The sequence below is a fragment of the Aedes aegypti genome, chromosome 2, assembly GCF_002204515.2.
Source record: "Aedes aegypti strain LVP_AGWG chromosome 2, AaegL5.0 Primary Assembly, whole genome shotgun sequence".
Taxonomy (NCBI): domain Eukaryota; kingdom Metazoa; phylum Arthropoda; class Insecta; order Diptera; family Culicidae; genus Aedes; species Aedes aegypti.
Genome location: NC_035108.1, coordinates 210,229,997 through 210,374,175, shown reverse-complemented (window position 1 = coordinate 210,374,175; position 144,179 = coordinate 210,229,997). Strand labels below are relative to the sequence as shown.

At 39.6% G+C, this 144,179-nt stretch overlaps 3 protein-coding genes and 3 long non-coding RNA genes across 10 annotated transcripts; 5 read left to right on the top strand and 1 right to left on the bottom strand.

Moving 5' to 3' along the window:
• Positions 1-1,729: 1,729 nt before the first annotated feature.
• LOC5566075 lies at positions 1,730-34,355 on the top strand. The gene is made up of 3 exons (XM_001650389.2): positions 1,730-1,945; positions 2,005-2,143; positions 33,797-34,355. Exons 1-3 carry the CDS (start codon positions 1,827-1,829, stop codon positions 34,106-34,108), a joined length of 570 nt encoding a protein of 189 aa, XP_001650439.2. The 5' UTR covers positions 1,730-1,826; the 3' UTR covers positions 34,109-34,355.
• Positions 34,356-34,919: 564 nt separating this feature from the next.
• Positions 34,920-36,250, bottom strand: LOC5566072 (DNA repair protein RAD51 homolog 4). Its single transcript, XM_001650388.2, has 2 exons — positions 36,077-36,250; positions 34,920-36,009 (listed from the first exon to the last, which is right to left on the bottom strand). The coding sequence occupies exons 1-2, from the start codon at positions 36,154-36,156 to the stop codon at positions 35,001-35,003; spliced, it is 1,089 nt and encodes a 362-aa protein (XP_001650438.2). The 5' UTR covers positions 36,157-36,250; the 3' UTR covers positions 34,920-35,000.
• A 787-nt stretch (positions 36,251-37,037) lies between these two features.
• On the top strand, positions 37,038-37,737 carry LOC110676351. The gene is made up of 2 exons (XR_002500299.1): positions 37,038-37,315; positions 37,375-37,737. It is a non-coding gene; the product is annotated as an uncharacterized LOC110676351 (long non-coding RNA).
• Positions 37,738-40,510: 2,773 nt separating this feature from the next.
• LOC110676350 lies at positions 40,511-41,432 on the top strand. 2 transcript variants are annotated; one of them, XR_002500298.1, is made up of 3 exons: positions 40,511-40,639; positions 40,724-40,930; positions 40,990-41,432. It is a non-coding gene; the product is annotated as an uncharacterized LOC110676350 (long non-coding RNA). The 2 variants fall into 2 exon arrangements; XR_002500297.1 differs by lacking the exon at positions 40,511-40,639 and having other exon boundaries at positions 40,685-40,930.
• Positions 41,433-66,857: 25,425 nt separating this feature from the next.
• Positions 66,858-141,587, top strand: LOC5570719 (helicase domino). Of its 4 annotated transcripts, XM_021843865.1 has the most exons (20): positions 66,858-67,051; positions 68,833-68,942; positions 69,006-69,718; positions 84,433-84,604; positions 84,665-84,821; positions 85,328-85,429; positions 86,082-87,085; positions 87,161-87,307; positions 87,367-88,193; positions 88,420-88,606; positions 92,012-92,148; positions 92,212-92,398; positions 92,463-93,725; positions 94,024-94,923; positions 95,201-95,422; positions 98,282-98,317; positions 103,358-104,386; positions 117,256-118,989; positions 140,101-140,580; positions 140,922-141,587. In XM_021843865.1, exons 2-20 carry the CDS (start codon positions 68,844-68,846, stop codon positions 140,928-140,930), a joined length of 9,405 nt encoding a protein of 3,134 aa, XP_021699557.1. In that variant the 5' UTR covers positions 66,858-67,051; positions 68,833-68,843; the 3' UTR covers positions 140,931-141,587. The 4 variants fall into 4 exon arrangements, with proteins under 4 accessions (XP_021699557.1, XP_021699555.1, XP_021699558.1 ...); XM_021843863.1 differs by having other exon boundaries at positions 140,101-141,587; XM_021843864.1 differs by lacking the exon at positions 66,858-67,051 and adding an exon at positions 67,077-67,186 and having other exon boundaries at positions 140,101-141,308.
• On the top strand, positions 79,860-82,094 carry LOC110676349. The gene is made up of 2 exons (XR_002500296.1): positions 79,860-80,390; positions 81,902-82,094. It is a non-coding gene; the product is annotated as an uncharacterized LOC110676349 (long non-coding RNA).
• Positions 141,588-144,179: the final 2,592 nt, after the last annotated feature.

Here is a 144,179-nt window from a genome sequence, read left to right as displayed (position 1 = left end):
GTTTCGTTCCGTTCTGCTGCTGTCCTTCCTCCCCGCTTCCGCCCCCTGGCTTCCTCGTATCAACATATAGTGAAATCCGTAGTCGGTCGGTTGGGAATGAATCTGTCCCCGCCGGAAGCTTGCTTCTGGCTGAGCGTTTTCGATTAACTTCCTACCTATCCACCTCCAGGTTTCTCACTCGGGGTCTTCCCGCAAAGCGTCTCGGCGGAATCGTTTGCTGGCTAGTCGAACGAAACCGACAGCTTCTGTTCATTGTGCTGGCGTTGAAAGTCGATGATGCTGCCGATAGATCCATATTTTTCTGCCACCGAGGAGCAGGTCCTTTCGTCAGTTTGCCGTTCTGTTCTTTTTAATTATATTGTTCAGCTTATTGAGATAACTTATTCAGACATTTTTCACAACGCAAACACAGGAGGCCACCTTCAACAGACGATTTTTTTTTCGCACTGACGTTCGATCGCAACTTGTTTGTACTCTCTTCACTCCGCGTCGACTGCTGCTGCTGAGAGCAGAGCAGCACCACCCGCCTTCTAGTAGGGAACTCTTCATACATACGAATCACAGAGTGAATCACGTCTTCAAACTGGGGGAAAAGCGAGGAGGAATCAGCAAGAGCAAAAAGTCCTATATACAGCTCCACGTTTCCCCTCCTTTTGTTGCTACATAGGATACATAGATAGAGGGGAAATAGCGACGCCGTGGCATTGAATGAATCAAAACAAAGAAAAGCTGATGTATGCGATTATTACACCGCAACAAAATAAGCACTCTGACATGAATGAATGCGCACGTGGTAACGAAATGCAATAAAACAAGCTTTCTGTGTGCACAAATCAAAATGTCCGATGTTACAATAACTGAAACAATATGGCCAAAGTGAATGTCCAATGTACCTATTGTTGAAACAAAACGGCCTATGGGATTCATCCTATGTACATATTGTTGGTCAAAACGTCCTATCTGATGTTTTTATAGATTTCAGCGTAATTTCCAAATAAATTGTCAAAATGTCAATTCTTACGTTGAACTCTATCACACTGCTTCCCTCTAAAGGCAACACAGTGGGGAAAAAATGTTTCAGTTTGATACAGTTTAAAAATATATTTTCACAACCTTCAAGCTCGATTTTCTCGAAATGTGTGAATTGTTAGTTAGGTCGTTTTGAAAAGTTACGCGAGAAATCTAAGCAGATGGAACTGCCAAACTGCTCAAACCAAACAATACACACTGGTTTCAAACTAGTAAGGTATGAGTAAAATACTAAATCTAAAATAAACTAAATCAATTTCGTATGATGCATTTTAGTTTTGTCAAAACTATCGACAATCATGTAAGTCTGATTCTAAAGCAATATATTTGAGTCAAGACAATTTTATTTCGTAAAGGAAAGCTTAGATTTTTGTATTCTCTATATCCCAAATATGATTAAATATATTCCTCGTATTTTTACCCGAACATGTGTAGTTTTTCCTCGGAGTGCTAAAGATTTGTCCGTCAAAGTGTTTCTTTTCAAAAACCACCAGGTGGAGTTAGTGTTCCAACGTATTTTCATTCAAATATTTGGTCATTATTCATGAAGCAAAATGCTCTAGCCACCACGTCAGTTTAGTCAGTGCATCCACCTTGTTCACGCCCTTATCTTGAAAAACGCTCGATTTCCGTGTCACAATTTGTATATGAAAAGTTCAGCGTGTTTACTTGTTTTGCTTGTAAACAAAGCAAACAAAGAATAAATATTTATATTTATTCTTCCTTGAAGTTTGTTTCTTTCTGTTCACTCTTACAGTTACTGTTTGTTCGAGTTTTAGAATAATTCGCATAGAATCATGTTTTCCTTGGTGGCAGACTACGGAACCAGTGACGAGGATAAAGATTCGTCTACCGGATGCACCTCCGATGAGGAATCGGACTGTGGCAAACCTGAAGCGGTCGACGCTGCTCAAAGGTGAGAGTATTTTCAGTCGGAGTTTCTTCCGCCATAATAATGTTGATGATTGTTTGCAGTTCCGCAACGCCAGCTCTTCCGAGTGCGAGGCTGATGCTGGCCAATGAGAAAAAATCGATTCCCGGGGGTGTTTTCAGCAATCCTTTCAAAGAGGCAGAAGATGCCAAAATGGCCAGCTTGGAAAAGCACGTCAAAATGGTAACGTTATTCGCTACGCCCTGATATTCATATTCGACATTGTTTAAGTACCTGGGGCGGTAGATCCTATTCTTGGCATTTTCGATTTACTTCAGCAGAGGGGTTTTTGTTACAAATTGCTTCTTATTGCAAAGTTTCAGAGTATTCTCCATGCCAAAGTAAATCACAGAGGTTGTTTCTCCAGAAATTGCCTTTCTAATTTACCGAAAAAAAAGCTTCAGAAATGAATGCTCGAGAGATTTCTTCTGGAATACCTTCAGGAGCCCTTTGTCCTTTGAGATTTCCACATGCTTTCCTAGGAATTCCTCCGGAGATTTTTAAAGGAATTTATCCAGAATTTGAATCAGGAAATCCAAGCAAGTACCTACCACAGAAATTACTCTGAACATTTTCTTAGACACTATTCCTTGAGAGAAAATCCTTATTTCTCCAGTAGTTCTTTAACAGATCTTTTAAAGAATTCTACTGTTCTTACAAGAAAATCCTCGAAGGTTTATTCTACAGTTTTTGCAGCAACTTGCAGAAATTATGTTTCAATAAATATCTTATCAATGCAGAAATAATCTAGACAATCCGTCCTTCCTCCGGAATTAGCGAGTTCATTAAGGGATCCTTTCTAGCCTATCATCAGAAATTTCTTCATCTTTGATACAGGATACTACAGGATTTGTTTTAGGAAATTTCTTTACAATTTCTAAACATAATCCTTTACCTAATTTTCCTCCTAATTCCCTGGAGACAACCCCGAAAAATTCCTGGATAATTTCCCCAGAAAGTACTCAAAGAAAATCACTTTTTGAAGAGGAGTTTGAGGAATAATTTTTAGATAAATTCCTGGTTGAATTCGGCAATCTTGGAAGAATTTATAAAAAAAAACAGTGAGAGCATTACTGGGTCGCTAGGTACTTGTCGTAATGTCATTAGTAATATAAGAATGACAACGCTAAAAACGATTTCGTTGTCAAAACTTTCATAAATATGTTCATTTAAGCATATTCCACAAATTACTATGTATAAAGAATGCAGAAATTCCTTAGGAAATTGCCTACATTTAAACGTATTTGGCCTTCATATTCGGTTTCAGGGCCCATGATTTTAGTAAGTAATGTTATTTTCAATATAACTGAACGCTGTTTTCATGGGTGATCAATGTTACCCCATATCAGCTAAATAAAAAAAAATCACTTTAAACATTTAATTAAACATGCTTTAAACTTTCAGAAAACAAAATACAGTATAAAGACACGAGTATTGGGTGTCAGTACTTGTTTTAAAAATATAAAACTTACTACATATGCATTTTCATATGGAATTTTTTACAAATATTTTAAACAAAAACATGATCTATGTTACCCTGGATTACGGTAGTAATAAAATATAACTCCGATTTGTTTACTATCAAAGCATATTGCACTTATTTTGTAGCGCAAGCCTAAAAAATAATATTATTGCGTGACAATTTTAATTTTAATTCGAGTCAGAACTAACACAAGTAAAATGTGAGTTTCATTTAAGGTGAAGATGAATCGAAGCCAAACCTCAAATTATCAAGAGCACGAATCTGGAGAACCAAACATCCGTTTAAGCTGGAAATTTAATCGATTGGTCACTAGCAGGTGATGACCAATCGATTAGGTTTTTAGCTCAAACGGGTGTTTGGTTCTCCAGATTCGTGCTCTTGACAATTTGAGGTTTGGCTTCGATTCATCTTCACCTTAAGGCTAAGTAGCCCGTCATTCGTTTTGGCAACAATGATGACTCTTCAGCTGGCATTTTTAAGTGATAAAACTCAGGCTTGATAGTTTATATTGAGTTGAAAAAGTATCACTGTACGCGCTAACATGCTTAAAGTATGCTGATACTTTTGCAGCTTTGTCAGTGCAAAACGAACTGATTTTCTTTGAATCGAAATCGTGAGATGAATTAGCAACAATCATCAACGACACGTACAAATTTCAATGACGGCCTACTTCGCCTTAAAAAGCATAAGAGCTGGTGAGGCTGGTTGCATACTACAGTCAATTCTCCCTAACTCAATTTCGAACGGACCATAGTGTATGAGAGACATCGAGGTAAAGAATATATATTTTGAATAATTTGGAGCTTTTTGTTATTTTGACAAAATACACTCGAAAATGTCATTTTAACTTTTAACATTGAATGTAGTAAAATTTCAACACATTCCCTGTCCTTTGGTTCAGAAAGGGGTACAGGCGCGTTCTGCCAACTCGGTCGAGGCAGATTTCTTGTGTGAACAAGTTACAACATGGAAGTTTTAAAGTGCCATAAGGTGAAGCGGTGTAGTATCATTAGTATCATGTAATAGTCGTAGTGTCGCCTTTCCATGTACATTTTCAAAACGAACAAACAAAAAATATAACGTTTGTGTCAAGCATATTTTTATGTAAACACTTGAGAAATTTAATCGATTGACGAGTATTGCAATTCAAAATCTACTCCTCAATCGTGCATATCAAAAGAAAACATTATGATTTAATGAACGGCAACGAAATATCTCTGTTCTTTATTGGATTTATCGCATATTTTTGTTATGAACCGTGCCGGTTTATGTTTTCAAAAGATGACTGTGTTGCCAGGTGGTTCGTGACAGATTTTTCTACCAATTGTTATACGCTTGTTTTCAGAACATTTGCTGCATATTATAAAAACTTATCATTTTGCAAATAGTTTTTCATCACAATGCATCACTGATTCAATACAATTTTAATGATTTTTGTGATCAATTCACATTAAATGCTATGATTTTACAGATAGCAACTCTGACATCACTGCGCTCAACGATCGCGATGATTGTGTACACACGATAGACGCGTCCCGACGCATCGCACTGTGGAGCTTTTCATGATTTTCGGTGGTCCAAATTGATAAACACTTGGTATGATTTTATGCTTCATAGAGATTGTTTCTGTAATTTTAAACAATCGCAAACAAATAGCGTATGGATTTCAAGTTTCTATGCTTTGGCTAGCCTTTCTGAGCTGAAAATTACTCCAACAGAAAAACATGTGAGAAATTTTAGACTTTTAACACTGGCATGTCTCAGTGTGCGGCGGCGGGGTCGATTTGCAGCAAGTGAAAATCACCGCCATAATAGTTTTGAGTTTTGCGGTTAATAAAACTTTATAAATATTTGATTCCCGTTTGAAATGTGTTCCTTTAAGGAAAGTTAATGAAAGATTTGTTAAGTGGAAGTGTTGTGAACGCAATATGGAATTCAAAACACAAATGCTTGCTGCAGAATTACAATGGAAAAGGTAAGCACCTTCTATTTACAAGTGTAGTTGTGTGAGGCAATGAAATGCGGCATAAGATCGGAGATTTTTTTTGAGAATATAAATCTTATGTAGATTGTCGCTAAATTGATAGTGCTGTAATTGATAGTGTTGATTAAATATTGAAATACCACCTGAAGCATTTTTCTCAGTATAATTTATCCATAAAATCAGGTGATGAGCAGTTATATTTCATTGATGCTGCAAATACCAATACTATCATAACAATAGGGGTCATGCACAAATTACGTCACGCTCCAAGGGGGGGGGATGGGGTCGAGCCAAGCGTGACATGCCTTACAAAATTTTCGAAGGACTCATACAAAAAGTGTGACAAAGGGGGGTGGTCGAAAAAGTTGAAATTTAGCGTGACATAATTTGTGTACCATCCCATATGTTAATGATTTTTGAAGAAGCCATTTTGTGATGACGCACCAAAAGGCCATAATGAAGTGTTGTGCTTGTGGGGATCACTTGAATATGGGATGGAAGATCATTACTTCGCGTATGTGCTTTACTTCTGCTTATCTATAAAGTTATATACAATAACCGACCCTTAGCTTAACTATTTAAATTAACAGTTGCAAATACAATAATCGTTTTGAGCTTACTAACATGTCGTCGCGTTAATTTTATCATGATCTTTTATCTACATCCGTCGAACCATTCTGAATGGCCGTTGTGGGAATATCACCAAGAACTTCTCACATGCAATAAAGCTGGATTGTCATACATTGAGGGTTTATTCACAAATTTCATAACGCTAAAAATGGCCATTTCTAACACCCACCCACCCCCTTGTAACGCATTTTGTATGAATATTATTCAAATTTTGTATGAGCCGTAACATTTTTAGGATACCCACCCACCCCCTTCAGCGTTATGAAATTTGTGAATGGGCCCTGAAAGGTTCTCGCTCTTTCGGATTTATTTTTTGTTGCTTATCATTAGTTTCAGGCCTTCTGGTGTAAAATGTCATCAATAAATAAAAAAAAAAAATAGTTTCAGGGATTGTTCCCCAGCAAGATACATGTTATAATTGTGTATTATCATCTGATATATGACCAAAATTAGTCATATATAAGTTGATAATACACAATTATAGCATGTGTGTTGCTCGGGTTATCAAGGGAATCCAAAGAGCAAATTTTGTATGACTTCAATGTAGGCCAATACTGCAATAAAGCATGTAATACTCACTAACACTCCTTCTCTCTTTATCCTTGTTTTCATATCTAACCCGCTATTGCTATTATTTATTTATTTAGTTGGTGTTACATCAATTAATTTGATAAAACCTCGTTAACGATGTTACGCCAATTTACTCGGTCCATGGCTGTGTCTCTCCAACTTCGATTTTGGCCCATGTTATCCAGATCTTGTTGCACCTGATCAAGCCACCTCGCTCGCTGTGCTTCCCGCCTTCTTGTGCCAACCGGATTCGACGCGAACACCATCTTTGCAGGATTGTTGTCCGGTAGTGTTCGCACCCTTCGGATGCGGGTAAAAACGATCTCACAGTATGTCGGCTCGCAACAAACTCAACTAGAAATATATTTACAACATTTACGTTAAACCTTATTACAAACAATTAAATACAAACGACTTACAATCTAGTTTTTTCCCTTCGGCCACAATTGCTCCTCTTACTCTACCTCCGGGTGTGCAGGGTAATCCTATTTACAATAATCAACATTAGCACATACGACACACATTGCACAAACGTAATCTTACGGTAAACAACGGTATATTCGACGATATTCTAACACCTAACAATCAATCGAACGAACAAATCACAGGAAACTTCACTGGCAAACACTAATTACTGATGGAGGAAACACCATCTTCCACCGCAGTTGCCTTTCTAATTGATCACCGATCAGCTGCGATGGCTGTTTTCTCCCTCCTTTTGCACTCTCCATTAATCAACATTTATGCTGCGATGCAGCACAACAACAACAAAACAGAACACGTTCACGGTTGTGCTCTTTCGCAACAGTGGGCCGCGGCGTTGCAATTGTGAACAGTGGGCCGCAACATCCCCCCACCCGTAAACCCTGTGGCTGCTTCTCGGGTGCGGAACAGGGGTTACTCCTCCGAGTCGATCTCCAGAACGGCAAGCTTTGCTACCGGCCTAGTTTTCACACCTCTGCTCGTCTGCACGTTCGCCGAACGAATCCGCCCGTCCTTTCCGGTGAACACTTCCTTCACAATGCCTCGCTCCCAACTACTTCGCTTGTCACCTTCAGCAACAAACACCAAGTCTCCGACCGCCACTTGTCGTCGGTCGACGAACCATTTCGTCCTCTTGTTCAGCGTCGGCAAGTACTCCTTTTGCCAACGGTCCCAGAAACCATCCGTCAGAAACTGTGCTCGATTGTAACTGCTCCGCAATGTATCGGCCAAATCTACGGGATCTCTTGACGGCAGACACTCCAAAGTCGAACAGCCACGCAGAAAGTGGTTCGGAGTTAGCGCTTCCTGGTCCTCTTTCACGTTGGTGGACACGTACGTCAATGGGCGCGAGTTCACCAGGTATTCTGCTTCTACCAACACCGTCTGCAGGATTTCATCCGTCAGCTTCCGTCCGTCGGTGAACGCCTTCAACGCCTCTTTCACCGAGCGCACCATTCTCTCCCACGCACCACCCATATGTGGTGCTGACGGTGGGTTAAACGTCCAACGGGTCTTCGAACTGGTGAAGGTATCTGCACATCCCGCGTTTATCTCTCGAACTAGGTCTCGGTTTGCACCCACGAAGTTAGTGCCGTTATCCGAAAAAATCTCGGTTGGACTGCCACGTCGCTTCACGAACCTCCTGATCGCCATTTTGCACGACTCCGTCGTCAGGCTATACGCCACCTCCAGATGCACTGCCCGCACTGTCATGCAAGTGAAGAGTGCCACCCATCTTTTCTCCTTCCTTCGTCCAATGGAGACATCTAGTGGGCCGAAGTAGTCGATACCGACGTAGGAGAACGGATCTACCTTCGCCGCTAAACGCTGTCCTGGTAATGGTGCCATTCTCGGCACAGTTGGCTTCGCCTTCTGAATCTTGCACCACATGCATCCACGTATCACCTTGTCGACCTGCACTCTTAACGTCGGGATGTAAAACCGCTGCCGGATTTCATTCACCACGGTTTCTCTGCTGCTATGGCCAAACTGCCGGTGGTAATGCTCCAACAGTCTCTTCGTCACTACGTGGTCCTTCGACAAAACGATCGGGAATCTTGCATCGAACGCTGCATACTCCGCTGCTCCGGTTCGACCTTCCATCCGAACGACTCCGTCTTCATCCAGAAACGGTGCCAGGCGAAACAACGAACTTGACCGTTCGAGAGGTATCGCTTCCGATAACGGCAACTCTTTGTTCTTCAGCATTGTCCTCACTTCATCGGCGAACTCGTCTGCTTGCACCGCCTTCCACAAGAGGACCTCCGCCGCATGGTATTCTTCCTGCCGCAACGGTACTTCATCGCTCGAGATACCTCCACCATCGGCTTTCCGCAATGCTTCAATCGGCTTCTTCTGAATACGACGACGACAGTTGGATACGAAGCGGAACATCGTTGCTATCGTCCGGACCATCACCGACCATCTTGAGATGTGTTGCATCCTCTCCATCAAACCTTCGGGCAACGCAATGTAATGGAACAGCACACTTGCTCGAAGTTCCTCGGCGACCTCTACTCTCGGACGGTTCTGTTTCGGCCAATTTTCCTCTCCTTGATACAGGAATTCCGGTCCTTTGTACCATCGGTTGCTCGACTTTATTTCCGTTTCCTTTCCCCACTTCGTCAGATCGTCCGCTGGATTGCTCTTCGAGTTGACCCAACGCCAATCTTCTGGATTCGTGGTGCTGATGATCTCTCCGATTCGATAAGCGACGAACGGTCTGTATCTTCGTTGATCGGACTTCACCCATGACACCACTGTATCTGAATCACACCACAGGAACCTCTTCAACACGGGAAAGGAATGATTTTCGCAAATCGACTTCATCATCCGAGCACCAAGAATAGCGGCCTCCAACTCCAACCTCGGGATAGACAAGTACTGAAGTGGAGCCACCTTCGCCTTCGCCTCGATGAATGCGCACTGAACGACTCCGCCGTTCTCGAACCTGAAGTAGGCAACGCACCCATAGGCCTTTTCTCCGGCGTCGGTAAACACGTGTAGCTGCACTGTCTGGTACGCCTCCGACTCTAGTCCACCGAGATAACATCGTGGAACTCGAATTTCGTCAATCAGGTGGAACAGGCTTGTCCACTTCTTCCATCTCTCATAATGCTCTTCGGTGAGCTTATCGTCCCAGCCGATGCAGCTACGCCACACGTCCTGCATGATGATCCTTCCCTGTATCAACAGGGGAGCGAGAAATTGTTTCGGGTCAAACATGCTTGCAATACACCTCAATGCAATCCTTTTCGTAGGCCAGGCGTTTTCTCGGATGTAGGCCTGAAGGTCTTGTCGAATCTCCGTTGAAAACACGAAATTATCTCCTTCCGGGTCCCACAATACTCCGAGAACTCTCTCCGTGGGGCAGTTCTTGTCGACTTCTAGCGGCTTCGCCGCACACTTTGGCCCTCCGAGCTGCCGCAGAACTTCCTCCGAATTACTGACCCAGTTGCGAATCTCGAAACCTCCTTTGGCATGTACTCGGCAGACGTCACTGGCCTTTCTAACTGCTTCCTCTTCGGTGTCGGCGCTGTCAAAATAGTCGTCGACGTAGTGCTTCCGAACAATCGCGTCCGCTGCTTCTGGATACTGTTCAGCATGTTCTTGAGCATTCAGATTCTTCACGAATTGCGCAGAGCAAGGCGAACAACTCGATCCGAAAGTCACCACATCCATCACGTAGATTTCCACTTCTCCATCCGCACCAGGGAACAGGAATCGTTGTGCTTGACGATCCTCCGGTCGCACCAGTGCTTGGTGAAACATTTCCTTTATGTCACCGCCGAATGCTATCCTTTTCTCGCGAAAGCCATTAATCACCGCTGGTAACGAAATAATCATGTCCGGTCCTTTCAGTAGCATATCGTTGAACGACACTCCATGCGCTTTAGCGGCTGCATCCCAGACTAATCGTACCTTGCCCGGCTTTTTAGGGTTCGTTACGTAATTCAGCGGCAAGTACCACTCTTTACCTTTCGGCGTCTCGTTCAACTCTTGCTCAGTGATACGATGTGCGTAACCCTTGACCAGATAATCTTCCAACTGCTTCTCAAGAATCTGACGAACTCCAGGATTCCGATTCATTCGCGCTTCCAAACTCCGCATCCTTCTCAAGGCCATGTCGAAGCTTTCCGGAAATGTAACATCATCTTCCTTCCATAACAGTCCGGTCTCGAACCTTTCGCCAACCCTCCGGGTAGTCTTCTCCAGAATCTCGCGTGCTCTGCGATCTTCATCCGACTCCAGGCGAACAGGGGAAACTCCAATTTCTTCCAGCTGGTAGTGTTGTTTCAGCAGCTCATCTAACCCTTTATCTGTCTTGCTACACTCTTCGCACGAGCATCGATGATGGCCCAAGAAATGGACTCTGTCTACGACCTTCGCTTGCTGTCCATACACTGCCCAACCAAGCTTGCAAAGCACGGCAACTGGTTCGCCGCATTCTCCGATCCGCGAATCTAGCGGAGCGATCACATGTAGGTTGTCGATTCCTAACATGATCTTCGGTACACTTCTGCCATAGCTGGGAATATCGATGTGGTCCAGGTGCCTGAACTCATCCACTAGCTGTCTTGCGTCCATCTTCTGTGTAGGAAGGTCTAACCTATGCACCGTGTGGGCTTTCACCAGCTCATACCGCTCCCTCGAATTTATGGCGGATATCTCCAGCACCACCTTCTTGGATTCATATTCTGTACGCTGCACACCGTTCGTCCAAGTCATCTCCAACGGTTCTATCGGCCCGTCAACACCTAGCATTTTCGCCAACTCACTGTCGATCATGGTAACGGACGATCCTTCATCGATCAACGCAAGCGTGTCGACCTTCTTCTTCCCATTGTACAGCATTACCGGAATCATCCTGAACAACACTGCTCGGGTTTCATGGCGATGACTATTGCACTGTGCTTGAACTCTCGCTGCTTGTTTTCGACGTCCATGTAGCAGAGCGTTATGGCATTCTTGACATCCTTCCACTTTGCACTGCATCCTTATACGACACGATCGCTGGCCATGGTCGTACAAACAGAGAGGACACAGCTTCAATTTCTCGACCGTCTTCCACCGCCCTTCCAGGTCCTGTTTCAGCAATTCCTGACAGTTTCTCCCAAAATGCCCGGGTTCTTGGCAAACCGAACATTTCAAGTCCCGGCGAAGAGACTGAGGCGGCAAATTCGACTTTGATTTCTCCGTCACGCTCTTTTGACCGGATTGAGTGCTTCCTCCGTCGGTGGCGTGAACGAAGGCTTTCGTCCTCGACTTATCCCGCGATTTGGAACGCTCGATCTCTTCCGACTTCTCAAAGGTTGCCTCCAATGCCTTTTCCACCAGACACTCCATGAACGCGCCAAATGTTTCGAGGTCAACGGCTTTGGCTCGTCGCTTATACTCCACCCACTCCATGGCGTAATACGATGGCAGTTTCTGGACCAAACTCTGCATCAAAATCGGGTTTTTCAGGTGGTTCACAAGTCCTGCCGCCTTCAGGTGTTGGGTGAATTCTTCTACGGCACTCCCGAACTCTATCACCGACTCGAGACTCTCGACCTTCGGTCCTTCAAGTTGCTGAATCCGATTTGCTAACCTCGTCGACAAGACTTCTGGATTTCCGAACCGCTTCTTCAACTTCTCGATTATCAACGGGACGTTCTCCGGCAGAAGCAGTCGATTTCGGACCGTTTCCAATGCTTTCCCTTTCAATGCTTCCTGTAGACGGACCAAATTCTCAGCATTGGTGAAACCGCAGGACTGATTTGCTTGTTCGTAAGCGCTGATGAATATTGGCCATTCTTCGGCAGCGCCATTGAACTTTGGGAGGTTCCTTGGAAACACCTGCCTCGAAGCAATTTGAAGCCGCGATGGACCTGGCTCTGGCATCTTGATCCGACTCAAACTGCGTCCGATAGCGCCTCGCTCTTCACTACACTCTCCGTCGAAAGCAGTATGACGAACACCTAATTCTTCTTCAAACGACGGCCTTGGAAGTCTGACGTCCAGAAGTTGGGATTTCGGTGGTCTCGTGTTCTTCCGACGCTGTAATGGTCCAACATCCTTCGGAAACATTTCCAGTTCCAGGTCCTCGTCGAACTCAACTGCAGCCTCCATTTCTGGGAATTCATCCTCGTTGAACACGAATTCTTCCACCTTCCTTCCCTGGTCGATGATTTTCCGTAATTCCGACCTTCTTTCCAGCACTTTCTTCTTGCGGGCTATTCTCTTCCGCTCCAGCTCCAGGATTTTACGCTGATTCTCTTCCTCTTGCTCTTCCAATCGGTTCCACTCCTCGAGTTCTTGAAGTTCTCTCCACGCACGGGTACGCGTTGACTCCGGCGACGACACTCTGGCACTCAAACTGGCACTTTTCTTGACACTCTCACGAACACGATCGGGCTTCTTCACAGGAACAGACTCTGAACGCTTGACCTGGTTGCAATAACGACCGAATGCCTCCGTCAAAGCATGCAAAAACGCGTCGCGGTCATCTTTATTTGCTTCTTCTTCTTCTTGCTTTCTTTCTGAATCTATTGTCTCCTGATCTTCTGCTTGAGTTGAGTTGCCTACTTCAACATCTTCGACAATCTCATCCTGCGCTTGGTCCCTAGTGATGCGACCTTTGGTCTTGCTTCTCGTCGACTTACCGATACCTGCCCTATCACCCTCAATCTGCCTGGGATGGTTAAACACCACTGGAGATATGGCGGTGTTGCCTGGGGCACCCAACGAAGTACGGATGTCTCGATCCTCTCCTAGGCAGGTCCCACAATACCAGACAACTTCGGCGACACTATCATCCACGTTCACGCAGCAAAAGTGATACCATTCTTCACACCTTTCACAACGAACGCTGGCATCGAAATCCTCCCCTTCATTGCAGCACGGGTATTTGTAGGCCATGGTGGTAGATAGATTTTGAGGAATGTTCGCACCCTTCGGATGCGGGTAAAAACGATCTCACAGTATGTCGGCTCGCAACAAACTCAACTAGAAATATATTTACAACATTTACGTTAAACCTTATTACAAACAATTAAATACAAACGACTTACAATCTAGTTTTTTCCCTTCGGCCACAATTGCTCCTCTTACTCTACCTCCGGGTGTGCAGGGTAATCCTATTTACAATAATCAACATTAGCACATACGACACACATTGCACAAACGTAATCTTACGGTAAACAACGGTATATTCGACGATATTCTAACACCTAACAATCAATCGAACGAACAAATCACAGGAAACTTCACTGGCAAACACTAATTACTGATGGAGAAAACACCATCTTCCACCGCAGTTGCCTTTCTAATTGATCACCGATCAGCTGCGATGGCTGTTTTCTCCCTCCTTTTGCACTCTCCATTAATCAACATTTATGCTGCGATGCAGCACAACAACAACAAAACAGAACACGTTCACGGTTGTGCTCTTTCGCAACAGTGGGCCGCGGCGTTGCAATTGTGAACAGTGGGCCGCAACATCCCCCCACCCGTAAACCCTGTGGCTGCTTCTCGGGTGCGGAACAGGGGTTACTCCTCCGAGTCGATCTCCAGAACGGCAAGCTTTGCTACCGGCCTAGTTTTCACACCTCTGCTCGTCTGCACGTTCGCCGAACGAATCCGCCCGTCCTTTCCGGTGAACACTTCCTTCACAATGCCTCGCTCCCAACTACTTCGCTTGTCACCTTCAGCAACAAACACCAAGTCTCCGACCGCCACTTGTCGTCGGTCGACGAACCATTTCGTCCTCTTGTTCAGCGTCGGCAAGTACTCCTTTTGCCAACGGTCCCAGAAACCATCCGTCAGAAACTGTGCTCGATTGTAACTGCTCCGCAATGTATCGGCCAAATCTACGGGATCTCTTGACGGCAGACACTCCAAAGTCGAACAGCCACGCAGAAAGTGGTTCGGAGTTAGCGCTTCCTGGTCCTCTTTCACGTTGGTGGACACGTACGTCAATGGGCGCGAGTTCACCAGGTATTCTGCTTCTACCAACAGGTAGTCTTGCAATATGCCCTGCCCAGCGCACCCTTCCGGCTTTCGCAACCTTCTGGATACTGGGTTCGTCGTAGAGCCTAGCGAGCTCGTGGTTCATTCTCCGCCGCCACACACCGTTCTCCTGCACTCCGCCAAAGTTCGTCCTAAGCACCCTTCGTTCGAACACTCCAAGTGCTTGCAGGTCCTTTTCTAGCATGGTCCATGCTTCATATCCATAGATGACCACCGGTCTTATAAGCGTTTTGTACATGGTACATTTGGTGCGGGGGTGAATCTTTCTCGACCGCAGCTTCTTCTGGATCCCATAGTACGACTAACGTTGTTATCAGCCGTTAACAAGGATCCGAGGTAGACGAAATCATCAACCACCTCAAAAGTAGCCCCGTCTATCGTAACAGGCGGGCTCTGTCGCGCTCGGTTCCGCCTATCAGCATGTACTTTGTTTTTGACGCATTCACCACCAGGCCGCTTCACATTTCAGGCGGGTGTACAGGTCTACCACCGTTCCAAATGTTCTGCCGACAATATCCATATCATCCGCGAAGCAAACAAATTGGTTGGATCTTGTGAAAATTGTACCTCGGTTATTGAACCCGGCTCTCCGCCTGACACCAGCGCGATGTTGAACAGCAGGCACGAAAGTCCATCACCCTGTCGAAGTCCCCGGCGGGATTCGAACGATCTGGAATGTTCACCCGAAATCTTCACGCTATTCTGCACACCGTCCATCGTTGCTCTTATTAGTCTTGTGAGCTTCCTGGGAAAGCTGTACTCGTCCATGATTTAAAATCGATGAACAGGTGATGCGTTGGGACTTGGTATTCACGGCATTCTGGAGGATTTGCCGTACAGTGAAGATTTGGTCCGTTGTCGAGCGGCCGTTGATGAAACCAGCTTGATAACTTCCCAAGCAACCAAAAGTACGGATAAAAGGGTATGTTTTGGCTTAATCAGCTCACTTTTTAAGTAGTTAATCGAACTTTACAGTTTACACCCGATTCTGTTTTTGCACGGGGGATGCGTACCGTGCAAAAAAAGTTTTCAGTTCAAAATTTCAAAAACCGTGCAAAAAAAGTAACAACATTTCTCGACGTTTCATGCAAAAATAAGGTTTTGGCGGAAAAAAATGTATGGAAACTTTTTTTGCACGGCCGTGTAAAAAAAATCCGTGCAAAAACAGAATCGGGTGTACATAGAGTTCGTTTAAGTTACTTATTTACCTTCAAGTAGGAAAGAAGTTCAAATAAAACTTGCTCCGAACTTACTAGTTCACGATGGGTTAATTAATTACACTTCTGAGAATGAAGTTCTGTTAATATCCGTAGTATACTCTTAATTAGCGAAAAAGTTTCACTGAAACCAGATTTATACCAAAAGTGAACTGTGGAGTTCACTGCTTAAGTACAATCCGAACTATTGGTTGCTTGGGTTCCCACAAACTCATTTGTTATTGGTGATAGACGACGGATGATAATCTGGGATAGCACTTTGTAGGCGGCATTCAGGATAGTGATCGCACGATAGTTTTCACATTCCAGTTAGTCGCCCTTCTTGTAGATGAGGCATATGACCCCTTGCTTCCACTCCTCCGGCAGCTGTTCCGTTTCCCAGATTCTGACAATCAGCCGGTGCAGACAGGCGGCCAATCTCTTCGGGCCCATTTTGATGAGTTCAGCTCCAATACCATCCTTACCAGCGGCCTTGTTATTCTTGAGCTGGTTGATGGCATCCTTAACTTCCCTCAATGTGTGGGCAGGTTGGTTTCCTTCATCCGCCGTGCTGACGTAGTCACTTCCTCCGCTGTCGTGACCCTCGGCGCCTGTGCTATCCGTGCCATTCAGGTGGTCATCGTAGTGCTGCTCCCACCTTTCAATCACCTCACGTCCGTCCGTCAAGATGCTTCCGTCCTTATCCCTACACATTTCGGCTCGCGGCACGAAGCCTTTTCAGGATGCGTTAAGCTTCTCGTACAACATTTGCGTTTCTTGTGAACGATGCAGCTGTTCCATTTCTTCACATTCCGCTTTTTCCAGGCGGCGCTTTTTGTCCCGGAATAGGCGGGTTTGCTGCTTTCGTTTTCTTTTATATCGCTCCACGTTTTGTCGCGTTCCTTGCTGCAGCATTGCAGCCCGCGCTGCATCCTTCTCCTCCAAAACCTGCCTGCATTCTTCGTCGAACCAATCGTTACATGTCCTCCTTTCCACGTACCCGACGATGCTCTCGGCTGCGTTAATGATGGCTGCTTTTATGTTGCTCCAGCAGTCCTCAAGAGGGGCTTCGTCAAGCTCGCCCTCTTCCGGCAACGCTACCTCGAGATTCTGCGTGTATGCGGCAGCGACGTTCGGTTGGGCCAGTCGTGCTAGGTTATACCGAGGTGGGCGTCGATACGGTACATTGTTGATGAAGGATAGTTTTTGGCGCAGTTTTACCACCACTAGATAGTGATCAGAGTCAATGTTAGCGCCACGATAGGTTCAGACGTCGGTAATATCAGAGAAGTGCCGTCCATCGATCAAAACGTGGCGATTTGTGATTCCGTCTGCAGTGGTGATCTCCAGGTGTATCAATACGGGAGGCTGTGCTGGAAGTAGGTGCTGCGAATGGCCATGTTCTTGGAGGCGGCAAAATCTATCAGTCGTAGGCCGTTCTCGTTCGTCAGCCGGTGGGCGCTGAACTTTCCTATCATCGGTCTGAACTCCTCCTCCTGGCCAACCTGAGCGTTCAAATCTCCTATGATGATCTTGACGTCGTGGCTTGGGCAGCGGTCATACTCGCGTTCGAGCTGCGCGTAAAATTGAACCCTCGATTGTATGGGACGTGAAAAGGAGCATTCGAGCCGGTGACCCTCCGGATAAACTCCGCCCAGTCGTCCAGCAACTTCTGTCGACACGCTTCCGCAACTCGACCGTCGTCTACACTGACGGTTCGAAGTGTGAAGACACGGTAAGAGCCGCTTTTTATAACAACGGCATCTCCGGAACTACCGAAGGAGTGGAGCGTTTTCTCTGCGGAGGCGTATGCGATCAAGAAAGCGGTATCCATTCCAAACATTCGGAACGAGGTGGTGATCCTAACGGATTCGGCGAGTTGCCTGCAGGCCTTAGAGGCCGGATCTTTAAAGCACCCGTGGATTCAGGAGGTTGAGTACATAGTGCGAAACAAAAACGTTCCGTTTTGTTGGATTCCGGGACATGCTGTACGGAAATTGTTGTACTTTTAAACTAGATGTTTATTGTTCGAATGGTAAGTACAGAATGACGGAGTAGCAATATTGTTCGCCTTTTATATTGTCAGGTTGCTAGTGGTTGCTAAGGCAAGTTCGAGTGGTTACCCAAACAACACTGGCTTGGTAGTTGACTACTACGATTCTCCGACTTGGTCGTCGACTACTATGTTAGTCTCCAACATTCCTCCCTTCTTATTTCCAGAATACCAGGAAAGGCTCTAATCTGGATGGCATCTGAATTATACGTTTGGGACGGCTTGTGGAGGGTTCCTCATCAGATTGTTCTTCTGGCTGGGACCGCTGTGTTGATTCCAGAGGGTTAACATCAGGAGCTTCAATCTCGGGTTGAACTTCATTTTCCTCATCATCATCCTTTGTAATTTCTGGATTGCGTTCAGAATCTAGAGAAGCGTTAACATCGACCATATTTTGTTGAGCGTTTTCGAAATTCTCTTGTAATCCAAATTCATCCACAAATATGCTTAATGGAGATGGTACTGTTGAATTCCTAGGTACTGTTTGTTCATCAAAACGGTGCTTGATTTGATTGGCATGTGAACGAATCAATTTCCGTCTGCCATGCCAGTCGTCCAGTAGAACATTGTAATTCACCTGTCCAATAACTTCAATGATGATTCCGGAAGCCCATTTCCATTTTGAATTGGTTTGGTAGACCTTTGCATAAACGGTATCACCTGCCTTTAGTTTTCGAGGTACTACGCCATGCTTCCGATTGAATTGGACATTCTGGTCGTGATTGATTATTGGTGTCACCGGTTGTCGTGGTTGAAGTAAGCTTATTACTGTTCGCATGTTTCTTCCAATCATTAGCTGGGATGGTGTTTTACCATTTAGGACACGACTTGGGGTTGTTCTGTAGGCTTGAAGAAAGATTTGCAATGATTCAGAGATATTCTCCCCCTTGTTGATTTTGAGCAACGCTGACTTCAAAGTTTCTACAAAACGTTCAGCCTGGCCATTAGACTGCGGATGGTACGGAGATATTCGCAAATGTTGAACTCCATTCTTCTTGCAGAATGTTGCGAACTGCACCGATGAAAATTGTGTACCGTTGTCCGAAACGACGGTGGTTGGAATTCCAAAACGAGCGAATGATTCATCCAGGAAATTGATTACTGCTGCAGTAGTTGGCGATCGTACAATGTTGATTTCCGGCCATTTGGAAAAAACGTCGATTACTATCAAAAAGTGCAATCCGTTAACTGGACCAGCAAAATCTATATGAATGCGTTCCAGTGCGCATCGTACCTTCGTGCTGTGCGTACACGAATTCTCTCTGCTCTTGGAAGTTTTCTTAAAAACTACCTAAAGCAATAAAACAGTACTTTTCAGTGCTACAAAAACTGTACTTTTCAGTGCTAAAATTAAAAACGGTACTTTTCAGTGCTACTAAAACAGTACTTTTCAGTACTATTTTTTCTACTATTGATCCCTTTACGATCCTTGTTTGGACCCGTGCCTTCGATTTTTCGTTGGACCTGTGGAAATCCGTTAATCGCCACTTAGAGGATTGCTCAACGGAGCTGATACTCACGCTACTGCGCAGCAGCGCACGTCTTGTCAGGGCGGCAGTCCGCAGGAGAAAGAGGCCGACTGCATACACCGCGTGTATACGTCGGTGGCGTTCTTTATGGCAATAGGTATAAGCCATTTTACGAAGCCTGGTCAAATGACAGGAGACCTGGGATTTTTCAATCATCGGCGTCAGTTTTCGCGATGATGATGGTTGATGACTGTGCGCATTTCTAGCGTAGATTTTCATCCAGGCGAAAACTTAAATGGAGAAAAATTATTAAAATATTTCTGATCACAAAAGTGCTTTTTTATGTGCAATATGGGTAACAAAGAGGTAGCTGATACAATAACTAGGTGTAATGTTGCAGTAACGAACATTTTTGGATCTAATTTTTGTCATTTTCTCCATGTCCTCGTTTGGTAAGATGAGGCGTTATTGAAAATCACGCTGGATTTAATCCCAGGTCTCCTGTCAATTGACGCGGTTGCGGCGATCAGCTGTTCCGAAACGTCTCGTAAAATGGCTCATTGACGTACCGAATGAACGTCAATTGACAGTAAACCGAGGGGTGTATATTATAGCATACTCTTTCAGGAAATAGGGCGTCCCACATCCCACTCCTTCTCTAAAAAAAAACCTTAGGGTCCCGATAATAATACGATTTATTATATGTATAGCATTGTCGATCTGCTGTTTTCAAATTTACGAATCACAAGCGATTTGAACACATTTCGCAATTTAATTTTAATAATGGTCAAGAACAGCTTGAAATATTCAATTACTACTTTTTCCCTTCTGAAACTTTTAATACTTCTTTCAGGTTCCATGATAGCGTTAAGTTGTGTAGAATAAACTTTCACTCAAGATATTTGCTAGTAATTTTGATTGAGATTAAAAAACTAATGACTAGGGCCGCCAACTACGGCTTTAATAATGTTAGAAAAATAAACATGACTAGGTCTTGATTCAAATCATATTTGAAACAATGCACATCCTTTGAATTGTTATCTACTGTTTAGTACTATTTTGTGATACACGGGATAGCGGATGATACGTTAAAATCCGGATAATATGCATTAGTTTTCTTCCTAGCGGCGTTAGCAAACTTTACATAGAGTATACGTACGAATCATAGCTATAGTATTCAATATGGCAAGGCTTTGGAAGTATGCGTTTTGATCCGAATTGCATCAATCAGTACTGAAAAGAAGAAAGCTTTCAGAATCACCAAGCTATCTCTTATGATATGTTTATCAATTTCAGTGTAATCGCAAACAAAAGATCAAGTAGGAACATTTGAATTTCTTCTTGGAAGTAATTTGTTACAGTACAGCAACAGTTTGTGTGATTACATAGCTCCGGCTGCAGGCTTATTGCACAGTTTATTATCCACTGCACAATATAATCTAAACAGTCAGTATACAACCGCTGGTCTGCCTTTTTACGTGCGTTTCACTTTCGAGGTGCTATATCATCTCAAACATAAACGATATTTTCTAACTGAACTACATCACTCTTCGATAGTTATGTTATATACACCAAGCATTATAGCTCAATGTCTTCTTATCGGCTTACAATCAATCATTCTCGTTGCATTTATCAATTTATTTATTCAACTACCATTTCACTCCCTCACCTCTTTATTCATTCATAACAACAGGCTCTTTCATTTTCGTTCATCTTCAATATGTTGTAAAATGTGTTGTAAAATTTCCGTCCACACGGAACTACAAATCGGCTCAAATTTGACGTATTTGCTTTTACTTAAATCGGCTCTTTCGTGATATAATCTAACTTCGGCTTACCTGCTCAAGTAGGTATTTCTCCGCTGATGGCGCCAAAAAATAACGCGGTCCAGAATTCTACTCAAGGCTAGCTTTCAATGTTTTGAATGAACCACAACCAATCCAGATTTGGCTTCGAGCACGGACTTCGTTGACTAGGTCAACACATCTCTCTTTTTCTCTATCTGTTTTTATGCTCACAACGCACATAGCAAAATCTTTAAAAAAAATCCAATTTCTAAACTTTGTTGAAAAACAAAATCAAACATTCATCACAATCAGGTTAGAACACATATGCAAATTTCAAAAAAAAAAAACGTTTTTCTCCGTGTCTCTACCCTATATACCCTAAACTATTTCGTCTTTAAAAAGGTCTTGTAAGTCTAGATTTCCAGCATAAGTTTTGATAATCGGTAACTTATTTTTACCAAGATTCAACTTTCCCGGGTGCTATTTTTTTTTCATCTGGCATTAATCCTGTTTAAATAACAACTATTATTTTGAGTATGCTAAATAATAAAATAGGTAATGCACAGATAACGAGTTGAGATCTTCAAAATGTATAAACAAAAATTATGTTGAAATGCTGATCTATAAAAACCATAACAGGGTATGCAACCCTAAAACATGTTCCACAATGCTTGTGATTATCAATATTTGTACAATACTGGGAATGCGTAATTCTTGCCATGATTTTTCGAAACTGGGCCACTGTGTGTGCCACCACCAACGTTGCCAAATGTCCCGTAGATTAATGCTAAGTAGCCCGTCATTCGTTTTGTCAGCCATGTTGATTTTGCATCTCGCAATTTCAAAGTGATGAAACTTTGTTAACATAAAAAATATTGATTAAAAAAAAGTATCACTGCTTGCGCTCACATGCAGAAAGGAAGCTGATAATTCTTCAGCTATGTCAGTGCAAAACCAAGCGATTTTCTTTAATTCGCAATCGTGAGAAAATTCAGTCTCAATCATCGATGCCCAGTATACATTTCAATTACGGCCTACTTCGCCTTAAAGGATTGGAAAAGATTAGCGTTTGCTATCTGGTCTGGCCTGAGCTTTCGATCTGTGCTGACCGTGCTGACTCATTATAGTGAGGTGGATTTTTTTTCGGTGTTTGACAGCCGTATACCCACTCTGCTTGCATCCAAGCCTGTCATGGTAACGCCATGCATTCATCTCACTGCAGATCGATTCTTGTTTCATCTCCCAGATGAAATTGAAAATCTCCACCAAGCGTCCTGACTCGCGGCAGATTTATTTGATGTTATCTCATCGAGTGCCTTGTCACTGATGCCGTTAAATCTCCATAGAGCATCCCACTCCATGGCAGATCATTTTCTACATTCAATCGAGTGTCCTATTAGCTTGACAATCTTCACCTAGCCTCCCGACTAGTGGTAGATGCATTATGTTTTCTAGGTATTTATCCAAGCGTCCCGACTTGTTCTTTGATCCCCACAGAGTGTCCCATCTCGTGGTTGTAGCGCGAAATCTGTCTCGACAGTCCCTACTCGTGACAGGTTCCCATATTGTCCGTTAATTCACCGAGCATCCTGTCTCGTGAAACAAGCACATCGTCTTGACAACAACGTCATCGTTCGGCATCGGAACTCCAGTTCTCGCGCTTCCATCGCAAAAGCACTTTGACAGCAATCTATCGCAAGCCGAAAACAATGAATGCTATTCACTCTGACCGAAACCGTTTTACTCGTAACAAATTACACACTTGTTATAATATCACATAGAGGAAACATCTTGCATAATGTTCCATCCGATCAATATTCCGTATGAAGATCCGGCACTTATTTTACCACGGAAACGGGAGCGGACAGCAGCGTCTAGTTTTTCTCACACCGAGCAAGTTTGTTCGCAAAACACACACTTTTCACTTTTATTTCCACTTGTTTTCGAAATGTTGAGCAACCCTCATGTTGATTACTACACGCGTTCGCTTTATTTGTTAGCTACCTTTCGGTAGCTAACCTGGTAGGATCGCCATTGTGGAAAATCCGTTAATCGCCACTTAGAGGATTGCTCAACGGAGCTGATACTCACGCTACTGCGCAGCAGCGCACGTCTTGTCAGGGCGGCAGTCCGCAGGAGAAAGAGGCCGACTGCATACACCGCGTGTATACGTCGGTGGCGTTCTTTATGGCAATAGGTATTGACGTACCGAATGAACGTCAATTGACAGTAAACCGAGGGGTGTATATTATAGCATACTCTTTCAGGAAATAGGGCGTCCCACAGGACCCGTTGGCGAAAGCTAGCGGTGGTAATCCTTCTTGGACACCGTCTTGGGAAAAAACCTTTCGAAGGTCACGTCTTCTTTCGTTTATTAATTAAACATGGTATCAACAACTAACAAAAGGAAGGGTGAATCTCTGAATTCCCTACTTCCTTCCAAAAAAGTGGGTTTTAAAACTGTCACTACACGTGGCAAGAATGGAAGAAAGGACGTTTCCCCGGAATGCGAACTTTCTTCCAAGGGTGAAATGAATAATTGTATCGAAATGAGCAATCAGTTCGATGCTCTAGACAAATTTTCCGAACACCAAATCGAAGCAGCCTCTAGCCCAGGCTCTTTGATTCAAGTGAGGAAGCAAAGAGTGCCGCCTATCGTGGTCAGTTGTTCCGAATTTGGGGGATTTAGGCAGGAGATCTTGAACTCCATTAGGGGAATCAAGGTTTCCTTCCAAATCGCAAAGAAAGGAGACTGTCGCGTTTTGCCGGAAACTCTTAAAGATCGTGAGCTTCTTCTCAAACATCTTGAAGAGAAGAAGCACAAATTTTTTACTTATGACGACAAAACTGAACGTTTGTTCAAAGTTGTCTTGAAAGGTCTCTCAAGTGACTATAAATCACCTGAAGAGATCAAAAATGGAATAAATGATTTACTTGGATTTTCCCCAGTCCAAGTAATCATTATGAAAAAGAGAACCCAATCTGGCATTGTTCGGAAAGGGCTTTCTCAAGAATTTTATTTAGTTCACTTTAACAAAAAAGAACTAAATAATATTAAAGCTTTAGAAAAAGCAAAACTTTTGTTTGATGTCCGTGTGACATGGGAACATTTCCAGAAACCTGGAGGAAATTACCAGAACCCCACTCAGTGCCGTCGGTGCCAAAAGTGGGGTCATGGTACAAAAAATTGTCGCATGGATGCTAAATGCATGATTTGCGGAGGTTCTTCTCACGCCAAAGACGTCTGTCCAGTGAAGGAAGATACCACCAAATTCATATGTTGTAATTGCGGGGCTAACCATAAGTCCAATTTTTGGAATTGTCCTTCACGCAAAAAGGTCATTGAGGCTCGTGCCAGGCAGATGAAAGATAATATCCGTTACGATAACGGTCGTTTCCGGAATTTGCCTGGTAGAGTATCGAACAATGCTCATTTTTCAGTTAACAATCGCTTGATCATGAATCATACCCATCAGGAAGATCATAATCATGCTCATTCACAAACTAATTTTATTCCGTCGGGTAGCCGTTCGAATCTTTCTATTTCGAATGTATCTACCCACGGTAAATCCTTTGCCGATATCGTAGCAGGAAATTCGAACTCCTCCCCTGTTCGAACCATGGGTACCCATTCTACTTGTTTCAAATCAAATGGAAAAAACCCTACCGCCACAGGTAACTCCGCTTCTTCGTCTACCGGAAATTCCAATGGGAAATCACATGACATGTCTGCCTCTGATTTTAATTTTCTAACTGAACAATTGAATCTAATGATTGATGCAATGTTCAAAGCCACCACTATGACTGAAGCAGTCCAAGTTGGTGTAAAATTTACAAATCAAATTGTTATTGGATTACGTTTTTCTAATGGATCCAAATAATAATTTAAATATTTTAAATTGGAATGCTCGTTCTCTGAATGGTAAAGAGGACGAGCTGTTTAATTTTCTTACGGTTAATAACGTGCATATAGCAGTTATTACCGAAACGTATTTAAAACCTGGATCTAAGCTCAAAAGAGATCCTAACTTTTTTGTTTATCGTAATGATCGACTTGATGGGGCATGTGGGGGAGTTGCAATCATCATTCATAGGCGTATAAAACATCAACTGTTTTCATCATTTGAAACTAAAGTTTTTGAAACTTTAGGTGTTTCTGTTGAAACACAGTTTGGTAAATATACTTTCATAGCTGCCTATTTGCCTTTTCAATGCTCTGGGCAGCAAGTTAATTTGCTCCAAACTGACTTGCGTAAATTGACTCGCAATAAGTCAAAATTTTTTGTCATTGGTGACTTTAATGCCAAACATCGGTCATGGAATAATTCTCAAAGTAATTCCAACGGCAGAATTTTATTTGATGAGTGCTCTTCAGGATATTTCTCAATTCAATACCCTGATAGCCCCACATGTTTTTCCTCTTCTAGAAATCCATCTACGATTGATTTGGTCTTAACCGACTCTAGTCATCTTTGTAGCCAAATGATTACTCATGCTGATTTTGATTCTGATCATGTCCCTGTTACATTTCAAATATCCCAAGAAGCGATTCTCAATCCTATCAGCTCCACTTTCAATTATTTACGAGCCGACTGGAATATATATAAAACGTATGTTGACTCCAATCTTGATGTTAACATTTCTTTAGAAACTAAACTTGATATTGACAATGCTCTTGAAACTTTAACAAATTCCATTGTTGAAGCTCGGAGCATTGCAATTCCAAAATGTGAAGTAAAATTTGAATCCGTGATTATAGACGATGATCTTAAACTCTTGATCCGTCTTAAAAACGTGAGGAGAAGGCAATTTCAACGCACTCGCGATCCTGTTATGAAAATTATATGGCAGGATTTGCAGAAAGAAATCAAGAAACGTTTTGCTCAATTAAGAAACAAAAATTTTGAAAATAAAATTTCTCGATTGGACCCTGGCTCTAAGCCCTTTTGGAAATTATCTAAAATCTTGAAAAAACCTCAGAAGCCAATACCGGCATTGAAAGAGGAAAACAAATTATTACTAACTAATTGCGAAAAAGCTCAAAAACTTGCTATGCAGTTTGAAAGTGCGCACAATTTTAATTTAGGACTTACTAGTCCAATTGAAAATGAAGTTACTCAGGAGTTCGAAAATATTCTCAATCAAGAGAATGTTTTCGAAAATGCCTGGGAGACTGATTTGGAAGAAGTGAGAACTATTATTAAAAAATTCAAAAACATGAAAGCTCCTGGTGATGATGGAATTCTCTACATCCTCATCAAGAAACTTCCAGAAAGTAGCTTATCATTCTTAATTGATATTTTTAACAAATGTTTTCAATTAGCATATTTTCCTGACAAATGGAAAAATGCTAAGGTTGTTCCAATTTTAAAACCAGACAAAAATCCTGCAGAAGCTTCTAGCTATCGTCCAATCAGTTTGCTTTCCTCCATCAGTAAACTTTTTGAAAAGGTTATTTTGAACAGAATGATGGCCCACATCAACGAAAATTCAATTTTTGCCAATGAACAGTTCGGATTCCGCCATGGACATTCGACCACTCATCAACTTTTACGTGTAACAAATTTGATCCGTTCCAACAAATCTGAAGGCTATTCTACTGGTCTTGCTCTTCTAGACATAGAAAAAGCATTCGACAGTGTTTGGCATGAAGGTTTGATTGTAAAATTAAAAAACTTTAATTTTCCAACATACATTGTTAGAATAATTCAAAGTTATCTGTCAAATCGTACACTTCAGGTTAATTATCAAAACTCCAGATCTGAAAGACTTCCTGTAAGAGCTGGTGTTCCTCAAGGCAGCATTTTGGGACCAATATTATACAATATTTTCACATCTGACTTACCTGAGTTACCTCAAGGATGTCAAAAATCTTTATTTGCGGATGACACAGGCCTCTCCGCCAAAGGACGAAGCCTGCGTGTCATCTGTAGTCGATTGCAAAAAAGTTTGGATATTTTTTCTTCATACTTGCAAAAATGGAAGATTTCTCCTAATGCTTCCAAAACTCAACTAATAATATTCCCACATAAACCAAAAGCTCTTTATTTGAAACCTTCAAGTAGACATGTTGTCACGATGAGAGGGGTTCCAATAAATTGGTCAGATGAAGTTAAGTATCTAGGGCTCATGCTAGATAAGAATTTAAGTTTCAAAAATCACATTGAGGGCATTCAAGCCAAATGTAATAAATATGTAAAATGTCTCTATCCCCTTATTAATAGAAAATCAAAACTTTGTCTTAAGAACAAGCTTTTGATATTCAAACAAATTTTCAGGCCAGCCATGTTGTATGCTGTACCAATATGGACTAGCTGTTGTAATACCAGGAAGAAAGCTCTGCAGAGAATTCAAAATAAAATTTTGAAAATGATTCTGAGGCTTCCTCCCTGGTATAGTACCAATGAGTTACATAGAATATCCAATGTTGAAACATTGGAACAAATGTCAAATACAATCATTAATAATTTCAGGCAAAAATCGTTGCAATCTTCTATTGGCACGATTAATGCGTTATATGTTTAGGTTAAGTTAGGTTAAGTATATGAAAAACTTTTTTTTTTCTCTTATAAGCAGGTGAAATCAACTCACCTGTAAAAAAACTGAACTGCTACGGCAAATGAAATGTAATATGTTGTTAACAAAATGTTAATTAAATCTTAAATTTGTTTTACCAAATTAGGATGATAGTGTTGTCAAATAACACAGAACACCTAGATATAAGAAATGAATGTAATGTTTGGAATGATACTAATAAAGAAATTAAAAAAAAAAAAAAAAAAAAAAAAAAAAAAAAAAAAAAAAAAAAAAAAAAAAAAAAAAAAAAAAAAAAAAAAAAAAAAATGCGTTCCCAGGGAGACTGTGCGAGCGGCCACGATTGCAGAGGAACCTTCGGAAGTGTCTTCGAATGCATGGCACAGCTGTCGCATCGCTTGACGTAATCAGAAATGCTTTCATCGATTTTTGGCCAGTAGACGTGACTTCGTGCAAGCGCTTTCATTCTTTCCATTCCTGGATGTCCTTTGTGAAGCTGTTTTAGTATCCGTTTGCGTAGTGTTTCAGGAATCACCAACCGGCTTGAGAGCATTACACATCCCTTCACCAATTCTAGCGCGTCTTGATGAGTGTAAAATGCTCGAACATCGGGGTCTGTGATGTCTTTGGTGCTGGCTGGCCATCCAATCTCGATATGGCTGACTACTTGCTGGAGTACGGGACACTTGACTGTTGAGTTGCGAACCATGTCAAACGTAACAGGAAGGAACCCGACTGCTTCTTGGAGAGGTACTTCGATGTCGTCTTCCAGCTGGATTGAAGCAATGACAAAATCTTCCTCTGGTCTTGAATGCTTGCTGATTAGTCGAGAAAGAACATCAGCATTTCCGAACTGGGTGGTGGATACATATTTGATCTCGAAGTCATAGCAAAGAAGCGTCAGTGCCCAACGTTGTAAGCGATTGGCGGTGTGGATTGGTATTCCCTTTTTTGATCCAAAAAATCTCAATAGTGGCTGATGATCGGTCTGAAGAGTGAATTTACGTCCAAGTAGCATTCGGTGGAACTTTGTGACTGCATACACCAAAGCTAGGCCTTCCTTTTCTAACCTGTCCGTAACGTTTTTCAGCATCAGTAAGAGAATGGGATGCATGGGCAACTGCTTTGACAGAGCCATCGGGAAATTTATGCATTATGCATGCTCCAATTCCTGATTGAGATGCGTCTGCTGCAACGATTATTTCCAATGTTGGGTCGTAATGGGTGAGTAGAAGGTCTGACTGGAGTACTTCTTTGAATTTGTCGAAAGATTTCTGGCATTCGTTGGTCCAGACAAACTGAGCATCTTTCTTGAGAAGTGCATCAAGTGGTTTTCGTAGTTGGTGCATTTCCGATACAAACTTGCCATAAAAATTTACTGCACCGAGGAATGATCGAAGACTGGTGATGTCACTTGGAGGGGGCATCTTGACAATAGCTTCTATTTTCGCAGGATCCGGACGTAGACCAGATTCGTCAACGATATGTGCAAGATACTTGATTTGATGTTGAAGGAGATTGCACTTTTCTTCACGAAGAATGAAACCATATTCTTGCAGCCGTTGAAAGAGTGCAGTGAGAATTTCATGATGCTCCTTTTCGGTCTTGCTGAATACCATCAAGTCATCCAGGAAACGATTCTACACCCTTGAGATCTGCGATCATAGTGTTCATAAGCTGTTGAAATGCTCCAGGAGCGGACTTCACCCAGGTGCTAGCCGGTTGAATCGAAAAAGTCCTCGATGGGTGTTGATTGTCAGTAATTTTTTTGAGTTGTCGTCTACTTCCACTTGCAGGTAAGCGTCGCTTAAATCGATTATGCTGAAATATTTGCAGCCATTCAGCTTGCTGAAAATGTCTTCTGGAACTGGCAATGGGTAGTTGTTTGATTCCAGGGCGGCGTTTAGTCCGGTCGAATAATCGGCACAGATCCGTATCTTTCCTCCTGGTTTCTTAACCACAACGATTGGTGCAGCCCACTGTGAAAAATCAACCGGAGTGATAATATCCACGGGTCCAGTTCAGCATCGACTTTTCCACTGACGTGAATGGAACGGGGCGTTTCGGTTTGTAGACTGGCATAGCTTCGGGCTTCAGGAACAGACGTACCTTGGTTTTTGTGCAGTGTCCAAGACCTTGCCGGAAACTTTGGGAAATCTTGCCTTGTAATGCTGAATTGCGTTCGACCTATCAGCGTGAACTTGATTGCAAATCGTCGACAATGGCATGTTCCAAAGTCCGAACAAGTCGATCCATTCCAGACCAAAGAGGTTGAGGTCGTTGTTGGCCACGTAAAGCTTTCCAATTTTGGTGACACCTCCAAAAGTGACTGAGCTTTGAAGTTCACCAAGAAGCTGGAGAGGCTTGCCAGACGCTGTTGTTGCTGCCCTTGTGGTAGGTAGTAGTTTGGGTGATCCGAGTTTTCTCCAGAGTTTCCGAGAGATAATCGTAATGTCCGAAGCCGTGTCGAATTGCAGCGTTACTTCAGAGCATCGATCGTCACAGTCAAGAACTTCCGTCTGGACTCGCTACTAACCTGGTTGATTGCGAAAACACCGTTGACCTTGGAATTTTTCTTCTTCTTCAAAATGGATGTCTTCGCCGAATAGCAGCCACAGTAGCCCTCTTTGTATCCGGTTTGCTTGCAGTCCTTACAAACGTGGTTGGTAAACGAGCAATCACGAACGAAGTGCATACCGCCACACTGCCAACATGGTGTCTTCGGATTGGTTGATTTGCCGCTTGGTTTGTTTTTCGATCCAGATGAATTCGGCTGAGACTTCTTCTGTTTGATTGCGCAGACGGAGCTCACCGATGTTTGCTTCTGTTTCCACCCATCGCGGTATCAAGTTTGAGATTTTGAAGACGCTGACATTCTGCAATAAGCGATTCGAGCTTGCATTCGTCGTCTGCATTCGTTTCGAGTTTTGAGAGTAGCCGTGTTCGAATATCCGTGTCTTTCGAGGAACGAAGTCCGCAAATGAAGATTAAACTCTTGAACTGGTCTGCGGTTAACTTATTCAGTTCGAAATCTTCACAGAACTTGTTGACTGTCCCCGCGTAAGTGACAAAATCGTCCGCATCGTTTTTCGTCAGCTGGAAGCACTGGTACCTTTTACTGAAGAGCGAAATCCGGATGCTGAATAATTCCTTGAGTCGCTTCACGGTTTCTTCGAATGTGAACACTCGGGGATGTTTCGGAAGGACGAAATTGACGTAGCGATCGAAAACGTTGACGCTGAGGCTTCTTAGGAGCAAACGTACTTTCGCAGCATCGTCCAATTTCGCACCGTCCTTCAGGAAGAGATCCTCGTATTTGCGGTACCACCGGTCGAAAACCTGGCCATTGTCCGGATCGTAGGAGAACTCGCTGATGTTCGATGCCAAAGATTCAATAATGAATTCCGAGTTGCTTGAAGATCGGCCGGATGCGGAGCCCTCTTGAATGCCGAAGCGCTCCAGCAAGACCATCAATTGCGCGTTTTGCTCTGCCATCTGCTGGTTCTGCCGAACAATCTGCTGCATCAGAGTTTCGCTGTCGCCGCCAGGTGGGTGCCATGATTCTTCCTCTTGAGCTTGAGTTCTTGATAACCTCGTCGCCAAATGTTGTACTTTTAAACTAGATGTTTATGTTCGAATGGTAAGTACAGAATGACGGAGTAGCAATATTGTTCGCCTTTTATATTGTCAGGTTGCTAGTGGTTGCTAAGGCAAGTTCGAGTGGTTACCCAACAACACTGGCTTGGTAGTTGACTACTACGATTCTCTGACTTGGTCGTCGACTACTATGTTAGTCTCCAACAGAAATAATGAAGCCGATCGCTTAGCCAACGAAGCTCGACAACAACCGGCTATCGACATCCCTATATCCGGCGAAGATGTACTGAGAGCGACGAAAGCAGCCGTACGGCGCCGATGGGACTGCCAATGCACAGTATTTCGATCGGCCGAAATCGTGAACTTAATTCTGTAGCACCTTTAAACGTGATTTTTTCGGAATGGTGTCTTCGGACGAAAATTTTACAAAAATATAGCGCATATATTGACGGTTTCAAGAAGAAGAAAAAGAAGACGTTGGAGTCACATAGCCCTCTATCCATCATATAACTAAGTACATCAGGGTAATAAGAGTCATTGATGAAACTTCCTCTAAGTAAAAGGGATACTCGTGGATACTAATGACACTATCGATATTTACAACTACTAATGATGTATTTTGAATCCTACAAGGTTTCACCTGCAACCAGCTGCCACCCGAATAAATACACGGACCCCAAAAATGACTGATTTTTGCACTTAAATGGTAATAACTGCTTTTCCTTGGTCTTTAGAAACCTAGTGTCTTCTAGAGAATGATTCATTTTGACTGTTTACACAATTTTGTAGAACATTGATGCTACCGGAAACTTCGCATTTTTCAAAATATACGAGAAAAACTAGTTTTAGGGGGTCGTTCATAAAATACTCCCGTATTTTGGAAATGCAGCTGAATACACACTAGGTGTCTTTGGCAAAGTTGTTTGTATTTGAATTATCTACAACTTTGCCGAAGACATCATATTTAAAGATCGTCATTTCAAAAAAAATATTTTCGCAGCGCCGCCCGTAGCAAAATTGTGAACTAACATTTACCGTCAATATATGCGCTATATTTTTAAAAAAAAAATCGTCCGAAGACACCATTCCGAAAAAAACACGTTTAAAGGTGCTACAGAATTAAATTCACGATTTCGGCCGATCGAAATACTGTGCAATGGTTTGGAATAAGAGATAACAAGTTGAGAGAAATTAAGCACGATACCAAGAGGTGGACGAGGTTGAGAATCGGTCACACCCGGTTCACACATACTTTTCTTTTGAAAAGAGAATCTCCGCCTACCTGCGAGTGTTGTGGAACCACAGTCGATGTGCGACACCTTATGCTACACTGCAGAAAATTCGAACACGAAAGAAGAAGATACGGCATTGATACGCTAAGCCTGACAGAAGCCCTCGATGACAATTTAGAGAGAATAACGAGGCTGTTAAAGTACCTACATGAAACAGGATTGTACAAGACATTGTGAAAATCAAAATTGCGTAATGTAATATAAATTAGATTGAACATTTTTCACCGACACGAATGCACCCTTCTGGTGTAAAGTGTCATTGATAAAAAAAACTAGAGCAATTCAAAACTATAAACTAATATAAAAATCAAACGAAATCACTGAAAGGCGTCAAATTTATTGTCTTAGATCCAAGCCAGAAGGTGGATAGAAAAACGGTACACACGATCTTTACAGTAACGCCAGTATTGAGAAATGTTTGATGGTCTGAATTAGAACAGGGTCCGAATTGGACCAGGTTCCCCTACAATTTAGGGCCCATTCACAAATTTCATAACGCTAGAGGGGGTGGGTGGGTGTCCTAGCAATGTTACGACCCATACAAAAATTGAATAACATTCATATAAAAAGCGTTACAAGGGGGTGGGTGGGTGCCCAAAATGGCCAATTTCAGCGTTATGAAATAAATGAATGAACCCTTACAATAGTAATGCATTTTGATCGATTTTCAAAATATCTGATATCGTTGATTTCAATGAAAATTCAAAATTATAATGTTCCTATATCTCCAAAATTGGTATTACTGTAATAAAGACGGTTTAACTCTTTTTCCAAGAATTGCATATGCATCATTTATTTTTTGATTTTAACGGAATTGTAAAAGGCCATAATTTTGAACAATACAATATGTTTCTGTAAAATAAACGTCACAAACTGTTTTTTGAAAACATCTTTATTCTTTCTAAAACTTTGAAAAGATAGAAAGTTGATTGAAAAAGTGTTCAAATCTAAAAAGTTTGTAGACAATATCTTAAAACAATACAGGAAAAAATCAAAATTTTGTTTTCAATAGTTTTTACAACCTGCATGTTTTCCTGATCGTAACAAAGTGTAATGAAACTGTTGACGTTTTGGATTTTCAAGTACATTTTAACCGTAAGTCACTATTTGGTGTTCTCAAAATTTGGTAATTAAAATAACTATTTTAGTCACCTCTTTTCCCTATAAGACCCCTGCTCATGTTGCCGACACCGATAAATCAATCGTAATGTTTATCACAAAATATAGCGCTCTTGAACGATTCCAGGTTGATCCGGAACATGAAATCAGTGAACAAAAGCGTAAAATCTGTTGGAGCTACAGGAAGGGACGCTGTCGGTTCGGGAGCAAATGTAACTTTGCGCATGATTCGGATCTTATACTGAAGAAAGAGCAGCATGGAGCTGAACAGGAAGAACCAACGAGTGCAGATCAGAAAGATGTTCAGAACGAAACAGCTCCCATGGTTCGCAAGCAGGCTTTAAAAAAGAAACGGCCGGGCCTTAGTCGTGAACTTGTACCGCCTAAAAAGGTACTGAAAATGTACCAGCGAGACAAGTTCTATAGTGGAAAACCTTAAAAGAATCTAAAAGTGGTAAGTAAAGGTAAGAAATATCATAAATGCTGGAGTTGTAGCTGTTAAACGTAATGTGTCATGACACTTCTTCACATTTATCCCAGTATTAGCTTGTAATAGATAGTGGATGGAGTTTATTACAACCTGTAACATACACGTGTTTTTTGTGATCCACTTTGCTTATGATTTCAGCAAAATTATAAAACAAGAGTTAAAAACATAGTACAAATGTATGTTTAAAATGTTAGAATATTTGGGCAGTTTCTCGTAAATTTATATCACAACTCCATCTTAAATTTATTGGTTGAGTCAAAGGGATGTAAACCTAGTTTTGAGAAAACGGGTTTGAGAGTTCGTAGCAATCTGCTCCATACAAAATGAGTAATAAGCAAGCCAATTTCCTACAATTTTTATTTTTTCCATTTGATTGAAAAAATCATTTTAAAAATTGTTAGATAGTTGAAAGATTTCGTCGAACTGGGATGAGGGATAGATTGAGTCAGGTGAATATTATGACATACAATCTAGTTCTTTAGGTCATTATCATAAAATTTGTTTCCCCGAATGACTATAGCTATAGCTGTGTCAATACTAAAACTATTGGTAAGCAATTAACAAAATGATAAAAAATGATAAATTGGCAAAGATAGCTTCAATTGATAGCTGCGGAAGTGTTCATAAGAAACCTAAACTGAGAAGCAGATTTCTACCAGATCGGATAAGTCCAGAAAGGATTCATCATTCATAATGCTTAGAAGGTGGCTCTGTCCCAGTTGGGACGTAACGCTAGGACGAGGAAGAAATAGCTATAGCATTGGTTTTTAAGAATCAACAATCCCTAATTTGTATTTATGAAATAAGAGTGATATTCTTACTAAATACTTTCAACATTAATTCAGAGAACTAGACCACGCCACGATCGGTAATTTGTCACCATTTGTCGATCTCCGCATTTCAAAAAACTGCACTTCCAAATCGCCAGCAATCGTTCCGGCCCTGAACTGTTGCTTTCGATTTTGCTCATTAAGATTCTCGTCGTCGGGGCCGTCTCCCAGAAGCGTCCCAACGCCGGATATTCATTGCTGTTTCTCTGATTGGCCATTGCTCTCCTCGATCCACCACCACCGGTAGAAAACGAATCATAGGCAGTTATTTTGAGATTCACCAGGACGATGGATATGAGATTCTCCGTTGCCAGCTTCCTCAAAAGCCCAATCAAACGGGTTAGCATTCCGAGAGGATAGCATCTGCTCTTCGTGTTCTGATACTGATACCAGAGCGGAGGCAATGAATCGATTATTAGCACTTTGAAGTTCTTTAAATCGTCCACACGAATCAGAAGATCTTCCATGGTTTTTATCAAACTTTCTGGAGATAAGATCCGCTCAACTTTTATTCTGCCCATGGTTTCTTGAATCTCTTGTACTGAACACTTATTAAGCTCCAAGATCTTGTGAATTCGCCTAGCAAAAAAGTCACATTTCGTATCAACGTAAAATACATCAAATTTATGATTACGGGCAATATTTGCTGCCATTGTCACGCAAATCTGAGTCTTGCCAGAACTGGAATCTCCAAAAATTTCCATCACATGGCCTGGAAGCAGTCCGCCTTCTAGGAGTAAATCCAGCCCTCTGATTCCGGTTTTAAGCGGTTCGACCAAATCTTCCAGATACCGGAAATATTCCACAACTTGGATGCAGTTGCCGGAAAAACGTGACGTTAGTTCCTTTTTGACGAAGCTGATTTCTTCGTATGATAAATTCGATACCCGCATCAGGCGATCGTCTTCGGTTTTGGCAAAGTCGTACACGGTGTGGATTCGATTTTTCTGTAACAATTTTATCACATATTCGGTTAGAGCTGGATGCATGTCTGAGCATAACGCTGTGGAAGTCATTTCACTGCAAATAAAAAAATAGTTTTAGCAAAGATCAGCAGCATAACATTGAAATCGAGCGAACTAATCACCGTTTTTTTTTTTTGAAAAATCTGTTATCAAACAAACGCCTGTTGATTTGCAACCCGTTATGTTGGGTACGTTCACGCATATTTGCCAACAATGGTTACGTTCACAGTTCCCAAACTGTCAAAATCGTCAGCAAAGTACCTGACTATTCAAGTACTTTGCACCGTCAGCACATGAGGTCGTATGAATAAAACTGAGTACTTGCTCATACTCAACCCGACTTGAGAAAAGTAAAGCCTCTGAGCATTTCTCGCGTAACAATTCAAAAGGGCCAATCCTCAGATCGTTGACTCTGAGAAAATTCGATTTGAATATTATTCACCACATTTTCAATTCCTATTTTTCAGTATTCAATTCAATCAATGTGATTTCTTGCTAGTTGAGTGACGAATTACTATTACTACACGCTAATAATTGATTTTATTCTGAAAACTGACAAAAATGTGGAAAAAATGATAAGTTTAAATGCTTGGCCCATTTTCGATTTTCATCAAGGCATGGGCCTTTTTTATTGGCCAAAATAGAATTTTATTAGCGTGCTTGGCCCAAGGCTAGGCCTTTTCGGTTGTCAATGAATGAGCAAGAGAGAGTCATTGGCCTCTCACCATGCTAAGGCCAATGACAGTTTGCGAAATTTTCCGATTGTAGGCCCTCTTGATGGAGCGAGAACCAATCATTGGCCTTTTCGAGTGGGGGCCAATGAATGATTTGGAAAAAAGCGGTTATTGGCCGTTTTGAAAACCGAGTTTATAACGGTAAGTTTTATGATTATGTTGACAATGTTTGCATAGTTTGTGGGTGTTGGGAGATGCTATCGAATGGTATCAAAACCCGATTTGTTTACAATTTGATCATTGGCCCTTTAGAACTGTTACGCGAGATTTACTCAAAACCGTATGAATAAAACGGTACTTTGCTCAGAGTAAGTTCGAATTTCGAACTTAGCATTTACTCTGTCAAAATTGTTGTTTTTTGTTTTGGCTATCTGATTTTTACGCAGTAGCCAACATTAGTTCCTTTGCAGATCTCAAGCTTAAATTTTGCTTGAGAAAGACTTGTGCCGGCTTCTGATGAACCCACACACCCCGGCGAAACTGTTTAATCACGTCTGCCGGGAATAAGTCAGTGAGCGCAAGAAACTGCAACCATCGTGTTCCGCCTACAAAGACTGCAATTGATAAGTACATAAAGGATGTTGCTGCATTTTTTCTTATGTGACGGTTGCCGGTTAGTTTGCAAAGGTAAGTGTTTTGTACTTTTGTTATTTTGCAAATCATTTATTCCTGTCCCTCGCAAACAGATCTTACTGGAGGGTAGTCAACAACCAAAGCAGGAGGTGACCGTACCCTCCCAGAACAAGCCTAAGTCCACTGAACGATAACGATGAGCGGAGTACCGATATGTAACATCACCAGGATTATCGTCAGAATGAAGTTAAACCGGCAGCAACTTCATTAGCAACCAACCTTAGCAGCATCAGCAACAAAAGGAAATTTAATTGAATCCACCACGGCTGTGTGTTACGTGTTAGTTCAAGATGCCACAGGTGACCGGATTGGCACTAGTGAATGAGGAGTTATAGGACTAGGGAAGTGCATCGTAGTTAACGCAGACATTGGAAACAAGATTTAAATAAAAAAATATACGTCGTTACAAAACTTAATCGAATGTTTAAAGAATTCAGTTCACCATAATTTTCACCAGCTGGAATCTATTAATTTCGCCCAAAACCCACCACAAATTTTGTAAGAATCCGCCAAAATATGCTTCTTCTTTCTGATGTTACGTTCTTACTGGCACAGAGCCTACGTTTGGTGAGGGCTAACTTTACCAACTGATCATTTTTTCATAAGTATGTATATCGTGTGGCTGGTACGAAGATACTCTATGTCCTGGGAAGTCGAGAAAATTACCAACCCGGTGGGATTTGAAACCACGACCCTCAGTTCAACAGCTTCGAACAGCTGCGGGTTTAACGGTACGACTATCTGGCCCCTATCCGCCAAAATCCGTTATGGATATTCCCAAAAGACCTGATCTGATAATCTGCTAGTTATCTCAAAATAATCTAGTCCAGAATATTTAGAAGAATTCGTCTTAAAACAGAGAGATCTTCTTTAAAAAAAACCAATTCTCAGGATCTATTTTAGAAATTTTGGGGGGTCTTTTAAAGATGCTTCGTGAAATTCTTCTAATACTCACCTATACCGAAGCTTCCCAAACTGTGGGTTGTGACCTCTAAGGGGTTGTGGGTAGCGGAATACTCTTATCTTGAATTTAACGTAAACTTTTTGAATGACTCCTTGTATTGTATTTTAGCAGTCAGTAAGTCGATAGTGCATCGATTGGGATCAGTGAACAAAACTTTAGTACTGGATATTTTGAATTTACTTAGAATGATCCAAGCCTAACATATCAGAATGATATTTTGTAAGTCCATTTGACTATGGAAAGTTGTCTTTCAATAGTAAAACATTAAGCAATTCAATTTGTTCACAATCAAACTAATCATTTTAAAAACCTCAAAAAAATTTGATTTTTATTTTACATCAACGCTGCAGCAGAATTTGACAAACAATTGTGAAATTCGCCAAGTTGAAAGTTTCGAAGATTTGTTCAATAAATTTCATCACAAAAGCTTCGGCTTATTATTTTAGAATATTTTCGCTGAAGTTGAAGTAATGTTTTACAAAGCATTACTTGAAGCTAATGAAATTATGTTAGCACGTCATTTTTACAAAAGTTGTGGAGAAATGGTAATAATTAAATATTGAAAAACGCAAAATATTTCTATTCTTCATTATTTTACAAATAATTTATTTGTGACGTTTTTTTATGTTGATGCATGTAATATTAAAATCTATTCATCGATTTATTTAGTTGTATATCAATCACTTCCATCTGTAATACAAAATCCTCTGACAAAGTAAGGGTTCATTCACAAATTAGCCATTTTTGACACACAATGCTTTTTGTATGAATATTTTACAAATTTTGTATGAGATGCATCATAATAAGGACACCCACCCACCCCTTAACGTTATGGAATTTGTGAATGAACCCTTACGAAAGACCACGGAGTACAAAACTTTTTATTTACAATTCTGCGTAGATGGATCTCGAAGAATACTGTTGATGACTGAGAATTCCTTCTAGATTTCTGAATAATTCCTCGAAAGATATCTACAGGAATGGCAATAGGAAATTTTGAAAATCCCTAGAGATCCTATCAATTGTTGAAAATCTGTAACATTTCTTGGAGAACTTTTAGAAGATTGCGGGAGTTATTCTAGATGGATTTCTAAAAATACTTCTAATGAAACTTTCCAGGAATTTTTAGAGAAATATATGATATCTGAGAATCATGTACAATTTTTTTGGAATACTAATAAAGAATAAAGGAATTCTTTGCGGATTGCTAATTTAAGTCTTGGATGAAAAACTAAATGAAAACTTTGGACTTGTTCCCTAAAAAGTCTCTAAGGGTAAACTCGAAATAATTAAAAAAAAAAAATAAAGATTATGTTGAACTTACTTGAAAGAATCTCTGATGGATTTTTTGTGTTATTTGCGGTCAGTGATATATCAGCATCGATTAAAATCATGCGTCGATTTTTTATGCCGAGTTTGTCGAAATCCAAATTGGTATGATCAGCAGGTGAATTCCGGCGCACATTTTCTTCGAAGAGAAGAAATTTTCTTCCATAACCCACCAGCAAGAAAATTTTCTTTTCTTCGAAGAAAATACGCGCCAAAATTCACCTACAGGTTCTCGGATTCTCTTTCGATTTCGTTCGCACATTCCCGACTTGCAAAATTTGAAAATTAATCATCACAATTCAAATTGGGAGGAAGCTCGTACTACGCCAATCATGACTATTGAAATTCCGAAGGTGCATTAAATACGTAAGGGTTGGTTTATGAGGGGTTTGAGAGTTCTTACGCGTCATACAAATTGTTTTTAACTTTCATACAAAAATATTACCTTTGGGAAAGAACCCTCCAAAATGATCTTTCGTTATGAATATCGGTCAACAGCCAGCAAAATCATGCGATTCGCATTTCTGTAGGTGCACAGTAACTGTTGTCTGTCACGTACTGGCCTTATAAAATCTTACTATCACTAAAGGCCTTATAAAATCCGACTAACTAAATTCCGCCAACGTCCGCAACGATCGAAAACCATAAATTGCTAAAGACGTCGTTTACATGCATCTTTTTACAATTTTCATACTTAAATTTTTCAACTGAGCATGGTCAGTAGGTTACTCAGGGTTTTCTGAGCATCTACTCAGGTTTCACTGCTTTATTCATACGAATTCGGATGTTCGAAAAGTAAATGCTCAAATGCTCAGTTTTATCATACCAACTTGAGTAAATGCTCAAGAAATTGATTTGACAGATGGATTTGAGTAAAGTAAAAGCTTTTGCTCAGTTTATTCATACGACCTATTAGGTCGTATGAATAAAACCGAGTACTTGCTCATGCTCAACACGATTTGTGCAAAGTAAAGTCTCTGAGCATTTACTCAAAACCATATGAATAAAACGATACTTTACTCAGAGTAAGTTCGAATTTTCGAACTTAGCATTTACTCTGTCAAAAGTATTGTTTTCGTTTTGATTAGGTATCTGATTTTTGCCACGAGAAGAAAGCCAGCGGTGCACAGAAGAAGCCCGTGCCGTTTGTTGCCGGCTGATAACGGATCCACTAACCCCGGCGGAAGATAACTGCCAGCATCACATCTTCCTGGGATGCGTCGATGAGCGCCACTTGGAAGAATGGATAATATGAAATTATGGAATACGTCGAGGGAAATCAACGATGTGGCGCAAAACGATCGGTCACCGCAAAGGTAAGTGTTTGGCACTTATTTTGTTCTGTAATATATTTATGTTTGTCCTTTCTAAATAGCCATAATCGATGAGTGATAAGCTTCAGTGGAATCGGTACTGGAGGGCAAGTCAAAACACCAGCGGAGCAAGAAACGGCAACAAAACCCTCCGAATCAGCTACAAACGGGAATATCCGGTCGACACCGACGAACATCGTTTCCATCATGGTCATTGAACATTTCCATCCGCACATTGAACGGAAGGACTTCGGTGAGGACATGCCACGACCATCCCCAGGAAACTAACGTGTTGCTGCTAGTGTTGTTCCTGCAATCGCTGTTGAAATCCTCATCGGGCTAAATTGGCGTTAGAACAGGATCGAGATCCTTAGGGATGGTGTCCGGTGCTGGAGGATCTTTCTCGTGATGATTTCATGATAAAACGATTTTCATCAAATATCCTTAAACGTATTTAAGAACACACTTCAAAAATCTTCTTACGAATAGATACTGGAACTCGATAGATTTTGAGATAACTTTCTGAAGAATTTTTGAAGAAATTTTCCTATAGGGTAGGTGTACCAGTTATGTTCATAGGAGTTCCCTTCTTCTTTTTCTTCTTGGCATTAACGTCCTCACTGGGACAGAGCCTGCTTCTCAGCTTAGTGTTTTTATGAGCACTTCCACAGTTATTAACTGAGAGCTTTCTTTGCCAAAGTTGCCATTTTTGCATTCGTATATCGTGTGGCAGGTACGATGATACTCTATCTATACCCAAGGAAGTCAAGGAAATTTCCATTATGAAAAGATCCTGGACCGTCCGGGAATCGAACCCAGACACCCTCAGCACGGCTTTGCTTTGTAGCCGCGGACTCTAACCACTCGGCTAAGGAAGGCCCCTTAGGAGTTCCCCTTTTCGCTATATGTCAGAATTCTATTGTTTTCAAATTTTGAACTGTTTCGTGTGTAGTTAGATATCAAATCAAGAGTATTAGAATATTCAAAATATATAGAATGAAATGTAAAAGCATTCGTAATTTGTCCAAATTTCCATTTCCATTTATCCAAACAGGATACAACTATGGTCATTACTGGTTCACTTTCCATGTGAATCAGAAATTTCTTAAAAGGCCTATCAGAAATTCTTCCTGTGTTTCCCATCAAAAAATATTCTCAAAACAATCGATAGAAATTTCGCCGAAAATCTTCAGCATGATGGGTGATCATCTCTAGCTGTACCGGGAAATTTTGGGCTTATTCTACGGAGTGGCGTGAGGTGAGAATTGTTGGTCTCGTGCTGGGAGGGAGGCACCGATACTACACACGAAATATAAGACAACGTTATTTTGAACTGCAAGATAACTCCAGCTTGCCAACAACAATCAAGGCAGGCTTCAAGAAAATCGGTAGTTTCCTTTTGTTGTGCACTTTCGATCTTTCCTGACAAACATGAAAAAAGGGCCACAGTTTTCTATTCACTAAATATTCATTTTCATTGGAAAAAGTAGAACGATGCGTTTTTCAATGCTTTATGTTCAATCAGATTAAATGGTGCTCACGTGACATTACTTGCGTTATGTGCATGAATTGATTTTCATTCAATTTTTATCACTTTTGAAGAAATACAAAAATGTGTTTTAATCAGTTACGCGCTTTTTTCATGTTAGTCCAATGTTTGAGATCTGGGCTCACAGTGACAGTTCGTGACAGTGGAATCTCGGCTCACTATGACGTACAGAAATTTTGTATTGGTTTCTCCCTCCCAGGTCTCGTGTACTACCCATAAAAGCATAACTGGCCCATATTAATTTTTGAACCAAAACCTTTTTTCATTACAACGTTTATGTTTTCATATATATTTCACTACGCATATACATAATTGTATGAAAATGTTATGGAAAAATATGAAGTTGACGTAGTTCCATATTGAAAAATAGGGGCATTACAGTCTTTTTATATGAGCTTTCAACCCAAATAGCAACTGCAAAATGTGAAATACTACACATATTGGACATTCTCACATCTTTTTATAAATTCTAAAAGGAATTTTTGAAATAAATAATAAAAAGGACAAACAATTACTACATTAGAACATTTTTCCAAATGTTACAGTATTTATTTAGGGCTTCTCAAAAAGTACAATGATTTTTCCAAATATTCTAAAATTCAACTAATCATATGCTTAAAATTTTCTACCATATTTTCGAAGAGTTTCTTCGAGGTTTGGTGAAAAAATTATTCTAAGAAAATCTCCAGGATTCATTTTAGAGATTTTTGCACTAATCTATCCACTGAAAAATAGAAAACCTTCAAAGATATCACCAGAATTTATTTAGAGAGCCTTCGGTAGAAGTTCTTCCAATGTTATCTTGAGGAATTTTGATTAAGTTATATTCACAATTTTCGTAGTAATTGCTCTTGAAATAATTTAAGAATACTTTCAATGATTTCTTTAAACAAATTTCTACGTTAATATAATAATAATTCCATCAGGTTTTTATTTTGTAATATTACAAGCAATAGCATTAATGCTCCATTGCCTGAAAGCTCTTGTCATTTGTCGAATAAAAGCAATGTCGCATCAGTTTTGTTGATATGTACAGTTGACTCCCCTTACTCGATATCGAGTTAGAGAACCATAGTAAAAGTTGGTTTTCATGGCTAACTCGATGGTCCCTTCAATAACGAGTAAGGGAGAGATGACTGTAGTAGAATACGTGAAATGTTATAATGATTGTGGTTACTTGGAGAGTCTTGAAATAGAAGAGTTTACGAGAACTAGTAAAAAATGGTACAAAAATATATTTAACCAAAAACAACAGCTTAAAGGCGATTTGATTTTTTTTTTTGTAGTCACTATATATAGCAATAACTACAAATAAAATCAAATCGCGATTTAGTTTTTATTTTTGGTTAAATATATTTTTGTACTATTTGTTTTAATCACTGCACAATGGTCGGGCTCCATATAAAGGGGCGGCCAAAACTACCAAAAACTTTTTTGAGATTTTCATTATTTTTCTACCTTTAAAATATACCTCATGTGTTATATTATTATGATCCTCAATTGAAATCTATCTAAAATTTAAATTTCTATGACTTTTATGACGGCAAACCGGCTGAAGTCAAAAAATTGAAAAATGTAACAATAAAATAAAGCACAAAATTTATAGTTTAGGAATGCAATATTTCCCCAAAGTTACCCACTTTCTGAAAGCTTATAGTTCAACACTTTTATCGAGCATGAGGATGGAAAAAAATATTTGGTTGAAGTTTTAATACTATTCAATATTACACTTTAGTAATTTTGATGATATTGAACATGAAAAACATCTCTTGTCGCGTCATGTCGCCGCCATTTCGAATATTGCACATCAAAAAGCATCCTTAGATCTAACAAAAAACCTTTAAAATTTTTGCAGAAATTTGCTGATTTGCAAGTTAGAGCTATTTGAATAATTTAATATTTTACATATTTTTGGACGATATTTTTCATACAAAGTTTATTTGAAATATATTTAACCTCTATTCATACACATTTTGATCTAACTCGATCAAATATAAACAAAATTTGTGCTTTCAGCCCAGTTTGATAACAAATTTAATTTTAAAAAATCCTTTTTTTTAAGTTACGTAATTTGTGAATAACCCTTCTGAAACATCGAAAACGCCAAATAACATATTCAGATTACATATTTCATCGATTAAGGCGATAAAAATAGTTTTGGCCAAACTTCATTTTTTCCAGACCATTGTGCACTGGTTGAATTAATCACTGGTTGAAGGTTTCAGCCAAAATTATATAAGTACGTTGCATAATTGTTAATTAAATGTCGAGAAATTCGAAGATGTGTCCTTTGGGTAATTTTAAGCTGAATTTATGGAGGAATCCCGAAAAAATCCTGGAAGGACTCGTCTTAATATATAAAGTTGGAAAAATAACTATTGTAGAAACCTGAGGTGCAAAGCTTGGGTAAATTCTTGAATAAATCAACGAAGTGATATGTTATGTTGTCTTAGAAGGTAGCAACTCAATGAGAAATCCTCAAGGAAATGCCTCAAAATATTTGTAGAGCAATTTCTTGTAAAATTATCTGAGCTCTTAAAATTGTGACCAGTTCTTAAAAACAAATTAGAAAGAAAAATATATAAAAGTAAGAGTGATGAAATTTTAATGGAATTTATGAGCAAATTTGATTAACGAACTTCTTAAAAAGTCATGTCCAACGATTATTTTTTTCATCAAAAGTTTTAAGTGGTGAATTTTCTTTAAGCGAAAAAACGATCATAGTAAAACTAGTAATAATTGTTCACGCATTTCTCTTAAATTCGTCGCGCTGGGTCTTATTATTTTTAAGAATATACCAGGAATTTCTTCAAGTATTTCTTCTTTGATTCAATTAGATATACTACATACGTTATGATTTTTTTTCCAAGAGGTGAATTTGAAAAAATAAACGTTTTACCTAGAGACTATTCCAAAAATTATTGAGCGTTTTAGTCAAAATATGCTATTTTGGCTCTAAAAAGATTCCAATTCTATCAACTTTGATATTTCCAACGAAATTTTGAGAGATGTGTACGCTTTTTTAAACTCAATCAACAGAACTTGCTCCGGTGTGACTTAGCACCGACCAATTGTTCTTGGAATTCCACCAGGATGTTTGAAAAATTACTCAGATTTCAACTATTTGTTCTAAAAGTCTTTCAGTCTGCTATTTTAAACCTTATTACAAATTTAAAAGTAACTTTCACGCTTGTTTGTTTTCAACTGAGCATGGTCAGTAGGTGACTCAGGATTTTCTGAGCATTTACTCAGCTTTTACCGCTTTATTCATACGAATTGGGATGTTCGAAAAGTAAATGCTCAAATGCTCAGTTTTATCATACCAACTTGAGTAAATGCTCAAGAAAATGATTTGACAGATGGATTTGAGTAAAGTAAAAGCTTTTGCTCAGATTATTCATACGACCTATTGTTGCAGTTTGCATGCATGCAGGATTTTCACAAATTTTATAACGCCAAAAATGGCTATTTTCAACACTCAAAACAAACCACCCCACACCCCGAAACAAGCAATTGGGTTGTTTAGTGAATAAAAATTCACAGTCTTTTGTAGAATGATCGAAAGAGCACATATTTTTGACGTTGGATGTCGTCTTACGGTAACATACTGGGGTACAATTTCGAAAAAAGAAAATCTCTCGCGTCACGAAAAGTGGTTAGATTTTGACTGTTAATTACATGCTAACGCCCGGTTTCGAGATTCTTGCACCAAGGGCTTGTTCATATATTTCATAACGCTAAAATTGGTTATTTTGGACACCCACCCACCCCCTCGTGACGCTTTTTGTATTGATACTCTACATATTTTGTAAGAGCCGTAACAACGTCAGGACACCCACCCACCCCCTAAAGCGTCATGAAATTTGTGAATGGGCCCCAATCGATTGGAAATCTTTCTACGAATCAACTCTAATAATGAAAACTATTGATTTTCATGACTAAACTATTGATAAATGGGTAAATATCGAAGCATGTCTTATTTTCCACAGAAAAGCACATTTTTCTTGCAGTTATAAGGTTTTGACGTGTTGAAGATTACTTGTACGACATTAGAATCCTGGTTTGCTCGCATTTAGCGATGATTGAATAATGCCGTCGTCGCTACCTACATGTAAATACATGCTAAAGCGATCAGTATCAACTTGCAAACAAAGAGCTAAAACTAATTACACGGAGAACAAAATATAGTGTTCGTAATCATTTTTCCGGTCAATTTAACTATATTTTAAGGTTAATTTGGAGCTGAGACGAGACTCGCGAAGACGGTCTTCTTTTTCTGTGATTGCTGAGTTTTTTTCTAATTCCCCTTTGTGTTTATACCAATTATGCGCAAGCCGTTCAAACCCTCACATGAACCTCTCAGCAAAAAATGATTAAGTTTGCATCACATCGAATCATAAATAACCGTTTGAGTGAAATTTCATGCCAGCAAACGTAGCAGACATTAGAAATAATTAATCTTCTGCTTAGATGTATCAGCAACTTTGGTAAAAACTGCTCCGCTGACTGAGGTTTTTAATAACAATTTACTTTGAACACAATACTTTGCACTTTTCCAGCCATAAAAACGGTGGGCTGCATTTGACGTTTCGTGAGAGGGGAATCTGGGCTGCATATGACGTTGATATTTTTCCTCTTCGCGAGTCTCTCTCAGATTTGGAGATAACTAAAAATATAGTTGAATTGACAGTATATTGATAAGCATAACTATACCATATAGTTGTTGATAACTATATTTTTGATTGAATTTACAAACGTCAAAAGTCAAAATATAACTATAGGGCTTGTTCATATATTTCATAACGCTAAAATTGGTTATTTTGGACACCCACCCACCCCCTCGTGACGCTTTTTGTATTGATACTCTACATATTTTGTAAGAGCCGTAACAACGTCAGGACACCCACCCACCCCCTAAAGCGTCATGAAATTTGTGAATGGGCCCATATTTTAGTTGACTCAAAGTGAAATTTATTGAGTTTACAATATTTTGCAATGTTTACTCAGCATTTTGTTCAGCTTTATCAATATATCTGAAAAGATTCGGTGCTGCTTTATCGATCTAAAAATAACATTGCAAAAATGAAAACAAAGGGCTAGTCGACAAACTTGATATGTGGTCTCCTGCGTGAGAGGTGGTCATCTTAGCACCTACACTATTCCTTGTAAGTTAGAAGTAAGTAGATTTGTGAGCATGACTTGAAGTCTAGGGAGGTGAATGTTTCCGCTCAATCAAAGAAGTGTGTGTATTTGATTTGACGTTAATTTAGTGTTGGCATAAGTTAATTTTATTTCGAAACAACTATTTGTGCGTAAGTAAAACTAATTGACAGGATTGTTATCTTAACATACAGAAATTCTTCTGCGTGTAGCTACTGCTTTGTTATGTTTTTGATTTGGTAAGAAATTGTCTATCGAATCGAAATACGCACACAGAGAAGACTGCAAAAATGCCGCCTGACCCGAGCAATATACAGGTGGAGCGACGGGAACCTAGGTAGAAATTTGTTTGCCATTTCTCTCCGTTGAAAACTAATCAACCGAAATTATAATAGGGTAACGACTGTTTATTTTAATCTTAATCGCTAACAGTTGGCGCCAGTGGCAAAAAGTACAGACAACAACCCTTTGAACATTCAGTTTATCTGTGCTGGCCGCCTAGCGGCGACACTGATGCGTGTATTCCTTTCACTGATCGCGCTACGCTGGATTCTCAAATTTCTCAAATTTCAAACACAAGCGCATGGAAGAATGGTAGTCGGTGAACTGTCAAAACTTATGGAAAATAATGAAAAACGTAAATTACTTGCAATTAGGAAACTGGATCGAAAAAATAGTGATTAGAAATCAGATAACGGTCGTTTCCGGAATTTGCCTGGTAGAGTATCGAACAATGCTCATTTTTCAGTTAACGATCGCTTGATCATGAATCATACCCATCAGGAAGATCATAATCATGCTCATTCACAAACTAATTTTAATCCGTCGGGTAGCCGTTCGAATCTTTCTATTTCGAATGTATCTACCCACGGTAAATCCTTTGCCGATGTCGTAGCAGGAAATTCGAACTCCTCCCCTGTTCGATCCATGGGTACCCATTCTACTTGTTTCAAATCAAATGGAAAAAACCCTACCGCCACAGGTAACTCCGCTTCTTCGTCTACCGGAAATTCCAATGGGAAATCACATGACATGTCTGCCTCTGATTTTAATTTTCTAACTGAACAATTGAATCTAATGATTGATGCAATGTTCAAAGCCACCACTATGACTGAAGCAGTCCAAGTAGGTGTAAAATTTACAAATCAAATTGTTATTGGATTACGTTTTTCTAATGGATCCAAATAATAATTTAAATATTTTAAATTGGAATGCTCGTTCTCTGAATGGTAAAGAGGACGAGCTGTTTAATTTTCTTACAGTTAATAACGTGCATATAGCAGTTATTACCGAAACGTATTTAAAACCTGGATCTAAACTCAAAAGAGATCCTAACTTTTTTGTTTATCGTAATGATCGACTTGATGGGGCATGTGGGGGAGTTGCAATCATCATTCATAGGCGTATAAAACATCAACTGTTTTCATCATTTGAAACTAAAGTTTTTGAAACTTTAGGTGTTTCTGTTGAAACACAGTTTGGTAAATATACTTTCATAGCTGCCTATTTGCCTTTTCAATGCTCTGGGCAGCAAGTTAATTTGCTCCAAACTGACTTGCGTAAATTGACTCGCAATAAGTCAAAAAATTTTGTCATTGGTGACTTTAATGCCAAACATCGGTCATGGAATAATTCTCAAAGTAATTCCAACGGCAGAATTTTATTTGATGAGTGCTCTTCAGGATATTTCTCAATTCAATACCCTGATAGCCCTACATGTTTTTCCTCTTCTAGAAATCCATCTACGATTGATTTGGTCTTAACCGACTCTAGTCATCTTTGTAGCCAAATGATTACTCAGGCTGATTTTGATTCTGATCATGTCCCTGTTACATTTCAAATATCCCAAGAAGCGATTCTCAATCCTATCAGCTCCACTTTCAATTATTTACGAGCCGACTGGAATATATATAAAACGTATGTTGACTCCAATCTTGATGTTAACATTTCTTTAGAAACTAAACTTGATATTGACAATGCTCTTGAAACTTTAACAAATTCCATTGTTGAAGCCCGGAGCATTGCAATTCCAAAATGTGAAGTAAAATTTGAATCCGTGATTATAGACGATGATCTTAAACTCTTGATCCGTCTTAAAAACGTGAGGAGAAGACAATTTCAACGCACTCGCGATCCTGTTATGAAAATTATATGGGAGGATTTGCAGAAAGAAATCAAGAAACGTTTTGCTCAATTAAGAAACAAAAATTTTGAAAATAAAATTTCTCGATTGGACCCTGGCTCTAAGCCCTTTTGGAAATTATCTAAAATCTTGAAAAAACCTCAGAAGCCAATACCGGCATTGAAAGAGGAAAACAAATTATTACTAACTAATTGCGAAAAAGCTCAAAAACTTGCTATGCAGTTTGAAAGTGCGCACAATTTTAATTTAGGACTTACTAGTCCAATTGAAAATGAAGTTACTCAGGAGTTCGAAAATATTCTCAATCAAGAGAACGTTTTCGAAAATGCCTGGGAGACTGATTTGGAAGAAGTGAGAACTATTATTAAAAAATTCAAAAACATGAAAGCTCCTGGCGATGATGGAATTTTCTACATCCTCATCAAGAAACTTCTAGAAAGTAGCTTATCATTTTTAGTTGATATATTTAACAAATGTTTTCAATTAGCATATTTTCCTGACAAATGGAAAAATGCTAAGGTTGTTCCAATTTTAAAACCAGACAAAAATCCTGCAGAAGCTTCTAGCTATCGTCCAATCAGTTTGCTTTCCTCCATCAGTAAACTTTTTGAAAAGGTTATTTTGAACAGAATGATGGCCCACATCAACGAAAATTCAATTTTTGCCAATGAACAGTTCGGATTCCGCCATGGACATTCGACCACTCATCAACTTTTACGTGTAACAAATTTGATCCGTTCCAACAAATCTGAAGGCTATTCTACTGGTCTTGCTCTTCTAGACATAGAAAAAGCATTCGACAGTGTTTGGCATGAAGGTTTGATTGTAAAATTAAAAAACTTTAATTTTCCAACATACATTGTTAGAATAATTCAAAGTTATCTGTCAAATCGTACACTTCAGGTTAATTATCAGAACTCCAGATCTGAAAGACTTCCTGTAAGAGCTGGTGTTCCTCAAGGCAGCATTTTGGGACCAATATTATACAATATTTTCACATCTGACTTACCTGAGCTACCTCAGGGATGTCAAAAATCTTTGTTTGCGGATGACACAGGCCTCTCCGCCAAAGGACGAAGCCTGCGTGTTATCTGTAGTCGATTGCAAAAAAGTTTGGATATTTTTTCTTCATACTTGCAAAAATGGAAGATTTCTCCTAATGCTTCCAAAACTCAACTAATAATATTCCCACATAAATCAAAAGCTCTTTATTTGAACCCTTCAAGTAGACATGTTGTCACGATGAGAGGGGTTCCAATAAATTGGTCAGATGAAGTTAAGTATCTAGGGCTCATGCTAGATAAGAATTTAACTTTCAAAAATCACATTGAGGGCATTCAAGCCAAATGTAATAAATATGTAAAATGTCTCTATCCCCTTATTAATAGAAAATCAAAACTTTGTCTTAAGAACAAGCTGTTGATATTCAAACAAATTTTCAGGCCAGCCATGTTGTATGCTGTACCAATATGGACTAGCTGTTGTAATACCAGGAAGAAAGCTCTGCAGAGAATTCAAAATAAAATTTTGAAAATGATTCTGAGGCTTCCTCCCTGGTATAGTACTAATGAGTTACATAGAATATCCAATGTTGAAACATTGGAACAAATGTCAAATACAATCATTAATAATTTCAGGCAAAAATCGTTACAATCTTCTATTGCCACGATTAATGCGTTATATGTTTAGGTTAAGTTAGGTTAAGTATATTAAAAACGTTTTTTTTCTCTTATAAGCAGGTGAAATCAACTCACCTGTAAAAAAAACTGAACTGCTACGGCAAATGAAATGTAATATGTTGTTAACAAAATGTTAATAAAATCTTAGATTTGTTTTACCAAATTAGGATGATAGTGTTGTCTAATAACACAGAACACCTAGATATAAGAAATAATGAATGTAATGTTTGGAATGATACTAATAAAGAAATAAAAAAAAAAAAAAAAAAAAAAAAATATATATATATATATATACAAAAAAAAAACAAAATGTCTTTTTTGTCACGCCTTTACCTTTTCATGGATCAATTATGATCCCAAGATTGTAAAAACATAAACATTAATGGCGTTCCTGTATAATATTCACGTTATATTCACGCTAGCAAATCTTAGATTTGTTTTACCAAATTAGGATGATAGTGTTGTCTAATAACACAGAACACCTAGATATAAGAAATGAATGTAATGTTTGGAATGATACTAAAAAAAAAAAAAAAAATCATCGTCCATTGTGCTTTCTTTGCTTCAGGATTTCGTTTTTACTACCACTGAAAAAGAGTCATCTATTGCCTTTTCAGTTTTGAATATCGCCCTATTGATAAAAAAATAAATTAATTAATCTATTACTATTAAATAGATGAAATGTCTCTGATTGTAACTCTTTGACGTCGAATGCTGGGGCCGTTTTGTTTGAAATTGTTTTGCAATTCAATTTAAGCGAGTTCTCCACGGATACGACGAGCCAGCTGGATGTCCTTCGGCATGATGCTGACACGCTTCGCACACAGTTTGGTATCCTCAAACAAACCGACCAGTTAGGCCACGCTCGCTTCCTGCAGGACCGACGGCTGAGCTCTGGAATCGCATATCGGTTTTGATCAAGAAGTCCTGAGCGATTTCACGGTCGGGCACTGGAATGGCAACTGCGCTGCCGAGATCACTATAATAAATTGTCGGACACTACTGGTTTGCCTCTACATTTCCTCGGATACCACGACGAAGCAGAAGAAGTTCTTCATGGCGCGGAACTTCTTCGAGTATCAAAAGGAGATCATGCCAATCATCGTGATAGGCAACTTCAACATCGATTTGAGCAAAGAGGAGAACATGGAGTTCGCGGACTTCATGGAGAAGTACCTCAACGACAAACTGGCTTCGGAACCCACTAAAGCAACCAATATTTATGGATCATGCGTAGACCTAACGTTCAACCGGAATATTTGTTTGGAGAGCAAGAGTTACCGCCCGGATAAAAACGTATTATTCAGTGAATGGAATAAACCATTAATGTACAATATAACGTATTGGATACAATACAGCGTATTGTAATTGAATGTCGAAACAACATTATTCTTGTTTGGATATACAATTCAAAAACAATGGGTGATATGAATAAAAAACTTTGAACTTTACTACATGTAGCATCTACTCAAAAACAAAATCCACAAAGTTTACTACACTTTTGGTATGAATAAAAAACTTTTCGAACATGTAGTACTTACTACTTTCGAACATGAGCAGTGACTGAAGCTGCACGTTAAGAAATTTCCATTCAGAGTGCAGAGTGATTCTGCACGTAAGGAACAATCTATTCAGAGTGACGCCTAAAATTAATACAATCATGCATATGAAGAAAATCCAGTTTGTCGCCCTTTTTGTAGATAGGGCATATAACGCCTTGCTTCCACTCCTCCGGTAGCTGTTCCGTTTCCCAGATTCTGACTATCAGCCGATGCAGACAAGCGGCCAACCTGTCCGGGCCCATCTTGATGAGTTCGGCTCCGATACCATCCTTGCCAGCGGCTTTGTTGCTCTTGAGCTGTTGAATGGCATCCTTAACTTCCCCCATCGTGGGAGCTGGTTGATTTCCGCTGTCCGCTGTGCTGACGTAGCCATCGCCTTCGCTGTCCTGACCTTCTGTGCCTGTGTTCTCTGCGCCATTCAGGTGTTCATCGTAGTGCTGCTTCCACCTTTCGATTACCTCGCGTCTGTCCGTCAAGATGCTCCCATCCTTATCCCGGCACATCTCAGCTCGCGGCACGAAGCCTTTGCGGGATGTGTTGAGCTTCTGATAGAACTTCCGCGTTTCTTGAGAACGGTACAGCAACTCCATCTCTTGGCATTCCACCTCTTCCAGGCGGCGCTTTTTGTCCCGGAATAGGCGGGTTTGCTGTTTCCGCTTCAGTCTGTATCGTTCCACGTTTTGCCGCGTACCATGCTGCAGCATTGCAGCCCGCGCTGCATTCTTCTCCTCTAAAACCTCCTGGCACTCCTCGTCGAACCAATCGTTTCTTGAGCTCCGTTCCACATATCCGACAATGCTTTCGGCAGCGTCGTTAATGGCTGCTTTGACTGTCCTCCAGCAGTCCTCAAGAGGGGCCCTATCGAGCTCGCCCTCATCCGGCAACGCTGCCTCAAGATGCTGCGCGTACGCATTGGCGACATCCGGTTGTTTCAGCCGCTCGAGATTGTACCGGGGCGGGCGTCGGTACCGTACATTGTTGATGACGGATAGTTTTGGGCGCAGTTTCACCATCACCAGGTAGTGGTCGGAGTCAATGTTGGCGCCACGATAGGTTCTGACGTCGGTTATGTCGGAGAAGTGCCGTCCATCGATCAAAACGTGGTCGATTTGCGATTCTGTCTGCTGAGGTGATCTCCAGGTGTACCGATACGGGAGGCTGTGCTGGAAATAGGTGCTACGAATGGCCATATTCTTGGAGGCGGCAAAATCTATCAGTCGTAGGCCGTTCTCGTTCGTCAGCCGGTGGGCGCTGAACTTTCCAATCGTCGGTCTGAACTCCTCCTCCTGGCCAACCTGAGCGTTCAAATCTCCTATGATGATCTTGACGTCGTGGCTTGGGCAGCGGTCGTACTCGCGTTCGAGCTGCGCGTAAAATGCGTCCTTGTCATCATCAGTGCTTTCGGAGTGTGGGCTATGCACGTTGATTATGCTGAAGTTAAAGAATCGGCCTTTGATTCTTAACTTGCACATTCGACCGCATAGAGCTATGGAAAATCATGGACGAGAACAGCTTTCCCGGGAAGCTCACAAGATTGATCAGAGCAACGATGGACGGTGTGCAAAACTGCGTGAAGATCTCGGGCGAACACTCCAGTTCGTTCGAGTCTCGGCGGCGACTACGACAGGGCGACGGACTTTCGTGCCTGTTGTTCAATATTGCGCTTGAAGGTGTCATGCGGAGAGCCGGACTTAACAGTCGAGGCACGATTTTCACGAGATCCGGACAATTTGTTTGCTTCGCGGACGACATGGATATTATTGGGAGAAAATTTGAAACGGTGGCAGATTTGTTCACCCGCCTGAAACGCGAAGCAACAAGAGTCGGGCTAATGGTGAATGCGTCGAAAACAAAGTACATGCTGGTTGGCGGAACTGAGCGCGACAGGGCCCGCCTAGGAAGCAGTGTTACGATAGACGGGGATACCTTCGAGGTGGTGGACGAGTTCGTCTACCTCGGATCCTTGTTGACGGCTGACAACAATGTTAGTCGGGAAATACGAAGGCGCATCATCAGCGGAAGTCGTGCCTACTATGGGCTCCAGGAGAAACTGCGGTCAAGAAAGATTCACCCCCGCACCAAATGCACGATGTACAAAACGCTCATAAGACCGGTAGTCCTCTATGGGCATGAGGCGTGGACTATGCTCGAGGAGGACTTGCAAGCTCTTGGGGTTTTCGAACGCCGAGTGCTAAGGACGATCTTCGGCGGCGTGCAGGAGAACGGCGTGTGGCGGCGAAGGATGAACCACGAGCTCGCTCAACTCTACGGCGAACCCAGTATCGTGAAGGTTGCTAAAGCTGGAAGGATACGCTGGGCAGGGCATGTTGCAAGAATGCCGGACAACAACCCTGTAAAGATGGTGTTCGCCACGAATCCGGTCGGAACAAGAAGGCGTGGGGCGCAGCGAGCTAGGTGGATTGACCAGGTACACCAGGACCTGGAGAGCGTGGGTCACAGTCGAGGATGGAGAGAAGCGGCCATGAACCGAGGGAATTGGCGAAATATTGTTGGCGAGGCTTTATCAAGATAATTGATGTAAAGCCAAATAAGTAAGTAAGTAATATGAAGAAAATGCATGGAATCTAATCGATTACGCGACAATTTGCACAAATCTTGAAGGTGCTGTTATTTGACAAAATTTGTAGTGTAATTTTGCGATTAGTCTGGTATTCTCTTTATGCCTATGATTTTATGATGATGGTACATCAAAGAATTTTCTGGGTGGTTTTCGGCCTTCGCCAACGCCAGTGATTGATGATTTTTTAAATACTAGCTTAACATCTATGAAGAGATCTTGAAATTACAGCTATCAAATTTGGAACCACATATTTTCTAGCACCAGTACTGCGATTCTGGTGAAATTGCGGTACAATTTTGATGCTCCCCGTGTGTTTTCTTAACAGTCTAATAGGTTACCGGACTTCGGATATTAAACTTGACTTAACTAACTGAGTGATGGTTAACGAATGAATCTTTATTTCGGAGAAGGCTTAAGTGGTAACCTAATGTGGTAAAGAATGGTTGAACGAGAAGTGAGCACAACGCTTGGTATATTTGATAAACAGATGTCGTAAATGCGGACAGTGCTTGTTGTGCACACACGCAGAAAAAGAAAATACTAAAAAGATTAAATGTCATACTAAAACTACATTCCGTCTATTCACTCATTGGGATGAATTTTAGCGCAAAAATCTTTCCTAGTATAAATTGGTTTTATATTGGCGAAAGAATTTTCTAAAATTATTATTGGTAATGCATAAAGCTGCATAATTCTATAAAATAAATAAAATTATCCATTTTTGTTTGTTTTGAAAAATGAAAAAAGGAAAACAAAAAATAATGAACATTTTGTCTTTATTTAACATTTTTTATAAAACTTTTTGCTGCTTGCCTAGGCAAACAAAGTCATTCCAGTTTTGTCCACCGCTGTACCGCTGAAATTGTGATTCTTCGTGCTAGCAACTGCTCCTGTTGTAAATCTTCTTCGCTTCTTACGACCACCGGAATCAAACACCTCAACGAAATTCACTGCGAAATAGTAATATAATGATAAATGAACACCATAAATTTTGCAATCAGTCGACTTACCGTCATATTCGTCATCGCTTCGGTGAAAACTTTTCTTGGGAGCAAATCCTTCCGGAAGCGATTTCGGAGGAAAGTTGAATAGCCGACAATATGGGAGTGCCCATTATCCTGGAACCTTCCTTACAATTTTGGTTTTCTGCCTTGATTTTAGCTTGCAACCCGGTTAACAGATGTGCAGCCACGATGACCACTCGAGTACACGGTTTTAACTTGAGGAAATGTTTAAATTTATCGGGAAACCTAAGAGATTTCCAAGAAAACGCGGTGAGATCCAGCGCGACGGCGTGGATAACTTACGATCAATGAAAAAGTTTGATTTCACAAGTCTCAAGAATAGTGAGAGACAGTCCATATGCCCGACAAAATATAAGTCGCGGAAATGCATGACAAAGTATAGAATGAAATAGCTGAATGCTTATTTCATAATCTTCAGAATGCATAAAATTGGATTATATTGTAAATATAATAATTACCACGCTAATTAGTATTTTCGTTTTTAACCGTGCATATGGTAACAATTTGGAGGTATCATAATAAGGAAGGCAAAATATAGTTTGTGTAAACTTGGCCTGCTGAGACTTTCCCAGTAGGTCAAATATGGGTGGTCAGATTTTAGGTTGTTGCTGTGTCAAATAGAGGAAGTGTTTAATTTATGAGTATGTCCTTCGTAGAAATATGAAGCGGGTGAGATTGTGGTGTTGTATTACTACACCTCCCTCCTTTAGAAGAATGGTGGAACCATTCAAAAATGAAAAATAAAATTCGTTGCTTTGTCGTTTACTCACTTATCATTTTGGGTTTACATTTTTTTTTTTTCAATTATTTTGTTTCACTAATCTTGTTTTGTGTACAATTATTGTTTGATTTGAAATTTCATGTTTTTTTTCGGCATTACTTCCATCTAATTTTATGATTTTAAAAGGTCCATTGTGTACGCTATCAAGCTTTTTCCTTCCTTCTATTTTCAAATATACTGTATCATTTAAACTAAGGCTTGTTGGTTTTATATTACTGTTGAGTTTTTGTGTTCTCGATAGTTTTGTTTCTTCTATTTTATCAAAGATGTATTTATGAATTAATTGTAATTTATGTTTTAGTTCGTGTACATATGAATCGTAATTATAGATTGGGTCTACAGAGTTGAGGTCTATATGATCGAATTTGTGTACGGGTTTGCCATAAATAATTTCAAATGGAGAGTAAGCGTGAGACGAGTTAGGAGTTGTATTGTAACAATAACTATAGAAGGGTAGCCAATTATCCCAGTCAGTTCTCAGATCATTGATGAACGATCGTAGGTATTCATTCAAACACCTATGATTTCTTTTCAACGATCCTATTGTCTGAGGGTGATATGCCGTTGAGCAGATATGATTCAATTTTAAAAGATCACATATGCTATCAAAAATTCCTTTGTACTCGGTCCCTTGGTCCGTGCGGATAGCACTCATTGGACCATAGACTAAGATACAATGTTCGACTATTGCTTTGGAAATTGTATATGATGATTTGTCGGGAATGGGAACAATAATAATGTATTTGCTGAGATCACATTGAATGGTCACAGCATATCTGTTGCCGTTAGAAGTTAAACTGAACGGTCCGATTGTATCTATTGAAACTATATCAAATGGTTTAACCGGTGTAGTTGTTTTGATCAACTTTTCTTTTACAGGGACAAAATGCTTATTCAATTTGCATTGTTCACAGGATTTAACAAATTTGCTGATAGTGTATTTCATGTTTGGAAAAACATAAGAATTTCTTAATTTTTTGTACAATCGGGATATACCAGTATGTCCTCCAGTGGGTGAAGAGTGGTTATGTAGTAAAAGTCTCTGTATTTCTGTAGGGTCTGATACTATTTTGGGTGGATCAAAAATAATAATTTGAACTGTTTTAAGAATTTTGTTCCCAGTATGTTTAAAGTCATTTAGGCTTATGTAATTGAATATAGCATCACCTTTTGAAATTGATAAAGTATTATTGGATGTGGATGATTTAAAAAAATCATTAATAATCTGAAAAACATTTTTCAAGTTTCTTAGATTAAGTTCTAGTCCCAACGCTAGAGTTAGGCCATTTTTAAATTTTTTATCGAAAATTATTACATTTACTACCGGTAGATTTTCATTATATAAAATTTGAAATGCAAGTTTCTTTATATTTGTTACTTGCGCATTATTTATTGCGTCATATACTCGAAGTTGATCAGGCTTCATTATTTTCAACTTTTCATTGCAATTGGCTAAACAAGGTATGCTTGTCATTGACCTTGTTTGCACTTGCAGAATATTCATTTTCTTGAGCTCATTAGAGTCTAATTTAATTCTAGATAAGGCGTCTGCTACGACGTTACTTTTCCCTGGTACGAACTCAATATCAAAGTCAAATTCTTCGAGATCAGTTCTCATTCGAACTAACTTTGATGATGGGTTTTTCATACCGAACAGGTAAACCAACGGTCGGTGGTCAGTACCAAGATGTGTGGATTTTACTCTGTAGCCAGAGTAAGGTGGTCCCACTTGGCGAAGATGGATAGGAGGCCATCTTTAACTTGCTGGCCGTTTTGTTTACAAACATTACTGCCTGGTCTGGATAACGCTCAGACTGAAGCTAACCGTGCTGCCAATAGTGCGAACGAAATAGTTAAAAAGAGAGATAAAAGTAGAGTACGCTACGCGCAGATGCGGCTGCATTAGAATGATGTTTGACACCACTTTTTCTCCAACCAATCAGAAGTCATTACTGCCTGGCCCGCAAGATGCTGAAACTTGAACTAACCGTGCTGCCATAGGTGTGGACGAAATTGTAGAAAATAGAGAAAGAAGTATAGAGCACACATGGAGCAGATGCGACCGTATTAGAATAATTATTGACAACACTGTTTTTCCAACCAATCAGAAGTCGATTGTCCGACTACCTGTCTCAGATGTTTGTAAACAAAACGGCCAGCCCTTCCTCATCTACCCTTCCTGGTTTTCTCCACAAAGTGAGCATAATGTATCACCTTAGGAGGAGCTGCAGCCGCCTTGGTCAGTACGCACAGTAAAATGTCTTCCTAATAAATATGGTCGATAGTGCATTATCGCCCAATGAATAGCTGCTAATTCTTTTTCAATGATGTGCTTGTTTGCTTCGCCTTTTGTAAACGCGCGACTGGGGAAAGAAACAGGTAGATCATTGTTTTCGTGTAATTGAGATAATACCGCACCGCATGCGAAATCCGATGCATCTGTGGTAATGATGAAAGTTTTTTTGGAAATCCGGGTATTGAAGTATCTTTGGTGAAAGCAACATAGACTTTAAATTTTCAAAAGCAGACTGACATTCGTCTGTCCATTTATATGTAATATCTTTTCTAAGTAGTTTATTCAAACAACTACAAGTTTTTGCAAAATTGGGGATAAATCTTCTATAATAATTACACATTGCCACAAAACTTCTAACTTGGTCAGCGTTTTGTGGTTTGGGATAATTTTTAATGACATCAAACTTCGAACTATCGGGCAGGATCCCTCTATCAGTGATCTTGTGCCCTAAAAATGTGACTTCTGCTTTAAAGAAGTTGCATTTAGCAGGGTTAAGCTTTAAATTTCTCTGCCTAAAGCATTCAAATACTCTTCTTAAGTTTTTCAAATGTTGTTCGACTGAACAACCTACGACAATCACGTCGTCAATATACAAAAATGCACACTCGGGACTCAGGCCACTTAGTGCAATAGCCATTATTCTTTGAAAGCTGTTCGGGCTTATGTTAAGACCAAACGGCAATCGCTTAAATTGGAAATGTCCTCGCTCTTGAAGGGAAAATGCAGTAAATTCTCTTGAGTTTTTATCGATTTCAATCTGGTGGAAACCAGACATTAAATCTAAAGTTGAAAAATATTTGGCTTTGCCGAGTTGATCGAGAATATCATCGATTCTCGGCAGGGGAAATTTATCAGCTAGCAATTTTTTATTTAGTTGACGGTAGTCCACAACTAATCTCCACTTTGGATCAGAGGTTGTGGACTTTTTTGGCACTAGAAGTATTGGGGAATTATAACTTGATACTGACGGCTCAATGATATCGTTTTCAATTAATTTGTCAACTTGTCGGCAAATTTCATCACGTTGGCTATGTGCATTGCGGTAATTTTTAATGTATACAGGAGCTTCATCCTGCAGTCTAATTTTTTGCCTATAAAAATTATTACAGGTGAGGAGATCATTTTGGAGACTGAAAATGTCGTTATATTCGCTACAGAGCTTAAAAAGTGGTGTACGAATAGAATTTGGTAAATTTTCGAAATTTAATTCTTTTTCTAATGACTTATTTCTATCAATGTTATCATTATTTATAATTTTGTATACGTGAAAATTTTCTAATGAATGAATACGTGGTGTAAAATGCGTTAATATTATATTTTCTTAGTTAGTGTTAATTATTCTAACATATGGAGCATCCTTAGAAACTATAGTATTACTGCAGAATACTCCGGGTAAAATCTCTGAAGATTCTATCAAAGCATCTCGATCTAGGTTTAAATTGCTTATATGTCTTATTGTTTCTGCACGAGCGGGTAAGATAATTGTACCATTCAGATTGTTTTGAATCGGTACTACTAAAGAATAGTTATTTACATTTATCGTTAATAACCAAGAATTATAGTCAATATTACATGTAAAATTTGCAAGAAAGTCACGTCCCAATATACCATTAGTAGGTATTGGAAACGTACTATTCACTAATTGAAATGTGTGCGGTAAACTGAAATTATCTAAAATTAAGTTTATATTTACACTGCCAAGACTTGAAATTTCTTGGGCTGATATACCTCTCAAGGTACTCTGATTTTGTTGATTATACGTAATATTTGTGGTAATATAATTAGTTTATAAGATTGATACATCTGCTCCAGTATCAACGATAAAGGTGCAGGGTTGATTTGCTACATTTGTTTGAATTGTAACGAAGTTACTGGCAGATACATTCACTGTGTAAACTGCCCTTGAATTCCGCCTAAAGGGTGCGGCTGCAAATGTTGTATTGCTCCAGACTGTGGGATGGTTTGTAGGGTACTTGGTTGCTGATATGCAATATTGGGCACGAGCTGCGGTTGCTGATTCGTTGGATGTTGGTTAGACCAGGTCCGTCCGACTCGGGCTCAGATTGGGTACCACTTCTAGTACTGCATTTGGTCCCTCGGTAGTGCAAAAAGTACCCAAGTTTGACACATCGCAGTACACTTTTCACGGCATTCTAGATTACCTTATGAGCCATAAATTTTTGGGGAACTGCAAGGGACATGGAGGTCTTTAATGTGTCTTTGGTTAGACTGAGTGTAGTAAACGCGTGGATTTCTTTGATTATTTTGTGTCGAATTATGAGTAAATCCGCGATTATTGTGAAAATTTCCGCGTCCTCGTGGAGAATAATGATTTCTCTGATTGTAACCCTCATTGTAATTCGTTCGGCTTTGGCGATTATTGTAACTTTTTTTTTTTTTTTAATCTTTATTTGAGTGTATTTTAACACACGAGGGGATTATTGTAACTGTTGCGGTTGTAACCGCGATTACCGTAGTTGTTACAGTAGTTGCCACGATTATTGTTGTAGCAGTTGTTTTTCCGCGGCAATCCTCTCCTAGCATTTACTGTCAATACTTGAGCGGATCGGCCAATATTTTCGTTCACCTTTTCTATGGCTGATTGAATTGTTGAAAATTCATTAGCCTTTAATATGATTTTAGTTTCATTGTCCGTTATTCCGTTGATTAAGGCGTCGACTCCAGCTTTCGTTGCCATTTTGGTGGCAACATCTGTTGGAATCTTGCTTTGGATGTACATGGTGGTCAATTGGGTTGAAAGCGCTTCAACTTGTTCCAAAAAGTTTTCTGCGCGTGTATATCTTAACCTGTTTAATTTTGCCAACACTGTATCTGGTGACTCAGTACTTTTACAGTTATTCGATACCGCGTCGATTATTCCCTGGAGTGTGGCTACGTTAGTGGGTGAAGCTAGACGAGCTCTCCCACTTAACCTTGTTTTAACAATTTTGTTGCAGTAAGCATTTGGTCGGGTTTGATTAATTCCGACAGTAAACTTACTGCGTCAACGAAAGCTTCCAATTGTTGTGGCGAACCATCATATGGTTGTACCAGCGCAATAGCATTTTTCAGATCAAAATTTTCTTCCGGCGGCGGCATTTTTGGCGTTTCGTCTGAGCTGGCTAACTTTCGTTTAGTTATTGTGCAAATTTCCCAATAGATGTCTCTAGTTTGCTTACAGATTTCGTTGAATTCGTTGGACGGTAATTCCTGGTACCTTTCGTCTAGACAATTTTCGATCACTTCTTTTAATTCTTTGGCTAAATTAAGATTCGACTCTAAAGTGTCTTTAGAAATTTGCTTGTAGATTGACTTTTTAAGGTTGTCTTTGATTCTTTTTAGGTCGCTTATTGCTTGCCTGATAGTTGGGAATAATAAAATGTTTGCTATTGGTGGGATTTGTTTTCTTGGGTAATTCATAACAAAATCGAATACATATCAAGTTTTCTAATACATACATGTTTGTACAATGCTGTTCCTGTTCATACTCGGCCAATACCTTGTTATTGTTGTACTGCTGGTGCTGCTTGGCTCATCACGGCTATGCGGCTAAGTTTTGCACTGTCGTACTGTTAATTATGCTTGGCTCATCACGGCTACGTTTTGCACTGCGGGACGGTTGAGCAGCTACCTGCTTGCTGCTTTCCGTGTGATTTTTTTTTTGTAAACTGTTGTACCAGCCTAGCATCATGATACGGTACTTTCTACGTATCCGGGAAATGATGGTTTTCTTGCACATAGCCTGACGAAGCAAAGTAACGGATGCTTCCTCGTTGCAGTGGTTTGTTGCGTAACTGCAAAAAACCAGAAGTCAATTTGGTTTTGTTTGTTTTACCTTGGCCGACAGTGCCAAATTTATAGTGACATAATTTTACCGCTATGGAGTAAAGCAAACAAACGTGCGCGAGAACTTTTTTACTTACGCAGCTTTCTGGTTTGCTTAGCCCTATAGGCGGCGGGTAATCGTATTGTTTTGCTTAAGTTTTTCATTTCAGCCACACCACAAACCGCGAAGAACGGTGACTCACATGCGGATTTTGTTACGCTCATCGCTCACGGATCGTTAGAACAAGACGACAAGTTCTACCAATTAAGAGAGTGAGTTCCTCGCCAGGAGGTGGAATCAACCCTTTAAAAACCGACCCGCCAAGATGGAAGAGCCTCGGTGTGAAGAAAGTGTACGACGTCCGCAGTTCTGACGGTCCCCCAGTTCGGACGAGGTGTGCCGTTCGTTTTCGACATTTTCGTTCAAAGTTCAGTGGGCATTTTCTGCCAAATTGACGAGCGGGCCAATTCGGGTCGAGAGTGTTTGGTAGTGATATAAGGTGGATAAGGTATAGGTGGATAAAGTATATTTCGGGAAATTGGTGGAACCACCCACATACGCTATCAGAATCGAGGGTAAAGTGAAAGTGTCTCCATCGATTCCTTAAGAACGATTCTAAGGGTGGAAAGCTAGTGAATTGTGACGACTTTTTAGTAATAAATAAAATTGTGCGAAGAAAACAGAGTGATCAATATTCCGAAAAAAAACCAGTGACCAAGCCGGGGGGCCGCTACACTGTCACTTGTCTATCGGTGGTTTGACGTACTTTACTGTTATCACTTCGATACCGTTGCTGAATTTTGTGAACTGTCAAAGTCTGTTTTTCAAAGCCTTTTCAAGTGCTCTCCGTGTTTTCGTCTAGTGAAATAGTGACACTTCATTGAGTTGTTGTTCGATTATCGCGCACAAGATGTAGAATGTCGCTAGCGTAAGAGCTACCGCTACACAGAAAAGCGCAATTGGCTGATACATTTTGAGTGAGTGTTCCCTTATTAACTTTTGTCCACGCGCATTAAACTACACTTGTTTTCAGATTGTTCAGGCTAACTGCATTGTTCACACGTGTCTGGGTATGCATACGTTCGTAGTTAGTGATTAACTTATACGCCAGGTAAATAAGTACGAAAATCACTATGGCCACTAAGGTGTACGCAATAACTTCCGTCGAAACTGTGGTTCCCTCGGCGTGTTCCTTGTTTTTCGCGTTGCTAGCATTGATTATGCTCACAATTTGTTCGTGTGTAACCGGTGGCACTGCTGGTTTTGTTTCGGTTGAACCCATTTTTGCTTCGGTTACACCAGATTTTCACTTTAAACCGACGAGCTAATTCTTTCGTCACGGTCTGCCATGTAATAGGTTACCGGACTTCGGATATTAAACTTGACTTAACTAACTGAGTGATGGTTAACGAATGAATCTTTATTTCGGAGAAGGCTTAAGTGGTAACCTAATATGGTAAAGAATGGTTGAACGAGAAGTGAGCACAACGCTTGGTATATTTGATAAACAGATGTCGTAAATGCGGACAGTGCTTGTTGTGCACATATGGTAACAATTTGGAGGTATCATAATAAGGAAGGCAAAATATAGTTTGTGTAAACTTGGCCTGCTGAGACTTTCCCAGTAGGTCAAATATGGGTGGTCAGATTTTAGGTTGTTGCTGTGTCAAATAGAGGAAGTGTTTAATTTATGAGTATGTGCTTCGTAGAAATATGAAGCAGGTGAGATTGTGGTGTTGTATTACTACAACAGCATGTTGAATTCCGGAAGTTCTAAGTGTTTCTGCGATATTCTCGTTATTTTGGTGGGGTTTCTGATAGTATCCTTGGAATGTCTAGAACTTAGAATGTCGAGATTTTTATGGGAATTGTAGTAATTCCATTGGTAGTCGTTAGAATTCAATGAGGATCTCCCCTAAAACACCAGGGTTCCCTTTGAAATTATCAAAATTCTTGTCGATTTCACAGAAAATCCCATTGAAATCTATAAAATATTTACCGACATTCAAATCGTTTATATTAAAGCTTTGCTTTGAAATTCCAACGGAACTGGAGATCAACGGAATCTTAAAGGTTTTTACAATAATTACGAAGATTGATTTTTAGAATTACAAATATTCACACAATAATTCGCAGGAATCCCACCGCAATCTCGTAGATTCTTACAGAAATACCGTCTCAAAGAGATTAATATTCGGAATCCCATTCCCACCCCAATTCTAGAGTTTTACCAGATTCCTAATATTTCCGCAATATTCCTAGAATGGTATTTAAACTTCCAGAATTATCATAAAAAATCCGACATCCATATCGGAATCCCAAAGTTCCTACAGGAATTCCGGAATTCAAAAGGTAATCTGAGATGTCAGAGTTTACAAGTAAAATTCCAAATTACAATATTTATCTGAATTCCTACCGACATCCTAAAATTCCTAGAAAATAACATAATTATCGTAATGCCAGAATTCACACAGATATTACAAATTGCTACTGCCGGTAATCTTACCGGAATCTCAGCATTGGCGGGGCGAATGTTTTCGTAACCTCAGAATTCCTAAGCAAAACTCAAAATACCTTCCGAAATATCAAAACTCATATGGTTTTCCCATGATTTTTACTCAAAAGTAAATTATTCCATTCAATTCCGCAATCTCAAAGCATGTGTAGCAACCTCTGAAGCTAACTACCAGTAGCTTTGTAGTAAATGCTACCTTTATTCATAGCAATGCGTTGTTTGTAGTATCACAGACAAACAGACGTAACACTGATGAAATTTCCATCGACCACTCATTTAACGATCATTTCAAATTCGCTATGTTACAAATCTCACAACCAGAGGCGCGCGCATCGTTTTTCTTCGCGTTTGACGTTTCACACTACCGCCATCTGCCGGTCTTGTTGCACGAAACACCTTTTCGTGCAACATGCTCACCAGATGATGGTAGTGTAAACTGGGCGATGGATTTAGAAGAAATTTGTTCTAAGTGTTACGTCTGTTTGTCTGTGGTAGTATGTTCGAAAGGTGTAGAAAGGAAAATGACACAAACATGTTCCACTCGTGTTCCACATATAGCGTTTACTACCGAGAATGTAGTAAACTCAACTTTACTACATTTTATTCATACGGCCCAATGAATGAGAGAGTTGGCTCAGTGTGGTTTTTTCTCCGTGTTGGGTGAGTGTACCGTACTCATTATGCAAACGGTCGTTTCAAATTTGTCGAATCGCCCCTTTCCTCACCGCGGGCGCGACATGAGTGAGCGGAAACAGCCACCATTTTGGTTGGCTACCCTGCTCTGAGAGTGGAGTCCGTTCTTCGCTTGCAAGCAAATTATCATTCTCTTTTCCGGCAGTCACGAAGTAGGAAGCATTCTTGTCGTTCGCGTCGAAAAACTGTGAATTAGCGAAGAAAATCGTGCAAATTTCCACCGAAAACCGTTCCTGCGCGAGTGCAATCGGATCGCGAGTGTGGAATGAACGTATTAAATCCCAAGCCAGCGTCAAATTCGCTAGATAGCTGAGGTAAATGCGGATTTTTCTCCGGGTCAGGTCGGGGCGAGTCCCTTGGCCAGGCTGCTTGTGTTGGGATTTTTCAAGATGGCGGCCGCTGCCTGTCACGGTGGGCTTCGGTTTCGGGAAAGCAGTGAAAAATTGTTTGTATGGATAAGTTTCATGTTATTTCAATTTAAAAATGATTTAGTTATAAAAGTGGATAAAAGTGATGCTCTTGTTTGTTATATTTAAACGAGAATTGCTTTGTTGCCATGAAATAATAGAATCAAACAAGATAAATGAAATATGAACGGCAATCGAATCATGATCCTAATTCAAGACCATTAATAGAAAATGCCTCAAATCAAAAAGTAAACAATGAGAAAAACGTTAGTGGCTCATTTTTTCAGCATCTTTAGTCGAGGCGTCCTAAAAATCATTCAAAATTGATGGTGAAATGAGGAAATTGAAGTGTAGAAAAATGTTAGGAGGTCAAATAAGATACTTACATTGGAATTTTTACGGTAAGAAAGATTTAACGGGTTGGATCTTTCGTCATCAATGAACATAATGTAGGCAGGGTTAGTATCAGGTATCTTTTCTAAAACTTGACCTCTGTTTTAATGGAATTTAACAATTTAATGATCTCTTGAGCATCTTTTTTAACCAAAATTACATATCTCCAAAATCACTTTTTTTGCATCTCCTTGCAGAAATTCTGGTTGTAAATACCTAACCAGTAATTTCCAACGCCGATTTTCTAGTTATTTCGCCAGCCATTTTCATATGATTTCCTTCGTGAATCCATCTTCTTCTAGGGATTGTTTCAGGGAATATATTTTAGGAACTCTTCCAGGGTTCCAATGGTCCATCAAGTTCATTACTCCTGCAGTATTTCCTAAATATCTCGAGTATTTTTCAAGCAAAATCTCCAAATATTCTTCAAAATTTCATCACCATACTCTGTCCATTTCTACACCCGTTATTTGCGGAATTCTGTACAATGTTTTGAAAAGAATGTTTCTAGAAAATCATGCAGGATAACTATCATAGAAATTTGGATTTTTCCAGAATTTTTTATTGTTTTGAAAAATGTCCTTCACAAATATTTCTGTCCTGGAAACGTTACTGGACAAATTGTTTGAAAACTTCCTCTAGAAATTTCTCATAGAATTTCTGTTGGACTTTTGAAGGAATCGTAAGAGGAATCTCTGGAGTAGTTTCTAAAGGTGTATGCTTAGTGGAAACTTGGAAAAACTAGTGACAATTCTGGAGGAAAACCTTAGAAATCTTTGGAGTAATAATTGCCCGAGCTCTTGAAAATGACCTGAACGTAAATCTTGAACGAAATCCTAGTGATATCGATTGTTGAATCATTGAATGACGAAAACAAAATCATCGCAATTAAGCCCAAGTAAAGAATCAATGTCGATTTGCGACATTTATCCTGGTTAGCGAAAAAGGAGATGGGACCTTATAGAAAAATGTTATTTATTCAACTTTCATACATATTTTTGAATGGTTATCATATATTTTAGTAAGAACATGCTCTTATATACGAAAATCAGCAGAAACCCGATTTGTTTACATTTTCGATTTAAGTGATCGCCAAATCTGTTTTTTTTTCTAATGATGATACATTACTACATATTACAAATGAATACTTTGCTTCTCTATTCTTGAGTCGCAGAGTATCTTCAGATTACAATCGAGGCATTTGTCTGATCATTTTTACTTGTCAATGACAGTAGATTTTGTTAATCAAAAGTATAGGAACTAATCATAGCATCGTTTGATGTTTCCCTTTTCAGATGATTAAAAAATGAATGAAGGTGATTCAGCGGGAGGGCAAAGAGGTCGAAACCTAGCCCTTCCTGCTGGGACAGACCGCATAATATCAAGCATCAATAGTTCAGGCCATGTAAGTGTAGAACCTTATTAACACCATTGGAAATGGATGATAATCCTCTCTTTTGTTTTCCAGTTGCCCGTAGGGCCTGTGGTTGCCGCATCACCAATGTCCCGTTCGCCTGCCGACGAAAGACAGCATAACTTTCAGCAGCTCCAACAGCAAATGCAGAGTACTTCTCCTGCGACAGGACATTTGAACAAGCCACTTCATCAGCAATTCACCGCAAATAATACGGTTAGTTTGATCCCGGCCGGCACAGTCGGTGCTGGTGGGGCTGTGAACTACAAACAGCAGCAGCAGCAACAATTCGTAGTGACATCCGCGAACAGTGCTAGTAATAGTAACGTTTTACTTGGTGGTGTGAGCAATATAGGCAATGAATCAAACAATTCCGTCGTTATCGGTGCCCAACAACAATCGGTCGGTAGTGGAGTGAGAACACAGCAAAGCATTGCAAACATTATCGGAAGTGGAAGTAACAATAACTCGAGTGCAAGTGGAATCATAATAGCCAATCAAGTCAGTGGAAGCAGTGTAAATTCTGGCACTGCCAATACGTACATTCATCAAGCGTTAGGTGGCGTTGTAGTGACAGGAACAGCAGCAGTAGCAAGTGCGGGCCTTACAGTAGGCCCTGTCGGGTCTTCGGTTCCCGTTTCGCCTACGGCCCGGAAGCGCCTCAAATTAGAACAAAGTCCTATTGTTGACGTGGAACATGACATTGCCACACTCAAGAAACTGATTCTGGAGCACAAATATATGAGATTACGGAGCATTAAAGAAAAGTAAGTATAAGTGTGGGAATCTGGGAGGGAAACAGATAAGACGGAGATATACTTCACACGAAACATGAAACAACGGTTTTACAAACATCAAGATAACTTCAACAATAATTATTGAGACTTGATGAAAAAGTCTATCTAACAAAAGGGGATTTTTTTTATTATCGTACAAATTGGGCCGAAGGGTCTCAGATTTTCATGAAACTTTTTCCACAGGCAGGGCTCATGGATATATGAATAAAAAAAAATTGAGAAAAATTCAGGGTCGCCTATTTTTCCGGAAAACTCAGGTGAAAATTTTTTGTTTTCCCTTGACACTACTTACTTTGAAAAATCATAACTCAAGTACGAAGCATCGTAGAAACAAAGTTTTTATATAAAAATTTAAGCAAATTTTCTCAAAAATCCAAAAAAAAATATGAACTGGAAAAAGTTTTCCACAAAATTTTTCACCGTTGGGAAAATTTGTAAAGAAAAGCCGGAAAAACTATGCCCGAACTCGTGGAAAATTTTCAAAAAAAATATTTTCGAGAAGGTAATTTTATAAGCTTTAATCACTGAAATTTTTGGAATGCACTTTTTTTTCGTTTTTGAATTATGGCCAATTTTGTGAAAAATGTCCAGATGTGCCATATAAGACTTTTCTTTGAAAAATTATAACTCAAGAACGAAACATTGTAGAAACAAAGTTTTTATATGAAAATTTAAGCAAATTTTCTCAGAAATCCAAAAAAATATGAACTGGAAAAAGTTTTCCACAAAATTTTCCACCGTTAGGGAAATTTATAAAGAAAAGCTGGAAAATTTATGCCCGAACTCGCGGAAATTTTTTATTAAAATATTTTTGAGAAGGAAACTTTATAAACTTCAATTCTAGTAACTTTTAGGATGTACTTTTTTTTTGTTCCTGAGTTATGGTCAATTTTGTGAAAAATGACCATATTAGCCTTTTCTTTGAAAACAAATCTAACCATGAAATTCTGTTTTTAGTATGGTTCCATGAGTCGATATCGAGTCATGGAACATCGACTCATGGAGGTATCACTGTAGTGTCAAGGGAAAACAAAAAATTTCCACCTGAGTTTTCCGGAAAAATAGGCGACCCTGAATTTTTCTCAATTTTTTTTTTATTCATATATCCATGAGCCCTGCCTGTGGATAAAGTTTCATGAAAATCTGAGACCCTTCGGCCCAAACCCGTACGGTAATAAAAAAAAATCCCCAAAACTCAATTGATTTCGAAGTACGATCAAAGCAAGCGAAGAAAAACATCGCATCTGTATCGGTCCATGATCGGAAATATTTCGCAAGTTGTAACCTGAGAGAGACCCGCGAAGAGGAAAAATATCAACGTCATATGCCGCCCAGATTCCGCTGTCACGAACCGTCAAATGCAGCCCGCCGCTTTATGGCTGCAAAAGTGAAAAGTATTGAATTCAAAATAAACTGTTGTTAAAAACCTCAGTCAGCGGAGCAGATTTTTCCAAAGTTGCTGATAAATTTCAACACAAGATTAGTTATTTCTAATGTCTGCTGCGTTTGCTGACATAAAATTTACTCAAAAGGCTATTTAATTATGATTCGGTGTGACGCAAACGCAATTTTTTTGTTTGCTGAGAGGTTCATTGAGGGTTTGAATTGTTTGCGCATGATTGGTATGGACCGATGCACGAGTGTTCACTAATTTGACGTTTAAGCGGTGCCGAATTCACTCGTTGCCATGGTCACGTAAATACACGGCACCGCTCAAACGTCAAGTTAGTGAACTCGTGCATCGGTCCATAAACACAAAAGGGAATAAGAAAAAAAACTCCGCAATCACAGAAAAAGAAGACCGTCTTCGCGAGTCTCGTCTCAGGTTGTAACAAGGTTTATAAACAGCAGCAGCGAAGAAAAGTCCCAAAGAGAGCGACGTAAAACCCATATTTCTCGCTTATTCATTATTGGGGGTAGATGTTTTACACTACTGGCAATTCAACAATTCCCGAAAAATACAGGAATAGTGTCCCCAGGTTTGAAGCTTGTTTAGATTGTATATTGACACATATATTGAGTTGTTCTTCGGCAATCCTATCCGCTTCTTTTTCTTCTTGTTGTATTAGGTCCCCACTGGGACAGAGCCTGCTTCTCAGCTTATTGTTCAATGAGCACTTCCACATTTATTAACTGAAAGCCAAAGTTGCCATTTTCGCGTTCGTATATCGTGTGGCAGGTACGATGATACTTTGTGCTCAGGGAAGTCAAGGGAATTTCCATTACTAAAAGATCAAATGGCCAGCCTTTCCGGTCCCATCTCTCATCGGTTCAGCTCCGATACCATCCTTACCAGCAGCTTTATTGTTCTTGAGCTGGTGAATGACATCCTTAACCTCCCTCAAAGTGAGGGCTGATTGGTTTCCATCGCCCGCAGTACTGACGAAGGCATTTTTTCAGTTGTCTCGACCTTCATTGCCTGTGCTCTCAGTGCCATTCGGGTGTTCATCGAAGTGCTGCTTCCATCTTCCAGGTGCTCCCATTCTTATCCCTGCACATCTCGGCTCACGGCACGAAGCCGTTGCGGGATGCGTTAGCTCAGGCTTTGGAAAATTTAGAGATCATTGACACACGAGCCATAATTTCATCTCTTTTATCCGTCTGCATTCATACAACACGGATGAAATTTATCGTTTGTGGAAGATAACGAGCCATGAACGAAAGCAAGCCAGACACACACCACCCACTGTTTGGTGCCGATTACTGTTTGTCACTACTTGTAACATTCGCCGACACACTATCATTCTGATCAAGAACAGAGGCGAATATTTTCAATTTTGTGTGGTGTTTGATGATCCAATAGATCATAATTAAATTACAAATTGAACTTTCTTGCTTATAATCCCTCCCCTAAATTTAATATAAAAAAGTGTAATAATTAGGTTGTTAAAGCCTGCATTACCAGAAAATATGAAAGTTATTATCAATTTTATGCAAAACATAAATCACCCGAATGGCTCGATACTGTTGTAGTCTGTGAGAGTGGTGCTCTAGAACGCTCTCGCTCCACGTTCCAAACGAGAGAGTGAATGTTTACATTCATACACACTCAGTTGAGCTCGGCTAATTTTCATTCTTTTGCCGAGATCCGCACAGCCGAGCGGTCAGCAACTGAGTTCTAGCTGATATGTCAGCAAAAAATCAAGTTTGTTTATAGCAGCACCTGTGGGTGCCGCTGACATCAAACGTCACTTTTGCTGAGATGTCAGCAAACGAACTTTAACCGAGATTTGCACAGATGAGATCGGCATTCTGATTTAAGTGTGTAGGGCTTTCCGATTGCGATGTGCCACGAACTGTTATGGTTCACGAGCTGTTACAATCTCTGAATATAGTTCGATCGCCCTATTCGGATCAACATTCAAACACTGGTTGAGCTTCTGATAGAACATACGTGTTTCTTGAGACCGGCGCAGTTGTTCCATCTGCATCATTTGCACTCCGTTTCCTCCAAGCGGCGTTTTTTTTCTCCCAAAAGAGGCGGGTCTTGTGTTGCCGTTTCCGTCTAAAACGTTCCACGTTCTGCCGGGTTTCTTGCTGCATCATGACCGCCCGCGCATTTTTCTCCTCCAGTATCTGCCTACATTCCTCGTCGACTCCGTCCCACGTACCCGACATTGCTCTTAGCTGCATCGTTGATGGTTGCTTTCACTATTCCCCAGCAGTCCTCAAGAGGGGCTTCATACAGCTCACCCTCTTTTGGTAATGCAGCCTCAAGGTGCTGCACGTATGCAGATGCGACATCCGGTTGCTTAAGCTGCTCTAGGTCATACAGGGGCGGCCGCCGTCACCGTACGTTGTTAAGGGGACACGGGAGACCGTGTTATTTTCCCTATCTTTCGTCTCACTCTAACAATAATCATCAAAACTTTGTGGAAGCAAATCTCGAGTTTTAGTGAACCGATGAAGCTGAAAATTTATCGGGTTGTGCACTACATATATAGAATCATAGTGATACATTTTTGCATCGATATATGGAGTGGTTCTTGGGATTTGCTTCTTGAAATGGATAGGGTGATTATGATGACGTCCCGTGCGGCCTTAACGACGGAGAGTTTTGGCCGCAGTTTAACCATCAGCAGGTAGTGTTCTGAGTCGATGTTAGCGCCACGATAGGTCCTGACGTCGATAATGTCGGAGAAGTGCCGTCCATCAATCAGAAAGTGGTCGATTTGTGATTCTGTCTGCTGTGGTGATCTCCAGGTGTATCGGTATGGTAGGCTGTACTACGATTGGCTTGAAGGCGGCGACATTAATTAGTCGTAAGCCGTTTTCGTTCGTCAGCCGATGAGCGCTGAACTTTCCAATAGTCGGTCTGAACTCCTCCTCCTGACCAACCTGAGCGTTTAGATCTCCTATGATGATTTTGACGTCGTTGCTTGGGCAACTGTTGTACTCGCGTTCGTCTTTAGCATCATCAGTTCTTATTAGGGGGGTCCGTAGCCTTGAGGTTACGCTTTCGCTTCATAAGCGGATGGTCATGGATTCAATTCCCAGCCCCTCCAAAAAATAACCCGTCCAGCCACCAGAAGACGCCGCACGGAGGACCGTGCATAGGGGAGCACATCCATCTTCCGTCAGTATCAGATGGTTACTGATGTCGTTTTTCTTTATTTGCACCGCCTGCACAGTTTTCCCACCGGTGTAGCAAAAGTTGCACCCAAACCGTTCTTTTATTCCGCAGGTAGCACACCGTTTCTACACCCGATTGCCACCGGAGCAGAAAATCCTACACCCTGATCGAGCTGGGTGTAGCAGGTAATGCACTCTTTTTACCAATACATATATGGTTCTTAACTGTCAGTGGCGTTCTTGTTTTGGTCCTTTTGGCAGATTTTGTTATTTTCGGTAACGAACAAGCAAGATCTTCATTTGCGCTCATTTTCGACTGTGTGGATAAAATTGATTTGTTTCGGAATTGTTTTTTTTTATTCAGTAAAAGAAGAAATATTCTAAGCATTTATTAATGCTACAATAAATACAGGCTTATAAGAATAATAAAGGATACTGAGTATGTTTCATCATTAGTAGCTTTTACGGCTTATATTAAAAAAAGGAATTCTCTCAGATGTTTGGATTGCATGTATACCAGTAAGTACTATATTAGGGCCATATTTTATAAGTCGAGTCGATCAAAATGACTCGACTGGAGTCACTGTCGACCGAAAAATTCGCTCGACACGGCTCTGTCACTCGAGTTTTTCGACAGTTGTCACTTAATGTGACTAGATTACTATGGTGGTCGACGGGTGACATCTAAAATATGCATGCTTACTTTGATCGACAATGACTACAGACGAGTCACATGAATCTGCTCGATTTACAAAATAGACCCCACTGAGAAAAATCTACACGCCAAGGTCGTGTGTTTTACTTATAGATTTGCGCAATGAGGAAAACCACATGACTTGAGTGTGGTAGCCATATGGATTTCGTCATTGACTTCACGGTATAATAACATGTGTATCCACATTAGGTTGTCATGAGAAACAAACATGAATGTCTAAGTATTAGATCATGAAAACCAACTGATTTGCTTATTGAATTCGAAATGTAGTGGCTTTAGATAGTCATGTGTGATAGAACATGAATGTCATGAGACTGAAAAAAGAAATTTGATAGAAGAAATCTTGCTCCCCAAAATATGGATTCGAGGCTCCTCTGCTTGTCGCAAGCTCACTTGAATGTTTTTTTTTAACAAGTGAGTCAGCAACAAGCGGGGCGCCGCAAATCCATAATTTGGGAAGCCCGGGATTAGCATATATCATTTTATTCGAAGCTGAAAGCTAGGAAAATCTGTTAGTGGAATCCGATTTTTCTCTAACACCATACATTATATCCAACGCTGGAAGTAATGCATTTTATTTATAGAGAATTAGAAGGAACTCCTCATATTCATTCGAACATCTTCAATAATAGAAAGAAAAACGAATCCTCAAATTTTCCTCTAACACTTTCAGCTTCCGAATTTGCCTCCTCTCTTTGGAACATGATGATGACTGTCGTTTGACACGAGGTCCATCCGCAATTTAGTTCGCTATGGGTTGGTCACTAATAATTTAAAAAATTGGAACTCGGAAATCGACAGCAAGCTCATCGATTTCAAATCGACCAACTTGAACATGATGATCATGACACAAGATAATCATAAGTTAAACACACTGAATCCGTGTTGAGTGATGATCCATAGCACCCATAGGTGGACGCACACGAATTTGAAATGGAAAGCTTTAGGAACTTATGTGGAAAACTATGGAATTCATGTTGTCGGTTGATGAATCAGTCCATGAAGCAAAACTAAAGAATTTAATGTGTAATACACACGAAGTTTGTAAGAAAATCACAACAAATCGACATAGACGTTCATGAATCGATCCATAATTTTAAACACACGGATCAAGCGTGTGGATTTTTTTCAGTGCCCTTAAAAACACTTGAGTTCAGTCAAATTTTCCGAAATTTGCTCATGGATGCATATTTTTAAAAATATTGGCGAGTGATCGATATTGATTTTCCATTAGAATTCTATTCTAATGCAATGATTGATTTCCGTTGCTCTCTTCGCCTTATTACAAAAAAAAAGATTCACCTTTTGCATCGTGAGCTAGAAATATTGCGGAAGTATGAGTTTTGGCGAAATTATTAGCCCGAAAGATTGGATGAAATTAAACAAGTTCTTCAGGAAAAATAAATTAATGTACATGTACCAAACATTTATTTAAACATTTTATATTCAGCCAGTGTAAACACCACTAACAAACTATACAAAACACGAACGAACAGCAAATTAAGAATAACAGAAACAGCTGTTCTATCTGTTTGAAGAATAACATTTTGTTTTGATTGACGCCTTCACTAATACTATCATACGCTGTCAAAATATTGCACCGAAACCGTTCTATTTTCCGGTGTCAATTGTTACACTCGCGCGGTGCACCGTCGGGAATAATCGAAAACGACATGAGACAAACTGACCCACTTCGCAGGCAGCTAGCCTCAAACGACTCAGGAACACGGCAAAACGAACCACCGCAAGAGCAATGGACTATGGCTTATGGAAATCGATTGGACCAACAGCAGAGCACTCTCCTACCTGCTCGGTGTGAGAGCAAAAAGAGCAAAAGAGAGTGAAAGCAGATGTAAATAAAGATTATGTCGTTTTTGATTATTCCCGACGGTGCACCGCGCGAGATCCGGCTGGTAGGAGCACTAGTTTGAGGTTGGAAAACCAGGATATGTGAGGTTAGTTTCATTGGAACTTTCGCCTGAGCGATTTTTGCGCTTGAATAAAACACGCTTCGGAACATTCACCGCTGCCCCTAAAAATACCATTGGGTAGATAAATGAATTCTCTACCATTGGATCTCATTCAATTTCATACATAAGTGAAGTAAGCGGTGAAAATAAATATATTGTTCCGAATGTTTTGAAACCATGAAAGAGTTTGACATTGCTCTCGTCAACCATCATCATGACGACAGCAGCACACCCCACCGGACGAATTGTCGTATTGGGAGCGAATTGACACCGGAAAATAGAATGGTTTCGGTGCAATATTTTGACAGCCTATGATGGTGTTAGTGAAGGCGTCAATCAAAACAAAATGTCATTCTTCAAAGAGGTAAAACAGCTGTTTATATTCTTCATGATATGCTGTAAGGGATTCGGAAACATTAGACTTGTTTGTGTTTTTTATAGTTTGTTAACGGTGTTTACAACACTGGCTGAAAACATTACTATGCCGTGAATGGATATAAAAGTTTTGTTTACAAAAATAAATTTATTTTTCCTTTAAATTGATACCATGACATATGTTTCGTATTCCATCAAATTTGTTTAAAAGTTAGAAATTTCACATTTCAACACTGTAAGGGCTTATCTGACTTCATAAATCCTCTCTTTTGCTGAAAACTTCACCAACAATCATATTTCCGCAATTGTTCTAGTTTAGATTCAAAATACTGCGATCTTTCATCGTACAACACTAAAGTGTTTCGAGAAGTGAATCATCTTATTGTAACAACGCGAAGCGAGCATCCATGAAATGAAATCGATAATTGCATCAAAACCGTAATAAAAAATCAATGTCGATTTATCGTCAATTTATTATTTTAGCAAAAATATAGAACAACAGATTTTGCAATCCGAGTTTAAAATATAGGAACATACAGTTTCAGTCGTTAATAACTCTGCCACCCGAGATTTCTCAGTCAAATTTTCCGAAAATTGCTCATAAAATGCTTTGTACAGTTGTATCTACTGTTATACATGTAATCAAAATATCTGAAAAAGAGTTCCATTTTCTGACATAAGCCGAAAAAGTTCCCCTTCGTACCGTTGAAACATACTCATATGTCAAAGTATCTTCAATTATACTTATAGAATATTTATATCTTGTAGTTTTGTTCATTAAAAACATTTCTACTTTCACTGACTAAAAATATTCAATTCTGAAATAAATCCATTCTATCCTCGCAGACATGAGCGAAAATGAAGAATCTTGCTTCTTCGTAACCGAAAACAACTGGCAGCTAAGAACCATAAATAGGGAAAGTGTACCAGTTATGGCCATAGTGGTTCCCTATTTGGCTTATGTGATATTTTGATAACTTTCACATTTTAAATCTTTTTGAATGTTTTAACATCAAGTTCTATCTTAAATCTAACTATTATAACACACAAAAATTTTCAAAATTTGAAGGCATAAAAGTAATCACGTATGGCGAAATAGGGAACCATTATGTCCATAACTGGTACACCTACCCTATGTATTGGTAAAAAGAGTGCATTACCTGCTACACCCAGCTCGATCAGGGTGTAGGATTTTCTGCTCCGGTGGCGATCGAGTGTAAAAACGGTGTGCTACCTGCGGAATAAAAGAACGGTTTGGGTGCAAGTTTTGCTACACCGGTGGGAAAACGGCGCAGGCGGTGCAAATAAAGAAAAACGACATTAGTTAAAAATAGAACTGTATCGGTAAGGAAGATACAGATAAACTGATTGCGGCACAGTAGGGCCACGAGCACGGAGTTCCTTTAAAAAAAATGATCAGTTCTTCCGAAGTGAGAGCTGTGCACGTTTCGGCCTTTGATCCTCAACTTGCACATTCTCTTATTGATCTGCCACCATCCGATCACGCGCCTCTGCATATCACCCATCATTATGAAAGCTATTCCCAGCTCGTGTGTGTTGTCACCAGGGCAGGCAATCGTCAGATTCGTCACAGTGCGATGACGAAATAAAAAAAGACATCGTCATCCAGTATAATTCTGGCAGGTCGTCGTCTCGTCATCGACGAAAAATTGCACGACTAACTTCAATCCAAAATCGTCAACGAGCAAATTTTTCTTCATTCCGCGCTGTCCTTACACACAAGAAGAAAACGTTTACTGTATATTCGCTTGCTTCGCACCAACCAACGAATGTCATCACATAATTGCTTATATTGGCAAATGAACTCGCTCTCCCCATGATTCTAAAATTGCTCTGTTGGTAAGCGCGTGAAATTGACAATTCAGAGATCGTTTGATCGATTCTAGTCATGTTTTGTTAATTTGTTTTTGTTATATTTAAAAAAAAAAATGGGCTTAATCTGTCGAAGACACGATTCATATTTTTAGTCGGCTCAGTGCTCCCGAACGAAGATTCGCCCGTAACTAAGGAATCGTATTTGTTCGTCATCACGCCGAACCTATGTGATCGGATCTCTGTGGCAAATCGTCATCCGACGTTGGTTGAGTGACGATGACGATGTTTCTTTTAGTTTCGTCGCCGACTTTTTCCATTTTACGGTGACGATTGTCTAGCCTGGTTGCCGCAGCTCTGGTGGATGGTATGATTAACTCTAAACGTTTGCACCATTGATTCCTTCCAACACAATTCCTGCAAAGCTACGATGCCGAATCCGCGGTCCTTCAGCACATCGGCGAGAATAAGTGTGCTCACGATTAAGTTGAGAGATTTACAGTTCCACGTACCGAGCTTCAAATCGCTAGTCCCTTTACGTCGCTGTGGTCTTCGCCGATTGTTCCGGTTCGTATTCTCTTGTTGGTTGTTCGTTGCTTGATTTTTTTACGGCTGACTTGCAGGAACACCAACCCCCTAGATTAGGACCATTCCCCCTTACCTGATCTTGTCTAAGGTTGCTCGTACCCCGGCCAGTACCACGAGGAGGTACACTGAGAAAACTGAAGTTATGTTATTCATAATACCTTTCGTATGATACAGTATTTTGCTAGCTGAAAAACATTTCATACGACGCGTATGATTTTCATAACTCGCTTATGAAGAACATACGAATTAGATTCAATATTCATACGCGGCCCTATAATATTTCATACGATGTGCTTATGAAATCCAAAGCAAGCCTTGTTTGATAAATATCATACGATTGTCTTAACGGAACAAATAGGGGTTTGAACAAATGAAGCCCGCGAGTTTTTAAGTTCTGGCGAATACGATGGCTGTTTTTAAAGGTAAATAGCAAGAGAATAATATTAAAATGTATTTATAATAATCGATAATTCTATGTAAAGTGACGCAAATATGGAGGCTTGGGCAAACGATAAAATTTGCTAAACTTTGTCTCGTGCAATGGCAACAGAATGGAAATACGAAGTTATTTGAGCGTGGCATCAAAAACGTGAGTTGGTTTTTAGGTTTAATATTATGTTTCAAATTATTCCCTGTCCTTTGGTTCAGAAAGGGGTATGGGCGCGTTCTGCCAACTCGGTCGAGGCAGATTTCTTGTGTGAACAAGTTACAACATGGACGTTCTAAAGTGCCAGAATGAAGTGTTGTGGTTGTGGGGAGCACTTGAAGATGGGATGGAAGGTCATTACTTCGCGTTCGTGCTTTACTTCTGCTTATCGAACAAGTTATATACAATAACCAACCCTTAGCGTAACTATCTAAATTAACAAATTGCAAATACAATAGTCATTCTGAGCTTACTAATATGCTGTCGCGTTAATTTTATCATAATATCATAATGATCTTTTATCTACATCTTCTTCTTCTTCTATCTGGTGTTACGTCCCAACTGGGACAAAGCCTGCTTCTCAGATTAGTGTTCTTTATGAGCACTTCCACAGTTATTAACTGAGAGCTTTCTTTGCCGAATGACCATTTTTGCATGTGTATAATCGTGTGGCAGGTACGAAGATACTCTATGCCCTGGGAATCGAGTGAATTTCCTTTACGAAAAGATCCTCGACCAGCGGGATTCGAACCCACGACCCTCAGCATGGTCATGCTGAATAGCTGCGCGTTTACCGCTACGGCTATGTGGGCCCCCTTTTATCTACATCCGTCCAACCATTCTAAATGGCCGTTGTGAGAATATCACCGAGAACTTCTCACATGCATTAAAGCTGAATTGTCCTACATTGAAACATTGAGGTTTTCGCTCTTTTGGATTCATTTTTTGTTGTTCGTCATCAGTATTGTTCAGATGTCCTGAATGCCGCACTTGGCGTACAGTGATCATTGCCATGGAGTTTCTCGTAAGCTGCATGGGGATTTTTATCAATTGATTGATTGAATCCAAATAGCGAATTTTGTATGATTTCATTGTAGGCCAATGCAGCAATAAAGTATGTAACAATCACTAACATTCCTTCTCTCTTTATCCTTGTTTTCATATCTAACCCGCCATTACCACGAGGAAAAATCCATCGGAGAGGAAAGACATGGTAGCGTATTGGCCGAGAAAAGATAAGTATCATGTTTTTGTAAATATTCTTATTACTGATTGCAATGTGAATCAGATTAACTAAATTTTCAACTAATAACAAACTTGTTCCATAGAGCTATTTGAAAAACACCACCCAAAATCCCTCCTTTCCCATATCTATAGGCAAAACACTTCACTACCGCTATATGTATGACTGATTCATGTTCTTTTGACCTTGCATCATTGATACGTGTATTGGAAGTCAAGAGTAGAAGCAAAACTTAAAGAACCTTCTGATCAAAGATGTTGCGTTGCCTACTTCCCAAACTCCGAAACCCCCTCGGTGTATTATGGACGGTGTGAGTTCTCAAACTTATGCTGGAGACTTGGCCCCTGACCCCCTTGTACATCAATAAAATAAAATAAAATAAAAAAATAAAATATTATGTTTCAAATTATTAATCGTCTATCTTCTACAGAATCTGTCCAACTTATCAATAGTGACGAAGAAGGTTCCGTGAGTGATGCTAAGCTTTTTCCCAGTTCTAAGAACGGCGTTATTAGATTCGATGACAGTTGCAACGGGGAGATAAATTATTGATTTGTAATTCACAAACAATGATAAAATGTATGGTTTCTGATAAATGTTTATTTTTGTATTTTTGTTTCAAATGTTTTATTTGTATTTTTTGTTGTATGAATTTGAAAAAAAATGCGAGAACACCCCTAGTTAAGATAAAAATATTAAGAAAGGCATAATAATATGAAATAAATTACATTAATTTGCGTATAAAGATCATACTTGAATATATTGAGCTTCATATAAATACACTTTGAAGTTCATAACATATATCCATAGATTTCATACGACACTTTTATGAAATCTATACTACTGTACTGCAAAACTCATACCATACCACAAGCTAATTCGTTCATAACGCCATCGTATGAAATTTATAATATTTTCTTTTGGTAAAATTTCATAACCGTTTCGTATGGAAATCGAAATATATTTTTCCTCAGTGTAGGTATAGGAGTTGCTGGGCAGGAGGCTAAAGACCGCACAGAGGGGTCTATTTTACTTCTTCAGGCATGCGAGGTACCAATTGTACGCCATGCCCAGCATTTGTCAACCAACCTTTGAATAGTTAGATATTATAAATGTCGTATTATAAGTGTCGTATGTAATTAATCTTCTAAATATATATTGTACTGCTAGACAAAATTTGTTTAGTTTTAAGTGAGAGTTGTAATTTTCCCCCTTGTGGAGATGCACAGATATTTTCGCTCTCTAGAAGCAACAATCATTACACACACAACATTGCTTACCCATCCCAACTGACTGTAAGGACTTGGCCGGCACCTGTATTGATCAATAACACAGCGTAACAAAAATTACATTTCTGCGTGTCTCTAAGGATCAAATTATGTGTCTCGAGATTTGGGGTTGCTGAATCTGATGCCATTTTCAGAAATGTTTCAGCACGTCACAAATTTTAGCTACAGGTCGCCAAAGTTGTATAAAATACTGGTTGTTTACATAACATTTAAAGTATAATTTATCAAAAATTTTTGTGATCTAATCCCCTAAGTATCCTATTTTGCACTTAAACTTTCATTTTAGATTAAATTTGGTTGAAATTGCGCGATTAAATCTAGATTAAACCGATAATTTTGACATGCTTGCTGTCTGCATACAAAATTCTTCGTTTATCTTATATGGGAAAATACCTACAATAAACCAACAAAATAAAATATTTTTTTGCAATTTCTCATCATAATAGGCTGTTTTTCATCACGCTAATCTGTTATGAAACGGTCTACTTTCCTACACTGAAGTATGCAGTGCGGGAATAGTCATTACGCAAATGAAACCAGTGCTGTAATGATTCATTACGCAACGCTTTCTCATTACGCAACTGTTTTTCGTTGCGTGATGAATAGTAACACAACATTTTTTCAGAAATTGTAAAATAATTATGAATGCATTCCGATATATTTTCTGATACCCTCAAGTGGTCTTCTACGAAACTGCACTGCACTTACGACTCGTGCTGTAAACAGTGTTGTTCAGACTCATTTCCCCGAAAATAACATTTTCCGAACTACGAAGCCACGAACTACTACAACCATGCTCTATCCTCCTAAGATAGTAAAGCAGATGTTTAAGCTTGAGTACTGCACACAAAATCGATCAATTTTGATCCCAGAGAGCCACAATTCAAGTTTCGGTGAAATGAAACGAGTGAGTGAGTGAGTGCGAATCATTTCACCGAAACTTGAATTGCGGCCCACCGAAATCGAAACTGTCGGATCTCATGTGCAACACTCAAGCCCAACCACCTCCCCCTCCATCTAAGGAATACAACGCCCAGTTATAACAGTTCATTGCTTCACAATTCGAATTTCGGGGAAATGAGTCTGGCCAACACTGGCTGTAAAAATCATCATTCTGCAACTTATTCCGTAATCTACTATTTCCGCATCGAAAGAATTATAAACTTTGCCGATAAGTGTTATTATACACATAAAGTTTGAATTCTGTGGCAAATTAAGCAAATAAATTGCCTTACAAGCTGGCAAACTTGCATGCAAGTTGGCTAAAATAGTTATTTTTTTGCATTTTCAACAGCCAATATCTCAAAAACTAGACGCGCTATGATATTGTTGAAAACGGCAATGGATTCAGCAACCCTTAATTGAGTGAATAGCGGTGTTTTGGTGCTCGAGACAAATACGTGTTCCGCAGTATAATAAGAGATCTGCCAAAAAAATGCAACTTGATGGTGTACTTGATTGTTGAATAATTACATGTTCTGCTTCAATGATGAATCAATTACAAACGTCTGAAAATTGATCAATTCCATTCTGGAAGAGGTTGATTTTTTCCAGATGACAATCGAGGCATTTGTCTGATCGAAGCTTAATACCTATTGCGACTAGGTTCACTACCTCATTGCTCTAAGAACATACTAATCTTCTTTTTCCTTTCTTATTTCTCATATATCAGGTACTCTGAACATGTAGCGGAACTGTTTTTTATTCAGTCCGGTGGTACTATGATGGATTATCCTGTATGGAGAAAGAAGCCACATACGCCCGCGTTTTTAAACTTTATGAGAACGTATAAGCTAGAACCGCTATCATCCAATCTGGAAGAAGCAGGAGAAATACTTAAACAGGTTGGTTGGAAATTTGCGGATCATCTCTGTCCAAATGAATTACAATAATCTGTTTTTCAGCAATCGAGTCGATCGCTATCGTCATCGCTGTCATCGGCAGCAAGCAGCTCTTCGAGTTTACCACAAGGCGCAGAAATTAAAATTCCCGGTGTAGGAGCGACTCCCGTAGCCGTGTCGACGCAACTACCGGCCGCAGTGGCTCAGCTGAGTCAGCAGGGTAAGTTTATTCATTTTAATCACCGATGTTATGAAGGCTTTTCGGTTTAGTTTGATTTATTTATTATAACTCATGATTTGTTTTGAACCCTTAATCCATTATCTCTCACTCATTACCCACATTTTTTGACTTTTTTTTGTTTGCACACGATCATCACATTGACATTGTTTATGTTGAGTTGGTAATTTCATCTTCTCACATGTTTATCCTGTAAATGCATTCCAATCTCACTATCACCAAGCCGAGTAAACGTAAAGCGCTTAACATTTGCAAGATAGGATTTTAAATTAGAGTTTAGTTTACAAGATAAACATTGAACAAGAGAACCGAATTAGACGACTTTTCAGCAATCAGTTCTAAAATCCCTTTTCTTTTGGGACTGACTGAGCATTGTTACGGTCGCTCCCGACGTTTTTACTATCTGGGTCAAGTATTTTTGTTGTTTCCGCAAATCTATTCTTTTTCTCTTGGCTTTCGTCTCTTTTCTCCCTCTTGTGTACTTGTAGGTCACATACCCGGAAGGCCTCAGGGAGGTCGCCACGGGATGGTCTTTGGTCAGATTAGCGTACCACCTGTGGTAGGAAACCCCTCTGTACCTCTGGTGCCAGGTTCGCACCGTTCCACTAACATTATAAAAAATCAATTTAGTCGATACATAATGTTTAGCTTTATTGTTTTCTATCTTAAGTTCAACAATCAACTTGCTCGTATATTAGTTTTCTTGAGAAGCGCATATTTGTATGAGTTTCAACTGCTTTTCATATGAATGATTCAAGCGCATCACATTATCCCTTTTCTGTTTTATGCCATGCCATTTTTAACACATTATGTTTATTTCAAAATAAGTATTTGTATATCGAGTACCAAATCCATTACTTATTGCTTCACAAAATTAAAAGTATTATCAGATTCATTTAGTACGGATAGTATGATAGCTAATAATTGAATCGATTTGGTACACTGATATATAAAATCTTCAAGCATGCTAAAGTTTGTAGTTCTAACAACATCTCCATTCTCACCTCCAAAAATCATGACGCTTTCAGTTTGCTTAATTGTGTATAGTAGTTTATCAACATGATGACTTAAATACTGAATGTTTCCGTTTGTCTCGTTTTGAGGCAGAAGAAACTTTTATAAGATGACAATCGAGGCATTTGTCTGATCATTTTACTATTTCTAAATCAGTGTCTCTCGATTTTGGCTATTGTTTTTTCCTAATTCTTCTTATCTCAATGATCTTTCGTTACATTCATGAAGGCGGCACCCCCATTATTCCGGATCCAATTGGAATCGGAGCCACGCCCACCATTGAGAAGCGGAAGCAAATCTCAGCAACTTCCGTCACAGCGACGAGTTCATCGTCTTTAGGAATCTCTGCATCGATCAGTGGAGCGGTGCAAGTTGCAAGTGGTGGTTCGACATCCGGAAGTGGAAACAGTGGGAACTCCAATGCACAGCATAATGGAACTTCCTCGAACACTACAACCGGTGGCAATGGTCAGGAACATTACACAAACAAAGCCAAGCAAGAGGTATACGTGATGCAGCGAATACAGGAGCTTCAAAAGGAGGGCCTATGGAGTGAAAGGCGGTTACCCAAATTACAGGAACCTCAACGGCCTAAGGCGCATTGGGATTACCTGTTGGAGGAAATGGTTTGGTTGGCTGCCGACTTTGCTCAGGAAAGAAAATGGAAGAAAGCAGCGGCGAAAAAATGTGCTCGCATGGTCCAGAAGCATTTCCTCGACAAAGCAATGGCAGCCCAACGCGCCGAGAAAGCCCAAGAGCAACAGCTGAGGCGAATAGCCGGTTTTGTTGCGAAAGAGATCAAGATCTTCTGGGGTAATGTTGAGAAACTGGTCGAATATAAACAGCAAACCAAACTGGATGAAAAGCGAAAGAAGGCTCTAGATCAACAACTAAGCTTCATCGTTGACCAGACCGAAAAATACTCCCAACAATTGGTGGAAGGTATGAACAAACCCAAAGCGATTCAAGATCAAAATACAAGTAAGGCCAATAGCTTAAACTCCAGTCGAGTGCCTTCGCCTCAGCCGAAAAATGCTTCCGACGACGAGTTCCGTCCGGATAGCGAGATCTCCGATGACGACGAGGAAACAATTGCTAAGGCGGAAGCGGAAGCCACCGGAACTAACGAAGAAGTGTTGGCACTGCAAAAGGAATCTGAGATGGATCTTGATGATTTCCTGAAGAACTTACCCAAGGATTACCTGGAAAACAGGGATAAGATCGTATTGTCTGTAAGTAAACACGTGTTAGCACAATTCTTTCTGAATTTTATGCATATAATGATTATTGTTTTGATATTATTTAAGGAACCGGAGGATAGTGAAAAAGAGAGCGAGGACAATGACAAAGATTTCTCCGCCGCAGAAAATAGTACTGATGATGAGGATACTATTATGGAGCAAGAGAAACAGGAAAAGAAGCAGGACCATAAGAAAGAAATAGATGAACTGAATGTAATATCCGGGTAATGATTTTAGTTTCGAGAGGTTTATTCACGTTTCATTTATTTCAGGCGGAAAACGAAATGAGCATAGAGGAGTTGATGGCAAAGTACAATCGACCACCTCCACCGGGCCGCCGTTTGGAGGAAAAAATGGATGTCGACTCCGACGATGAGCAAAGCGAATCAGAAGCGGAATCTGACTCCTCTGAAGAACAAGTTTCCTCATCGGATGAAGATATGGACGGCGATCAGGGAGACAAAGACGAAGAAGACATTGGTCTGAAAAACTTATTGGACGATGAAATGGCGAGTAAAAGTCAAAGTGAAAAAGATGAAATTTTAAACGATGCTGCCGCCATTGCCGAAAGTATTCAACCGAAAGGAAATACTCTCTCGTCAACTAGTGTTGTAACGCCAATTCCGTTTCTGTTGAAGCACACCCTTCGAGAGTATCAGCACATCGGTTTGGATTGGTTGGTAACGATGCATGATCGAAAGCTCAATGGAATTTTGGCGGACGAAATGGGTCTGGGTAAAACCATACAAACTATTTCGTTGTTGGCTCATTTGGCATGCGTGAAGGGTAATTGGGGACCGCACTTGATTATTGTACCCTCTTCGGTAATGCTGAACTGGGAAATGGAATTCAAGAAGTGGTGCCCTGGATTCAAGATACTTACGTATTATGGTTCTCAAAAAGAACGCAAATTGAAGAGAACGGGTTGGACCAAAGTAAATGCATTTCATGTGTGTATAACATCGTACAAGCTGGTCATTCAAGATCACCAGAGCTTCCGACGAAAAAAATGGAAATATCTCATCCTGGACGAGGCGCAAAACATCAAAAACTTCAAGTCACAACGGTGGCAGCTGCTATTGAACTTTCAAACGGAACAGTGAGTATGACAAAACTAGGAAAACCTTTTCCTCTTTAAAGCACATTTAATGATGATACCATTACTAAAATAACTGATCGGATTCGAAAGTCTGTTTTAGAATTTCGAAACTGTTCTACAGATGACAATCGAGGCATTTGTCTGATATTTTGTGTTAAATGTGAAAAAAACAGTCCTCTTACAAGAAGGTCTAGCAAAACTAACGAATCTAATGTATCTTCCACAGACGTCTCCTCCTGACGGGAACGCCTCTTCAGAACAATCTGATGGAGCTCTGGTCGCTGATGCACTTCCTAATGCCGCATGTATTCCAATCTCATCGAGAGTTTAAGGAGTGGTTCTCGAATCCGATGACGGGGATGATTGAAGGCAACTCGGAGTACAACGAAAACATAATCAAACGCCTTCATAAGGTCTGTAACCTGTACGTAATGTAGTATTATGATTATTATTTCCACGTTTAGTTTATTTGATAGGTTGTGGGTCATGATTTTTTTTAGATTTCATTATACCTTGGCTGTACCAGGCTGTTCGTCCATATAAGATAGTCGTTAGGTACTCTTTTTCGCAAGCGTCAAAATACTTTCCTCATATACAATACCCTACCCGCCACAAGCATGGAATCACTTTACCGAGTATTGCATCACTCTATTTGAATATTGTAACTTCCCCATAAAGTTTAGAGTCACTTCAGCAGCATTTAACGTAATGATTTCCATAAGCCTTACTAGAAGGAGGTCAAGAATGGTCTGCCCCGTTTGGCGTAAATTCATTTCACATGAAAGACGTTTGGCATAATTTGCTTTCTATTAATAGACGTCTGAGTTGTTAGACATATTGAGTAGTGTGGGTTTTTTTTTTTTCATTTCGTTGTATGCTCCTTTGGGGTGCGCGACGGAATCAAGACCAATCATGTTCGGTTCGCGTTGTGAGAGAACAAAAAGATATGCACGTTCAGTCGAGCTCGTTCAGTGGTGAGCTCGTTTCATGCTAATAGTAAATTATTTTTATCATTTCTGCGTTACATTCATGTTATTTTTAAACAGTCTCCATCTCCATAGAAGAATTGTTGCTTCAAAATCAGCTGATTTGAAACGTCTTGTGAAAAGGCCTATAATGCCAAACGACTGTGTGTCATATGGGGGTAGCCCTTTCTATCCCAAAGCTTTGTCCAATGATTGTCAAAACGGCGTTTCTGGAAAGTTATTGAGTTGCTTGAAATAAGATTCACCTGTGCTACCATGAAAAAGAGAGAGAGTTTAAAGTGAAGTTTAAAGGTTTATTTTATTTTTGGCACTTTTGATTCACTTCTCCAGGGATTTCTTGAAAGTTACTGAACTCAAATTTGGCCACCATATGCGTGGCATTGAAGTGCTTCTTATTGCAAAATTTCAGACCATTCGTCCAAACCTCTTACACTAAAGTAAATCATATCATGCCCAAGTAGTTCTTTACTCTAAAACGTAAAAAATGAATACTAAATTATGAACTAAAGCATACTGGACTCTACTTGAGACATGGATTTGCCAACATTTTCGAGCTAAATTATTGAATGTTAAATCGTTGAATCTTGTATGAAAATTGGGAAACGTGTGATTGCTACAACACTGCTATCCATAATGATCCAATAATTGTTAATAAATTATGATTACCATTCTTAGCGCGAAAAAAGTACACAGAAAATCATTACAATGACCATGTGGATTCTATAACATTCCCCAGAAAACCATTCCCCCGAAAACCATTCCCCAGAATTCCGTTCCCCAGAATGAACCATTCCCCAGAAAATCGTTCCCCAGAATGTAACATTCCCCAGAATTCCATTCCCCAGAATGCACCATTCCCCAGAAAGCTATATGAATATCCATTTTTTTTTAATTATTGCTTTGCGTGAGTCACTTATGTGGAGGCGCAGATTGCCGTAGCGGTAAACGCGCAGCTATTCAGCAAGACCAAGATGAGGGTCGTGGGTTCGAATACCACCGGTCGAGGATCTTTTCGGTTTGGAAATTTTCTCGACTTCCCAGGGCATAGAGTATCTTCGTACCTGCCACACGATAAACGCATGCAAAAATGGTCATTGGCATAGTAAGCTCTCAGTCAATAACTGTGGAAGTGCTCATAAGAACACTAAACTGAGAAGCAGGCTTTGTCCCAGTAGGGACGTAACGCCAGAAAAGAGGAAGAAGAGTCACTTATGTGACAGGCTAAGGTCTGATGTGACAAAACAAATATGTAGGTAGGAGGGTTAGGGACATAATGAACACACGGGGCTAAATGGACACCCCCTTACTCTCTGGGAATATGCATATTTCAGCAAAACTTTATAAACTGTACGAAATCTGTATTGTATATGAACGTTTTGACGGTATAAAAGTTTACGCTTTGCTTCATTTGTCTGAAATTCTACTATATTTTTTTCTCAGCTTCAAATTAGTTTATAAGCAAAGCAAAGGAAGCGGTGGATTTATTTTAGAGCAAAGAAACATATTTCCATTCTATGTAAAATAAGCATTTACCTAATGTGTCCAATATGCCCCTAATCCCCCTATTCATGAGTATTTTGCATATTATTATAATACACCCTTCTTTTAATACATTCCCATAAAATATACAGACTATATGTTTATTTTTGCGTATATAGTGATGCACCCTTCTTTCAGTATTATCTCATTAATGATTTGCCATCCAGCCATACTTATGCTCCTTCTTTTCAAAAAGGATGTTCTTCATGGCATGCCAAATGGTCATTGGACAAATAACCATTATATCAAATGGTCCTTGATCATTTAATCAATCATGCCAAATGCCTTCTTTCCATTTGGTATCCTTACGGAAAATTTTGTCTATATCGTCAACAGGATAAGACTGAAAGAAGGGTGTATCACTATTTTGTGCAAAATTAAGTCATTTGTAATTTAGACTTGACGCAAAGAAGGGCGTATCATTTTAATGTGCAGAATAGTAAGTTTTTATTCTGCCGAGTTTACGTAATCATTATATCGGAAACGTATAATATGATACTACGAGCGTCTTTATTCTTATCGGTGTAGCCCTAAAAAGTAAGAGATGATGCACCTTCTTAAAACATTGATGAAAAGCTGCATACATCACTACATTTGTAATAATTGGACATACATGTGAAATTATACATTTGGAATCTACTATACCGAAAGAAGGGTGTAGCTCTATTTTGTGCAGAGAAGTGATGAGTTGTATATTCTTTTAAATAAATATTGGATATTGTGTTTCCCCATAGACTGATCTATCAGTTTTCATAAGTGCCAATAAAAGTGAAACTACTGTGATAGTTCATTTGCAAATGAAATTTGAATTATGCTTAAAGTGTTCATAATTAGCAGCACCAATGCTAATTTTCTCATGTACTTGTAAACAACTTTGTGTGGAGTTTAATTTTCAAGTTTTTTAAATAGATTATTTCAAAACTTTAAAGTAGGTATATAATTTTCTGGGGAATGGTCCATTCTGGGGATTGGTTTTCTGGGGAATGGTTCATTCTGGGGAGTGAAATTCTGGGGAATGATACATTCTGGGGAATGAGATTCTAGGGAATGGAATTCTGGGGAATGGGTTTCGGGGGAATGGTTTTCTGGGGAATGTTATAGAATCACCATGTGATGCATAGAATTTTCATTAGAACTTTGTACCTTCCAGGGATTTTCGTCAGTTAATTAGATAGGCACCAGTGTTTGTTTTGTTAATACCTGTCTTATTTATTGGATAAATAATCATAACTTAGAAAAGTCAACTGAATTTGTACAAAAAGATAAACTGTTCTATTTTTGGTTTGGTTCTAGGTTTTACGCCCATTCTTGCTGCGCCGGTTGAAGTCAGAAGTTGAGAAACAAATGCCAAAGAAATACGAGCATGTCGTTATGTGCAGGTTATCGAAAAGGCAGCGGTTTCTGTACGACGACTTTATGAGTCGAGCAAAGTATGTTGAGCAACTTAAAAATATCAAACAGCTTTGCGTATAACAATTATTTCCATTTTTTAGAACGAAGGAAACCCTGGCTTCAGGAAACCTGTTGAGCGTAATCAATGTGCTGATGCAGCTCCGGAAAGTATGCAATCACCCTAACATGTTCGAGGAACGCCCGACAATTTCGCCATTCCGAATGGAGGGAATTAACTTCCGGACAGCTTCCCTGGTGTACAACATGTTGAATTATGATCCCTTTACGGTTGGTCATTTTTTGTTTATCGAAATCCTTATATCTAAATTTCATTACGTTTTTAACTTTACAGCAAATTGATCTGTCTTCCCTGAACCTTGTGTTGGTCAAGTTGGAGCTAGTATTGTCTGCATATGTGGCGTACCGTTCCCAACGGTTATGCATGCCGAAGCGTCTGATTGAGGAGATAGATTCTACGCCTGAGCCGCCACCACGCTGTCCTACAGGCAGACTCCGATTGCACGTGAGGGTGCCAAATTTGCGCGTTCAAGAAACGATCAGCAACAGCACTGGGGTCCGAGTTGGAACCAGTCCAGCCATGAAGACTGAAGGAACGCGCTATGTTCCGCTTGTAAATTCTTCACTAGTAGATAGGAAACCTTTGATCGAAGAGATCAGTTCGCAACCAGCCACAAATGCAGGAGCGATCGCACTCGACGATCCCCAAGCGTCGAATGTAAATCTACGTAAACGATGTGATATGATTAGTGGTATCAGTAGTAGTGTTAGTAATATAAGTACTCATAGTAATAGATTCAGTGCTGGGCACGTAGCGCAAATTGTGCAGACTTCCGCTGGAAGGCAGTTAATTTTAACGCCAAGCAGTAGTACCTCATCTACGCTTATGACACCGAGTGGACAACGTCTAACTGTGGTCAATAGGATAAGTACTCCCCCGTCGTCTACAATGAATGTTATCAGCAGCATAACTACTCAACCTTCGACAACCAACAACCAAAATGTTCCTTCAGCTTCAAGCCCTATTTCGTCGTCACTTGCCACTTCAATAGTTCAACAGTTAAAACATCATTCCTATTCATGTGCTGCCACCAATTTGACTCCAGAAGAGCTAGAACAAAAAATTCGTACCGAGTTTTACCTGGCAAGCGTGGAAGAGTCGCGAAAAGAGCGAAGAAGTCAGATTCTTGAACTTCTGGGCAGAATGAACCAAAAACGATGCGATTCCTTTCCAATCTATGGCAGTGACCTGCGTGAATCTGTTTCAAAGATATTCGATGAAGGCTTTCTGGACGTTGACATGGTTCCAATGATCTCGATAGGACCGCGATACTGTCAACAAGCATGGCGAAATGTTGACTGGAGTTTAACGAATGCCATCAAATCCATCGAGCAGCGAACGGAAGAATTCCGATCGGTGTTGAATAATTTTGTGATTTACGTACCTGCTGTTTGTGCCCCGGCGCCAAGTATCCACGTCTCTCATCCGCATCCTTCTCGAATGAACGAAGAACAAGACAGGGACGATGCCATCCGGGACGGATTGAAACCAGCTTTGAGGATATTGCACCCAATCATATCAGCGATGAGTACGCAGGTAGGTTATCTGATCATAGTTACGAATGATTTAATTCAGCTCTTAAAATCGATTGTTTCAAAGGTTATCTTTGTTACGATTTTTGCAATAGAGCCAGAGTAAACTACCGAGCATTGAACATCCAGCGGACTCTTGTGTCTATCACAATTGGCCTCTAGAACCTTGCTACAGTTTATTTAATGCATCATTTCAGTGGCTATCTCTATAATTACCTACTGTTTGAAATCAGCTTTTGTCGTGATGCAACAAATTTCGACTTCAGTTTGGTACGGATTTAATCTCTCATCTCTTTTTAAAGTTTCCAGATCCTCGGCTTATTCAATATGACTGTGGGAAGTTACAAACGTTGGATCGCCTGTTGAAACAGCTCAAGTCTGGTGGCCATAGAGTGTTGATTTTTACCCAAATGACCCGCATGCTGGATGTGCTGGAAGCTTTCCTCAACTATCATGGTCACATATACTTACGGTTGGACGGTACAACAAAAGTCGAACAACGGCAACTTCTGATGGAACGGTTCAATGGCGACAAGCGAGTGTTCGTGTTCATTCTTTCCACGCGATCTGGTGGCGTTGGTATCAATCTCACTGGTGCGGATACTGTGATATTCTATGATTCCGATTGGAATCCGACCATGGATGCTCAGGCCCAGGATCGATGCCATCGGATAGGTCAAACCAGAGACGTCCACATCTACAGGCTGGTTAGTGAAAAAACCATCGAAGAAAACATTCTCAAGAAGGCCAACCAAAAAAGGATGCTCGGGGATCTTGCCATCGAGGGTGGCAATTTCACAACGGCATATTTCAAGAGCTCAACCATTCAAGACCTTTTTACGGTCGATACCGTGGAAGAAGATGCTTCTACACGATTGGCAGAGGTTATTGATCGAGATCGGGAACGTAAAGAACGCCTTCAGCAGAGTATGGCTGCTGGAACGAGTTCTACCGGAGCTGTTGCACCGAGCACAAGTAGTGGCACTCCTGAGGAATCCGCCAAATCGGCTATCAATGTTTTCGAATCAGCTCTAGCAGCTGCGGAAGATGATCAGGATGTGCAGGCTGCCAAGTTTGCCAAGGCTGAGGCGTCGGCGGATCTGGAGGAGTTCGACGAAAACATTCCGATCGATCAAGAACCCAAAGAAAAGGAACCTGAAATGAGCAAGGCCGAAAAGGAGGTGCAAAATCTTATCAAGCAGGTTAGTATATTTTTTTTTTTAATTATCCTTTATAAAATATCCCCGAATAATGTATTTCGTTTTTGCTGATTACAACAGCATAAGCACTGTCAATAATATCCGGGGAATATCATATCTGACGATCCAGACCGCTTTTTGTTTGCCTTTAGTATATCTAAAAGCTATCAAAGTTCTCGGACATTTGTTCAATTGTATTTTCAATTAATTTGTTCAAGCCCAAAAGAAACAATAGGAAAAGAAAGATGATACTAAAAATTACGTTTCTTCTGTTTCACAGCTAAGCCCAATCGAACGCTATGCGATGCGCTTCGTTGAAGACACAGAAGGAACATGGACAGCGATACAACTAAAGGCCGTTGAAGCTGAAATCGAGCAACAGAAGCGAGATTGGGAAGCGAATCGGTTAGCCCAGCTGAAGCGCGAAGAGGAGGCCGCAAGACAATTGGAGGCAGAGGAGAACGATCTTCTTACGTTCTCGCGGGAGGATGCAAGCAATCAGGTTAATAAATCTAGCTCTAATCGTAGTTCTAGTGGTGGTAAAGTGAACAATAACAACGTTACCAGCAAAGATGGAAAGAAACTAATCCATCGAAGAGTCGCGATCGTAAAAAATGCCCACAAGGGAATGCTCGGTAAACGTAAGGGATCAATTTCTGGGGAAGAAGGTAAAGACATAAATAGGGCTAGAAGTAGGGCAACCATGGCTGCATTAGCTAGCAGGAAAGCTAAAAAAATGAAATTAGTGCGACAGAGTGAATCTTCAGCGACAAACACTACAATCAGGACTAGAAGAGACAGTGTCAGAAACATTGCTAGACCAAACAATTCACGTAGGAAACGATTAAAGAGAAGTCCATCAAAGAGAATAACACGCAGCAGCGAAAGTAAAGAAGACCAGGAAAATAAAGATGGAACGGATAAGAGTGAAGAAGTGAAAGATGTGAGACCAACGGATGAATTTGACAGTGAATGCAGTTTAGATGTCATGATTGATTCGAATGACGCGCCAGACTCGGACTCAAACCAAATGAATAACTATTATTCATCAGTGGATGATGAATCGGGCAGTCAAAGCCAAGATGATGGTAATCAGAGACCAATGGATGAGTCCAAACAGACAGAGGCTGGAGCGGGTGATGGTGTGAATAGCACCCCTCGTACAAGGTCTCGTGGTTCTGTCAAAATAAATCTATGGACTCTGGATGACAGTCCAATTCTTGCCGTTAAAAGACCCAGAACAGGAGATAGTCTCAGAAGCAAAAAGAACGTGTCTGGTGACAATAAAAGTGACATTCAATCGCATGACGAATCATCAGCTGTAGAAGAGTCTACCAGCATGATCAATAACGACACTTCGATTGCCAATGAGAGCTCGATTGCTACAGAACTGTCAACTACAAATCCGATCAATACCGATGAGTTGGTTGTTGATCCCAAAGTGTCGGAAACAATCAAAGAATTGAAAATTTTAGTAACTGACGTGAAACAAGTGAAACGTGCCAAGGTGCTGGATGGTTTTGCTAGTCCTCAGAGGACACCGTCGCCAAAAGCGAGAAAGCTTAAAAAGTTCCCACCGAAATCGTCGAACAATCGTACCCTTGACAGTTGGGTATCTAAAACGCCCAAATCTGCCGTAAATAATAGCGATCACTCCGATTCGGTGGCAAATGACAAATCAATAACGCCAGTTCATAGCGGCCGAACGACGCGAGCATCCCTTAAACTCGACGTTGCAGCAACACATGAAAATGGAGAATCGTGAGCTGAATCTCTCGTAATTGGGAATGACAAGAGTTAATACTAAAGAGTTCCACAATGCTGCTTTAAACACGGAAAACACATCATCTATTTATTTAAAACTATTTCTATCCCATCGCTCAGTTTATGCAATTGTTCATGGCAAGTTCAAAATAAGTACCTATATCTTTTGTTCAATCTTCATTGTAAATAGTTTTGCCGAAATATTAATCAACAATTGAGCAAAGGTTAGGTTTTCAGTTGATCCTCTATTTTAAGTATATTTATTCATCATACGCCTACAGTCCCAAAATTATTGTGAATCGATACCTGTTTTTGAGTTTAACGTTTAAGTTTAATACATTTTTAGCCATTGTTTTTTTCTTTGACTAAACTCTACTGAGCTCTTGCTCCGTAGCATAGATCGAATGAAAGCCTTATTTAAAAGTTCGTGAACTAGGTATTACTGATCAAAAGACTACCAGGCGTGTTATTTTCGTCTGTTTGAAGATAGTGAACAAATTTTTGAAACTGGTCTGATTCAAAATATAGATTTTTGTTCAAAACTGTTTGGCATTTTTTAGTTTGGTTCTATGTTTTACGCAGCATTTCATGATTATAGACATAATTCAGTGAAACTAACGATTGACCGTATTTTAGCATTACGAACCACCAACACCATCAGGAGCTAACACAAAAAAGTACATTTAAAAACAATTCCAATGTTGTACATCGATCAAAATCTAAGAGATTATTCTAGCCTTTTCAAACATGTCGCATTGTGCTAAATATAATATCCAATTAAAAAGAATGCTAAAATCATAGGCCCAAAATGCAAAACCTAAAAAATTGATAGAATAAACAATTCCTTGCTGCACACTATGAAAACATAGTTAAGTGGTCTTTTGATTTAAACTGTCTCTCTGTCAATATGCGTGGCCTCAATTTATCGTTCGTGGTATATTTGGTGGGTAAGGTCTGTATGTCGCTGTTTTGGTGTCATTTAAAGAAAAGTATGTAAGGTTAATAAAAAAAATCGAAACGATATCCAAATCTAATACTGAGAAAAAAAAAAGAATTATATCTTTTTTAGAGAAAAAGAGAAAAGACGAAGAGCGCTGTTTGTCGTAGAATGCTAATTTGTACCGATTATGAAAACTGGAAAGCAGTGGACCAGTGCTCGGTCTGGCAATGGCAAAGGTTGTAGTCATTACTATTTTCTTAAGAAGCAACGACTTTTCTTGTTGGCACCAAAATATTCGTTAAGCGATAGGCAATCGATTTCAAACGAAACACAGCCTTGCCATTCCGAATTGCCTCGGATGTAGAAATAAATTGAAGCTGCTGCCGGACGGAGCCTAAGTCAGACAGTTTCTCAAGAGGGTCGCAAATTAGCAGAGCCACAAAACAGCAAGGCGATAATTTATTTTGTTAATTTTTCTGTTCTCTGATGTCCATTCTGATGGTCGTTTTTTGAGGATCAATGTGGCTACATAAAGAATAGGCATCAGATAGTAAAAAGGCGATCGATGATGGCAACGAAACATTCTTGATAAAAAAAATTAACAAAATATGATTATCAAAGCCCTTTTCTCTTATTCTCTTTTTTCTCTACTTATAGATTTGGATATCGGATAACACAATGGAGAAAATGCCGGTAAGTAGAAAAAAATAATCATTGTAAACTGAAAATTATTTCTATCAACTACTCTCAACTCATGGCTCGCAAGGTCACATAACAGGTCAGGCACCAATCTAACTTGAAAACACTTGTGCTTAAAATGCAGAACTTTGATTTCCGCCCTTTTTCGAGATTATTGAGGAACAAGGCATTTTCAATTTAAAATGCATCGTTACATGGTTAAAGTTTGTAGAAACCTGATTTATAACACAGCGTAACAAAAATGACATTTTTGCGTGTCTCAAGAATCAAATGATGTGTCTCTAGTAGATTTGGGTCGGTCTGATGAATCCGATGCCGTTTTCAGAAATGTTCCAGCACGTCACAATTTTTAGCTACAGGTCGCCAAAGTAGTGTAACACTGGTTTTATTGACGTTTACATCATATTTAAACAATGATTTATTAAAAAAAATATGATCCAGTCTATCAAGCATGCCAAATAGGACTTTAACTTTTATTTCAGCTATAATTTGGTTGAAATTGCACGATTTAATTAAGGTAAAATCGATTAAATTAAGGTAAAATTTTTTCAACATGCTTGCAGTCTCTATACAAAATTCTTCGTTTCTTTTAGTTATATGGAAAAATTCAATGCTTTTCCAAAACAAAAAAAAAATGTGCATCGGAAGTATTATGAACTTAAGTGATAAGTATTGTTATACACATGAAGTTTGAGTTCTGAGGCAAATTTAGCAAATAAATTACTATACAAGCTGGCAAACTTGCATGCAAGTTGGCTGAAATAGTCAAATTTAGCATTTTCAACAGCCAATACCTCAAAAACTAGACGTGCTATGATATTTCTGAAAATGGCAATCGTTAATTAAGTAAATAGCGGTATTTTGGTGCTTGAGACAAAAACGTGTTCCGCAGTGAAATGCAAGGGCTAGCATCAGATCTCTTTTTATAGTCTGTCTTTAATTACTATTTTAAGGGGGAGGATCCGTCATTGATTGGGCCTTCCTTAGCCGAGTGGTTAGAGTCCGCGGCTACAAAGCAAAGCCATGCTGAAGGTGTCTGGGTTCGAATCCCGGTCGGTCCAGGATCTTTTCGTAATGGAAATTTCCTTGACTTCCCTGGGCATAGAGTATCATCGTACCTGCCACACGATATACGAATGCGTAAATGGCAACTTAGGCAAAGAAAGCTCTCAGTTAATAACTGTGGAAGTGCTCATAAGAACACTACGCTGAGTAGCCGGCTATGTCCCAGTGGGGACGTTAATGCCAAGAAGAAGAAGAAGATCCGTCATTGATTTCGGAATTTTCAAAAGTAGTTTTTGCGTTCAAAATCAAGAAAATTTCATCGAAAATGTGTTCACTGTAGGTTAGACTGGCCCTTAAACAAAAAAGTTGTAAAATTCAACGGGGCACCCTCTAGATATGTGCCTTAGGGTAAGAAAAAAGCTCTCTCAAAATCTCAACTCATTTGGTTGCTCCCCCAGCTGGCGCATTCAATTCAAAGTTTGTATGGAATATTCGTCTCAAATATATTGAAAATTTACCCTATGTCACTGTTTCGTCTCGTACACTAGTTAATCGCGTTCAATTGAGCCCAAAATGACAAATTCACTAGTTGATACGCTAATGAACATAGTTACCGAAGGTTGTATCTGGATTTAAGCTCATTTTCATTAAGCTTTCAGTTGTTGAAAGTTAGGCTTAGATCAGCACTCCCGTACACATGTGCATGCACCTTGTGCCGCAGCTCGCCCAGCGTCATAGGTGGCTATGATGCGCTTAGTGGCTACCACCCAGCTAAGTTGAAGAAATACTAAGCAATATTGCAAATCTACTTCAGATAATCAAAACACCAACTTTATCAATTTTAATCATCATACAACCATCTACAATATTGTTTGCTATAGTATCAAGTAGTGTTTTTGACATTCTGGGTTCAATTGAACGCGATCAACAATTTTCCTGACTCAAACAGGAGATGATGTGCTGTTTCCTATATGTTGTAGCTGAAAATCCCATATGAACTTTAATTCAATTGCGCCAGCTCATGGAACGACCAAATGAGCTGAAACTTTCAGGAAGTCTTCCTCTAACCCTAAAGAATAATCCTGGCGGGTGCCCCGTGGAATTATACAACTTTATTTTTTTCCCATACTAAGGTGGGCCAGTCTACTGTAGGTCTATTCACCAACCGAAACACAGTGAACACATTTTAATCGAATAATTTTCAGTTTTGACCATAAAAACTGCTTTTGAAGTTTCGATTATGACGATGACGGATCCTGCAAACGTTGATGCAAGTCCCTGAAAATGTCATAAGTTTTAGTTGAAGGTGTCTAATGTTTCTTTAAAAAACGTTGATCCACATGGATTACAATCAAAACTCTCTCATAATTTTCTTCTGTCAGTAAATCTTCTACCGATTTCTCCAGTTTTAATTTGCCTAAAAGCTGACAAAGGTTCATTTCATTCTAGGGTTGAATAAATTCGCCTAGGCTGAAAATTCTACAACAATACCTCGAAGAGTTCATAAGGTGTTTTCCATAAATTATATTTTCATAGGGTTTCCTTAAAGAGTTTCTCCATGGATTCTCTTCCATCTAAGGATTATTCCACGAAATCTATTAGGAATTCTTCCATGAGTTCCTCGAAGAATTCGATCAGAGATTCCTTATTAAGTTCCTACAGGAATTTCCTCCAGAGATTTAACCAACATTTCCTGCATTCTCTTCCTATTTTTTCTCGAGTAATTTCACAAGTAGTCCATGTATTCCTCGACAGTACTATTTGTGTTTCACACCATAAAGTGTTGCAGCAATGGACCGATGCACGAGTTCACTAATTTAACGTTTGAGCGGTTCATCATAAATATCCAGATAAATAACACGGCACCGCTCAAACGTCAAAAAATGAACTCATGCATTGGTCCTTTATTCCTGTCATTCATCCATAAATTTATCCAACGAAAACACCGAGACTTTTCAAGGATTCCTTCAAAAAAAAAGGTACTTTTCCCAATATTTGTTTGAACTTTTCTGTTCATTGAAGACATTCCCAAAGGTGCAGAAGTTCCGTCACAAATCTTTGCTTAAGGAGTTCTTTCATACGCTAGTATTTTACCAGGCATTTCATTAGTGATGACTTTAGGATTATCTTTGGGAAAAACCATCCCGACCATACCTCACACTTCAAATAATACCTAGACATTTTTTTGACAATTCCTTGGAGAAAATTTTTGAAGAATATCACGATAAATTTTTTGAATACAGTCACCCACAGTTATGGATAGCACACAGATATGAATCAGAGTTGGATTAAAATGGGAATATCTCATCAAACAGAGTTGTAATTACGCAGAACACATTTTACCTACGTGAACCATAAATTTGTACAGCATCTCAATCAATTATAATATGCTTAAGCATATTTTTTTCCGTCCGTAGGAAATAAAATGTAACCGATTTCCCAGAATCGTTGATTCATAACTGTGGGGCATCGAAAACCATACAACAATTCAAGCGTGTACTAGAATAAGGGCGTAAGTCGCATGTTCGATTTCTCTTCATCGATCCTCTCTTCTGTGAATAAATGTGACAAGATGTGGGTTTGTTAACATTTTTCACTTCAGACCGCTTGGCAGGGATGCAATCTCGCGTCTTGAGCTGAAAAAATGCTGACAAACTTGCTTCTTGCCACCTTTATTCGCAGAAGAGAGAATTGATGAAGAGAAATCGATCAAGCGACTTACGCCCTTATTCTAGCCCACGCTTAAATTATGAATCAACGACAAGGCAATTCCAAAACAAACGCCAAAACGTATGCTTTCACTAGTACACCATTCGTTTACCTCGCAGTTTAATTGCTGTTATAGTGCTTTGATCCATAATATGAGTTGATTTGATCCATAATAGGGTCCTAAAGGCCTGTCCCAATTTTAATGCCAAACGCTTAAGTTTAGGCTAAAAACACATGTTTACTCAATTTTTTAATGTGTTTCTTTTGTTTAAGTTCAAAAAACATTTTTTTAGATTTTGTCACACTCCTTAGCTTAAACTCATATTTCGGGTGTATTTTGCTTTCCGTGTACCTTCCGAAATGTCAGATAGGAACAACCCCAGTGTTAAAACTAAATGCCCTGTGGTGTTTTTGTCGATTAAGCGTACGTCAAACATGATCAAAAATGTCAAGGTTCATTTATGGACCCAATTTTTAAATTAAAGTTTAAATATGATGTAGCCGTTATTTGAGCGGGAAAAATTGCTAAAATAGTTGCAGTAACATGCTCTTTCGTGTCATTAAATAAAAACAAGATTTCATTAAACATTTTAGGACCCAATAGGGATCATCCTCTCCCACTGATCCACATCTGTGGGGTGGACATCGTTTGGAATTTCCAACACTTTTTTGTAAATAACCGGGAATTTCGAGGTGTATTCTAAAAAACAACTATACTCTGCAGTGCCAGGGAGGTTATTTTGTTTTGTACAGCGTCACCATTTTTTTTTAAATCATGTTGTTCTGAAAAATGACCCTTAGTTGATCCATAACTGTGGGGTGACTGTACTTCTTTGGGAAATTTCTTGGAGAATTTGTTGAGAAATTCTTGGAGCAACGTAATGAAAGTATTATTCTTCTTCTTAGCATTACGTCCCACTGGGACAAAGCCTGCTTCTCAGCTTAGTGTTCTTATGAGCACTTCCACAGTTATTAACTGAGAGCTTTCTTTGCCAAAATTACCATTTAACGTATTATTATAGTCTGTAATCATCGCAGTCTTTAGGTTCAACCAGGACCGACTGAGGACTTCCTTGAGTAATTCCTGGAAGATTTTTTAGAGGATTTCCTGAACAAATTTATGAAGGAATCTTTAGAGAAGTTATTGTTATTTCTAGAGATATCATCGCAAAAATCCTGGTTGAACTCTTGAAGGCATTGTTTTTTCTTTCTTTCAAAATGGGGCATTAGTTTATGTACTAGACCTTCATGAGCTGAGAGGAGATACCATATCTGAAAGTTTTCCTGTACTCAACTATTTCCCCTTTTTCTCTGCCATAGATGTGGTGCCCACCAACACCACCGCAAGATGACAATGACATTTACGTGGATCATGCCCTTGGATTCCTCTACGAAACGGAAATTATTCCTGAATCTCAACTGCCCCCCGTCTATGTGAAAAAAGAATACAAACGTAGTCGATCTGAAGCTGGGTTCTACTCGGATGGTCGTCGACCGATCAAGATCCGAAAAGAGGATACATATTATGCGCCACGCTCGCTTTTCGATCGTCCTTCGCCGCAAATAGCGAAACTACGCAAAGATTACAAACTACAGAGATATAAGGGCATTATTAAACCTTTCCCTATGGTGGGTTTGAAGCAAACGCCGGTCATAAAACAACAAATAGAACCGGAGGGCATGCCGGAATGGATGATCCATGAAGATATGGCCATGTTGAACGTGATCCAGAATCTTCAAGGACTACCACTAAATTTGATGCTTGTTTCACCCGGCCACACTCCAAATTGGGATCTGGTCGCAGACATTGTTAATCAAAGCTCACGAACGTATAGGCTTCCAAAACAGTGTCGCTACCGATACGAAGCTGTAATCATCCCTCGTGAAGAAGGGAAACTGCTTGAAAGCCCGAAGAAACAAAAGAAGAACAAGAACCCATTGAAACAGCCGCCTTCGAAGGGAATTAGAGCAATGCGAACTTCCCAGCTATTTACTGGAGATGGAAACAGTTCTTTTATTAAGCTGGCAAGGTTGAAGTTCGATAACATCAAGCTGGCGTTCAGTAAGAAAGCTCCGCATGCAAAACAGGTTACGGCTAATCCGCAAATGAAAAATCCGAAACATGCAGCAGTATTAGCAGAATACGGTATTACCAATTACGATGCCCCACTGACGCCAGTGGAAATTGCGACACGTCGTGCAGAACGAATATCGAAGGAAAAGCAGAAGAGTGCCGTAATGATGCAGGGTCAAGAACAGCAACAGCAACAACAACTAGCTCAACAACAGCAGCAGCAGCAGGTTCAGCAGCAACAGCAAAATCAGGTTCAAGCTGTTCAGCAAGTGCAGGTTTGAATTGTTAACGATTGTATTTGTTACATAAAATATTACCTTGAACATTTTTCCCAGTATAAAGATTTTTTTTACTAATATTGTAGATTGCATCCTATAGCTGTTCAGTATCGACTTTGAACTAAAAATAAAGTTCAAAAAACTTGTTTACAATAAAGATGTAACTTGGCGTAAATCGGTTGTCTATCCGATAAATGGACTCAATCTTAAGTTACACCCCAATGGACCAATGCACGAGTTCACTGATTTGACGTTTGAGCGGTACCGAATTCACTAGTTGCCATGGTCACGTAAATAACACGGCACCGCTCAAACGTCAAATTAGTGAACTCGTGCATTGGTCCATTCAGGGACGAAAATACTCAATCTACCATCGCCTACATTAATACTTGCTGGGTAGAACTTCGTTGATTTTTATTTGTTTTTATCCTCACCTCGACAACACAACAAAGATTGGCAAAGCGCTTGCGCAAGATTGTCAGTTTCCTTTCAACCTGCTGCTACTCAATCGCTTTTTGGTAATCGGAAACAAAAAATGATATTCATTCTAACCAGCTTGACTTTTTTACATTCCGCTTCGGGAAGTTGTAATTTTTGCACGAGGCACACTAAAGACGCGTCAATATAATCCATTCCGTGCATCGGATCCTTCATTACTCGTATAGCAGCATATTTTTCAATTAATTTGAACATCATTGATAATCAATTTTCTAAACCTGACACTTTTCTGCTTCTGATATTCAAAAACACCAACGACATACGGGCATCGTTGTTTGTGTTGCCCATCTACTTTTGTGCCATCTTCATTGGTACAATCATATTGGTGGTGGTGCGGTTACTTTGATGGTGGCATAAATTCAGTGAATTAAGTATAGTGAGCATGATTTTTTTCGTCCCTGCCCCAATTTTGCTCATTTGGAAAGCTACTCGTGGAAGATAACGAGCCATGAACGAAAACAAGACAGGCACACACCACCCACTGTTTGGCGCCGATCTCTGTGTGTAAACATCTGTAACATTCGCTGACCTACTCTCATTCTGATCAAGACACAGAGGCGAATATTTTTTATTTTCTGTGGGGGGGTGATCAATGGTCCAATAGATTATAATTATGTTGTTAGTTATTGTTGCAGTCTGTTAAAGTTGCTGCTCTTGAACGCTCTCGAGCCACGTACACACTTAGATTTTTTTCACAAGCTCGGCTGTGCAAATCTCGGTTTTCCGATTTTAACCGAGACTCAGAGCAATTTGTCCGGTTGCTTAGCAACGAAACACGATTTACTGATACTCGACTTTTATTTACTGAGATCCCAGGAAATTAGTTTGCCGACTTCTCGGCTGTGCGGACCTCGGTTAAAATTAGCCGAGATTCGGCATTCCAATTTAAGTGTGTACCAAACGAGAAAGTGAATGTTTACATTCATAGGGCTCTCCGAATGCGATGTGCCACGAACTGTTATAGTTCGCGAACTGAAACACTCTCTGAATATGGTTTGATCGGCTTATTTGGATCAAATCCCAACCCTGGAAATATGGAAATCCAAAATATTCATACAAACTCCAAAAAAGTAAATAAAAAAAATGCTGATAATTATCTCACGTAATTAATGGACAACCCCCAACGAATTGTTCAATTTTACTTTCGTTCCATGGGCTAAATGACGTTTGAAGCATTTTAGATTTGAGTAATGAGTAAATTAACAAGGTGTAAATAAAAAATATTTTCAGATTAAATGCGGTAAAATCAGCGAGGGTTCGCTGGGTATACCATGTGCTTCGGGGTGAAGCCGATTTTGGCAACAATCAAATGCATATACAAAAATATGTATCATGGGTCAGTCATTAACCCTGTTAATCTTAATGTTTCTGAAGGCCCTTTTGAGGCATACCAAGTTCGAAATAGGGTAGGTGTACCGATTATGGATGCAATAAGTCAACAGTATGGATAAATATCAGATTTTAAACCACTTTTCTAAAACGTAAGCATGACTTGTACGTGTTAATTACTAGTTTGAAGTCTTGCGAAACAGATGAATTGAACAATTGTAGCACTAAATTGGCTGAAAGCTTCTAAAAAATGTTTAAAAAATCGTTGGTTTTGTATCATTTATGGCAATAGTGTACCCAACATTTGACATGAAGTGTTCCAATTATGAACTATCGATTATTTGCACGAAATCAATTTGAATGCCATCCAGAGAGATTGATAATGCAAGGATAATAAGTAATGTAGTGATTGCATATAACATTTTCCAGATATATTGCAAGAAGAGCGAAAATTAAAAACAATGAACATCGCTGAAAAGCCTTTTCAACCATGAAGACAGCAGCTGCCGCTTGGGAACATTATCATACGTGTGATTGAAACATCTCACCTCACACGCCGCGCAGAATAAGCACATCCATTTGACTTGCACGGCGAGTCACATCACTCGAGTCGAAAATTGTCACCTCGCTATACGAGACCGACAATTGTCACCTCACGCCACTCGTAGAACAAACCCAAATACCTTACCGAACCGTCTCATTATAGAAGTTACCCAATCAAAACCTTTTTTTTAATTCCACTGGACAAAAATGTAAACATACAGCTTCCAGAATATCGCCATAATTGAGTTCTCATGAGCAATTCTCGCTGAAACCAGGCCGCCATCGGCACCCATCGTTAGAATTCCAATTTTATGTCTCTGATCGCTAGCTTTCGATAAAACTTAAGGGTGGTCCTTTTTGTTTTCTCAAATTGGTGGACCCCTCGTACGCCAGCTAGCTAAACAGTTTGCAAAAAAGCCCATTTTTTGATAAATCTTGGGTATTTCTTCACGTGATATGTCTCATATTTCCCTTGGAACACATACTAAACTTAATGGAATCGTATAGAGAAAGGATATAGCTTTCATTTGAAGTTAAAAAAAATCCGGCGGCCATTTTGAATTTGGCCACCATCTTGAATTTTGTTAGAAAAATCGTTTTTTCACCATTAGCGCACCGCTCGTTTTGAATTCTGAGATCACCATCAGAGAGCTGAGGAAAAATTGCGTAAGATAGGCTACAGAAACTAGGTGTGCAATGGTATTTACCCTATGAAATGAACGATTTTCTAAAACATGTTCCACGATTTTGACGTATATGGCGAGTGCAATCAATGCAAACATCATTTTTGGTACATCAAAGATACAAGTTTTCAATAGTTGGTGTATTTTTCGAGTCAGATGAAGAATAGGAGTATTATTTTGAGTGAAAAAATCTGGCGGCCATCTTAGATTTTGACGCCATCTTGGTTTTAAGTAGTAGAATGAGTTTTTACCTTGATAACACTCAACATGTTGAATTTTAATGCCACCGTTACACTTACTATTCTTCTTGTTCTTCTTTTTCCTGATGTTACGTCCCTACTGGAATATAGCCAGCCCCTAAGCTTCAAAAATAAATTAACAAGTAGAATTTTTTAACACTTATTTGCCACCTGAATGATTGTTCTGCATATCTGCGAGTTGAAAAATAGCATTAATTCTTTCATTTATTTGGTCTAAAACCATTGATAGAAATGAACAATCTGTTGAACAGCTAAAATAAGATAAGAAATAAAGAATCTGTTTGTTTTTTAACGGAGATCTTTAATTAATTAAACATGAAGAGCGCTGAGCTGGTAAAAAATCATTCTACTGCTAAAAACTAAGATGGCGTCGAAATCCAAGATGGCCACCAGATTTTCCAAACTCAAAATGATTCACCTGAGTTTCGGCATTACGTCCACATTAGAACAAAGCCTGCTTCTCACCTTTCAATTTCGCTATTTTTCACATGCATGTTGGGTGTTAGTAAAAACAATACTTTATGATTCAGAAAATCAAGGATTTTTTTTGCTTAAAAATTTAAGATTTCCATTCTAAATTAATGCACTTTTGGAAATGTTTTACGTTAAAACTACAGATATTACCACAAAACTTACTAATATCCCAACGCACAATTTATAAACTTCATTCGATGACAAAAAAAGCATATGGTAAAAAAAAATTGTTTATTTCAATCAATGTTTTTGGACGGTTTTTATTCATTAAATTCATTTATTCATAATAACTGAATTCAAAGATATGTCGAAGAAACATTCTGTTATTAAAAATCGTATTATAAAAGAAAATTCCTATTTAATAACCTGTATTTATAACTAATAAAGCTGAGTATCAGGCTCGGTTCCACTAGGGACGTAACGTCAGGAAAATGAAGAATAATAATAAGAAGAGTATACGTAACCTTGTTTTTATTGGTAACCTCTAGATTCGACATGCTGAGTGCTATCAAGGTGAAAAATTCATTCTACTAGTCAAAATCAAGATGGCGTCAAAATCCAAGATGGCCGCCAGATTTTATCACTCTAAATAATACTCCTATTCTTCATCTGACTTGAAAAATACACCAACTATTGAAAACTTGTATCTTTGTTGTACAAAAAATGATGTTTGCATTGATTGCACTCGCCATATACGTCAAAATCGTGGAACATGTTTTAGAAAATCGTTCATTTCATAGGGTAAATACCATTGCACACCTAGTTTATGTAGCCTATCTTACGCAATTTTTCCTCAGCTTTCTGATGGTGATCTCAGAATTCAAAACGAGCGGTGCGCTAATGGTGAAAAAACGATTTTTCTAACAAAATTCAAGATGGCGGCCAAATTCAAAATGGCCGCCGGATTTTTTTTAACTTCAAATGAAAGCTATATCCTTTCTCTATACGATGCCATTAAGTTTGGTATGTGTTCCAAGGGAAATATGAGACATATCACGTGAAGAAATACCCAAGATTTATCAAAAAATGGGCTTTTTTGCAAACTGTTTAGCTAGCTGGCGTACGAGGGGTCCACCAATTTGAGAAAACAAAAAGGACCACCCTTAAGTTTTATCGAAAGCTAGCGATCAGTGACATAAAATTGAAATTCTAACGATGCGTGCCGATGGCGGCCTGGTTTCAGCGAGAATTGCTCTCATACATTCTTTGCACCAATTACCACAATAGTGTATATTAACACGATATCGTACTTAAAGCTAAGTATGCTGTTTCGCTCAAGAAAAGTTAAGAAATTCCTTGACTGAAAGGGTCAAGAAATTTCCTACAGAGAGCCCCCTTTGAAGTGACATTTCTTCTCAACTGCGTACTGCGATCAGAAAAAAGTGATTTTCTTGACCATTTCTTGGGAGAAATTTTCCACGCATCGAGATAGGCGATTCCTTTTCTTGTCAGTAGCCTTAAAACCGGCCTTAAAACAGTAAATTTGATTGCACACCAGCTAAATTTGTTCAATTGTTCTCACTATGCAACATACATTCATCGGTTGATGTGGTGACATTTTGATAACTTTCACATTTTAAATCTTTTTGAATGCTTTAACATCAAGATATATCTTAAATCTAACTACTACAACTCACAAAAAAATCAAAATTTGAAGGCGTTAAAGTAATTACATATGGCGAAATAGGGAACCCCTATGGCCATAACTGGTACACTTACCCTAGTTGTCACAAAAAAACATGGTTTTATAATTCTTGTGAATATTAGCCGTTATAATCTAGTGGAACCGCAAGGAAAATCTATTTTTGTTATCTCTATTGCCAAACTTGGTACTTCTACCCTAGGTGAATTCAATTCGTGGTCATTATTACGGTGATAAAGGTTAAAAAAACAACCGTTTGATTTTGGCACGTTTCGTTTTAGGCGACATGAAATTTTGAATGAGCATTATAATCGAATTTGGTTCGCCTTTTAACTGTGGGGTCTTGTAGGTGAATCTAGCGAATAGGGAGTCGTGGATTTGATCCCTTTCGGAACACTTCTTCTTCTTCTTTCTGGCGTTACGTCCCAACTGGGACAGAGTCTGCTTCTCAGATTAGTGTTCTTATGAGCACTTCCACAGTTATTAACTGAGAGCTTCCTTTGCCGATTGACCATTTTTGCATGTGTATATCGTGTGGCAGGTACGAAGATACTCTATGCCCTGGGAAGTCGAGAAAATTTCCTTTACGAAAAGATCCTTGACCAGCGGGATTCGAACCCACGACCCTCAACATGGTCATGCTGAATAGCTGCGCGTTTACCGCTACGACTATCTGGGCCCCTTTCGGAACACGTGGATTTCTATTCGCAATTTAAATCTTGATTAGTATAATTGAAATTGTGTGTACTTATATAAAATACTAGAGTAATTAGAACGAAGAATATTATTTTAGGCTGGCAAAAAAACTAAACTTACCTTGTTACAAGGTATACACAAATTCCACTATTGTTCAACAACAATTTACCCCCATACAATGATGAGAATGTCAATGGTAAATTTAATAATAATCTAGGGAAAGTGTACCAGTTATGGTTATAGTGGTTCCCTATTTGGCCATATGTGAAATTTTGATAACTTTCACATTTTAAATATTTTTGAATGTTTCAACATCAAGATATATCTTAAATCTAACTAATACAACAAACAAAAATTTTCAAAATAAGAAGACATCAAAGTTATCACGTATGGCGAAATAGGGAACCACTATGTCCAAAACTGGTACACCCACCCTAGGTATTCTTTGTAAACGTTTAAAGATTAAGCTAATTTTACGGTTTCCGGTAAATGTATCAAACCTTAACCGAAACAGCTGAAACAGTCCGGTGATCTGAACTACGCACTTATATTAAATTACTGGGGTCGGTAAAATTTTACTGGGTTATGGAACTACCGAAAAAGTCAGTAAAATGAAAACTGTCGCCACGCATAATTGAAAAGCAAATTTCACCTTGTTTTATTTTTTATCGATATATGATATAAAAAGAAAGCTCTCTGCAAAATTTCATTAAAAAATCTCTGTTTTTCGATTTCTGACATTTTTTTTAGTTTACTGACTTTTTCGGTAGTTCCAAAACCCAGTTATTTTTACCGAACAGATTGAGTGTGTAACAAAGCACAGTTCATTTTTACCTTTCAAAACAGGTAAATTCACATTGCTATATCTCGAGATCCTTTTGATTTGCAAAGAGGCGATCTTCAGCAAAGTTGTTCAGCGGATCAAGGATATCTGAAAGGCCAACAGTTTGATTCGCAATTTGATAAGCATGTAAAACTGAGCATTTTAAGCATGTACTATCTTGTAAACCACGTGAGATCGAAAGTTCGAGTTTTCTGCCAAGTTGTTCAGAAGGTCAAGGAAATCCGAAAGGCATCAGTTTAGTTAGCAATTTTGCCGCTAGGTGGCGCAGTGGATATTGAGCGTTCTTAACTAGTACTATCTAGTGGTCTACATGAGATAGAAAGCTCTACTCTTCGACAAAGTTGTTCAGAAAGCCTATGGCATCCGGAAGGTAAACAATTTAAATTTGCAGCAAAGTTTTAGACCGCATAGGTATATCCTATCCCAAGAAATGCGCGATATTGCCGGATCCAGCTCTGTCTCCAGGTGGAATCGTATTGATGTAGCGGGTTACTTCTGCCGGGAATGGATCTCACTTCTCCCGTTTCTAAGGATCGTAAGGCTTCTAAATCCGCCGCACGTAGTTAAAATTTGTTCGAGTGCGTTTGGTACCGCTTTTGATTCGAGTTTGTTCCGGGAGGAATTTTTGCACTCACAAAATTCACAATTGTGCCCTTCCCGGTTGATTCCGTGAGCAAATTACATTTATATATGTTATATTTCTCTGAAAACTACGTGTAGAACTTAAATCAAACATTAACCATGATTGGTAATTCCATTTTCAAATGTAATTTTCTGATGATGTTCTTGGCGTACAGTCTCACTCAGAGCTAGCTCATCAGTTTAGTGTGGTGAGAACACTTCCTTTGCCTGCTTAGCCAACATTTTTTGCTGATTTTCAATTGATTACAAGTTAGCAGAGAGTTTGATATATACTCGATTTTTTATAAATGAATAATTCAGTTATTTCCAAGCTTTCAATTGAGATAAAATTTGCTGGGGTCAGATTACGCCATTTTGCAAATGTGCCAAGTATTTTCGGCAAGTAGATAAAATAGTTGGACAGATCTGCCTTCGGGATCCCAGTATAGAATCCACATAATCATTCAAATGCTAGTTAGAAGGAAAATTGCTGATAGAAATACTTACATCTTCAATGCCATTAACTAAACTCGAAAGAACAGCATAATACAAAAAATGGAATATTTGAGATTATTTTAGTAGCTTTTACTTCCAATAAAAAATGATCGTAGAACTATGAAGAACAGCCAATGATTTAAAGAAGAAAGGATATCTGATGAAAAGGATCCAGCTATAATGACATAATTTAGTGAAATGGTATGACACAGAAGAAGAGCATATCAATCAAATAAAGCAGATACTACATATGTTCTATAACATCAGCAGACCTAACGCTAATAATACTCTCAATCTAATAACTATGAAAAACAGCCTTCAATACAAGAAGGTCGTTACGTCAAACACGTAGAAAAACGATGCGCGCGCCCCTGTGTGTGGGGTTTGAAACATAACAAATTTGAAATGATCGTTAAATAAGTGATCGATGATAATTTCTTCAGTGTTATGTCTGTTTGTCTGTGTTATACGGCTCTATACATTATCCACATAACTTTAATCGTTTTTTTATCTTGATGTGATTTTCAGTGCACAGATTCACAACTATGATGCGCCTATAGGGCCACCATTGTGCGAACAATACTGTTGCCCTATAAAGCCCTTTACAAAAATCAAATGAGTCAACCAATCGCTAAAACGATTCCATTTTTCATTTTGAAAATAGTGCCTATCGTCCATTATGCCTATCGTACTTATGCATAACGTATATATGCCGAAACATAACGTATATATGCGAAAACACCCACCCGATTTAATGCAATCGCACACTTCTATTAGCGCTACTGTACTTGTAAAAACATCTGCGATAGCTCAGTGGTTTAAGATCTAGGGGTAGTCGGGGCGGTGTAGCCAAATGGGAAAATGATGTTCGAAAAAACTGCCCATATTGCCCCGAATGTCTCTTTTCATTTTCATCATTTGTGGATGATGATGTTTGACTGTCAGAATATTCTTAAAAAAAATGAATGTTTTAACACGGAGTGTTTATAAATAATAATAAAGTTCAAGTGTAGTAAAAAAAATAATTTTTAGATTAATGTACCGTGGAGCAAGTGGGTAATGGATTTCGCATAGTTGGGATTCTTCAGAGCCTAGAGACTTTAAATTCAAACAAATGAGGTCATGTATATTTATTAGCTTGACTCCCACCAAATATAAGCCGTATGCTGAAATTTGTTTTTATGTTAAATTGAAGAAAAGAGCACATACATTTTTTTGAAAAACGTCTCCTTACTATTCACTTGCCCCACAAGTGGGGTAAGTGAAAAGTTTATCGTTTTGAACAATAAATTCAAAAACTAACAGTTATATTCACGATTTCTATTACCTTTAACATTTGTTAAGGCGTCCCAATGAACAATAATATAAGTAACATGCTAACAAAGAAAATTTTATTCTTGTTACTTGAATTTTCTTATGTTCAATTATGTTTGTTGAAATGATTCGACTACTTCATAATTGCAACATTTCCAATGTTAGTTCTTACATCATGGGACAGCAATTGCATTTCTGCTTTGTAGAATTTACACCGCTCGTTATTTGTTAAGAAAATCGGGTAAGAACTCTTCGAGAGGAATCAAACGGAATCCTCCAATTAAGTATTTAGAAACTTTTTATGTGGATACACCTATACCCCATTTTTTTAATGTATCGAACTAGCTTTACATAGGTATTCCAGATTTCCGTGCGTTCTCTTATATTGGAACTTTCCAATCATCCTTTTCAATCCTTTTAATTGGCTGTCCGAAGTAAACATAATAATATCGTAATATTTGGCAACCTTTTGTTTAGAGAAATTCCACGATTTGGCCATGATAATAGCTTTTAACGCTTTGAATATAGTGTTTCTTGAATTATCAGCACGTTCTGATCTTCTATGATACAGTGATACCTGCATGAGTCGATGTTCCATAACTCGATATCGACTCATGGAACCATACTAAAACCAAAATTTCATGGTTACTAAGATGGTCCCCTCAAACAGCTTTCCAAAGCATTTGTTTCCACGACTCGATATTTCCATGAGTCGATGGTCCGTTCAGATATTGACTCATGGAGGTTTGACTGTGATTGCGAACCTTGTATACTTATAGCTACCTAAAGAGAAAACACAAATTCAATTTCTAATGAGAAACTTTTCACTTGCCCCACGTCAGTAGAAAATTGACGGTGTTTCAATTAAGGTCTATGTCGAATTAATTCTAAAACTTTTTTTATTGCAGTTTAAAACTGTCAGAAAGGAAAACTTAGAAGTGGTACAGAAAATTATTTTCCGCAACTTTTATCCGCTGAAAATATTAAAATAAGATTGCACGCCGCCAACTTGTTACGGAGTGATAGTTGACAGGTTAACAATCTTTCGCTCTATTATGCAATAATGGCTGAAAAATCTCAGAATTCTCTTGCCTAACGTAGTGTTTTCAATTTCCTCCTTAAACATGAGCTTAAAGCGTCAATTCCCATATTCAGTTAAATATACCAATTATTTTCACTTACCCCATTTACCCACTTGCCCCGCGGTACCTTATATGAGATTATTTTACAATCAAAAATAGGGTGCTCATATCACCCCATCAGTAAAAAATCGACTCAAAAAATGACAAATTTTGAAAAATCATTCATTCATCCGTGGATTTTATAAGACAAAAGAAGTCATGCGAATCTAGTGTATTAAAATGTTCGAAATCATTTCCCCAATTTTCCTGATCAAACTAGTGATATTATCCACCAAGCATGCAGCAAAGGACTTAAACTTTCATGTGAGCATACAGTTTGGTTTAAAATGTACTGTTGAATTTCGATTTTATTGATTTTTTCAACGTGCATGCAGTAGCGGAATTTGGGGCAAGTGTGCCACCTTAAGCAAATTGTTCTCTAACTTTGCCCAAAGCTTATAAAATCCACCAATTTAGCCTCATGATGATAGTTTCACATCTTTTCGTAACCACTGTGCCATTTGAAATGAAAATAATTCCAAAAAGTATTAGTTTTGGAGCTTCTCAAATATCATCCAAAATAACCTATTTTTCGACACTATGGGGCAAGTGTGCCACCCATATGGGACAAGACGGCCACCGAATGAACATCGCATGTAATTTTACTTGTAATGAAATTTTCTTTATTTCCTATTAATATTATTTAAAAAGCAGACGCTAATCGATAATTAAAAAAATAATTTTAAGTTTACCGTAATAAGGGGAGGCTTTATAACAAGATTCAAAACAAGCGTAACTCCCTATTACTCAATTCGAATAACTAAAATGGTTATTTTTGACTCCATTCAATACAATATATGTATTACCTTTATATTATGGCGAATATGTATAATATTAAAGTAGATAAGCACTAAATAACGGTAAAATATTGATGTAGATATGTAAAACGGTACTTAAAAAGCCGAAAAACATGTTATTTTTAAATATTTTGAGATAAAATCACTTTGGGGCATGCTTTGGGGGGCAAACATGTTAGTTATTCTCCTATTATACTTCAGAAACTACTACCGGTGCCTCATTTTAGTTTATTATTATGATTTTGTTGATGATGTTTACATTTTTATAAATTTCACTTCAACAATTTGTGTTTACCAAATAGGTGGCACACTTGCCCCAATAACTATACATTTCAACCAAACTGGATTTTGTATATAAAACTAAATACTTTTTTCGTTCAAATGCCACAATAACTTACACATTTGAATAGTTTCACGATGTACAGTACGTTAGAAAAATCTGGTAATAATTTACCTTTTACCATGCTATTTAGAAACAACAAAATCTTATAAAAATCCACTCAAATTTGGTTGTCTTTGCAAAAATCGATGTAAATACGTGTAAAATAGAGCAATGTTCATCATATTTTGATTATTATATTGTGAACTACGAAGGAACATATTGTTAAGCTCAAAGAAAAAATATATATTGTAGTTTTTATAAAAAGCAGGGGTGGCACACTTGCCCCTATGGCACACTTGCCACAAAGTCCGCTATCTTTACGAAAGTCTTCGCATCTTTACGAAATAACGTACTTTTCTAAAGCATCACAAAGTAACTTTTGAGTGTTGATGGTATTATAATCTTTGCGGATAAGTATGCTTTAATACATGAACTTTGAGTTCTGTTGTAAATTGAGCAAATATATTGCCACGTAAACTAGTCAACTTGCATGAAAATTGTCTGGAATCATTAAATAATGCAAATATCTCAAAAACGTGCTCTGATATTTTTGAAAACGGCTATGAACTTAGGAACCCTAGACCAAGTAGATAGCGGTATTTGATGGTTGAGACCAAACAAATGTTTCGCAGGGTATTCTTTCAGTTGCACTCTACAGGTTCTCATGATATGTTGCGGATTTAGATTGAGAGCGATAAGTGAGAGATAATACCTATCTCAATTTTAAATCAAATTGATGTTTTTTTCATTTTCTTAGCTGTCCGTCTTGATTAAAATCAACGTTTCGAATAACGTCAGTGATTTGGTTTTAATTTTATGTTTCTCTGTCCATAAGCGGCATTGACTTCTTTGATTTTTTGATCTATTCTAAAAACTAACGATGTTCAACTAAAATGCTCCCAATGATCCCCCCTTTTGAAAATGAATAATAATTTAAATGAACGGGGAAATGCCAAGCTATACCGTTACGTTGTTTGTCTGCTATGTCTAATTCTGTTTCTTCAAGATCGTGGACCAAATTATCAAGCAATCAATGGAAAATATGTTCAAGGTAATCATCTATTTCACTTTTCCAATATTTCAAATTGTGCCTTTTTACCTTTGTAGCAAGTGGTTCAGCCACAGACCCACGTCATTCAACAGCAAGTTCCGCAGCAGATTCAAATCCAATCACATGCTCAGCAGCATATAGCAACGGCAGCGGCTGGTGGTCAAGTTCAGCAAACCACAATTGTCGTTTGCGGCGTTGGAACCAACACAGCACCAGCCGTGGCAACTCTAGTGCAGGCTCCTTCTATCCAGGCTGGTCGATCGCAACCTGTAGTGAACATTTGCCCGAGTCCAAGCCAGCAACAAATTGTTAAAGCGATAGTGGCTAGTCCTTCGAATCAGAACATTATAACACAACAGTTAGCAGTAGCGCAGAACAATCCACAGCAACAGGTGTCAGTTGTTCTTACTACCCCGGTGACGACTATGTCGGCTAATCAAGTTCAACTTTCGCAGCCACAGATTGTGTCGATTCATCAATCTACGCCCCAGATCATTCAGAGTAGTCCTGCTGTAACGCAAGCTACAAATTCCATTGTACAAACGTTGGCAACTCAATCTCTACCCCAAGTGGTATCTGTCGCTCAGTTGGCCACAGTCGGAACGGTTATGACAACCGGAAGTGCTTTACAACAATCGCAGGTCGCTACCTTAACGACATCTGCTTTGAGGGCACAAAGAATAGTTGCCCCTCCTGGAACACTACAAGAAGTGGTTCTCCATCAACGATCAGGATCACAAAGTCCCACTGTCGTCAGCGTCAGTGGATTAGGCCAAGGTCTAACGCAAGCCCAGTTGCAGACAGCACAACTTCGTCTATCGATGGCTGGAGGTCAGCAGGTTTCCGGCGTAGTTGCAAAGGGAATATCGGTTGGAACAGTTACAAGCGCTGGAAAACCCATCAACACATCCCAAATACAATTTTACCGACAACAACCAATCCGACAGCAGCTAAAGGTTCTGCATCCAAATGCAGCTCAAGGAGGAACAACGGTTCTTCAACAAGCAACAGGTCAACCAACTTTGGTAAGCCCTGCCATCATCCAAGGAAATATAATCCAAACGGGGGCTGTAGGTCAGGCGGTTCAAGTGCAATCCGCTGGGCAGAAAGTTTCAGTTGCCACAGTTACTAGTTCTGCAGCAGCAGGCACTACAACGCAAGCCGGAACTATAGCCACAGTTCAGGTTGCACCTGGTCAACAGAGAACTCAGTTCATAAAACAGGTTGGTACAAAACAAATGATCACCCGACCAGTCACTGAAAGCGAGATGCAAATGATGATGAAACGGCAAATCATCAGCCAACAACATAAACAGCAACTCATGCCCCAGACACAGATTTTTGCTCCTGCCAATCTGCAAGTTCAACAGGCAGGAACATCTGGTCAACAAATTGCCACACTTGTAAAAACTTCTTCGGGAACGGTAGCAGCTACGGGAATGACATTGTCCCAAGTGAAACCGGGTCAACTGAAAACCATAAGCAATCAAAGCCAGGTTCGACAGCTTCAACTGCAGCAGCAAATTATTGCTGCCCAGCGTAAGAGCGGAAAAATGACCCAAATCACTCAAGTTGCGGGCAAAGCCGGTCAACCAACGCAACTGTTCGTACAAGGCCCGAAAAATCTTCCTGCCGGAACTGTAACTGTGCAGCAGATACAGCAAGTCATCCGCCATGCACAGCCGGCTTCCATTGCATCGGGTGGACAAATCGTCCTGGGGAAAACTAGTGTCGGCAGAGTCATTCCCGTGTCCGTATCGCAACAGGCCAATCAAAGACAAACAATTCAGGTATGATATTGATAAGTTACACGCCCGTGCATAAGTTTTGGGTCACCTCCTTAAACCGTAACAAGTTTTGGCCATATTCCATATTGTGATCACACGTCTAATTGAAAATCTCTATGGCTCATCCAAAAGGGAATTATAGGTATTTTTTAAATTTTGTTTTGCTGTTTTCCTCGTTTTCTTCTTTCTTCAAAGTTTCAAAACAATAAGACATTTGAATCATATTCTTACATTATTTGTAAAGCACTTGCAAAACTTCTGCGGAAAAAAAATCAATCAAACAGTCATCATCGCCATCAAAAATCATCATGCAAAAGTTCAGGGTCAATGAAATCTGTTCCACTTAGAATTGGGCCGTATCTTTTAGAAATTACTGTGGCGCCTCTATTTGTCATAGCGAAAAGCTTATCAGCAGCGTTTTGAACCACAGGGCTTTTTTGTTTTATTAACGTGAATTTTAACACGATTGCTACACACAAAATAATCCACATATCACTGTTACGTGAAAACATACGTGTTTTTTTTCATCGCAATTTTCACGTAGCACCAGTTTTCGCTCATGTTCCAGTAGCCCGCTAACACTGAAAAAAGATAAGTTTATACAAAGTAAGTTTGAAAACTTTAGCCGCTATACAATTCTAATCGACAAATAGCATCATACTGTGGACATATTTTTGTGTATTTACTCAACTTACCTTACTTTTTGAATTCGTGAGCGAGCTACATAAGCGGGTACTGGTACGTTGACGGTACTTGAATCTTAGGTAGCTCTGAAAGAACGCATGAACTAATGAACTTCATCCATTAATAAAAGTTTTACGTAACAGCTATATGAGTTTCCCGTAGCTTTTACGAAGTGTTTCAATAGATTCCAGATGCTTTTCCGTTCTTATCGGAATAAATTCATAGGTTTATTAAAAAAATAAATATAACGATATTTACTGTACTCAATATAAACAGGTGCGTTTTGAATAAAATATTCTGCAAAATATCCAGTGGAAGTTTATCCAGAATAGCAGTTCGTAGCCAAATCAAAATATTGGCTCATGTTCATGTTCTCAAAATCACTTGTTAATATTTTTTTTAAAGATTTCTACTATATCATTCAGTGTCCAATTACAATAAATTGAACATTATATCTGTAAAATGACACACAAGAAAAAAATCTGTAGTAAAAATTACTATTTTAGCTGACCATGCCCATTCTTGAAACTACCATGGAATTCCAGACCAATTTACTATGTTTACGGTACATCCCACCACATTACTGGTACATTTGACAGAAATAATTTAGAACAATCTGATTTCGACTACAGACATGGTAAAATCAAGCGTATTTCGTGTTTGTTGAAAATTTCCGGTGCGAGCGCCAAAATAGTAGTTTTTACTGCACATTTTGCGTGCACAAATGCTATAACTAACCGATTGACAAATTCACATGTCCAACGCTTATTTACCTTGAAAACAATTTGAAAAATGTTCTTGAAAAAAAACTAGCGCCCATCACCTTTGCATCCAAGCCTATCACTGAATGAAGGATTACGCAGATGTCAAAATGAATTTGAGTGCTTACGGGAGATTCACGTAAGAGCGATAGGTAACCGCAGTAACAATCACCGGATCTCCACTTGGTGATTATGTATGATCAGGTCATCATTACCATAGGTAAAGTGAGGATAAAATGAACTTGGAATGATCTACGTGATTTTTTTCCGGTAGCAATGACGTTTGGATTATTTTGAGTGTATGAACGAATAGTTTAAGTGCTATGAACTAATACATATAGATTATGTTTCGGCATATTTACTTTTTGTCACTTTCATCCACATTTTCTTCAATTCCAGCTCGTTTTTAAACACCTTGGACGATTTTCGAACTTTCGCCTTCATTATAGTCCAAAATCTTTCCACTGGACGTATTTCTGGTGAATCTGGGAGTTGGCGGTTTTTGGTACAAAAACAACGTTATTGTCTCTGTACCAATTCAACGTCGATCGCGCGTAATGGTATGATGCCAGATCCGGCCAAAATAATGTCTCGCCTCTGTGAGCCCGCAGGAAGGGCAACAGACGCTTCTGTCGGCACTCGGTGCGGTAAATTTCGCTGTTGATGGTACCCGTATACTACGGTACGGTTTACACAGTTTACCGCATTAGCATATGGCCGGCCAGAGCAAGTATTTTTTGGCGAATTTATCCATTTTTTTCTTCCTTATGTCTTCCGGAACATCAAATCTTGACTTAGCAACGTAGAACTCCAGCCCTGGTATCGGCTTTGCGTCTGCCTTGATTTGGTTTCGTCATCCATAACCACACATTTTGGTTTCGTTAACCACTCTCGATACAGCTTCCTTGCGCGGGATTTGGCCGCCGTGTTTAGTTGATCACGCCCTTTCGGACCTTCTATACACGAAGCTCAACTCGTTTCATGGTTTGCTGAACGAACCAGGCGGAACACTTGGCCTTCAGAGCCGTGTCGCGAATAGAAAGGTTCGGATTACGTTTGAAATAATCCAACACCTTCCGGGCCTTCACAAGGTCAGCTGTCTTCGATTTTCTTCCACTTCCAGCTCGGTCGTCTAAGACTCCTTAAAAGATTTTACCACCCGGGAGACAGTTGTATGGCAGTGCTGAAAAAGTTCGCATCACGATGCAGCTCACGAGTGTATACCAACGCATAACAAACATCACAGACTCGGGAACTGGCTAGGTGTGAGTAAGTCCGCACCCGTCTGCTCGGGAAAACATGTCAAAAGAAGTAGCAACAAGCTCAGGAGTGTTTACTCGCGAGTAACCGAGCAAGGTGTGATTTATTATGGTTTTGACAGACAAATTAATTGTATTACCATCATATCGACAGTAAACTACTTGTTTGTAGTCAAAAGCCCTTGAAAACCATAAATCTCGGAGGGGAAGCAGCTTTTTTCCCAAAAACACAATATGACTTTGAACAGCTCCGAACACGTTCGCGAATAACTTTTAGCTTCAGTTACTCGGGAGCCGACAAATGCGAGTAAACCAGCGCTCTGACGTTCGGGAGCGTTTGGATTTGTTTTTGTGCCAGTTCAGAAGAAGTGTTCGCTACTTTCCATCACTGTTGTATGGATGATTCCCAGTTGTCTTCCGATCCATCTCATGCTCGCAGTCGGATTTTCCATGACGTTGCGCATAATTCTCCGTCGATTTTCTTCTTGTTTCGATGCCATCTCAATAATCACTGAACCGATTGTTATGAAATTTTGCACATGTAAACAATACACTCCAATCTAGTTATACCCAGATTTTCATCAATTTTTACCCACGGACAAAAAAAGTTACACACGGATAAAAATGGTGCATTTTTTTAATACAAACCTTACTAGTACATCATTTACTTTAAAAAAAGCCATAAACTATTGAAATGAATCAAAAGCTATAGATAAGTTGTTAACAATAATTGTTTACATGCGGAACCCCAAGCTTTTGCACGATGACTTGAATTACTATTCTATGTATTTTGATTAATGTTTTATTATTATTTATGAACCTCTTAGCAAAGACAAACAGATGTAACACTTAGAACAAATCTCGATCAAAATCATAGTCACGGAGACATATACGCCCAATGCTAAAATCGGTGTGTTTGGCCGACAGGCCAACAGATGGCGGTAGTGTGTAAACGTCAAACACGAACAAAAACGACGCGAGCGCTGCAGGTGGCGAATAAGCCACCTACAATATTTTTGAATTGACCGTTAAAAAGGTGGTCGATGGACAATTATTTATTTATTTATTTATTTATATTTATTAATTTGCCATGTAAGGTTACACCTTTTTCAATTATTGCATTCCGAATTCATTTAGTGACGAGTAGTGAGAGTGTGACGTCTGTTTGTCTGTGCTCTTAGTAGCTGATATTTTTTCTCGACGCTTTTTTGTCGACGGATATTTGTTTTATGATTCCTGTTAACAATTCTCACGTCTTGACTTCATAGTACGCATCTAAACCACTCAAAATCATTCGATTTTCCCAGTATAATATGGATTCGATAAACTGTTTTCTATAGGGTTTCGTTCTGCTTCGTCGTAAGAGCTACTAATCGTCGTATCAAACTTAAAATGTTCCACTACGGCGGATATTCCAACTTACCTGCAACATAGATTCATTTAAAAATGTAATTTTGTGAAAGCTTTTATGATTCGTCCACCTGTACACCAAAAATGCAATGAAAATACTGTATTTCGATAAATAACTTCAGTTCAATTATCCACTTTACACTTTTTCACCGAAATCGCATGGACGAACACGATTTGAGAGAAATGCTTAGCGATCGACATCAGTCACACCACTTTCCAACACAAGTTTCTTCTCGCCCCCCTGTGTGACTTACATCGCCGGGCACTTATTTTCATTATGGAAAACCTTCGTACTTCTTCACTGATGGATTTCACTCCAATCACACGCCGTAAAACTTCAATAAATCTCAAAATTTTACGAAATTTCCTCAACCGCCGCGAATAATTGAGAATGTAAACAAAGTTCAATCCGTCGTACTGAGAAAAAAAAAAGTTTGTGCGCATCAATGTGTGCGCGACGCTCGACGTAAAAATACGGTTCCTTTGATTGTGTTGTTTTCGCTGTACTGTGAGCAAATGCCAGAATTGTACGGTCAAAAGTAATTGTGTTCATATGTTTGGGCTGAATTTTGATAAGAAACAATTAATTTTAAAGGAAATTAGTATATTCCATCATGCTGAAGGAATGGAGGGAGATGCCCGTAGATCTATATTTTCTAGTAAAACATTTTATTATAGCGTTGATGTATTGTGTTTTAGCCACTCAATACATCAAAGTGAGCCGTAAGTTGTGAGACGAATCTGGAAACTTATTGCGACTGAGTTGAAAACGATACGACGGATTGAGAATACGGTAAGGTGCATTATCTTTGCATTATTTCCAATGCTAAAGCCGTTTTGAGAAAGAATTGTTTGGCATCGGTTTGTATCAGCATCATTCACTGCAATACTGGGAAAATTGCAGTTCTCGCTGATCAATGCTTAATACGATGGATACTAGCACATCACCCTACTCTAATTATGAACCCCGCCTGTGTTCATAGATCGTTGCACGCTTGACCTAACCTCGAAACTCTATATAAAAAAAATGTCAACAATTCCAGCAGTGAATGTCAACTCCATATAAAAAAAATCTAAACAATTCCAGCAGTGAGTGTCAAAGAGCAGGACAGTCAATTGAGCGTGATGAAAGAGGGACAGAGAAGGATAATTTTTTGTGGCGTCACCATGCACTCTTCTATAATAGGAATGTTTTTGAATTTGACGTTTCCTATTATGAGCCCTCCATTTGATTCCTATGTTATAATCCACCTAGCTGTCGCGTTGGCTATTATTGACCCACCTGGAATTGCTAATTATGAACCCTCTCGTGGGTTTTCGTTTACAAAACTGCTTAAATAACAGTATTTTGGCACTCCAGACAAAATATTTTTCCTGAAACTGTTGCTAGGAATACAAATAAAGTTCCCGGTGGATGTTCCCAAAAGTTCAAGTGTTATTTTTATGCTTTTCTGTAGGGCATCCATAATACGCCAAGAGCAATGAGAATATATAACGAGGTGTGGAAAAGACAGTTAGTATGGGTGAAATCCGTGCACGGTGCAAAATGATTCACAACTACAAGCGAGTGAGCTCCCATAAGAAGCCGTGTAAATTAGTGACGTAGTTTTTGTGTTTACGTTTTTTCTCCCTATTAATCCATAGCCATTGCTTCTTCTTCCACACCTTGGTATATATTCTCATTGCGCCAAGGGTCCAAAACCGGCAGGCAGAGTCTATATACAGAGAGTTGCCCGAGGAGACTTCTTTGAATGGTTGTTCTTCTTCGTCTTCGGAAATAGACCCTATCTGTTTTGCTGGTCTGCTCGATAGGTAGACGGTTTGTCAGTTCGGTAGGTAGAATTGGTTTCACTCTTCGTGCAACTAAAAGTCCTCCTAATGCGGTAACACAAAACTATCAAAGAACACATAGCAACGATTATATAAATCACCGCGGACCTAGCAAGAAAAATCTATCATTGGCACCGCATTTCTTGTGAAAAATCTTACCGCATTTGGTGTTCCCGCAGTTGATATTTGCATTTCAAACGCACACAGCAATATCGTGGTCGGGTACGATGATACATTATGCCCAGGGAAGTCAAGGAAATTTCCATTACGAAAAGATCCTGGACCGACCGGTAATTGAACCCAGACACTTTCAGCTTGGCTTTGCTTAGTAGCCGCGGACTCTAACCACTTGGCTAAGGAAGGCCTCATGGGCTACCTTGTTTTCCGTATTGTCCGCCAAAATGTTGCTAGTGCTATTCAAAGAATATAAGAGTGTCTGGGTCTATTGGCAAAACCATTTTTCATCAAGAACTGGCATCTTTTGAAAAAGGGTCTATTTCTGTTTATGCGTTATGGTCATGGTCGTTATGTTAAATGACCATATGTCAAACGAGCCTTTGCCAAATGATCCGCTTCTATGTTCTCAGTATAATTTTTGAAAAATGTCTCACTTTCGAGTAGAAATTTAATAAACAAAAAAAATGATCAAACTGGGTACCTACGAAACATAATTACCGTCAAGCTACCATTCACCGTGCATTTAAGAAAAAAATTTACCTCAAAAAACTATATCAGAGTGGCCACCGAACCGGGAAAAAACGGGAAAAGCGGGAAAAAGACGGGAATTTGAATCCATCGGGAAAACCCGGGAATTTGAGATGATCACCGGGAAAACCATATTGAACGAACATCTACAAGCTCTAAATTTACTAACTACCAAAAACAAGTTGTAAAAAGTACCATAAAGTACCATTGCCATTGAGCATCTGTAATCTTGGGAAAATAACATTTAAACAGAAGTGATTTGTTTTTTTTGTAGGAATAGTTTACTTCGCTACACTTATCTTAGAAATGTTATGTTATGTTGTTAATGTTATGAAGAACAAAATCGAAAGATTATAAATTAAAATACTTTAAACAGGGTAATAGGATGCACAAAAGGGGCATACCTGCATTTATAAATGAAAATGGAATGGTTTTCGTATGTCACAAGTTGGCTTGATAACGGGATGACCGATTTAAACAATTCTTTCACTTTTGTTTTCTTCAAGGGGGCATATAGTATCTTCGTACCTGCCACACGATATACGCATGCAAAAATGGTCATTGGCATAGTAAGCTCTCAGTTAATAACTGTGGAAGTGCTCATAAGAACACTAAGCCGAGAAGCAGGCTCTGTCCCAGTGGGGACGTAACGCCAGAAAGAAGAAGATTAAAACCGGGAAAATTTTGAAAATTATACCGGGAAAACCGGGAATTTCAAAATGGATATTTGGTGGCCACCCTGCTATATAACTTTTCCAAATAATTTGGAGCGTACTACAATACCTCTAAGTAGCGTGCAATTATATAATAATTCAGGGAAAAATCTAAAACTAGGGATGCATAACAAAAAAATACTCAAAAATTATGTTTGAAAATGTCATGTTAAGGTCGCCTCGTACCGTTCTATGTCACCATTTACCGTGCACACTTCACCGTGCGTATCGTTTTCGTCATGATTTTATTTTGTATCTTGCAGAAACGTTGTTGATGGTGCAACTTTGTTGCTAGTAGTATGCACACTCATTTTTAAAGTACTCAAATCTTCTTTTACAATAAAAACCATAAAAAGTTCAAAAATAGGCTACATTATGATTTTTAAATTAAAATCGTTGTAGGAGGATTGACTGTATTGTCCAAACCATTCTATACTCACTCAGAAACTAAATATGAAGTAGTTTAATGACGACATAACAATAAATCTAATATTACCGAATAATTTCATGTCTTTTATACTAATGCACGGTAATAGCACGTAATAGGAACCATATATATATATTGAAAACGATCCATTCACCGTGCATTTGGGTTTCGACTGAAACACAATAAAAATTATAATTTGCATAAAATCTCATTGCTCATACGATGAAATACATCTTACTCATAGTATCCACAGTGAAAACCTGTTGAAATTTTGAAAAATTTCATACTCTATCGTTAAAATGAAAAATGTGAATTTTTGGCGTTTCTACTAAGAGTGTTGAAAAATTTCATTATCAAACAGAATTCACATGATTTTGACTAGAGATGTACCGAATAGCACTATTACAGTCAATCTGGCCACACGGTCGGATATTGCACGCGCCTCATTTCGTTCACTTTTGCAACGTAAATTTCGTCGTGTTTTCGATAGTGTAAAGGCCCAGATACATTCGCGTTGGATTTCTTAGTCACTTGAATGTCCCCGGAAAGTCCGGGATACAAATAAGATGTGACTACAACAAGTCACATAGAATCGCAGCTAATTCTAATGACCACGAAGAATCTACCCCTGAGTGTCCGAAGCGTCAAAAAATGAGTCACCCTGAACTCACGACTTCCACTCAGTCAACCCACTGTAATATGAGTGCCGTCTGTCACAACAATATCTACAACAGACTGCCCAATGATGTCGGGGACACTTATGACAACACACCCCAAAACCAGCTATTACCGCCGGGGCCCTCCGAACCCAAAAAGTTCAGATGCCCACCAATAACGGTCACTGGGAAAAGTACAAAGGAACTTCGCCAATTCTTCTCAACGGAGAATGTGCCTCAAGACAAGTACCAAATGAAGGTGATCAAAAACGGTGTTCAGCTCATTCTTGGAAGTAAACAATACTTCCACCAAACGATTTCTAGTCTGAAACAAAACGGAATGCAGTTCTACAGTTATGTCCCAGCGGAAGAAATACCTGTGAAGATCATACTTTCGGGTTTATCGATGTATGACCTCGAAGAACTCAAAGAAGAACTGAACAGTAATAACATTTCTCCAAAAGAAGTGAAAGTGTTCTCTGTGAAGAAGAACGGTGTGGAAGACAATGTTCTGTACATGCTACATTTCGAGAAGGGTACAGTGAAATTGCAAGAACTAAGAAAAGTTAGATCGCTCTTTAACGTCATCGTTAGATGGCGACCCTATGTGAAGAATAAAAGTGACGTCGTACAATGCCATCGTTGTCAACGATTCGGTCACGGAAAGACCAATTGCAACATGAACCCCTTGTGTGTTAAATGTGGAGAGAGGCACGCAATCACACAGCAAATTTTCGAGGTTGTCCTGCCAGGAAGACATACCTGAAGTCAATTGAAGATCGTGTCACTGTGAAGAGAAAATCCCAGAATCCGTATTCTTCTCCGCAGGGACAATCCCTGCTGTCTCCTAGCGTCGAACATCATCGTCAACCACAATAACAACGGCCGTCCGCGATACTCCGATGTGGTTCGTAATAGCGAAGCCGGTGGTAGTGGAATGGACCCTGATCTATTCTCTATATCGGAATTTCTGAGCTTGGCCCGCGATATGTTTCACCGTCTGCAAGGGTGCAGAAACAAAATGGAACAATTCTCAGCTCTATCTGAGTTGATGCTAAAATACGTCTACAATGCCTAATCACGCTAAACTAAAAATGCTTAACTGGAACGGAAGGTCTATTCTGCGAAAATATCTCGAATACTTCGATTTCCTTCACCGGCATGGTATTGACGTGGCTGCTGTTTCGGAGACGTGGTTGAACTCGCACAACTCTTTTATCCATCCGAACTTCTGCTGTTTGCGTGCGGACAGACAGCGTGAAAATGCAGAGAGGGGAGGCGGAGTTATGTTGACGGTTAGAAAGGGACTGTTGTTCAAGCAAATTGAACTTTGTACTAAAGTCATCGAAGCAATCGGAATCCTCGTGGTCTGTAATGGAACATTGATGAAGATCGTCGCAGCATACTTTCCGGGTGCACGGCACAGAGGAGAGTGGCAGCATTTTCGTAACGACCTTAGGATGCTGTCAGCTGGTGATATTCCCACATTTGTCATTGGCGATTTTAACGCTCGCAGTCGTCAATGGAACTGCAGCCGAGGTAACAAGGCCGGTACTCAACTGCTACAAATGTCAGTATCAGAGAATTTTTTCATCCACGCTCCAGACGCACCTACCTTTCATCCCACGGGCAGAGGGCAGTCGTCTACCCTTGATTTGGTTTTATCCAATAACATAGTGGATATGTCAAGACCCATCGTTATCAACGAATTATCTTCCGACCACCTACCAGTGGTATTCACTGTCGACTCCACACCTTCGACCGACGTTTCCGACAATACTAAATATTGCTATGTTCGTGCCAACTGGTCCAGATTCCAGAGAATTGTCAACGATAGCATCGATCTTACAGCGCCAATTGTTCTGGAGATCAACGACATCACATCTGTAGATGGCGCAGTCGAGTTCTTCAGCGATACTATTCTTCATGCGGAATGTCTTTCCGTTCCCAAGCTACCTATTCGGCCATACGATGTTCCAGAAATATCGCAGCATACCAGAAACTTAATTCGCCTTCGCAATCGGCGCCGGCGGCAGTGGATACGGTCGAAAGATCCGTTCTACAAGGTAATCGTGGATGCGCTCAACAAACGAATTCGTGAAGAATGTGCCCAGTCCCGCTTTCATAAGTTTGGGGAAGTCATCAGCAATGTGAACTTCGTTGAAGTTAAAATGTGGAAATCTCCAGAGCACTACGTAAAAACACCAAATACACTCCTCCACTGCGACATGGTGATCTCCTAGTTGCTTCATCCCAAGGAAAAGCAGAACTACTAGCTGAAAGCTTTGCTGCAGCACACAACAATACTGCAGTTAGTGATAATGCCACGGTAACAGCAGTAGCGGAATCAATCCGCGAGATCAACGAATCACCCAACTAGTTTGGTGCAGCCTGTCTGGTAAGACCGAAAGAAGTTCAACTACTAATCAATAATCTCAAGAACAAGAAGGCTCCTGGTCGTGATAAACTATGCAACCATCTACTGAAGAAGATACCGCGCAAAGCTGTTATCCTGTTAGCTAGGATCTTTACGGTCTGCTTACAGCTGTGCTATTTCCCAACCGTTTGGAAACATGCTGTGGTCGTTCCTGTTCCAAAAGCTAGGAAGGATATTACTAATGCTGGCAACTACAGGCCTATCAGTCTGCTTCCTGCTCTAAGTAAACTGTTAGAACGCGTAATCCTCTCTAGAATGGAACGGCATATAGAGGCAACCCATGTGGTTCCAGATGAACAATTTGGATTTAAGCGTGGACATTCAACGAACCATCAGCTCGTGCGGTTGGTGAGTCAAGTTAAATCCGGGTTTTCCAACAAACAATCGTCAGGAATGATTCTATTGGATATTGAGAAAGCGTACGATTCTGTGTGGCAGGATGCCGTTCTCCACAAAATGTTAGCTGCTGGTTTTCCAATGTACCTAATAAAAATCGTCCAATCGTTCATCAAAAATCGCTTTTTCGAAGTTAATGTCAACGGTGCGGCGTCGGATCGTAGAAACATTCCCCACGGAGTTCCGCAGGGCTCTGTTCTCAGCCCAATCCTATACAACATCTTCACCGCTGATGTTGTTATGGTCGATGGAGTACTCTATTTCATCTTCGCCGATGACACTGCATTCGTCGCAACTGATTCAGATCCTACAATAGTAATCACAAAGTTGCAAGCCGCACAAAACGCCATTGAAGGATACCAACGCAAATGGAAAATGAAGATCAACCCAATCAAAACCCAAGCAATTTTCTTCTCTAACCGTCGCAGTCCGAGACACTTACCGCAACGTAAAATTATTGCGGGGGGGCTCGAAGTAGAATGGTCAACAGAAGTAAAATATCTGGGGTTGATCCTACATCAGAAGCTGAAATTTGGTATTCATACCCAGAAGTCGCTCCAAAAGTGCGACAAACTTGTTAAATGTTTATACTCGCTAATCTGTCGTCGCTCTCGCCTGAATACATCCAACAAACTGCTGCTCTACAAAGCCATCATCCGTCCAACGATTACCTACGGTTTTCCAGCTTGGTGCAATTGTGCGAGAACCCATCGCAGGAAACTACAAACCAAACAAAATCGACTGCTGAAAATGATACTAGAACTGGACCCATACTACCACACAGAAGCCTTGCATAGGCTAGCCGGAATCAACACAATCGAGGACTGGATCAACGGCCTGCTACCCAAATTCTGGAATAGCTGCAATCTTTCCGCAAATCCATTGTTACAAACTATTCGGCGCCCTCTGTGATATTAGTACATTAAGAAAAATTTTCCTTTAACTATCCCATTTTCTTTAAGCAATTACCCTGGGCTTGGGATTATATTTTCCAGGGAGCGATGAATTTTGATAATTGATCGCTTTTGTTAGTAGTTTTGATTAGATGTTGGGTGAATTTCAAAGCAATGGCAACCTTTTTATTACAAAATTTAGATTTTATCTTCTGACCTAAAAATTCTGGTTAAACTACTGTACTATGCAGTTGGGCTGCACTAGGCTATCACTCATCAAAATTACTTTCACTTCGGGAAAATATAATTTCAAACTGGCGAGAAGATTACGAACTGAGGGTGGGTTAGGAGCACAATCAGACCCTTGAATGTGCAATGTGGGGTAGTAATTGGGAATGCCATTGACGGTTTGTAATCTTCTACGAGGTTTTCGAAAACCAACAGGGCGCGTGCACCGGGTTGCGGATAGGAGCAAAGGGAGATCAATAACATCTACCTAAAATAATAGGGCAACAAGCCGTTCCATGATTAGGTAATGTTTAGCGATCTTCTATGGTGTTCTAGTACTATAAAATTCTTCACTCACTGGGAATTTTGGCCTTGATAATATCAATAGTGATAAAAACATAAAATAATACCTAATACATAATAAGTACAATGTAGCTTCAATGTAGTAATAAATGAAATAAAATCAATTTTCTATACTTGACAAGGTTTTGAAGACAATCAATGAGTGAAAGAACTACCTATTAGAAAAGCCACATCAGCTAAGGCTATACATATACAAATGTTGGTCATAGGGTCATGGCGAGCATTCGGTATGTATGTCTATGACTGATTTTTTTCTAATAGGGGCACTAGAAGACCACGCGGACAATTTCGAAACAAATTATTTTTATACATCGGTCTTACGAAAGGCTCAGCTATGCTGCAAAGTCATTTTAAAAGCTATTCATTACTACTGTTTAATTGTTTATAATTCTAACAAAACTACATAATTAACTCATTACTAATCACTGTTCCTATATTCTCTTTTTCTCTCCTTCTTATCTGTTGCATGATTATGATCATCACTAATATAATGCATGAGCATGCACAATAAGAATAATTTCAGGATTGAAAGCAGTACATGGATACCTGGATAGAATAGCTTCGAAAAGGGTGCTCAAAATATAATATTTCTGATCAGGGAAGTATTATTATAAAGGGTATGTAACATTTTTCCATTATTAACACTTAGATCACACAAACAAATGAACTAATAATATCAAATATTTTTATATAAATCAGCATCGTCAATCAGTGCAAAAACAGATAAAGTTTGTAAAGTTATCACCACAGACAAACAGACGTCACACTCTCATCATTGTCCATCGACCACCTTTTAAACGGTCGATTCAAAAATATGGTAGGTGGCCAATCCGCCACCCGCAGCGCTCGCATCGTTTTTGTTCGCGTTTGACGTTTGCACACTACCGCCATCTGTTGGCCCGTCGGCCAAATACAATAATTTTAGCATTGGGCGCACATGTTCTCGTGACTATGATTTTGATCGAGATTTGTTCTAAGTGTTACGTCTGTTTGTCTGTGTTATCACCATCGATTGAATTGCGCTCTGTATAGTAATGTTCAATCTGTATCAAAATCTCCTAAAGCGTCGCATTGTGCCATCAGCAGCCCTTAGCATCACTCTCATATCACAGACAAACAGACGTCACACTCTCATCATTGTCCATCGACCACCTTTTAAACGGTCGATTCAAAAATATGGTAGGTGGCCAATCCGCCACCCGCAGCGCTCGCATCGTTTTTGTTCGCGTTTGACGTTTGCACACTACCGCCATCTGTTGGCCCGTCGGCCAAATACAATAATTTTAGCATTGGGCGCACATGTCCTCGTGACTATGATTTTGATCGAGATTTGTTCTAAGTGTTACGTCTGTTTGTCTGTGCTCATATTGTTATTTTTTTTTTATTCTCAATTTACTTATATTCTAATTGGAGCTCATTTCGCCATTGGGCATCACTTGAGCGAGGATCAATTGGAATGTTGTGCTAGAGCACAACGCCTAAATTCACACTATTTTATTACCTAATCTATTTTTAGATCTGATGCTACGCTGTCTCTTTGCGCTCTCTACTTTTCGCAGGTAGAACGAAGAGCACGCAGGGATGCTTTATCAGTCCAAGAGAGGTCCATTTGTTCATAGCCGTTGGTCGATTGCCGTGTTAATCCGGGTACAGTTGAGCATTCGCTCAGAGAAGGGTCAGATGTCAGTCCGCTTTCAGACAGCCGTGATTGTTGGACGGATGTTCTTGAGTGGACTGACGAAGTTTTTTTTTGTTGAAAGGGCTGGGAATCAAACCCATGACCATCCGCTTATAAAGCGAACGTGTAGCCAACTACGCCACATTGCCCCCCTATTGTTATTATTTTGTTGTTTATAAAATTTCTAGAAAGCGATCAGCATATTCTTTCTTACTTGTACAATGACCGATCTATTTGGAATTTTAATAAGTCAAATCTAACTTCAAAACTCAAATTAAATTGCTTTCAGCACATTTACATTTTGCAGCATTAATCGCATTACTGTGTCAAGTCTTCTCCATTCCCTATACCCTACCCCAACCCTTCTTATCCTTTCCGATGGTGTTCAAGTGGTCCGCATAGACTATTACGGCCATTACCTATCCCTTCCCCCGGCTTTGGACTGACTTGCGCTCTCATTGCCCCACCAAACGCTGCAAAATGAAAATGAAACTATCCCATTTTCTTTAAGCAATTACAAAGGTTTTTTTTTGTTATAGTTTTCCTTTAAAGTTGAATCCATATTTATAGACCCTAAACTAAATTAACTATACATGAACTACTTTACTGTTGAAAGGATCTCCAAATCTCAGTGTATGAATAATGTATGAAACTATCTAAAGAAACAATCAATAAAATGAAATGAAAAAAAAATGAAATGAATAGCACTATTCGGCTTTCGGCCGAATACTGAATAGGGGTAGTCGGGGCGGTTTGGCCAATGGGGTGGAATGAGCACCCCTTGAAAACTGCATACATTCTGTAAATTTCATCTGAAATAACATGCAACCCCAAAGCTGATTAGGAAATAAAGCAATAGGCATGTTATAAGTCAGTGTTCGAAACTCAAATAAAAATAAATAAATAATGTTCGAAAAAACTGCCCATATTGCCCCGAATGGCTCTTTTGAATTTCATCATTTCAGAATAATGATGTTTGACTGTTAGAATGTTCCTTAAAAATTATATCTTCTTGCACGAAGTGTATATAAATACTAATAATTTTCAAGGGTAGTAACAAAATAATTGAATTTTTAGATTATATGAGATTATTTTGCAATCAAAAATGGGGTGCTCATATCACCCCATCAGTAAAAAATCGACTCAAAAAATGACAAATTTTGAAAAATCAATCATTCATCCGTGAACTTTATAAGACAAAGGAAATCATGCGGATCTAGTGTGTTCATCTAAAAATTGTTGGAAATCATGCAAACATTCGAAAAATTCATAATATTTTCAGCACTTTTATCAACTTTTCCTTAAGGTGGCCAAACTGCCCTACTTTCCCCTAGTTGAGAAATTATTATTCGGCCAAACGAATATTCGGCCGAACATTCGGCCGAATAATGACTCAATATTCGGCCGAATAAAACCGTTAATTTCGGTCGAATAACACCTAGTTTTTAAACAGGGATAGCTTCCACGGTGAAGAATTGTTCGGAATGATCGTTTTAAGCTTTTGAAACCGTGTGAAGAAAAAACAAAAGTCAAAAGCTCTGAGGATTTATATTTCTAAAGTAAGGGATTTGTATCTTTTTGATTGCAGTTTTGATCCATTTAACTTTTTAAGGAACTAGGTTAATACGCCGCTTTATTTCTCATCTCACTTCTGGAAGTGCTTCATATTAATTAGAGCAAATACATCGCATAGGGTCGGTGTTCCCTTAGTAGACAGTCCCCTATATTCGCACTAGTAGCTTTTTACGACCGTTTTTCTATAAATCGTTGCAAAATATTTTTTGACATGAATGTCAGGAGTTATTTATCTAAGTACCATTGATTCACAGATCAATTTTGTTCAAGAAATGATTTTTTGCTTAAAATTCTAGCTCCCTTGCACCTTTAGTACACCTACTGTTCCTATAGTAGAGAAACTTTGTTTTTTTTTGAATAGACATACGACTTTGATTTTTTTGTTTTGCCTGCGCCGTAAAGCTATTGGAACAGGAATTAGAAATAGCGCTACTATAGTCACATGTGTTCCTATAGGCACAAGCGATGCAAAAGTTTGAATTTTCGTTGTTTCCATATTTTTTACAAAACCAAGGTGAAAAGCACTTTCAGTTTACGTAAAAATAATGCCACAATACAATCCATGCAATATGAGTGAAGTATTGAATGGCTTGTATATTGAGCAGCATCGCAATGCCGTAGAACGGAAAAATTCTCACATTTTTAAACATTTAGTATCAAACTCCATCCATGGAATCCACCAAAGGGAAAATTTGATGTATTTAGGGGTACCGGGGGCAGTATGGACACCCGGGGCAGAATGGACACCCCATGTATCTTTACATAAGCGAATACTTTTACACTTTAAACACAGAGAAACAGACGTAACACTTAGAACAAATCGCGATCAAAATCATAGTCGCGAAAACAAGTACGCCCAATGCTAAAAACACTGTAGTTGGCCGATGGACCAACAGGTGGCGGTAATGTGTGAACGTCAAACACGAACAAAAACGACGCGAGCGCTGCGGATGGTCGATTGACCACCTACAAGATATTCGAATCAATCGTTAAAAAGTTGGTCGATGAACAGCGATGAGAGTGTGACGTCTGTTTGTCTGTGCTTTAAATGCAAACAATATTTCAGTTGCCTGTCGGAGGAGTAAATTATCCTCTAATATTTCAGAAAAAATGTTCAAAACATTGATTTTAAATAGAAAAATTGAGCATGTTCTTATTTGGTTCGAAAATTATAACATTCACACCTCACCAGCCCTCACTCCGGAAGCACTGATGATGATAAAGACGCTTTTTACGCGCAGCTTGAACGCGAGTACGACAGTTGCCCAAGCCACGACGTCAAAATCATCATAGGAGATCTAAACGCTCAGGTTGGCCAGGAGGAGGAATTCAGACCGACGATTGGAAAGTTCAGCGCCCACCGGCTGACGAACAAAAACGGCCTACGACTAATTGATTTTGCCGCCTCCAAGAATATGGCCATTCGTAGCACCTACTTCCAGCACAGCCTTCCGTACCGATACACCTGGAGATCACCACAGCAGACAGAATCGCAAATCGACCACGTTCTGATTGATGGTCGGCACTTCTCCGTCATTATCGACGTCAGGACCTATCGTGGCGCTAACATCGACTCTGACCACTATCTGGTGATGGTCAAACTGCGCCCAAAACTCTCCGTCGTTAACAACGTACGGTACCGACGGCCGCCCCGGTATGACCTAGAGCGGCTCAAGCAACCGGATGTCGCAGCGGCATACGCGCAGCAACTCGAGGCTGCATTACCGGAAGAGGGTGAGCTGAACGAAGCCCCTCTTGAGGACTGCTGGAGAACAGTAAAAGCAGCCATCAACGATGCAGCTGAGAGCAACGTCGGGTACGTGGGACGGAGTCGACGGAACGATTGGTTCGACGAGGAGTGCCAGGAGGTTTTGAAGGAGAAGAATGCAGCGCGGGCGGTCATGCTGCAGCAAGGGACCCGGCAGAACGTGGAACGCTATAAACAGAAACGGCAACAGCAGACCCGCCTCTTTCGGGAGAAAAAACGCCGCCTGGAGGAGACGGAGTGCGAGGAGATGGAACAGCTGTGCCGGTCTCAGGAAACGCGTAGGTTGTATCAGAAGCTCAACGCATCCCGCAACGGCTTCGTGCCGCGAGCCGAGATGTGCAGGGATAAGAATGGGAGCATTCTGACGGACGAGCGTGAGGTGATCGAAAGGTGGAAGCAGCACTTCGACGAGCACCTGAATGGTGCTGAGAGCACAGGCAATGAAGGACGGGACAACGGAGGAAATGCCTTCGTCAGTACTGCGGAAGATGGAAACCAACCAGCCCCCACTTTGAGGGAGGTTAAGGACGCCATTCACCAGCTCAAGAACAATAAAGCTGCTGGTAAGGATGGTATCGGAGCTGAACTCATAAAGATGGGTCCGGAAAGGCTGGCCATTTGTCTGCACCGGCTGATAGGCACAATCTGGGAAACAGAACAGCTACCGGAGGAGTGGAAGGAAGGGGTAATCTGCCCCATCTACAAGAAAGGCGACAAGTTAGACTGTGAGAACTTTCGAGCGATCACCATTCTAAATGCGGCCTACAAAGTATTATCCCAGATCGTCTTCCGTCGTTTGTCACCCGTAGTAAACGAGTTCGTGGGAAGTTATCAAGCCGGCTTCGTTGACGGCCGATCGACAACGGACCAGATCTTTACTGTACGGCAAATCCTCCAAAAATGTCGTGAATACCAGGTCCCAACGCATCACCTTTTCATCGATTTCAAGGCGGCATACGACAGTATCGACCGCGTAGAGCTATGGAAAATCATGGACGAGAACAGCTTTCCCGGGAAGCTCACGAGACTGATAAGAGCGACGATGGAAGGCGTGCAAAATTGTGTGAAGGTTTCAGGCGAACACTCCAGTTCGTTTGGATCCCACCGGGGACTGCGACAAGGTGATGGACTTTCGTGCCTGTTGTTCAATATTGCGCTAGAAGGTGTTATGCGGAGAGCCGGGCTTAACAGCCGAGGTACGATTTTTACGAGATCCAGTCAATTTGTTTGCTTCGCGGATGATATGGACATCGTCGGCCGAACATTTGAAAAGGTGGCAGACCTGTACACCCGCCTGAAACGCGAGGCAGCAAAAGTTGGACTGGTGGTGAATGCGGCCAAGACAAAGTACATGCTAGCTGGTGGGGCCGAGCGCGACAGGGCTCGCCTAGGTAGCAGTGTTACGATAGACGGGGATACGTTCGAGGTGGTCGACGAGTTCGTCTACCTTGGATCCTTGCTGACGGCTGACAATAACGTTAGCCGTGAAATACGGAGGCGCATCATCAGTGGAAGTCGGGCCTACTATGGCCTCCAGAAGAAGCTGCGGTCAAAAAAGATTCACGCCCGCACCAAATGTACCATGTACAAAACGCTCATAAGGCCGGTAGTCCTCTACGGGCATGAAACGTGGACGATGCTCGAGGAGGACCTGCAAGCACTTGGAGTCTTCGAACGTCGGGTGCTTAGGACGATCTTCGGCGGTGTGCAGGAGAACGGTGTGTGGCGGCGAAGGATGAACCACGAGCTCGCCCAACTCTACGGCGAACCCAGTATCCAGAAGGTGGCCAAAGCTGGAAGGATACGATGGGCAGGGCATGTTGCAAGAATGCCGGACAGCAACCCTGCAAAGATGGTGTTCGCTTCGGATCCGGTTGGTACAAGAAGGCGTGGAGCGCAGCGAGCTAGGTGGGCGGATCAAGTGCGTATCGATTTGGCGAGCGTGGGGCAGAACCGAGGATGGAGAGATGCGGCCACGAACCGAGTATTGTGGCGTGAAATTGTTGATTCAGTGTTATCTGTGTAGATGTTAACTAAATAAATGAATGACCTCACCAAATAAGGTTTCAGAGGCAAATAACTGCAAGTTGACCGATAATGTAGCTCTTGATTGAATCTTCAATTATTTATGCTATATTCAAAATATAGTAGATTTTTTTTGTACTTTAAGACATTGAAAAACTTATATAAAAATTTCTTATACTGTTGGGGCAATATGGACACCGGGTGACAAAGTAGAGCTGACACTTCAAAGAGAAAAAAATATAACTTCAAATACAAAATTATCCAAAAATATTTAGCATTCAATGCAATGATTATGAAGCGGAACCACAAATCAGTTGAAAATCGTCAATTCTTGATTAAAACTAACCTGGAGGCAATATTAAAAGCATCTCTACGAAAAATGTCGTAAATTGGTTTTAATCATGTTTCCAGTGGCACAGTGACCTGTCACTATGGTTTCCTGAATATGAACTTCATTTTTCGAGGTTTTGAGAACGATCGCGGGACAATTTTCCTATAAACATTAGGGTGTCCATACTGCCCCATGGGGGTGTCCACTTTGCTCCGCTAGCTTGATGGCGACTACCAATTATAAGCTTTTTTTAAACCTATTTTTGAAAACAAAATATTTTTTTCCCAATTATGCAACCATGTTTAACAAATGCTTAAGAACTCTAAAAAGCATACTGCACATAAAAAACAGTATAATATTCATATCCTCACAGTCAAAATAGGCAAATTCCTTAGGGTGTCCATACTGCCCCGTGTCCCTCTATCACTTGAATAAATTAATCGTTTTTTTTTTTTTAATTTTCCTTCGTATGAAACATAATGTTTTGTTACAATTTATTTTATTTTGTTATTATTCGGTCACTATTTGGCCTATTCGGCCGAATAACAGATTTCATTATTCGGCAGACCGAATATTCGGCAAAATCAAAATAATCGAGATATTCGGCCCGAATATTCGGTACATCTCTAATTTTGACTACATAAACTAGGTTTTTCAAATCGCGTCGTGACAACAACTACTTCATTTCATCAGTTTTATCTTATCTTGCTCACAAAAGAATAATTTGAGAAAATTGTATGAATGTTCTGTAGTAATTTGTATATGTGCACGGTGAATGGAGGCCGCACGGTGACTGGTGACTTAACGGTATCGCATTGCCTTCGAATGTGCTACAGAGAGTTTCTATTAGTCGTGTAATCACAGATTGGTATATATGAACAAAAAACTTTTGTGTTTCTCAAGGGCTACACTAAGCTTTTGCACGAAAGTGTATGAATCATTTGATTGTATTCTAATTTCCTTTGAAAATTCCAGGTTGTCACTGCGACGTCAGCTGCCCAAGCCATAGCGGCTGGTAACATTCGGGCACATGTTCCCACTCAAAACATCGGCACCATCAAGGTAGCAGCCGGTGCCACTCCAGCTCAACAGCAACAGGCCATTCTAACAGCGTTGCAAAATCAACAACGCCAAAATGCAAGTCCGGTGCGATTGCAAACGTCCAGCGGATCATTGGTTGCTGTAACGGTACAGCAACCTCAAGCCGTGGCATCCGCCACTAGTGCAGCAGAATTGCAACAACAAACTCAACAGGTTGTTAGCGCAGCTCAGTCCCAGCAGCAACAGACCCAAACAGCCACACAAGTGCTGCAAATACAAGCACAACCGCAGCAGATTATTTCCACTGCAACTGCAGCTGGTGACGGAACGAATGCAACTGTTGTGCAAACGCAACAAGCAACACAACAAGTGCAAGTGCAACAAACGCAATCTTCAGTCACAGCGCAGCAGCAGGTGAGTATGATCAAGAAAAAGCATTCTCCTAGTGGGAAATAGAGGAAAGTGAAGTTTGTTCGATTTCTGTGTGATTAAAATTGCGTGGTTGTTGTATTGAGGAACTTTTAAATTGAAGCTATTCGATTGGTTAAGTGCAATGTTTGAGAGATACACAAAAATTGAATTATTAAATGAAATTTCTAAATTTTCAACAATTTAGTTCCTCAACACCAGGTTGAACTAGCAAATATTTCTCAATGGTTTTGTCTGTGACAATTGTGATGTGACATTGTGTAATTTTTTCCGTTATTTCTGCGATAAATCTAATATGTTTTCCTGATTTGGTATTTTCTTTCTAGCCTAAGTAAAACGTCTCATAGTCAATGACGGATTACCTACTCTAACCAACGGTTGCACTTTACTTTTTTTTAAATGCTAACCTTCACTGAAGGACTTCGGTTGTAAGTCATAGCTAATTTATCATGTTTCAATACAATCTACTAAAATAAAGAAAAATGAAATAGTACGACAATAGATTTGGCTTCTTACAAAAAAAATACATTTCTCACACAATAATCATTCTACATTCAATCCATGTCGTAGCATGAGACATCAACAAAAATCACCAAAAAATATGAAATAATCATAATCCCACAACCCATTTCAAGGACTTGTGACATGAACTAGACGATCGTCCATGCATCGTATAAAAACATTCAGCATTAGACTGAGTGATACAGAACTTTCGAAATAGATCACTAATAGACTGTTATAATTGCAAGCAATTATTCACTGCGAAAATATGAATCGTTTAATTAATATTGTTTCTTTTTGTGGAACTTTTATGTATGGATGCTAGAATAAGATAAACTTAAGTCAGATGTAAACTTCAGAGGTCTCAACGGTGAGTTCTATGATCTTTTAAATGTTTCATTAAGCTATTTAAACGAATCTGAATCATATTATTTAAAAGTATTATTAAATGCTAATCATTACCAATAGAAATTAAAATTATTCAATCGAAATGCATGTCATTTTTCTTGTTTCAACAATCCGAAAATCCACAATTAGGGATGGTACACAAATTATGCCACGCTAAATTTCGAATTTTTCGACGTTTGTCACGTTTTATGTATGGGTCTTTCGAAAATTTTATAAGGCTGTCACGCTTGGCTGACCCCTCCTTTAAACGTGACGTAATTTGTGCATGACCCCCTATGCCCATATTGGAATATCTTTCCCATCTGCTAAAAGTAGACATTAAAAAATGGAAGATAATGTTTTTAATCACGCTTCCTGTACAAAACGATTATATGGTTATTTGCGGCTTCAATATTCTAAACAATACCTCATGGACACCTCCTATTGTACACATTTTACTGAACCAACCATTAACCCACACATGCTTCCTGACGTGATTTATTAATGCTCCCTTGAAACATTAGGAGATGTCCAAAAATCGCGCTAAATTTTTCCATTTTCAACGCCTTTCCACCTTGCCCACGTTTTTCATATGGAAAGTGGGAAAATTTGGTATCAATCGTTGTGTTTCCCTGAACACCCTCCCCTTCCTAAAATGTCACGTAATTTACGGATGGCCCTTTACATGTGATTACATAAAGTATTGCGTTGTCCTGAGGACGGATTTTTTTATCCATAAATATTTCTTTTCCTATTTTCGATTCAACATTGTGCTCAGCAAATAATAAGGAACATTGTGTGCCTAACTTGACGCACAAGATCTTTATACAAAAATAAGTCTTATTAGACTTCTTCTACGTCACATCCCCCGGGGCACCTGGACCCTACTATAAAGTGGTTATGGCAGACGGTGATGCTGGAAATGCTTCGGAAAGCATAACCTTTGAAAATAATGATGTTTGATGCCCATATTGATATGGTTCCGGATATGTTCCTAATTGACCACTTCCCCCAGGGCACCTGGAACGTTCTATAGAGTGGTCTGTGCATCTAATGGTTCTGAATACGCTGCAGGAAACATCATTTTTAAGGTTGGTGTCCGCTTGGATATAGCTCCGGATAATATTTACATGATTGGAAATACAAATATGACTGACCATGCTTTCCGGAACCAGTTTTACGGAAATGGTCATATTTCTGAAGATTTCCAACCAATCTTAATGCGTCCGGTGGCATTCAACTTCCTATTAGTTCTAGTTTCTAGGAAAATTGCAAACATCTATCTAACTTTACACCACACAAAAATACAAGCGACAGAAAAAATGACATTTGGACATGACCTCAGAAAATCCGGAACATCTCCGGTGTCCAGTGGCTAATATGCATGGCCAAGGAAGTTCCTAAAACTGGACCAAATTTGCCGTCGACTGCTTCCAGATGCATCCAATTTCATCCATTTTTCATAAAGTTATAAGCATTTGAATTTGGGCAAAATTTTGCCTATCTCAATCATTTTGCCTATCCCCTGTATATGTAAATGATTTTTGTTCTACTATTGTTTTTGCCCTGATCTGATATGACATGAGCAATTTTGTCAGTTGTATTGTGTGATATGAGCAATTTTGTCAGGTGTGTCAATAAATAAAATAAACACGATGAAAATGCAGTCGATTTCTATTTGAGTTGACGATAATACAGTCAACTCTCCCTTACTCGATATTTTGTATCTCGATATCGAGTTAGAGAACCATAGTAGAAATTGGTTTTCATGACTTCCTCGATGCTCCCTAGGATCGCAGTAATACTGGTTTTGTGTTCTGTAATTTGATACCTCCCTAACTCGATGGCCCCTTCAATATGGAAAGGCTCAGTTGCTAGCCAGACATCGCACGCGTCGGACGTCATTCTTTACCTCTCGCTTTGTGTCGTTGTGTTTTTGGAAAATGTCCGGTGCGCGGAAAAACACCTAATATGCGGATATTAAGAGCATATAGTTCCATCACTCACGCAACTGTGTGCCCATCGAAATGAAATCGTTGCTTGAAAAAGGCTTGTTCTGATCAGTGTTCCCCAAACTCTGTTCATGCGCAAATCAATACAGTATCTGATGGAAAAAATGTTATTTTTGAAAATAAATTGGGTTTCTCACCTCACGCCAGTCGTAGAATAACGTGAGGTCGTTCACTCGAGTCGAAAATTATCACCTCGCTATTCGACACCGACAATTGTCACCTCACGCCAGTCGTAGAATAAAACCAAATGTAACAATGGCTTTGAACATTCTACAAATAGTAGGAAGCAGAAAACGGCTCTGTAAAGCTGAATACGGCGTGTGAGCCTTTAAATAAAGAAACTAAAAAAGATATGGAAAGGCTGTTGAAATATTACAGGCAACACTCTATAACTCTATATTGAACACAGAATCAGAGTGCAACTTTGGTTCAGGGGTACCATTGAAGGTAGTCATGGAACCAACTTTTCACTCTCTAATACCTAAATTTTTATTTTCGATCTAAGTATCATTTTTCGCTATCTTAAACACGCTTCAGACGACGTTTTTCTTTACTCGCAAATTTCTGAATTTTGCTTTTTGTTGTTTTCTAACTTGTTTTTTTGAACGTGCCTATTCTTTTTCATTTTTTCTGAAGTCTCTTCTGGGTACCGATTTTTGACAATAATGAAAAATTTAGTTTTTG

Coding starts and splice junctions, on each gene's coding strand:
- LOC5566075 (XM_001650389.2), top strand. CDS start 1,827: ATGTTTTCCTTGGTGGCAGACTACGGAACCAGTGACGAGGATAAAGAT. Junction 1,946..2,004: donor GCGGTCGACGCTGCTCAAAG/GTGAGAGTATTT, acceptor GATTGTTTGCAG/TTCCGCAACGCCAGCTCTTC. Junction 2,144..33,796: donor TGGAAAAGCACGTCAAAATG/GTAACGTTATTC, acceptor GAACGATTCCAG/GTTGATCCGGAACATGAAAT.
- LOC5566072 (XM_001650388.2), bottom strand. CDS start 36,156: ATGCGTGAACGTACCCAACATAACGGGTTGCAAATCAACAGGCGTTTG. Junction 36,010..36,076: donor TTTTTCAAAAAAAAAAAACG/GTGATTAGTTCG, acceptor TTTTATTTGCAG/TGAAATGACTTCCACAGCGT.
- LOC5570719 (XM_021843863.1), top strand. CDS start 68,844: ATGAATGAAGGTGATTCAGCGGGAGGGCAAAGAGGTCGAAACCTAGCC. Junction 95,423..98,281: donor GGGAGGATGCAAGCAATCAG/GTTAATAAATCT, acceptor CTCTACTTATAG/ATTTGGATATCGGATAACAC. Junction 118,990..140,100: donor ATCAAAGACAAACAATTCAG/GTATGATATTGA, acceptor TGAAAATTCCAG/GTTGTCACTGCGACGTCAGC.